This window comes from Amblyomma maculatum, chromosome 10, assembly GCF_055883805.1.
Source record: "Amblyomma maculatum isolate TAMU_Amacu chromosome 10, ASM5588380v1, whole genome shotgun sequence".
Lineage (NCBI taxonomy): Eukaryota > Metazoa > Arthropoda > Arachnida > Ixodida > Ixodidae > Amblyomma > Amblyomma maculatum.
Genome location: NC_139353.1, coordinates 28377053 through 28490681, shown reverse-complemented (window position 1 = coordinate 28490681; position 113629 = coordinate 28377053). Strand labels below are relative to the sequence as shown.

General features: G+C 44.7%; 1 protein-coding gene and 1 long non-coding RNA gene across 4 annotated transcripts; one reads left to right on the top strand and one right to left on the bottom strand.

The window, feature by feature from the left end:
- The first annotated feature begins 30406 nt into the window (after positions 1 to 30406).
- Positions 30407 to 113127, top strand: LOC146175983 (kelch domain-containing protein 3-like). Of its 3 annotated transcripts, XM_084582341.1 has the most exons (11): positions 30407 to 31324; positions 56980 to 57030; positions 83228 to 83417; positions 84442 to 84600; positions 89989 to 90176; positions 90786 to 90999; positions 95220 to 95306; positions 97900 to 98008; positions 99154 to 99251; positions 100260 to 100338; positions 107135 to 113127. In XM_084582341.1, the coding sequence occupies exons 1-11, from the start codon at positions 31238 to 31240 to the stop codon at positions 107196 to 107198; spliced, it is 1326 nt and encodes a 441-aa protein (XP_084438467.1). In that variant the 5' UTR covers positions 30407 to 31237; the 3' UTR covers positions 107199 to 113127. The 3 variants fall into 3 exon arrangements, with proteins under 3 accessions (XP_084438467.1, XP_084438468.1, XP_084438469.1); XM_084582342.1 differs by lacking the exons at positions 30407 to 31324; positions 56980 to 57030 and adding an exon at positions 74112 to 74423; XM_084582343.1 differs by lacking the exons at positions 30407 to 31324; positions 56980 to 57030 and adding an exon at positions 74865 to 74984.
- On the bottom strand, positions 43134 to 43925 carry LOC146175984 (uncharacterized). Its single transcript, XR_014701486.1, has 3 exons — positions 43726 to 43925; positions 43480 to 43658; positions 43134 to 43381 (listed from the first exon to the last, which is right to left on the bottom strand). It is a non-coding gene; the product is annotated as an uncharacterized LOC146175984 (long non-coding RNA).
- Positions 113128 to 113629: the final 502 nt, after the last annotated feature.

Sequence of the window (113629 nt, the reverse complement as noted above, 5' to 3'; positions counted from 1 at the left end):
TTGCCTTCGCATTATATGTCGGCAACACGCGTTTGTTCCTTCGCCCAATCCGCGCGCTTCATTTCTCCTAATGTCACACCTATAATCGTTTTCCCGCATAGCTTTCTGCCTTGTATCAATGTAAGTTACCTTTTTCGCTAGCCATCACGTTTCTGCTCCATAGATGGGTGCCGGGGAGATGTAGCTGTTACGTGCATTTCTCTTGAGGGATACTGGCAGAGTGTCTTTCATCTCTATACCTGCGAATTGCGTTCCACTTCAATCCTGTTTTGACGCGAAAGCTTGGCTACGCCATGTATCAACCAAGGTAATCGTGGCAGGCCGCTTGACCTTCAACGAGCCAGATGTCACAGTGTGGCTATACATTTTAACCATGGTACCCACTCGACCTTTTACCATTGAAGGCAGATGGAGCATCACGTGTTCCTTCTTGTATAGTTAGCGGCCTACTCGACTAGTCTCGGTGATCTAATTGTTGCTAAACCAAGCCTGTCCATGACTAAACTTAAGCCTAACCAAAGCAAAACCGAGCTGAACGAAGCTTTCGCTTCGCTTATAACTAGGTTTAGTAGGAATCTCAGCTAGTTTTTTCTAGTTATTTCAGCCTCGTTGTCCGGATCTCGGGTCGATACCTGTAGAAAGTATAGACTTCGCTATCACTTCCAGCGCCTCGATCGCTATACATATCGTAAACTGATGTTCCCCTTCAAGGCTGTTGAACATAATTTTCGTTTCTTATTAGTCCTCCATTCTGTTTCCTCCATTTCGCGACGTTGTCGTCGGCATAACGTGTGTCAAGGCCAGCAGGAGCTAGAGTGGAGAGATGAGGTGAGAAAAGAGAGGCAACGGGCGGCTTAGTGCAAAGTGTGCAAAGTTTGGACTGTGTGGCAAGAGCGAAGGAATGTGCAGCCGGAATGGGGTTGCCACAGGAAGAACCCGTAGGTTGACTGTACTAAAAGGTGGAGATTACGACCAGGACCAAAGAGTGCGCAACAAATGGTGACTATAAAAAACCAGAAGGTTATGGCGAGGGTGGGGGACCAAATGGCACAAAACGAGGACGATAAAAAAACGCGTAGGGTGGGTGAAGTGGAGAATGAGGGAGGCAGCGGTTCCAAGAGGGAAAGGTAGAGGTGTAAGGTGGAAAATGGAGGAGACGGTCGGAATGCGCGTTGTGAATTAAAACAAAAATGCAGCCAATGCCAATAGGCTTTAAAATGCAAGAGCGTAAGCCGTTACGTTTGATTAATTAAAGCATGTTTTCTAAATATGGCTCCGTGTATGTTTTGTCATATTATTTATTAATTTTTTGCTTCATGTTTAACCACACTAATACAACACCTTCGAAACGTAACATCCTTCACCGACAAACACTCGATCACAAAATCTTTTTTGTTTTTTCTGGTGAAATATCAACACTGATCACTGTTATCGCTTTCTTCTTTGGCGATTTCATCTTCTTGAACAACACACCTTTTCACTATTGCAAACACTGTGTGGTAATCGCTAATATAGATTGCGGTAGAGCAAATTTGGTCTATTTTCAGATTTCCCCCACGATTATTAAAGTCCGAAAACACGAAGTCTAAAGTAGTTCTCCATGTGGATGCAGGCACACTGGGGGGTCAGAACCCACGCCACCCACGGTTGCTCAGTAGTTAAGGACGCTCGGCTACTGAATTGGAGAATCTTGTTTCGATCCCGCCCGCGGCTATCTCGTTTCGATGGAGACGAAACGCAAAAGGCATCCGTGTGTTGTGCGATGTCTTGATGCGGTTGTCTTGTCATTCACCACTTGACACCCACGCGTCAGTCAAAAGCGGTGCCAGCCTCCACGCAAGGCGCAACAAGGATATGTTGCAAGAGATGCCACTTCGCATTTGGACGCCTCCAAAGCCTTCACCTCCAACAGCTGCTAACGCCTATTATGACCTGAGGTGCGCAGTGACATTGCTGGCGCTCCTCTTCCGGCACAGATAGAGTTATCGCACTCTGACACATGCGCAGTGCATGCGGTAAATTCGTAGAAACAATTGAACACCTTATACTCGAATGTGATTGTATCCATCCGAATGTCGATGCAGGCGCAGTCCCTCTTCCTGAGGCCCTGGAGTTTAGAGACACCAGTTGTCGGGTGAATGAATCTACTGTGCAAGTTGGCAAAAATCGATTGAAAGATTGGTGGCTGAGAAGGAGAAAGGTGAAACAAGACAAATACAAGGCCGCTGTCGGAGTATCAGATCATGCCACGATCATGCAGTCAGGTCAAGACATGAAAAGACACACTCCTACAACAAATCGACACTTCGATCAGTGAACGGCGTTGAAGCGCAGAATGATCCAGATACGTACCTTCCTTTGGTAACTCTTTCCAGCTGCCAACTTTCTTTTTTTTTTTTTTTTTTTTTTTTTGCTGTTGTGAACACCCCGCATGAGCATACATTATCGCAGCTCACCATGTAGAATCACAGTTTACATTTTTATAACACAATGACGAGCTACATCACGTAGAACGAGAAAACACTTCGCGAAACAAAAACAATATATTGAAATCAAGTCCAAGCTAAAATCACAAAAGAAGATACAAGGTGAAATAAGCGAACGGGCGCGGCGTCATTACTGTCATCTTGCTAATTAATCGTGTGAAAGCCCATTTGCGGCCGTTTTTCAAACTATGTTATGCCAAGCACCTTTTTTCAAGTAAATCATCCTTGAGAAGCCGTGCCCTAGTTCAGGCGAAAGATGACGTTACGATATATTTGACTTCACCCTTTTGGGGACGTTTTTTCCTACTTCGCAAAAGGTACTTTTTTCTGGGGACGTTTTTACCGTAACCCTTCGACAACATGTGGGTTGAGGGAGCATTGGGGATTTTAACTCCGCTCCTTCTGAATGTGAGGCGGCTCCGGTACCATGCATAAAGGCCAGCGGAAATAAACAAACAGAAGAAGCAGAGTTTTGGGGTAGGATCATAAGCGAATTAGTGGTCTGCAGTCGGGACACGTGGGCAACATATGAAGGCAAAAAGCACGAAATGAAAAGGCGAATTTAAGCAACGAACAAATAGCGCAATGACAGGAATTTAAGCGTTGAGCAAACAATCTAGAAGTGCCATGTGGAAAAGTAAGATTATAATTAGAACGAGTCCTCAGTGAGAAAATGAAACAAGTAAAGACGTCAAATGGTTGGACAGGAAAAAGAAAAGCCACGAAGCTGCAGGTGGAATGAGGAAATCAATTATTTAGCAAAAAAAAAAAAAAAGATCAAAGCTGACCCATCGGAAAGATTGGAACACAGCGCGTATGATACTCCGCGTCTCCGCCACGCGGTATGCACGGGGCCAGCCAGCGGCTTTAACCAATGACCCAGCACCACACGCACACACACGCGCGGAACCGTTTTCCTCTGTCCGTTTAGAAGACAGGAAGTTGATGAAAGGGTGGGAAAGCCCAATCGCCCCCTCGGCGACGACCGTGGGACAGAGTGCAGCGATGCGCGTAAGGTTTTGTAAGGGCTCCGGATCGCATTTGAAAATATGCTTGCGCAAATAAACACCAGAACCAGCGTAGTTGCTTTTGCAAGGGTCTTTATTGAGACAGAAAGAAGAAAAAATAAGCTAAGCAGGTGTCTTTTCGCATGGTGCATCAGTCGGGCGCTGTACTTAGGAAGGCGAGTCAGGGAAACTGCAGAGCGGGTGATGAACCTTCCAACCGCATCGCATCGGACCGACCGTAAGCTACGAAAGAAAATCGAGGACACTTTAGCGACTAAAGTGATGTAAGGCGAAAGCCTGAGTGCTGCATTCTGCTACGCGACTGTTGCGCATGTAGCTATGAATGATGCTACGAGTAAAGCGAGCGACTACTCTTTCACATTCTGCGAGTGCATTTATTCAGTGAATTCTGCTTGGCAGCGACGAGATCGCGCTCCTTAATTGTATCTTCGCAGTTGTTCCCTTGGTTGTTCTACGTTTACTGTTGTATGGTTGACTTTACCGGCTGCGCGGCATTAATAAGTAAGTAATCAATTAATTACGCAACTGTCACTAATTAGCGGGTATTAGTTAATTAGTCATTGATTTGTAATTAGTAATTAACTCGTAGTTAGCAAGTCGTGATTACTCGTTAATTAATTGTGCGACTGACACTGATCAGTAATTATTAGTTAATTCGTCATTAATTAATTAGTACTTGCCCGCTGATTGACATATGACCATATAAGGCACGCATTCGTGCATACTGTGGTGGTGCTCTGTGATTGGTCGATACTTCCATGACGTCATTCAGTCTCGACCAATAAGAGCCACCGTAAAAGCGTGACACTTTTGCTGACGACAACGATGACGACAACAGTGACGTACAGCTTGTATGTCACTGTTGTTGTCGACATAGCCATCAGCTCCATTACAAGACAAATGCCAGCTTGAGGTCTTTTAACTAAAGCTGAGACCACAATGTGCGGGTGACTTCTGAGCCCCATTGTTAAAATTTCAGCCCCTGGCACCCTGACTACTGTTTTTTCGACGTGGTACATCTTCATTAAAGCCGGTGTATCACTTACCTGCCATCGTCCTCTAATACAAACACGCTGTTTTGTTAGCGTGTCCTAAAGGCACCATTCTTCTATCCACCGCCCGCTGCGGTGTCTTAACTTTTCGTTAGTCTGCTTCGTTAGCCTAGAAGTTTTGGATCGTTAAATGAAAACTGGGTGAGCGGAGCACAGACTGTTTTGTTCGAAAAGCTGCTATTTACCAATGGGAATTCCGTGTCAGAAGCACTACATCCGACTTTCATTGTCCTTTATACACGCGTCGGGTTCAAGGAGAGCGCGTGGGTGTGCTTACGTGTATAAGAATTAAGCAAAGTCGGGAGTGTCAGTTTCAAACAACGCGACGACAGAGACGCGACGCTCATTAGACACGAGCGAAAGCAAGACAGGCTGCGCGCAGACCGTGCGCAGATCACCCGCCCGTCCAACGCGAGCGAGAATCTCGGTCATGGCCCCGCAGAGCAGTAGGATACTTCAGTGCTCCTCAGTGCATAAGTGTTGAAGCCCTCAAGCTCATCTGAGAACTTAGTCGATCGTTCTAGATTTTGGATATATGTCGTCACCGTCATCAGTATCCCTACACTCACATTTAATGGTTCATGCCAAGGTAACTTACGAGCGAAGTGCATGCATTCTCTGGAAGCATGCGAGGGCCGGAGGATGTCCCAAATAGCCACGGATCACCAAATTCATGACAGAGGCTAGAGAGAGAGAGAAAAAAAAACTTTATTTGTTAGCGATTGGTATTTGCCTTGGGCTGCATTCAGCTGCTCCAGGTGGCCGGCGGTCCAAGTCTGTCAGCGACCTCTAATTTCCTCCCTAATTTGGGGCACTTCCAGGCATCTAAAGGTGCATGCACTGTGCAGCTCATCCAAGGAAAGTATCTGCACTTTGGTTGGCGAGCAATTTGGTTTTGTTGTAGTTTTCATGTTCCGAATATTTTGTCGACACGTTAGCTAATGGGGGAAAGAGAATTCGAAATGAATACTATATTTCGTCTCCCAACATGTTAGCAGCATACCGAAAGGCAGGGGAGCACTGGCCCATTCAGGATAATGCGCACTATAATAGGTAATTGTGCTCCTAAGTGCATTTGGCCCCTGAGCCCTATATAACAGATAATTGTGCTCCTACTGTCGCTTCCGCTAATTCTGTGGGCGAGAGGCTCGTAGGAGCACAATTCCCTATTGTAGCGCGCACGATCCTGATTGGACCAGCCTTTCGCAGTTTCCAGGAAAATTGGTCATGAAGTAAGGGTGCGGTTGACCGGGTCCTCATCCGCGATTTCGCATGGCTGATGCTGCTGGCCTAATTCTCTCAACCAAGGACCTTTGGGCCGCGAGATCGGAGTTAGGGCCGCCTCTCAATCCGCCCGCATTGGTTACGGATTGGTTGTCTCGGCCACTGTGATTTTTAACCGTCTATAGTTGTTTGTGGAGCTCAAAATCGAACTCGCGTTCGGCAGTGTGATGAGGAGAAATCAGGTGATCGCAAACATGCGGCACTTAATATGCATCAGTGTTGCTTTTCGCGCTTCTTGTAGAGATCTGCTTCTTATAGTGCGTTAGAGCTATTATACCAGAATTTCTGAATAAGCATTTAATATCAGCATCGCGGTCGTTATGATATATCGGGCAGTTCGTATACGTCGAAGCAAATACTCCTCTTGCGTGGTTAAATTTCGACATTTTGGGTATTTCCCATAGTTCAGCAAATTGAATAAGGAACTAATTACTTATTACCGTCCACTTATGGCTGCAAAGCTATAATTGCCGCAACGCTACGACTTGGAGCAAGCTATATTGAGCACAGCGCGAGGCAGACAGTTGAAAGATTTTGCTAGCGGAAAGAAATATGCGCCAGTTGTGCTTTGCGCGTCTAAATCCCGGACACGGATCAACAAGTCGCACCCGCATAGCATAAAGATGTGCGAAGTCACAACAGAATTCCTGCGGAGAAACCGGAACGCCCGAACGATGAAAGTATGATCGTTTCCGACTCTCTATAACGACTGGCGACAAAACCATTGATAAACGAGTTGAGAAACGTAAGCATAGGTGGTGCTCTCAGAACGAAGCACCGGCTTTAGTTGATTTTTTTTTTTTTTTTTTGAGTCAGAGCAAACAGCACCATCGACTTGTCCCACAAAATATTAAAATACTCCACGTGCTTAGTTGTCCTTCATGAGATAAGCAGTGCGTAAATATATTTTTACATCAGATCATGGTGTCTTGCCGTATCAAGTCCTGGAGCATCAAGGGACAAGAAGCGAAGCTGTGACAGATTTTCTCTTCTTGGGCTCCAAGATTACCCCGGAAGGAGACTGCAGCCATGAAATTAGGAGACGCCTGCTTCTGGGAAAGAGAGCCATGGCTAGCCTTGACCGCCTAGTAAAGAGCAGAGACATTAGTCTGCCATCCAAGATCCGTATAACTCGTGCTATGGTCTTTCCAGTTGTGATGTATGGATGCGAGAGTTGGACTGTGAAGAAGGCTGACCGCCGAAGAATTGACGCGTTTGAATTGTGGTGCTGGCGAAGACTCTTGAGAGTTCCTTGGACTGCCAGAAGATCAAATCAGTCGATATTGTCGACCATAAACCCTGACTGCTCATTGGAGGGTCAAATTCTAAAGTTAAAGCTCAGCTACTTTGGTCATCTGATGAGAAGAGAGGGGTCGCTGGAGAAAGATTTGATGTTGGGAAAGGTTGAGGGTCGCCGGAGAAGGAGTAGGCAGCGAACGCGATGGTTAGATGGCATCCTCGGGGCACTGCAGATGAAGTTATGTGATGTTAGGAAGATAGTGAGAGACCGGATAGCGTGGCGTGATATGGTCCATAGGGTCACGAAGAGTCGGACACGACTGAACGACTGAACGACTGAACCGAACTGAACTGTACAGTGCGCTCAGGTACAATTTCTGCCTAATAGGGCTAAGAAAATTGACGTATAGTTCGAGGATTTACTGACCTACAGCTTTTTCGGACTACTTCACTTTCGTCTATGTGGTGAGACAGGCGTCAGAGTAATGCAACGATCGAAATATCAGACGAACGCACTTTTACTGGACGGATGCTTCCAAACTTCAGTTATGAAACAAAAAGACAGTCGACAAGGCACAAAAAGGAAACCGTACGAGCACTGAACAGTTCCGTCTTGTACGTACGTTATCCACGTGCTTTCGAAGTGCAATCCCGAAGATTATAGCTATATCGAATTTATTTAGCATGTATATATTCAGCAAAAGTTCTTGTGAAATAAAAGTTGGACAGAGATACTTAATGCTGCTTGTGCGTGAGAATGCGAAAACGTTGCGTTACTTTGCATTACGGTACTTTGTGGAGTGCTGAGTCATGCTACTTTGCATAATGAGTATGAGTCATGAGTTTTAACTATGCTAATGTTTGTACTAACTCAGCACAGTACATTAGGTTACTTTGTGGAGTGGTGTATAATGATATCCACTGATCAGCGCTTGGCCACGTCACCTGCCATCTGCCAGATTCATGCAGCATGATGATTTCCGTGTCCTATAGACGCCACCGCCATACTCTGTGTTGACTGGACACGTAATATATAGATAAACAAAGTTTTCCTTCGCCTAAAGTAAAATTTTAAATCCACCTCAAATAAGCGTCGAATCACTGGAACGCGTAACCTGCAGACTGACGATGTCGCAAAACAGCTTTAACGATGGCCACTAAAAGAATATCGGCAGAATAGATAACACGGCTTTGCGTATTAGCTTGGTTGCAATAGGAAATCAATACGAAATATTTACGCTGGACGTGATTACTGTATTTAACCTCCTCATGGGCAGCATGCACGTATGGTAGTCTACTTTAGCAAGACCGACCAGGAAGTTAGTACATGGCGAAAATACTCACGGCCAATGTTAATGACGAGATGCCACGCTATATTTTGGCGCGGCATCTCGTTTTTACTCGAAAGAAGGAACTCGACAGCGATCGATAAAACCCTAAAGCCATTCTGTCTTTCCCCATCTTCGTGGTGCGTCACACGTTACCCTAAGCCAATGCAGTTGGGTGAACTGCTTTACCTCTAACGTGGGACACACTGCTGACAATGACGCAAACACGGAAGAAAGATTTACCATTTGCTCGACGATATCGCGCGGCCTTGCGTGCGCTCCGTGACCGGGAAGTTCATGACGCAATCGGCGTGGACACTAACTCGGGCAAGGAAGACGAAATAATTGAGATAAAAGAAGGGTACGGCGCGGGCGGGACATTGCTCGAAGCCATTCTGAATGCGCGAGACTTCACGAAGCCTCGAGGGCAAATTGCACTCAAAGAACTGTGTGACGTCATAGCGTAACTACGTCATATACCGACACGTCTGCGCGTCGACGAGTCGCATCCGCGCCACGTGTTTGGCAGTGCAGACCGAGTTGCGCAAAACGTACGCGGAGTGAGAGCGATGTATAGTACGCGCTACGACATACGAAGCGGCGCTACAAAGGGATGTGACGCCGACCACAGAGTGGAATTTTTGTGAATTTCGTGTCATTAGGACCTCCCTTGCGAACAGAGAGCCCAGTTCCGTTCACTTAGCTCATTGCGCCCCGGTGTCTACGATTATGCACGGGACTTTGCAAAAGTTACGCGTTCGTATGAAGGCATATTCCTACGAAAGTCAGAGCCGAGCAAAGCAATTTTGTGCCCCGCGGGTTGCCATAGCAACTGTCACACCAATGCTAAGCCTTAACTAGCCATGGATGATACGGCGCTAAGTCACAACGTTTAGATAACATGTTGAGCTATAACTAACTGTACATCCACAGTGATGACCCTTGACCTTTCGCACGGCTTAATCGGTTTAAGCGGAGTTAATTAAACCCAGATAAATTTTCCTTTAAGGGTCTAGAAAGGTGTTGCCTGCAATGGAGAGTCTTGCTTTACAGAACAAAAAGTTCATGGTGTGGGTGTAAAAAAAGAAAGAAAAAAGATCGCGGAGTTCTGAGGCGTGGCCAAGAAGTGCTGCCTGTATATAATTCTGTAATTTCTTCCTTCTCTGACCCTTCTCTGACACGGAAATGTTTCACAAAATATTACGGCAGCTAACGTTTCGCTGCAGAAACCACTTAGAATTATAATTAACTAGGGGAGCATAGATGGGGTTGATAGAAGGACCAGGCTGCAATTCTGTGAGCTTTAATTAAAGTGTGCGGCTTGCGTGAAGTCCTTAACTCTTTACGGTCATTCGTGTTGCTTTAGTGCAATAAGGCGACCTAACATATGCATGTAAATTTTTAATGTTGTTTTATAGGCACTATACTATAATTCGTGTGCGAAAGAAGCCATTTGATATGCTCCTGCATGTTACTTGAAAATAATTTTATACCAATACCTCAGCTTATCTATTCCTAGGTTGTTTTTCTTTAAGCAACACTTATTGCCTAGCGACATAAAATAGGATTAGTATTATTAGATTGAAAATAAATATTGGGTACACCTATAGGCTCTACCTTTAAATTTATGACACGATCAGAGTTAATGGCTATCGTCTGTCGGCTCCCGTTGCGGATTCTTGCCCAGAGAGTGCGAACCATCCGTCCATTCTCGGACTATATATTGTAAAAGAAGGCTAGGTCGAGACGGCGAGGTCGTGACGGCAAGGACAGCCAAGCCTTGTCTTGCGTTTTAATCCGATCACGAACCCAGGCGCGCGCCGGAGCCGGCGCCGCGGGACGATGATGATGGTATGTACAAATGAAAGAAGAAGATCATGGCATGTACAAATGAAAGAAGGTCCACAGAAGGTTCACAATATATATATATATATATATATATATATATATATATATATATATATATATATATATATATATATATATATATATATATATATATATATATATATATATATATATGTATATATATATATATATATATATATATATTGTAAGCACTGTGAGTGACCTTCATCTTCATCTCAGCGTAATCATCATCGGTCATCGCGTCGTGCGAAGAAGACGAAGTGTTGCTAAGCTGTGGCTAGTCGGTAGCTGCTGCTTCGGCCTACCTGAAGTAAAAAGGTGAATTTGCTGGTGCGTTCTTAACTCGTAAGGATGTGTATCCCCTCCCTCGAATTGACGACGCCCTCGATTGTTTGCAAGGTGCCCAATTTTTCTCCAGCCTTGACTTAAGATCAGGCTACTGGCAGATCCCCATGAATGAAGATGATAAAGAGAAGACCGCCTTTGCAACACCGGACGGTTTATACGAATTCAATGTAATGCCTTTTGGACTCTGCAACGCTCCTGCTACATTCGAGCGTATGATTGACACAGTTCTCCGCGGCCTCAAATGGAAAACATGTCTCTGTTACTTAGATGACATCGTCATTTTTTCTTCGTCATTTCCTGATCACCTTACTCGTCTCGATGAAGTTTTGACAGCACTTTCCAGCGCTGGCCTACAGCTAAACACGAAGAAATGCCGTTTTGCATCAAAATCCATTAAAGTTCTTGGCCATCTCGTAAGCAGCGAAGGAATTAAGCCTGACCCTGAAAAAATCGCTGCTGCGCTGCACTTTCCCCGTCCAACTCGGGTCAAAGATCTCCGCAGTTTCCTCGGCTTGGCATCATACTTCCGCAGATTCATCCGCAATTTCGCCTCTATTGCCTCACCTTTACATGCGCTTCTTCACAACGACACGCCTTTCATCTGGTCTCCTGCTTGCGAAGAAGCATTTGAAACTCTGAAGCGTGCTCTGACTTCGGGTCCCGTCCTCTGCCATTTTGATGATAAAGCACCGACAATTTTGCACACCGACGCCAGTAGCCATGGCATTGGCGCTGTCCTTCTGCAACGCCAAAACACCTCTACAGAAAATGTTGTTGCCTATGCGAGCCGAACTCTGACTTCAGCGGAACAAAACTACACTATTACCGAACAAGAATGTCTCGCCGTCGTCTGGGCTGTTCAGAAGTTTCGTCCTTACCTGTACGGCCGTCACTTCACAGTCGTCACTGACCACCACGCCCTATGCTGGTTATCCACTTTGAAAAATCTGTCCGGTCGTCTCGGGCGGTGGATCCTCCGCCTTCAAGAGTACGACTTTACTGTCACTTACAAATCGGGCAAGAAGCACAAGGACGCCGACGCTCTCTCTCGTTGCCCTATTGCTTTGCCGTCGCAACCCATGTCCTCGCATTCCTCTCCTGTCCCAACGGAGTCAAGCCATTTAAACCCTACAGTTATGCAGTCTTTGAGCGCCGCCTCTATTGCTCCCATGCCAGATATACACTGCAATCTTGCTCACCACCAGAGTGCTGACCCTTACTGTCAAAAGCTGATTGATAGTCTCAGCGGTGTTATTAGACCTCCAAATGCCCGTCTCCGTCGTCGGCTCAAAAATTTCAAGTTACAGGATGGCACATTATTTTGGCACAACTACAGCCCACTGGGCCACACATGGGTTCCCGTAATTCCTTCTTCCCTGCGTCCTCAAGTTCTACAAGCCTTTCACGACGACCCCACCGCAGGTCACCTTGGGTACCACAAAACCTACGACCGCATCAAACGTCGTTTCTTCTGGCCTGGCCTTTCAACCTCAGTATTAAAATACGTAGCGTCTTGCATCCCTTGTCAACGACGCAAGCGGTCTACGTCGCCTCCTGCCGGTCTCTTGCAACCTCTCCCATGTCCTTCCACACCTTTCGAAGTCGTCGGAATCGACTTGTATGGACCCCTGCCCTTGACTCCAGCTGGCAACCGCTGGGTCGTTACTGCCGTTGACCACCTCACCCGATACGCTGAAACCGCAGCACTTCCTTCCGGCTCCGCTTCCGAAATCGCCAACTTCTTCCTCCACACCATACTTCTTCGCCACGGCGCCCCTCGCCTCCTCCTTAGCGATCGTGGCAAGTCGTTCCTCTCCACCGTCCTCGCCGCAGTGCTTAATGCTTCAGGCACGGTGCATAAAACTACATCTCCTTACCACCCTCAGACCAATGGCCTCACAGAACGCTTTCATCGCACCCTTTCTGATATGCTATCCACCTACATTCACCCTCAGCACAACAACTGGGACTCTTTACTCCCCTTTGTAACCTTCGCCTACAACACTGCCGTTCAACGAACCACCACCTACTCTCCGTTTTTTCTTGTTTATGCCCGCCATCCTACCTTCTCCCTCGAAGCATCTTTCTTCACAGCTTCTACTCCTTCTGCCGCGCCTTCCCACGAACAGTTCGTGTCTCGTATCGCCCACTGCCGTGATCGTGCCCGCCTTCAAACTGAAGCCACTCAAGCTTCCAGGAAAAGCACGTATGATGCGACTCATCGCTCAGTGTCTTTCCGCCCTGGAGACGAAGTGCTACTCTGGACACCTACTCGCATCCCCGGCCTGTGTGAAAAGTTTCTGAGCCGTTTTATTGGCCCGTACACGGTTCTGGAACAAACTTCCCCTGTAAACTATCTCATCACACCTGCATCGCCTGTTCGCGATCGTCGGTGTCGCGGCACCGAGATTGTGCACGTGTCGCGCTTGAAACCCTTTAACCGCCGACCTTAAGATTTAATTTGCGACCAGGATGGTCGCTTTCGTTCGGGAGGGGGAATGTTGTAAGCACTGTGAGTGACCTTCATCTTCATCTCAGCGTAATCATCATCGGTCATCGCGTCGTGCGAAGAAGACGAAGTGTTGCTAAGCTGTGGCTAGTCGGTAGCTGCTGCTTCGGCCTACCTGAAGTAAAAAGGTGAATTTGCTGGTGCGTTCTTCTGCCTCACAATATATATATATATATATATATATATATATATATATATATATATATATATATATATATATATATATATATATGTTGGCAGTGTGCCAGTCCTATAAAGAACTAGGCATTGTCAACACAGTACAGATATTGGACCTATGGTTAGTGGTGGTGTTCGCATACATTTCTTGATCAATAATCACTTAATTTTTCAGTCTATTATCACACACGTTCATATAGCACAACATAATGTGGTACAATATTCCACATTGCAGTTAGAACTCGATTTAACGAAGCTGAGAGAAGCCACTAATTACTTCGTTAAATGGAGTGAGACATTTCTCGGTCACCAACCTCTAGAAACCCATTGCGGCATCATTTTGGCAGAGCGTAGGCCGACAATGAAATTGCGGACTTCGTTAAAAGGCAACTCCACTAGCGCGTATGAAAAAAAAAAAAAAAATTACCGACGATTACGTTACTTGCTAATGCGAAATTTGAGCGCAGCTCATCAGCTGTTTCGCCTTTTTCTATAGATTAAGGCAAAGATTTCGAGCAAGACATGTACGTACTATTCTATTTTTTACGCATATTCATTCAAGAAACACTCCACTAACAGTTCTTGACTGTCATGAAGGAAGCTTTGTGGTCGGTGAAATGAAGAGAGCAATTGAGTTATCGGGAGGTTGCGGGAGGCAGCGCGTGGGTCCACAGGAGCGTTACGCGTCGAAGAGACTAATGCCACAAGCTGAAGAAGAGAAAAAAGAACATTCGCAAATATCTTAAACTGACTTGAAAACGCTGTAGACAAAGTTAGAAAGCGTCTCATCGAATTTCTAGCAGTATGTTTTAAAGGAAAATGAGGATGGACTAGATCCGTGCCAGGCCTTTATCGAAAGACAAGGGACGATCGGCTAGAGATCCGGACTATCAAACCAGCTGTATATACGCAAAATACTTTTCTCTGTGAGTGTGTGAATTCTCCGTTACTGCAAATGCTACCCTGCAGTTCGGTGTTGGCTCTCGCATTATTCATGAATTATTGTCTTTGCAGTGTGTACCATACGTGTGGTCACGTCTTCCACTTGAGCTCTGAGGCGTGCCTTTCATAATTGGTTCACAGGAATGGAAAGGTGCAGTATATGTCACACTTGTTTCTGTGGACATCTGAATCGCGCAGTAAGGGAAGGAAGGAAGGTGGGAGGGAAAGAGGAGTTGGTTACGAGGGTCAACGGCGACGACCACGCGAAACCTAGGAACGGGTGCCAAAGAGCTGCGCTCTAAAAAATTGTTACACAAGAGCAGTCCAAGCGGACTACAAATTGATCTCCTCAGAATGAAGTCGGCAATCCTTGGTTGCGTGCTCTTCATAAGCAACGATCGCACGGATTCTTTTTAAGGTGAAGTGTGTGCAGCACGTACTTCACCCATTATGTGTTGCAGCAAACTGATGCTGCAGACAAAAGGCATCCGCTACTTGATAGGTCATCTGTGGAATTAAATTCAAAATTTGAAATCGCTCGTAATCAATAAAGTTCTAGGCATTCTCCTCAGAACGAACCCACATTGAACCCTTTTTCGCCTTCATTTTTCGAAAAAGTTTCGTTAAATGGGGAGAGATCGCGAAATTGTTTTCGTTATTTCGAGTTAGTAAAATCATTTGTCCCTATGGGCGTTTAAGAGGAAAAAGAGATATCTTCATAAATTGGGAGTTTCGTTAATCGGGTTTCGTTAAATCGAGTTTTGACTATGTGAAAGATATAAGCCGGCACAGATATAAGGCCAAGGTTTTACCAAGCCACACGAACGCACTGGTGTAGCCCAGGGCATATGCCCAGGGGTATGCCTAAAGGTGCGTGGGAGTGTGTGCGGGGAGGGGGGGAGGGGGGTGCAACGTGTCTGTAGAATGTGACCCAGGGTCTCAGAGAGGCCTGAGGTAGCAGCGTCTGCCAGTTTGGCCACGTATGTATATATAGGGTGGTCTGGCCCGGCTATGCCACTTGCAAGCTGCCACCCGCCATGAGCATGCGCATAGTACCGCGTTCTCAACACCGATGTGCCAACGCCGAAAGTGGATTTTCTGGAGAACAAGCTTTTTACCCACGCGTTAAAAGATGATCAAATTAGAGGGGAAAAGACTGACCACGATCTAATGTAGTCGATGAGTGAGTGGTTATGCGGTCCCCATACAGCGCCGAAACAATATATGACGTACAGTTCGGCGAGAGACCCGCTACGGCAAAGTGCCGGAAATTTTCGTCGACCCCAGTGGAGCAAAATCCTGCAACACGAGGTGTTATCGGCCTGAGTGCTCCGGAACTTGAAGGTTGGACAACTGAGGCTAGGATACAGGTCTCAAAATCGAGCCCACCTTCGAGTGACAGGAGGAGCGAGGACAACCCCGATCGTGATTCTCCAAAGCGAAACCTCCTCTGCACTGATTTGGCCGTGGTGGAGTGGCTCCGCGCACGGACGGACAAAAAAGTGTACAGCGCTGGAGGTGTCCTATAAAGGGAGTGGTATGATAATCCAGATTGAGAACCCAAAACAATGCCGAAGTTGTGTCGCCAGGCGGCTTGCAGAATCTGTTCTGCTTCGGGAGCTTTGGAGGAAATGAGGTCAAAAATCTGACCACTTTAATTAAAGCGCGTTGGTGAAGCAGTATACAAAGCGTTGGAGAAGGAGCACGAAAGGAAGATTTAAAAAACGTTGGCACAATGAAAACAAACCGCACTCAGAAAGTGGCCAGCTTGCAAGTTTGTGTAATAATTTGTAATAATTCATTTGTCGAACGGTGTTTAATGCTGGACACTCTATGATCTGAAAATAATAATAATGATAACAGAATAATAACGATAATAAATGAGTGCGTGTCCACTTGAACCTGCCTGCGTTGGAAAGCGTTCGGCGGGTGATTACTTATAAGGCGAACCATTGCAGAAGCTTTTCATAGTTCACTGATCCTTTCGCCTTGTAGTTACAACACGTTCGGCCTGTGCCCGTGGCATCTGTTAAGGAAAGCCTGTAACGACATTTTTCAACGGTGTTCGCAATCGCTCGTACTCAGTCGTTATAGATTGTTTTCTCTCTTTGAAAGCGAGACCAGTTTCGAGAAACACATGTATCACCCTATCTCTCCCCCTTGGTGGGATCCACCAGGGAATATTTCACAGACAGGGTACTGCATTGCACTGCCTTACTCTGGAGCACAGTTTGGGGCTGAAACCGTCAAACATGCAGCTATTATCCTCTATTCAATATAAAAAAAATGACTGAGAACCGACTCGGCTAGTAACTTAATTGACACAACCTTAAGCTGCACTGCACACGAATGTTGTTTTTTTTTGTGTGTGTGTTTTTTTGCGCCTTTGTAAATGTATGTGGTGCATTTTTATGTATACTTTCGGTCTTCATTTCTTAATCCGCACATTCTGCTTTCACCTAATCTAGCGGCGCATTTTGTTTTACATGGACCAAAACTTTAATGAAGCACAAATTCACGTTCGCGAAAATTCACGAATGCACTAATTGATCAAAGCAGAAGCGCTCGTCCTGTCTTCTCGTATGTCTGTGTCTGTGTTATTTGCGCTAGTCTTTTTATTTATGACTAACTGATCAAATGAACAAAAAAGAAAGTCAATCTAGTGTACCCAATTCGTTCCCGTTTCGTTTACTTTGCACGTCACTTAGTCCTGTAGTGCCATCCACACGGGTATTGCAAGTGCTTTGGGCCGGCAAAACGAGCGAAACAATCGCAGAGCTGCGCATGCCTAAGAACAGGCGAACAAAGAAAACAGCCACTTTTTAAGGCGTTTTTTTTTTCTATTGTGCAACTGACGCCTAGTTTAAAAATAGTATTTTCTTAGAATCGGACCCATTACGCTCAATGGAGGCTTTGTGAAGTATAGTACAGCGTGTAGAAGACGGAGTAAAAATGGGAAACAAAATAATGTTGACGCAAAACACAGCACGTTTATAGAACGCTAGCTGCGTTCATGAAGGCCGTAATAAAAATTGGAAGGGTTCAACGCTGCTGAACCGAATATGGAGAGAAAACATTAGCGGCGGGTGACCGAGCGTTGTTATTGTTGTCGTTCTTCTTCTTCTTCTTCTTCTGATGCTGATGCTGATGCTGATGCTGATGCGGCCATTCCCCTTTCTATCGGGGGATGACAAAGTTCTGGATCAGGCCAGGAGAGAAATTTAACAGTCTTCTCTGTTGCGCCACCAGTCCTCGAGGCGGCGCTTTGTCGTCTCCACTGCCCTCATGATTACCCTAGTCTCTTCGGGTAGTGACGTCGACTGTAGACCGAGTGCGGTCTTCTTCTTCTTCTTCTTCTTCTTCTTCTTCTTCTTCTTCTTCTTCTTCTTCTTCTTCTTCTTCTTCTTCTTCTTCTTCTTCTTCTTCTTCTTCTTCTTCTTCTTCTTCTTCTTCTTCTCCTTCTTCTTCTTCTTCTTCTTCTTCTTCTTCTTCTCCTTCTTCTTCTTCTTCTTCTTCTTCTTCTTCTTCTTCTTCTCCCTCGTTATAATGGCACATACCCACAGTTGGGGATTGGCCAGAATTCGTTGTGAATGCAAAAAGGATTGAAACTGTAAAACAATAAAAATAATAATTCTTCTACGTCGTCTTCTTCTGTCACGCAGCGACGAGCGGTTAAACCTGGCGTATGTATTGCTTTCGCAATAAAGCCTTCTTTCCAATCTTGCGATTTTCGCGCAATCTGAGAGTAAAGAACAACAGGTGGTAAAGTGAGGCGGAATGAAGCATGCCGCAATGGTGTCAACGAAGACCAGAAGATCAACATTACGGGATTCCGCGACGACTCCACACCGTCCACGCGTGTTACGAACGAGTCCTCATAGCGTCTCCAGCCAGTGTTGCTCTAGCGATGACCTCGAGACGGGCGGGTTCAATGATAACCGCCTCGGATGGTGACCGCATTCAGATGGACAGGGGCGATATGCAAATTGCCACAGTGCAACGCACGGCGAGGAGACACCGGCTGTTTTAGGCGGATGCATCCCGTGCAGCCGCTTTAACAGCCCGGTATGCGTAAATGGAGCCCAGTAAATGAGGCCGAGTTATGTAAAGGTCAAGTAAAGCGAATATATTACGCGGAGCGTAAACAGCTCGTTTGGTCGAAATGCAATAGAAAAAACTTTATTTTCTACAGATTCGATGTGTTTGCGACCGTTGCTGGTCACTTGAGCGCCGTGATCGATCCTCGGTCCAGGATGCCGTACTTCACTGCTGCCATTGTGGCTCGGAGTACGAGAAATATTTGCTCTTCCTCGTCCTCGCTGGCCAACAAGTGCTCCCACTGCATCACACTCGGGTTTTCTGTTTTGGTGTCCAAGTCTGCCTCAGGACAGGTCCATGTGACGTGCTCGAGTGTCGGTGTACCATGAAACCATTCATCTTCATATTGCCTAGGGTAAATCTTGTGTAATGTGCGTAGGTGTGGATAAGTGCCGGTTTGTAATAAGTGCCGGCTTGTTGTAATTTATTATTATTATTATTATTATTATTATTATTATTATTATTATTATTATTATTATTATTATTATTATTATTATTATTATTATTATTATTATTATTATTATTATTATTATTATTATTATTATTATTATTATTAAATGGTCCAAAAGCCACCCTGCGTATCCCTTGCCAACCTGCCAACTTTTTCCATATTTTATGTAAATTTTACAAATTTGAAGCAGCCTTCAATTTTGTGGATACTGCCTGAAACTGTACGGATAATCATTTTTATTTAAGAAACAATTCGAATTTCTACTACAAACACAACTGGTGGGGGTGCTTTTGAGCTGGCACGAAAGGGCAGCATTTGTCATCCGTGTAATCACGACCCGCTGATTCTATTCTCAGCTTGCTGGATCAAAATATCAACTCAGAACCCGATAATCTCCTCGCAAGCCTTTTGCAGTACTGGTATTACTCTATGCCTTTTATACAGAGAGCGAACGGCCATTGACAACCGAAGAGAGCATCGATAGTTTTATGTTTGTCTTTGTTCACCAGTGTGAGAAAAATAATGTAGTTATGAGGATAAGTTGATGAGAAAATAGAAAGTAGAAAAAAAAAAAAACCACACGTCGCGGATGGGATCTGATCGCACGAAATAAAATTTATAAATTGGTTTGTAGAAAAGAAAATGCGCAGAAATTGTCACACTTCTCGTGGTGGATTGATTGATTGATTTATAGGAAGAAAAAGGCGCGGTAACTGTCTCACTTGTTTTCTGTGAACACCTCAACTGCGCCGTAAGGGATGGGAGGAAGGTGGGAGTGAAAGTGGATAGAAAGAGGGGCCGTAGTGGAGGGCTACGGAGTAATTTCGATGACCTGTCGAAGTTGTATTTTAAGAACTGCGAAAGAGACGTCTGTAAGCTCTGGGCAAATGGGTTTTACATCAAGGCGTCCGGATGTACGCGTTAAATCCTAATAATTAGGCTATTGATTAGCTTAAACAGCAAATCAACATTTCTACTTCTGATTTTAAGGGACAATATTAAATTGTGAAGTTGGAGACCGTAAACATCAAAGGTGAGCCCCGATTTAAATTTTCTTAATCGGCAGCGTGGTTCGATTTAGTGAGCCTAAAAATACTTTAGTTGGAAGCTCGTTGAGTTGGCTTTCCGGTATTGCAAACTGATAAAATTTTGTCCATAGTCTTGTTCTCATAGGCATCAGATACATACACTGTTGGCTCATTTGAAGATGTTAAAAAAAAAAAAAAGGGTGACGTGACTTCGTCGACATTAAAGCACGTAATGATATTATTACATAAATACGCAATGCGGGAAAGCAATCTCAACCAGCCTTCAAATGCATATTTTTAAGATTCGATATTCCAAACTACCATACGATCAAGGAAATTTAAAAAATGGGGCTCCCCTTTCACGCTGACGACTTTGAATTTTGGGTCATAATTTTAACCCTCTAACTGCCAACTAAAATATTCGATTCGTAATTTCTGTGAATTAATCGTCTAATCATTATGCTTCATAATGGGCATAATGTCCACCCCGCTGAAAGACCCACCTGTGCAGACCCGATGTACGTAACTCTAACAATTTTTAAAACACCCGCAACAATATATTTGAAATATTTTACAGGATTATTATATAGATTATTTCTTGGGCTGGACAACGCAGTAAAGCTGGGGCAAGTTCGGCAAGCCCAGCCTCGATGACTGATCCAGGACGCGAATTGGTCATGCAGGGAATGAGCCATTTCAATTGAGCCGTCTCAATTTTTTCTCTTTCGCAGCCAATTACAAAATGTAATTTTTCGATGTGTTTAGACTCCTCTTCTTATAAATAACATGCTCATAGCTTCTTGTGACTCCTTTGGTGAGAATAATCGAATGATTGAATTCAAGCTGTGCAGCTGCTGAAATATGACACCTGTAGCACTGCACCGTAGCGTTTACTGCGCTGACGCTTGAGTGTTTCGCGTGACTATTTGACGTCAACGAGTTTTCGGACTAGTAGCAAGTATTAGTGGAAATATTTGATTGGCATTCGATTCGGTTACCTCAATATTCGATTGGCATTCTGCTCGGCTTTTAGCTGTGGTATATTTGATTTCATAGCAGAGCTACAATATTCATATTCGTTTCAAGTTGAAAAGAACTACTATACGCTCTACGACTAGATTACCATGGTATAGTAGGTATATAGGTATAGCACTATATGCTCTACTTACCATAGTATAGTAGGACTTACTAAGAAGTAGGAAGATAGTAGGACTTACTATAGTAGGACTTACTCTCGCCAACGAATGGGATGCTCTTGGTACTAAGGCGATGTTTATAGCCCTTGTTCATGACTAGCGCGTTCTTTGCTTATTTTTATGTCTTGTGGTATCTTGTATTTATACTGACCTTTGCTCTGTAGCTGTTTTCGTTAACACTCCCCCCTTATGTAATACCCCAACAGGGGCCCTTAAGGGTTAATAAATGATGATGATGATGATGATGAAGGCGTTTGATCTTCTTTTGAGGTGCGAACAGACAACGCGCTTCGTCGGCACAACACCTGTCTTGTGTCGTACCATTCATCCTCGCGTCGGACTTCACTAATCGTTGACCTCACAGCCCCCGCAGGAGAGAGAGAGAGAGAGAGAGAGAGAGAGAGAAGCCCCGGCGAGAAATGTACACATGACGTAGATCTATGACCCCCACCCCCTTCCCCCACAAAAAAAAAAAAAAAAAAGAACATTCCCTTCCTCTTTCCGTAACGCCGATTTTCCAGATATAGCGACAGCAATATAGCGGGCCTTTTTTTTTTTTTTTTTTTTTTTCTATTAGCTGACGCATTTCATTCCTAGTAAGGACCCGTTAGTTCCAATCAAGCATTCTGAAAGATCATGGAGATACTACGTGTCAAAATTATAAATTTCGAGTATAAGGCCAAGTAGACTTCCTTATCCTACAGCGTTAAAGATTTCCTTGTTCTTCTTTTTTTTTTCTTTTTTTAACTTTTCGCGGGTGTGAGAGTCGGCAAGAAAATTCTTATCGGATTGTAGAGTGCTCACTAAGTCTCTACAAATAAAGAAGCGTCGAAACGTTATCAGGGTGGGAAGTTAGAACAACGTCGAGTATACGTTTGAGGAATGATTGCCTCCTGGGCGTTAGATACCAAATGCGCCAGAACAACGTTCAGATATACGTGTTGAGAAAGTTCCCTATCCCACTAATGAATCTCCTAGTGAATAGACTATCGTTGTCAACTTTAGTTGTGGGGAAAGCGAGATCGAATCAGGTCACTTAAGGGCAGTTAAAATCTCTAAGGACAGCAGCGCGCATAAGTGGAGTGGTTATGAAGTACAGCGCCTTGTGGAAGAGCGCTACGTACAGAATCGGTTAAGACGGAAAAGAGTGACCACCAGTCATTGCCAATTACCTTCTCTAAGCGCTGAAGGAGATTACATTCGTTCTTTATATTATTCTGTTGCATAAATTGATAACTCTTCTCGGTTTAATCCGTTATCAGGCTTCTATAACCACCGCTTCTTGAGACTGTGTCATTAGAACTTGGCCTGTTAAGGCGAAGGCCTTTATTCCTCATCTTTGTCGTCAGCAAAAGTGAGACGCTTTTGCAGCGGCTCTGTTTAGTCGAGACGGGATGACGTCATGGAGGTCTCGACCAATCACAGAGTACCACCACAGTATGCTCGATTGCATGCCTTATATGGCCATATGTCAGTCAATGATCGGTGACTAATTAATGACAAAATAATTAATTACTAATCACTAATTAATAAGTACAACTAGCTAATGCCTAGTTGATTAATAATTGTTAATTAGTGGCATGTGCCTAATTGTCAATTAATAATTAATACATAATTGTTAATTACTAACTGTTAATTAATGGCTACTGATTGGCAACACTTGTGTAAATAATTATTACTGATTAATGCCACGCACCCGGTAAAATCAGTCACACAACAGTAAACGTAGAACTGCGAAGATACAAGGAGCGCGATCTCGTCGCTGAAAAGCATAATTCACTGAATAAATGCACTAGCAGAATGTGAGAGTAGTCGCTCGATTTACGCCTAGCAGCATTCATAGCTACAAACGCAACAGTCGTGTAGCAGAATGCAGCACTCAGGCTTTCGTCTTTCATCACTTTAGTCGCCAAAGTGTCCCCGAATTTTTATTTAATGCATCAACGTTGTAACTATATATAAATGACTCTTTACAATGCATATGACTTGGCTCAATGGAATTTGTTCGCTGATCTCATAGCATATCTTAACTTCATAAGGACTCATATCAACTAGGCCTTTTAAGTTTGAAGCATGGAAACTATTCTTTTTCTTAGCAGTAAAACGAGGTTTGTCACCATTTCCGTTGGTGGTTATCGCCTTAACCTTTAGCAGCCAGCTCCTCTGCTTCTTATCATCCGCGTCATCAATTCAACTCCTTCTTTCTGCGTCATGCCGCTTATCACACTTCACTTAGTGCGGGTCAACGGCTGACAGTGTTTTCGAATCCCCGGAGAGTCTCAGATTTCCGTTATTATTCGCTATTCGGGACTAGAAATTCTCATATTTGATTACGATTTCTTCTTCCCTGAGTTGCAAGCAATTACATCCCAAGGTATACCTTTGTTTTACAAGCTTATCTTGATATCTTGTTTTTCTGCGCCGTCCTTTCTACGCAATTGCGAGTGCTTAGATTATATCCCCTCCCTTTATCCTGGTACAGATCTTTTCAACGGCCGTAAAACTTTCTCCGTTCATCACTTAAGCTTACAAACTAGGGCGAAGTTTCACGGAGGTGCCGATATACATCACATAACCGCTGGTATACTGCCACGGATGCTCGGCTAGGCGCTGTACATGTCTTCTGTCATTCCTTGCTGAGACGTCGAAGTTTGTGCGCGTTATTCGTGAATCCTGGAAGAAGCTGCTTTTTGCTGATGCGAATCTCGCCTGGTGAGTAATACATGTCGACTCGCAAGCTATAGAGCTTTTTTTTTTTTTTTTTTTTGGTGCTATCGAACGCCGTCAAAGGGCATTGAAGTAAGAAACTCTTGCCCTTATTCCCTTCTCTAGTTCTTCACATATGCGTTAAGAGCTGTAAACAAAGCCACTGTATACACTTTCTTGGAATTCTGAAGGCAGCTCGCTTCGGCATTGACTGAAATGTTCCATTGAACGGCGCTCGCAGGAAGGTAGAAGGTAGTAGCCGGTCTGCTTTATGACATAAGCGGCCGGTGATGTATCTGAAGAGTGTATGTTAGTATTACTGACGTCTCTGAAATCTCTATCTTTCGAACTCCCTCCGTCACCACGCATGCGTGCCGGGTAAAAAGCATGCTAAGGATCATCGGCCAATGTTTGAATACATGCCTTGCGTCTTTTTATATGCTTCAGGGCATGCTTGCAGCTTCCGAATATTTTTGAGCAAAACACATAGTGGCCGTGAATTTTGGACCTAATTAGGTGACTATTAATAAAAAGACTAGCGCATATAACACAGACACAGACATAGTAGCTAGAAGACACTTCTGCCATGTCTGTGTTATATGCCCTAGTCTTTTTATTAATGGTCACCTATTAGGTCTCGTCCTGTCTTCTCCTACGTGTGTGTCTATGTTATATGTGCTAGTCTTTTTATTAATGATGACACACGAACTAGCCCAGCTTTCTGCTTTAATAGGTGGCACTGCAAGTAAAAAAGCAGGCGCCGTCCCTCTCCTCACAAGTACTGCGCTTTTATTTAATCGATTGATTGATTGATTGATTGATTGATTGATTGATTGATTGATTGATTGATTGATTGATTGATTGATTGATTGATTGATTGAACACTATAATTTAGTGAACTAGAGGATTTGAAGAGTCGGTGATTGTCGTTCTTTTTTGAGAGTGCCAGTGGCTACCGCTGTCGCCTTGATACAGTCGGTGACATTGCGCTGTCTTTCTGGATCATTGTCGGACAGTGCTCCCTTTTGCTTTTCGTCTTCCATACATAGAAACTCGTGAATTCTGTCGAGCATTTGAACGACGGCCGGAATTTCTCCTGAAACTGGAGTCTGATTCAGAATCCATCTGACGTCCATGTATCCATACGCTATATCTGCTGTTGCAGAAATGAAAGGCCTCGCCTCCGTAGTCTGAGTTCACGCCCGTTACGTAGTAGCTCCCGCAGCCTTGAAATAGGACATTACTTTCGAACGCTTATATATAAACCTTAACCATTTATAGCAAAAGTTACACAACATTCATTTCAGCGCAAGAGTTAGTGACGTAATGTCAGGGGAAGTTATACAGGCCGGGCTTGCATAACAGGAAAGACTGGTCAACCATCGTCACGGCCGAGCCGACGCTTGCGGATTGGCGGCGCTATCAAATCGAGGCTAAGGTAGACGCACCTACGTAACGGACGCTGACAAAAGGAGCTCCAGCATGCGAAAGCGCAGGTCGGTTAGCATTGACGCCATACGAGGCCTCGATGTCCTTTCGTATTCCATCCACTGCACGCAAGCCTGTAGTCGGCAGTCATGAAGGTGTTAGAGGACGCCTGACTAGTCACATGAGATCTACGACACCGTATGGAGCAAGACGTCGCTTTCGAAGAATCCGAACATCTTTGGAAATCCCGCTCCCACGGGCGCAATCTAAGCCGCGCAGTTTTCCCAGACGAGGAGCGTGTGACAACGGCCTCTAGTTGGCACAGGGCCATCGGTGTATGCAGAATGTAACCCACGGCGTAACGGAGAAATTTGAATGGCATGATTATAGGACGCGTAAAAAAAAAAAAAAAAAAAAAGAAAAAAAAAAGACCGTCTCGTAATTACAGCTAAGTGTTGAATGGAGTAAAATGCGCGGTAAGAATGTGTAATCGCGGTGATCGTCCTCGGGGAAACTCATCGCAAATATCCAGTTGCTCCCTCACTGCATGGCGCGAGCGTTTTGTTCCTCCTGCCGTTTACACCGTTCTCCTTTCTACCCAATCAAATCAGGCCTACGTAGAAGGGGCACGTGTTTTCGGAATAAACACTGCAGGAAGATCTGCCCGGCTAAAGATCGTTGCTATTACTGCACCTATGGTTCTGAAAGGTACATGCGAGAAAAGGCCTCGGGACGCTTGCAATGCCAGCAGAACCTGTCGCCTTGAGCTCCGGTTTGTAATACCCTTCAAAGCACTGACCCCGCCGGGGTGGCGCAGTGGTTAGGGCGCTCGACTACTGTTCCCAAGGATGCTGGATCGAATCCCTGCCTCGGCGGCGGCTTTTCGATGGAGGCGAAAAGCAAGGTGCCCGTGTGCTGTGCGATGTTAGTGCACGTTAAAGAACCCCAGGTGGTCGAAATTTCCGGAGTCCTCCACTACGGCGTCTCTCATAGCCTGAGTCGCCTTGGGACTTAAACCCTTCAAACCAAACCAACAACATTCAAAGCACTGGCCAGAGCGCCGCCACTCGTGTCCCGTTTGCTCTCTTCCCTTATTCTCCGTGTGTGCACGATGTCCGCGCGCGCTCTTTTGTGCCTATCCGCTGTTTCGTCTTCCTCTTTTCAGCTATTTTTATTTATTCACTTTCTACATTCCTTGCTTACCATTTCTCTCTCGTTTCCAGTTTCGGAATTCTTTAAATTTTGTTTATGAACAACAAGCGGCCAACTAAAGAACATCCAGCTGAGCAACCGATGATTTTGATAGATATATAAATAACAGTTATAGGCATCACATCATTTCCTGGGAGACAGCTGAGAGTTTAGAAGCGACAGCCTCATACCTAACACTCAAATCCTACTTAAACTTATTTACAAACTTCGCCGTCGTGTATGTATTGTGAGTGACAAGGATGAATGGCTTCTAAGGTGTCACGTCTGAAAGCGAGAGGCGCCGTACTGCAGGAATCCAGATTATATTTACCACCTATCCTCAACATGCACTGATATCGCACAACACACGGGAGTCAGGTACTGCCTTCATCGAAACTTGGCTGCCGCGAAAAAGCATCGGACAATCACTAGTATGCCTCTTGATTGGTAGGTGGGTTGTCTGACGTCACGAGAACACGTGGAGCTTCTGTAAGGTGAGATGATGATATATGGAAATCGGACCCGGGGCCCTCTAGAAAATTCAAGACAATTCCCCACTCTGTCGCCTGCCACTTTCTGCAAGCGGTGGTGATAAATCCATCCCTGAGGCTATATGTATACTATACTAGAATAATAAATATTAATAATTGTTTCACAGGAAGGGTAAGGCGCAGTATCTGTCACACTAGTTATGTGGACACCTGGACTGATTGATTCATTTATAGGAAGGGAAAGGCGCGGTAACTGTCTCACTTGTTTTCTGTGGACACCTCCACCGCGTCGTAAGGGAAGGAAGATGGGAGTGAAAGTGGAAAGAGAGAAAGAGGAGCCGTAGTGGAGGGCTACGAAGTAATCATACCCCCTGATGGGGCTGGGGCTGGTAGGTCACCGCCGCTTGCGGCGGGGGCTAGCCTGCCACCGAATTTTTATCTGTTGCAGGCCGTCATTGCACCCGTCACAGCTTCGGTGTTGGACGACGGCTGCTGTTGCGGCGCGCGTCTTTCGTCTTCCTTTTCTTTCTTCTCTATTTTCTCTTCTGTCTGCACGAGGCAGCGGAGATGGCTCAGCTACAGAGCCCGTGCATTTTCTTTTCCTTCTTCCTACAGCCACAACAACAACAACGCTGACATCGCACAGCACACGGACGCCTCTTCGTTTCGCCTCCATCGAAACGCAGCCGCCGAGGTCGGGATCGAACCCGGGTACTCCGGCACAGTAGTCGGGCGTCTTATCTGCATGCGCACATGCAGACGCGAGGTTCGTAAGTTCAGTGCGTCGCTTTAGGATTATGTTTTACAAAGCTAGAAAAAGAGAAAATAAGCAGAGGTATTCCCTTGCACTCACGGCCACCACCACCAATGACTCAAGAGTATCGTGCTTACGACTCCCGTCTTCCAAGACCTGCGTGCCGGGGGTGGGGAGGGAGGCGCCCTTTTCTCTTTCTCTGATGGAAATAAAAGTTGTTCAATCAATCAATCAATCAATCAGTTAAAGTAAGTCCAAATGAGAAGAGAAAGCAAGATTGCGCTTAACGTAGCAGTGCTTGACGTGTATATATATATATATATATATATATATATATATATATATATATATACCGGGTGTCCCAGCTAACTTGAACCAAGGGATACAAAATAATATATTTGAGGTAGGTCAGTGAAACCAATTGCATTCAACTGCCAGCCTCCTTGCGCACTACAGGCAATTTTTCGTTTTGCAATTATTAATTAGCTAATTTTGTTAATTTTTCTAATTTATTTAATATAGGCATAAGACCAAACATGTGAATTGGAAACTTGTAGAGCAGCTTGAGAAACCCCCATTTCATTATTTGCGATAAAGAAAGTCTCACGTGTATCTTTTTTTCTGGGCTCAAAAGAAAGCCCGCGAAATACAAATAATACCACGTGACTAGTGCATTTGTGCGCCACGATTGTGGTGCTCTCAGTCGTGGTTTGAGAGAACGAAATTAGCGGCTGCCGTGTCTCGGCCCCGTTGAAGTGGCAGGCCAATATGCCCGCGATGGCTTCTTCGCCCGCGTCAGACAGCCGGCCCACGTGACGGTGCAACTAGCGGCAAGAGCGGCGAGCCGACACCTTGGAGTTTCTAACAAGGCCTGCTTCTCTCCCATCAGCGAACGTCACGACAAACGGATGAGCGATAAGGTATCAGCCACTGAATCTGCGTATACAGGCTTGGGTAAAGGGGCGAGATGACATCATATGACTCGACTAAAATTAGCGCTGCACCTTCATTTGCCGGTTCTTTATCGTCATCCGCCAGTCGTGATGTAGGCTGCTGCGGTGCGTAGGCCTGGCCAAGATCGCGGTGGCGACGGGCGAGCTCGAGCTCGCTCCAACCATCGCCAACATTTATGCCTGCAGCTGCAACGGGACAATCGGGTCGCGGCCGCAGCTGATTTCGTTCGCTCAAACCACGACTGAGAGCACCACAATCGCGGCTCTCAAATGCGCTAGTCACGTGGTATTATTTGTATTTCGCGGGCTTTCTTTTGAGCCCGGAAAAAAAAGATACACGTGATGCTTTCTTTATCGCAATTAATGGAATGGGGGTTTCTGAAGGTGCTCTACAACTTTCCAATTCACATTTTTGGTCTAAGCTGAATATTTATTAAATTAGAAAAATTAGCATAATTAGCCAATTAAGTAATTGCAAGACAAAAAAATGCCTGTAGTGCGCAAGCAGGCTGGTAGTTGTATGCAACTGATTTCACTGACCTACCTCAAATATATTATTTTGTAACCCTTGGTTCAAGTTAGCTGGGACACCCGGTATATATGGTTGAGGGTGGCGCTGGTGAACACTCTCAAGGTTCGTACACAGACAACATTAATACCCAAGAAAGTAGCAGGTGGGAAAGCGGCCCATGTAGCTCAGCTCGAAGAGCACCAGACGCGACATTCGGAGGTCGTGGGTTCGATTCCTACCATCGGCACGTTGTTTTTCCTTCTGCGCAATGACATCTCGGTGATGCAGTCTGATAGAGTGGAGTTTTTGTCTTTAGAAGCTCAACCACTTGAAAGCAACGGTTCTCGGCTTAAAGCACATAATGATGAGGTAGATAATGTCGATTGCACAAGGCACGAAGTCAGTGTAAATAGTTGCTATCCACAAACGATGTGACGTGAAAACAGACCTCTAAACTAAAAATTAATGATATTACTATCTACTCACAACATCCGGTATGATGCTCTTAAAATATTCCGATTACAAACAGTTTGATAGGGATTATACCCTCCTTCAGCAGAGGCAGAGACAGATAAATCACCAGATGAAAGACACATAATTGAGTTCTGCGCTTACGTAAACGGCATGGCGTGACCGGTCAAGAGAGGCTAATCGCCGTTACGCGATGGTCAGTAACCTCGTCAAAAATAAGGCTCCTAATACCCCGTTGCGACCTCAACGGATCCCGAAAAAGAACCGCTGTGGTCCGGGGAAAGAAAACAAAAAGTTAGGTACGCGGATGAAAGGACAGCTGTAATAATACACCGGTTACAGTTGGGTACCTCAGCACTGCAGTCAGGCGATGGAACGCGCGTTTGCACCACAGGTGAAGTGAGCAGAGTTGCTTACGTAAAGGGAGTCAAGGCAAGCGCGTCTTGCGGCGGAGACAACTGTTTACCTCGAACCGTTTTTCTTTTCTTTATTTGTCCCGCCGGCGCATTCACCCCCTCCTCCTCTCGCCAACTCGCCGTCACTGCAGGCGCCTACGACGCCTTTCGTACATTACTACGCGCAACTGGATTCTGCAACAGGCGGCGGTCAGAAGGACTCTAAAGAAAACAGCATTAAATAGTAGAATAATCAACACAGGCAAAGCGCGCGGGGCGCGAGCGTGCCACGGCGTTATAGATTCGATCTAATCACCTTCATCGCCGTCTTGGCCGTCGTCTCCACTCCGAATAACCGTCGGAAGGCAGCGCCCTCTCTCCCGCCTCCCGGCAAGCTCTTTCTTCTTTCCCGGATCGGCGATTCGTTTCATGGCGCGCTACGTCGATGGGCGACCGACCCGACCCTGACATCCTTGGGTGCTTGCCGTTCGCGGCGTCACGGCGGCGACTCGGAAAGCGAGTTACCGCCTTGTCTGTGAAACGCTGCAGTCGCGAGCGCCAAACCTCTGGCGCGCATTTCCCGCCGGTGTAAAAACGTCCGTGGTGCGAGGGGCCGGATTAAGCGAGCGCGCCTTCTCAGGGAGCTGTCTGTTACCGGCTTTCGAAGCGTCGTCTGCTACTGCTAACAGTGTATGTTGCAGTGTTGTATGCCAAAGACACCTGCCGAAGAGCTGCCAGCATCGTCTGCCGGAACACCGGGAGCGTCGTCTGCTACAACACTCTGCAAACGTCGTCTGCTACACTGACTTCATCGTGTACTGCCGAATACATTGTCGGCGTTACTTGCTACTGATGACAGCAGTTCTGGAGTTGCTTATCGAATGTCGTTGGCAGCTGCCTCCACTTTCATTTACATCTGAAGCCGAAACTGTGTGCTAGTTACGTAACGAGGTTTTGTATCATCTACACTGCATCTGTCTACAACCCATCGGAACCTACGCTTCGATTGCCGTGACGCTGTGGTTTGCAGCGTGATCCTTCAGTAATCATGTTCAATGTGTTGCCCCGCTGCACCAACACTGAAGTTGTCAACTGAATTATAATATAAAGTAGAGTTTCAGTGCTTATCCTAGGCAACTTCAAGGGATTCTGCTGTCATCAGTGAAGTCATCAACATTTTGGCTGTGCATCTAAGCAAAGAAAGAAGTAGCACAAGTTTGATTTCAGAACCTTGGAACAAATAATCATCTCAAGCAGCAGTGTTGTGATCGTATGCCACGCGTGTGGTAACGTCAATTGGTGATGGTTCCTGTGACGGCCAAGTTCACCGGCTGGCTGTACCGCCTGTTCAAGAAAATCATCTGCCACGTGATCCGGGATTCTTCGCTGGTGAGCCAATTACTGATTATTTGATGTTTTCATATTTAGTCATTATCAAAGCTAGTTGCAGCTTAGAAGTGCTGGAAAGTGCACCGTTATGTTTCATTATGTTTTCGATAACCTACTTTGATTCATAATCCGCCGGTGCTAGAGCCGTGGTCACCATAGCGTGAAGCATAGAGCAGGCGGTTTTTGCAAATAGGTCAGTTTCGCGCTCTCGCGTTATTTCTAACCTCTGCAAGTCGATTGTAAAGTCCTCGTACTTGTTTTGTGCAATTATTTCTGTTTTACTCATTTTTGTTAAATAGGACGAAAGCACACCACTGAAGGACGTTTTAATTGGTCATTGTACCAGTCTGAAAACCCAGGAATAAATTAAACATTTCAGCGTCGTGCTTGCAGATGTGTTGCAGCAGCAATGTTCAGTGTTCATGCAAATGATCAGTTTCCAACTAAAGACAAGTCAAGTCTTCAGTCTGAAATTCCCGCATCAGAATGAGTGCGGCGCCTAATGGCAGGGCATATACCTTTAATACGTGCATACACGACGAATACATTGGATAGCGCTTTTGAGGCCTACTTTATGAGTGACAGCGAATAGTTAAGATGAAAGCAAAAATGCTAAACGGGTTAAATTTTTCAGCAGACTTATCTTTCTGTATTTTGAAACAAAACCAATTTTCAAAATATTTCCTACACGTTTGCACAGCCCTTGCTGTGACAAAATCTTCGTTTGATCACGGTATGTAAGCGAACATGTGATCGATGGTTTGGTTTTTGTTTTATGAGGTTTAAGTCTCAAAACGACTCAGGCTATGAGAGACGCCGTAGTGGAGGGCTCCGGACATTTCGACCACCTGGAGTGCTTTAGCGTGCACTGAAACGGCACAGCACAAGGCCGTCTTGCTTTTCGCCTTCATCGAAAAGCGGCCGCCGCGGCCGGCATTCGATTCCGCATTCTTGGATGCAGCAGTCGAGCGTCGTGATGATGATGATGATGATGATGATTTATTGACTACGGTTAATGTGACGCCACCTAATAGCGGTCACAAACTGCTGTTCGTCGATGATGAACCTTAGGGTTCATCTTCTCACTTGATCTGACACGCGCGGTACTACCGATTTTGTATGCGTTTTGCGGCTTCGCGGGCGTGACTCCGGATGTTGTGAGGGAGGCATGACGCCTATCGTCGATCTGCGGTGAGAGAGGCTTGACACTGTGTCTGTCGCTTTCAGCCTGGTTACATCCGGTTGACGCGCCCAGGGGAACGCGACAAAGGTCGTGTCCGTGAAAGGGAGTAGAAGGTTAGGCAAATGTGCTTCCGTCTCAAAACTCGCTTGTCGCTGCAATAATCTAGACCCGCATTTTGTCGAGTTAAAGTACTGAACCAGCTACAATGTACCCCTATATGCCGGGGCCTCTTGCGGAGATGAAGTTTTCAGTAGGGTTTTGAAGTTTCCAAGGCCACCACAATGAGGTCCATTCTCCATGGTCGGGAGCTGCTTGACAGGCATGCAGTTTACAATTTAGGAGCTTGAAAGCTCGTTTCCATTCCCCTTGGGGGGGTCAAGACTCAAAGTGAGGGAACGCGAGTGTGTAACCTTTGTGCTAGTCCTAACATTGGTTCGATTATATCGAGGTTTTTTTACTCGTGGGCACGCAAAGAACCCGGAGCCGTCCGTCAAAAGGGCGTGGGTGTGGCCCACAAACTTCCCGCTGAATGGGTTTCACGAGTCATGGTCTCATCTTTTCGTCGTCGCAACCCTGTCGCCGGGTCAGCGAGCCCCGAAAGACCACCACTTCCTAGCGGCTCTGTGGGTTTGGATTCTGCGGGGTCAAAAAGAAAGGATATGCATGCTGCGTGAGGCATAGGACTGAAGTATTCAGTCGTTCATTCATCGTGCACGGTAATGCAGAAGAAAACATGTGATGGGCTTGACGCTTTGCTTCCAACCTAAACTAGAAAATCACTTCCAGAGGCAATTTCTTGTTACATATAAGAAAATGTCGTGGTCTAATTCCATGCCACGCCTATGGATTATCCGTGGCAAGAATGTATGCGTGCGGTTCAATGTTTTGACACAATGTGTTGACGCAAGAACAACAGGGCCATTTTTTTTACCCTACACCAGCTACACCGGTGTAACAAATTTCCAATACCTCCAATGGTGTTTTGCTACACTAGTGTAGCTGGTGTAGGTTAAAAAAAATGGCCCTATAACGCGAGGAACATTGTCATGGAAGTGGTGCACTACTTTCGCTGCGTCACTAACCTCGTGGCGGCAGCGATGACGTTGCGTGATTGTGAGGAAGGATGACGCATTAGCATCGATGCAGGCTTATAAATGTTCTTGACGAGAAGCCACACAAAAAAGGGAGCAAACGCGCACAGTCATGAGTAAAAAAAAAAGATTAGCAATATAGTGACTTGCTTCGCGAGAGGCAGATTACAAAGTTCCGCGCTGCCGATAATATGGTGCTCTAGAGTATACCGATAACAAAAGTGTCACGCGTGTTCGCAAATAACGGAGCCGTGCCACCGCGTGGCCCGATTTTCGACGCCGCTAATCTGTTTTCACTCGGAATTTTTGTGCCCTACAAGCGCACGTGAACGCAAACAAAACCACAAAAACGCTATCTTTGGCCTATCGAATGCCCTCTGTCTGAACGCGCAGTGATAATAGGGGCCCAGTTGAAGATAGCCCTTTTTCTGACATTGCGGATAGACATAATCTAACAAAGAGATTAACAACCTCAATCATGGCGCTTGCGCGATTATCGACCAATTTTCAATATACAGGAAAGTGTGAAAAATCGCTGAGTAACGGGTATTGTTCCTCCACATCCCCCCCCTTTTTTTAATCTGTTGCCTCCGGAAGACGAAAGCTTCCTCCGTTGTTGACAAAATGCCTTGACCTTCGTCCCCTCCCCCCCCCCCCCCCCCCCTCCCTTGGCTTAATCCAATAACTGCGAGGGGGCAACTGGCGGGGTCGCTATGACTGAGAAAGAGAGGTAGAAGCTCCTGTGTAAGCGTGTTGGCTTACAAGCGTTTAGGGGTAGATCGGCTGGAAACGCTGATTGGCCCAGTCATATATGACGTCACAAACAACGTCATGGGTCACGTGATATTTTATGATGTCATGTTCGGATGTAGGGCGCACGTGTTTTCCCTAGACTGTCCCTGGATTCCCCATGCTTTTCAGATCCGGGCTCGGCAGCATGGCCGACGGTGACACGGTGTCGGCGGCGCGCCGCAAGCAAACGGCAGCTGCCTAGTCGATGGCCGTCGGCGGAGAGGCACGAGGCCTAGCTTGCATGCAGTGCGGACACTGTGGAAACGGCAGCGACGTCAAATAACTTATGCACGCTTCGAGCCGCGAAGAGGTTTCCGAACCAGCTTGTCGCACCACACGAATTGCCGGGGAAATCATAGTTTAACTGCTTTTCCTTTATCTAGATCTGTGTGAGACCTTTCGGCGACAAAAACAATCGAGGTTCGCCAACGCAGTGTGACCTGTTCGTAGGCTGGCCGGGCGAATTTTCCAGTGACAACTGCACACCATGTTTGCGGTGATTCCGCTCTTCTGCACATTTCGTATATTTGCAACACGTTTCCTTGCAAAATAGCTTTCTCGGTGCGATGTCTTTCAGGCGCGCAGGCTGTCGGCAACGGTCGTCCGTCCCGTTGCCACGCGTCCCGATATAATTCGGTCTTTTTCTAAGCGAAATAGTTCATTATGAATTGTTTTAACCAGAAATGCGCTCGGTGACCGCTCTTATTGGCTAAAAAGGGCCTAATTTCCTCACTCCAAACTAATGCGCCGGCGAATGCAAATGATGCGGGCCGGCAACACCGCGGCGCCGGCGCTATTATAAGCACATCCTAGCTGCAATAACTAGCTAGTCGATGACTGTAGGGGGCAAAAAAAAAGAAAAAGCTTTGAGGACAAAGGGAATAGAGATGCGTACTAGGTCATTCGACTCTACAAATTTTTTAGGTCAGAATTGTGGTGCCTAATGAATACCCTATTCTCATTTGGGCTATGATTATTATAAAACTATGTAAGTCATTTCACATTGATCAGGGCTTGTTTTAGATTAAGTTTAATAAAGCAAATCCCCATCTTGCACTTGGAGCATAATGCCTTCATACCTCAAATAAAGTTGATGGAGCATATCATAAAGTCGCAATTATTACAACCGGATTTCAGATCATTCAGCCTCAGGATTTCAGGCCAACAAGAAGAAATGTTGTACTACATTGTTACTAAGGAGGTCATGTTATATATGGGTAACTATAGGAGCATTATAAGATGTGTTTTTTTAAGTAGTACAGAACTGTGCGTAGCCTTTAGAAAACATGAAAATATTGCAGCGTATATATCACATGAAGAGTAATGGCATTGTATGTTTTCTAAGTGTCAGCATATGTTTGCTGTCAAATTGAGATCCATGTGATGCATGCATCTTTTAATGACTTAGTGCTTGTTCTAATGCAACGCATGGACCATTTAAGCTTGTCATGCCTTCGCATGTCTAATATGTAATAAGCAGCATCTTACGTCTTCTGCATTTCTTTCACAGCAACAAGTTTTGCATCCGTCATATGTGTCAATTGTGATTTTTAACTGGACCTGTAGCCTGAAACAGACTGCTGACTGCCATCACAAATTTGTTTGTTATATATTCAAACGCTGCATTTATTTTTGTTCATAAAAACATTGAAATGCTTTAATAACTTTCATTGCCTTGAGTAAATGTTTGTCATTCGTTACATTGATTGCTTGCAGTCCAGAAATTCTTTACATTCTTATTTGGCTATACCTTACACTTATAAACACATTTAAAGTTATATATGTGCTACACTATTTTTCCTTCCATTTAGTATCTCTTTCACACAACCTCAGAGTTTAAAGACAATTATTTATCAAACAGCACTTGTGAATATATCTAAGTGGACACTTTTTTAATTGCACAATGATGACATAATGCAATGAAGAATAAGTTAATGTGGTCCACCACTTCAGTTTGCAAAAAACTTATGAAAGAGAAAGGTAGCATGCACTATAGCCAATTTTTAACAAAATTTTCTGGGCATATGCCACCTTTTATGCCTCTAATATGTCAACAGCAAAAAAAAAAAAAAAAAGAACCCTTTCTTATACATTACTAAGGTGCAAAGATGAGTAAAACGAGTATTTGCTGAATTTCGGGCTGTCCAGACATTGTGGGATTGCTTTTCAGGATATAAAAAGGCATTTTTTTAGCATAAAGGAGGGGTTAGAAACCTTGCGGGCCCTATAGGGGTGTGAGGACTGCACTGGGTGCAGTGCTCAGGAAAGTGTGGCTGGGAATGGGGGGGGGGGGGGGGGGGAGAGGGTGGTAATGCAAAGAGTGCAGTTAGAGAAATATATGCAAGGCAATTCACATGCTGCAATACTGTGGGCCTTAAGTTCTTTTCCTCAAGAGAATGCTTTCTCTCTTTTGTTGCTGTAAGAGAAGGTTATTGTTAAAATGAGAGATACACGTCAGTCCATCATGAAATCAAACCTGACGACCCCCACTATCACTCCGCTGCTGAAGACCACTTTGAGACTAAATGTATTCTGTTAGCAAGGCATCACTGCTCATTGGTACCTTTTTATTTGCAAGGAGGCTACGGTAGTCTGTGCCATTGCTTTTTTATGTTGCTTGCACCTATAGCATGCAGTACCTGAAGTAGTAAATGCTGCACAATTTCATTTGCAGACAAAGCACCTATACCTTGACAAAGTAGTGGCAAAGATGGATGATTTAAAGCTCTTTCTCAAAGATGATGTGTGGCCACAGTGTGCAAGGCTATTGAGCAGAAATTCATAAAATCAAATGAGCTCAGAATATCAGTAGACAGGCACCAGAAGTTCAAAAAGAGTATGGTAGGAGAATGTGTCTGAGGTTCAGGGTTTTCATTGCAGGAAGAAAATAAAAGGGGCGATGCTTGACTGCACTGGTAGATTTTATGCCGAGCTCTGCATTAAATCAAAAGCGATTTTAGAAGCCGCAGAACATATCTGGTCCTGAAGTGAAGAGATTTCTTTATTCTACTGAGGGACCTCTCAAGTCTTAAAGTATGTATTCCGAAGCTTACATCCTTCTACAACAAGCTGTCTGATAGAACACATTTCATCAAAATGCCTTGGCTGAGGAGACACCTCAAATTAAAGTGGCAAGCATTGGACTCGAAGAGGCCAACGGTTGGGCAGCATTGGAGTTCCCCAGATTGAGATTTTCTAGAGCCTCTCCCAGCCTGCAACTATTCCTAATATATGAGTGTCTGTTGTATCCTGTGAGAGGAGGAGGCTGTGTCCTGTGAGGAAGAGGACCTATGATGGGTCAGTGGACGCTTTCAGATCTGGCATTATCATCTCTCGTAGGTGAGCTGGCAAAAAACATTGATTTTGACAAATCGAGTAGCAGCTTTGAAGCCTTAAAGACCGGAAAATGAAAATGTTGGCATGTCGGTTTTTTTTTTGCTTTATGCTCTTTAGATCAATACCAGCTTTCAAAACAAGATTTATAATATCTGAAATTAGTTGCTCAAAGCAAGATGACTTCAGTGTTTCCCACTTTTTGTACACAAGCGATTTCTATAATTGATCGAGGGGTATGCTTATTTCATTTGTGCGGCAGGATTAATTATGCACTTGTCCCTCTGCAAAATTTGTCTTTTACAGCGCAGTTGTTGAAGGCCTCAATTATGACTGCTTGTTTGTTTTTGTAACTTCAGTTCTCTTCTGTGTGTTCGAGTTGTCCTTTCACTATTAGCATGCTTACTTCTCAAATGACATTTCTACGCCCATATTTGCATGTGAACGCTCAGTCTAACATTCTAGCTGGTTGGTATTTACTTTATTCTTTGTCACTGTGGCCGATGTAATTGCAGTTGTCTTGTGCATGTTCAGAGCTTTCAACAGTCCTTATGGAGAGTTTGTGGAAGCATAAAAAATATGAACTACAATACAGCACATTGGCCAGTTCTCAAGGCTTTTGCTGGCACTGCGCTATGCCTGATGTAAACGAAATTGTTCACAATGGCACCGTGTTATAATCCTGGTCGCATCTGCCAGTTTGCCACTTTTTAGTTACTGTACGTGTTACCAAGTATTTCTACATGCTCAAAGTTTGCAATTCTTGTGGTTTTTATATGCCCTTTTATTTGAGTGGTCCCAATCTAGAAATTCATCTGTCAAAAACCTCTACTTAATTCTTCACAAATGCACCTTTCTTAAGAAAAGAAAAAATATGACATATGCCCCTCGTAATATAGCTATTATCAGTTGTGGGGTATGCTTGTTACGTTGAAGTCTTAAGAAATGAAGGAAAAAAAATGCCTCGGCTTGCACTATGTTGTGCGATACAAAAAACGAACTTCCCCAATCGAAGAAAGCCTTGACGACAAAGTAGTTGATGGTATTGCGCTCAGGTGTGTTCATGAAGAAGGGGGGGGGGGGGGGGGGGGGCAGTTGCCCCGCATTATTGCACCGGATGTCGCAGACCTACGCCATTGGGGGTTAGAAATGGAGTGCTTTCATGGGATACAGAGGAACGAATACAACCGGTCATGGAGACTGCAAACATGCGCCTTATCTGCACTTGTGCCCTCGTTTTTGTGTTCTTTCAGAGTTGTAAACCATCAACAGGTAGCAAGGCTCGCATGCAACGGGTACCTTATACGCATGAATGTTGATCCCAATTGAATTCCAGTTAGGGATCCATTGTTATCCAACTGGTATGAACTGGAAGTTTGTTCCTTAAACCATTTACATCAGTTAGGATTTTTGCCTGGGTTGTTTCAAAGTAATGTAGAAATGTTGTCAGTGTTGTCCAAGTTACTGCCTATGAAGCAACACAATTTTACAAAAAAACAATGGTTGTGAGCCACCTCATGCATTTATTTTTCCGTTTTGAAAATGTTTCAAGCTACAATACTTGCCATGTCAGTTTGCGTAAAAGAAGCTCTAGCTTTTTACAGGAATGGTTTTAGAGTGTGCTAAAGAAAGAAAGTGTAAAGAAAGATGGAATAGTGACATGTGGCCTGTTTTATGCATGATGTTTGTGTGCCGCACATGAAGTGAAAAGATATCTCTGTTGGTTAACGGCTTTGCACTCAGTGGATTAGTCATGCAGTGTTGCATGACAGACCACTGAAGGCCCAATACATCCTACAAAAGACTAAAAACGAGGAAACATGACAATGAAGTTGAAGGCCCATGATCTGCCAGGAAACAATGGGGTGGCTCTGAGAAGGACTTTTATATTGGCAGTAGTAAGGATGGCAGTCCTCTGCTTTGTGGCTCTTCACTTCGCAGTGACAACACTGGTGTATACTGCACTAACACCTACTGTAGTTTTGCCCATGCTGTCAGTTATTCTGAGAGCTGCGGCGGTGAGCATCAGCCAGTGCTCTAAGTTTCAAGTGTTCATTTGTAAAAGATGTGTTCTAGATCCTGCTAAAGAGTCTTGTATTATCCAATTGAGTTTCCAGAATTTACACTTTCTCTAGAAGCCCTCATTCCATTTAGGCATCTTTTCATTCTTTCCAATTAGAATTTTTAGTCCTAATTGAATTTCCATAATCAAATGTCTTCCAGTTTCCAGATGACCTCCCAGCTGGAATAAGTACTTAGTCCCAACTGCATAGTTTTAACTCTCTATAAAGAAGCAATTTATTTTTATTATGGGCTGCTAAGTTATGGTCATCTTACGGATTACAATTGATATTCCTAATGAACATCCAAACTGAATGGACAATTGTTATGCATGGTGAAACTGGAATTCAAACTACATTTCAATGATGCATTGTGTGTGCGCTGGCTAAGATGTTAAAGGAAGCTGGTGCATTTTGCTCCCTAGTAAAAATACACCCAAACATATTAGATTTCAATAGGCTTTGCAGTTAAAAATTTTGCAACTAATTTCAATGTCCAATCTGGAGTCAATGATTTCAATTCGAGCATATTAGATAGTCTCGAGAGCTAAATTAAATGTTTCAGAGAGCAACTCATGCACTTAGGTCCTGGACCCATTTACAAAGGAGTAGCTGCAGAGTAGGATAAAAAAATTTACACATTATTTAAAAAAAAGTGCAAGAATTAGAGACCCTATGTCTAGAAGATCTATTAATGCGAAAGTATTACTTCGCTATGTTTATTTATTGTAAGTACCTACAGCGCCCACGAGGCATTATTGTAGGGGGGATACAACTACATACAATAACACATGCAAAGAAGATATAAGGAAACTTGTTAGCAAGGTAACACAACACACTGATAGAACACTAAATGAATTCTCAAGTAGTATAAGTGATAACATAAAATACATTAACACAGCGCTGGCAAACGCACAGATTTCACAGATTTCTGTCCGCAGACCACGTCCGCAGAACGTGTCTGCAAAATCATGTCCGCAGCAGTTGTGAGTAATTGAGAAGTGGTGGAGGTTAATGAGTGATGTCAATCGACGGAGGGTGATGTAATGTTGCAGTAGCATCCGTTCTTTTGCATTGCTCCAATGCAGATTCTGCAGTGCTCTTTAACTTTGCAACATTTCTGATTTTACAACCCTAAAAAGTGTATTCATAGCTGTTTTCACAATTTCAGCAATACCTGTTTAAGTTCATTCAGTGAGACCATTAGATTGTGTTTTATTGATTGCAGGTTGCACCAAGTGTGAAAGTGTGGGAGAAACCAGAGGTTGGAGTTTTGAGTTAAAAACGGAGTGGCTCTAAATTGCAGCAGTGCCATCGAGCAAAGAAAGCTGTTATTGTCCCGCCAAGAAAAATAGGAAACATGCAACAAGTGGCATTCATAGTTAAAGGTAATTATACTGTATTCTGCACGGAGGTGTCATGTCGTAAACCGGCAGTCAATATCTGTTATGTAAGAAACACACATTTAATTTACTGAGAATTATCATTTTATTGATATATGCTCTTGTGGTGCTTGCCCACATAAAACTGCAATACCTTATCTGTGGGGACTTGCATAATTAAAGGCAAGGACAGTACCACATCAAGGTAAAGCTCACTCATTGAAGAAATCTTTTTTTTTTTTTGCAGTGTTGTTTATATGAATTTCCTATCTCAAATGAAAAAAAATCACACAAGACTTATGCGAGTTTCTACAAGGTCAATATTTTTATTATAGATCGGTAGCCATCTCTTACATCATTTTCTTATTTCATACTCAAAATAAAATAGTTTTTCCGTGTTTATTTCTTCATGAAATTGGACCAGGCAAACGATTTTTCAAGTAAATAATTTCAATGTAAAACAGTCTCATTGAGATCAAAGCCAGTAATAAACACACTATTATCAGCATACATGATGAGCTGAGCACTGTTGTCAATATGAATTATGTCATTTATGTACAAATTCAGCAAAAGTGTGCCTAATACTCTTCATTGAGGTACTAAACAAAATATATAAAGGATGATTTGTTACTGTTCATCTGATTCCTTGAATGGGACTTGATTCAATTATTTCCAATACCTTTGTGAGTGCTGGTAATTAAAAAAAAATATCTCTACGAACGTGTGCTCCATGCTCTAGCAGATTTCATAGAGTTCCCCGATAGAATATTGAGCTTTTATATTAGCATTGCATGACATGTTAATTGGATGTGAAGCATGTTTGATGTTCACAAATGCATGCCATTTCCATAATTTCGACTCCCTTAATTGTACGAAATGTTGGCACAGAGCTGAACTGTTGCCATTGAATTGGACTCCAAATTGTTGACTGGGGGCCAATATCCAGTTGGAAATGGTCATTTCCGATTTTGATTTGGCCTCAACTGTTTTGTTAAACTTGGTACAAAACCATACTGCCGCGGTGCAATCCATCGCTACGTACGTGGTTCGGCTAGAGCAGCTCTTTAGACACAGTGACAGACACAGAGACCATTTTTAATTAAGAAACAGCCAACAAAAGTGAACTGAAAACATGGCAACTGCTCACCCCATACATGGTTACTATACAAAGGCACACTGCACTTGAACCTTGTCTAGGACGCCTAGCGCGTAGGATGCTTTCGTGAAAAAAAAAAAAAAAAAACGGCGTTGTACATGGCATCGAATCCAGGTGCGTACACTTCTGCCTTTTCCCGTGCTCTCGAGTTAAGTGATCCTTGGATGGCGACTATAACCTTCGAAATGTGATGCATTTATAAAAAAAAAAAAATACACAGCGGCACAAAGCCGCGGTGTATATTGTAGCCTATCGCGAGGCCTAGTTTGTCGTCTCTGCAGCACTGGAGAGAACGACGCTGGCCAAGTGCTAGCTGCAGCAGCTGTGGAATGCACGAGGTAAGTGAGAATTAAGCAGTACAGTACTTTATGAAGCAATATTCAAGACGATTATGCAGTTGTTATATAAAATGTCGATACTTCCATTAACATCGCTGAACAAAGCCGCAGAATACTCTAGCTGTTAAGCCTGTTGTGTGGGCTTAGTTAGCGTTCGTCGCGGCAGTAGAGTGACGCTTGCCACGTGTTCTGCAGCTGCTGCACGAAGACTCGGAAGAATGCGTGAGGGAAGCAGGTAATAAGCACTGTAGCACTTTATTAAATCAAATTTGACACGATTAAGCATGCGTGTATTTACGTATAGCCTGGTAAAGAGGCCTAGCGCGCAAGTTATTTTGGTGGCCGCGACGATTGATACGAAGCCACGTGCAACGTAGAGAGGGAAGAGGAGTACGGGAGGTGCAGGTGTGCGGTCTGCCAGGAAACATTGGGGCGGCCCTGAAAAGGGCCGTTTGGATGCGCAGCGATGTGACGGCGTGGCGAACACAACGCCCTGCACTCGTCCGTGGCCCTTTGCCGTGCACCGTCAACAGCGGTGCACTACGTCGTACACAGTGCCATGGTTATATGCTGCCCTGGATGCTGTCGCGATGCTTCTACTGTAGACATTTACGAGGGTTGCGGCGATGATCTTGGAGAGCTGATCGATGCCGCGATCCCTGACATGGGCTGCTGCGTACAAAGAAAATCCTCGGTCTCTTCGCAGCATACAGGAAACGGTGCTGTAAAAGAGTAGAAAAAGTTGCATTATGAACATAGCGATTTGATGAATGCGCAACATATTACAAAACCTTCGACAAAGAAATCTGCGTTTTTGTACCTCAATCAGGGTTGAGAATGCGCACGGCAGACGTGCGCCTCAGCATAGCAGTCAGGCAGCGCTTAGTTGCCGACGGCGGATGTTTTCGTGGAGGTCTCCATAGCCGTGGCCGATTTTTTTTTTTTTTTTTTTTTGAACACGAGGAGCGTCCATGCCACGAGCTGCTGCTGCACGAGGTCCTGGAAGCACGTGGGGAGAGACAAGCGACACAGTACTTATAAATAAGCAAAATGAGAGACAAATTACCTTGACGGTGCTTGCGATCTCCCGCAGGTCGTCGCCATTATCAACGTCATTCCGCCCAACGTACAGCACGGATCGGCGTGCCGAAAGCGCATTGACGTAAACGCGCAGGCCCGCCATCGTCGAGCACCTCGGTGACCGAACGCGCCGGTGTCATGCAGCAGCGAGATCCACGAACCGAATGCCGGAATCGCGCGCGTTGCCAGAGCGGGGGCTCCTAGCGATTCCCTAGAGCGTCTAGGGACGAAAAAAAACAAGCAAACCCAGTTTTTGACTACGTCACGTCCGGTTAAGCATTCAGCCGACGCAAAAAACGTCACGCCAGGCCGCGGCGTGTCCACCAATCAGCGTTTCCAGCCGATCTACCCCTAAACGCTTCTGTTGGCTTCGTCACCTTCGTCTTCGGGGCTTTATTTTACCGGGGACTGACTCTGGTTTCGGTACTGCAAGAGTGCTTCGAGCTCGTTGGTTGTTTCGAGTCACGGCTCGCGTAGACATGAAGAAACGAGGACGACACACTAGACCGGGCTGACGCCGACTATCAAGTTTGCTTCTTGGAAAAGCCACTTTCAGCCATGCACGAAAATACGCAAGCAGAGGAATCGAAGGCTAATCTCAAGGCTGATATAAACTTTGCAAGGTAGCATTACCAGAGATTAAAAGCTTGCCAGAGGTACGTTAAAAAAAAATTCTTCATTTAAAGAGAGAGCAATAACCTGCTCATGCAGGTGTAAGGCTCCTTTGTAAACTCGAACCAACGTTGCAGGCAGATCAGGGGGAGAAGGTGGAAACACACAATGAAGGTGGCTAACAGGTACTACCCAGTCAAGGTTGGGCTATATCTAGGCCCTCCTGCTGTGCAGCTATCTGTACCAGTGTCTCCGGGTCTTGAATGCATTGGTTAGGCACTGCAGGCTAGTGCTTGAACGAAATAACGAGATAGCTTCAGGTGTTGGTCAAAAAATGGCTAAGGGATCCACATGGTCACACAGTGCGAGAATTGCAAGTGTTCCTCAATGATAAAAACAAAGAAAATTCGTAGGTAGATCCAAACACAAATTGGCATTGTTAGCATATTTGAGCATATTTTATCGAGCTCAGTCCTACATGTGTAAGCAGGCCATCCTTGTCACTTTCAGACCCCAAAAAATGTTTTCTTGAACGGATCGTTGCCAATATTTTAAGCTGTGCCATAAGGCTTTGCTCAGGTAATTATATTGTAAGTTTATCTTCCCTTTCAGTCAGCTATTGATCCCAATGTTTGTGTTTTTCAATGCGATTGAAAGTGCCTTTTCTGAACAGTTCGCACTCTACGCCAGTCCTGACTTGTGTTTTTCGTCCTCTTTTCTTCGCACCAGCTCGCTTTAATGCCAGTCACGTATTGACTGCGGAGCCGCGGGGAGCTGATACACTTTTCAGCGCACACGTGCAGTGCCCCGTCTGTTTCCTGGAAGTGATTTGAAAGAACGTCCTTGCACAATGCAAAATGACGGTAGTCTGCTGACGTCTTTGTTGGGTCGAAAGAAATAGGCAAAAAAGTCCAGTTAAAGGGACATTGGATTGAGCAAGGTTTGAAAAACCGCGACCAGTTTTCGTCGAAAATGATATGTCCTTTTCTCTATGTCGCAACACTATACTGTACTTTTTGGTAGCAAACTAATATTTCTTCGCAATAGCATTGCATTTAGTTTAGTTTAGTTTATGGAGTTTAACGTCCCAAAATGACTCAGACTATGAGGGAAGCCATAGTGGAGGGGCTCCGGAAATTTCAATCACCTGGGGTTCTTTAGCGTGTATTGACATCGCACAGCACACGGGCGCCTTGCTTCTCAGAAGCCTCCATAGAATAGCGACCGCCGAAGATGGGGTTCGATCCCGCGTCCTTGGGCACTCTTTATGCAGCATGAACGACATTCCATGGCGGGGCAATAACATTGCATTAATAGGATTGAACATCTTATCTGGTGTTGTGAGCTAGCTTCGAAAATCCTTGCAAAAAAAATTTAAAGTGTTTATTTATTAACGATGGACAACATCAGTTTCCAGTGTCCCTTCAAATTACGTCACGCGCCACACCCGCAGTGCAGTAATTAAGTTTGAATGCACATGGTAACTAGCGCTAAAGACAGGGACAGAGGAGCGGACATGGTGTCCGCTTCTCCTTTGTCCATGTCTTTAGCGCTAGTTAACATGTGCATTCAATCTAAAGATCACCAACTAGCCCAACTTTCCGCTTTAAAAGTATATAAGTCGCAGACGTCACCAACGTTATGTCATAACGAGAACAGAAGACTGCAGTGTCGCCATCGCACGGGGACACTACGTCTTGGCTTTCCACGGGGTCTTACACAACACCAGACCGCACTTTTCTTAGACAAAACTTCGACCGCCTATACACAATGACGAGACCAAAATAGACTGAAAGTGACGCAATCCCCGCCATCCTCTGAAATGTTCCTTTATTCTCTTTCTTGATGCAACTTCGCTGAAATGGCAGAGGCCACCGATCACGGACGTTCGCCGAGGATCAGAGTTGGAATATAGTTTTAGAAAGCTAACCACAACGGATGAGACTGACCCGAGGTTTGAGAAGACGCTCCCGTTTCCCTGCTCACTTGGTTTTTGTCACCATACATATCACTGCACCAACCCACTTAGTTACTCGAAAGATGTGTACGGGGTCCATGGAGAAAAAAAAAATTCCTTCTTCGATGCTCACGACTTTTGGAATTCACGTGGTCGGTGCTGCTGGTCTGATGTCTGTTCTTCCTTTGTTCTGGCGTGTCATCAGCATCCGGTGCTGAAAAAAAAAATCGCTCCATAAAAATGATCTAATACAAGAATAATTTGTTTACGGCACATATACGAATTCCCGGCGCAAACGCAACGTTTGAAACAAAGGAGGAACTAATAAAAAATTATGGTTTAAATTTGCCTGCGGGATAAGGTCGAAGGTTGGAAATGTCGCGGCGACAAAGGAATTCAGCTTCAAACGCGAGGAAAGCGAAGGCAATCGGCATCAGGGACGTGCACTCTTCAGTTACGAAACCTCAGTATACATCAATCTAGCGAATACTTTCAGGCCTTTATTAAGGCGAAAGCCTTTATTGCCTCATCGTTGTCGTCAGCAAAAGTGTCACGCTTTTGCGGCGGCTCTGATTGGTCGAGACGGGAGGACGTCATGGAGGTTTCGACCAATCACAGAGCACCACCACAGTATGCGCAAATGCGTGCCTTATATAACCATATAGAAATCAATTATCAATTATCAATTAATAATTAATGACTAATAAGTAACAGTTACCGATTTGAGACAGTAGCATAAATAATTACTAATTATGCAGCCTTATGTGGTCATATGCCAATCAATTATCAATAGCTAACTAATAACGAATTATTTAATGATTCATGAAAGAATTTATAATTATAATAACTGAATAATTAATAATTTTTAGTTAAGGACAGTTGTGTAATTATTTAAATAATTAATAATCAATGCCGCGTACCCGGTAAAATCTCGTAGCAGAATGCAACAGTCAGGCTTTCGCCTTTCATCGCCTTAGTCGCCAGTGTCCTCGAATTTTTTTTTTTTTTGGTTTCTTCTGTATCGTTGGCCGCGAGGGAAAATGAAGTAAACGACAAGCTTCACTCCGTAAAGCCCATATTAGGCGAATGGCAATCATGTCAACATCAGAAACGATTCATCGAGTAAATATGCCGCCTACGCCTGGGACACACGCATATAACCCCTAATTTCCTGCTAACAAAAAACGACAGACCTTTGAGTGAAATGTGTGGTGATGAGTTCACAGCTAATCACATTTTAACGTCATGCTCACAACTCGAGGAAAAATATTTTACTGTATTTTACAAAGAACACATTCCTTTTCATCCTGCATTACTTTTAGGCGAGCAAGCACTCGTCGATTTTTCTCTTGTTCTCACGTTTCTCAAGAAAGCAAACGTTTCAAATCAAATATAGGCATCATATAACAAAACAGACCATCTAACATTCTGTTAGGCACATGATAGGCATAGTTGCTTATGCGCCATAAAAACTCCATATAACAATTATAAAGCTTCGGTTCCCGTTAGGAATGGCGGTTTGGTTTTCAGAACGCCGTATCGGTGCAGGTCAGTTTCGGTTCGTCCTCAGTCTTGCTTTTAGCAGGTTTAAATGTTTTGCAGTATTTTATTGCCGTGAAATGATCTGCGAAATATTATTGCAAACACCAATCACAACGTTCCGTTCAACCACTCCTGTTTAATATTTCACATTTCCCGTAGTTAAGGTTTCGGTGTCCGCACGCGCGATCGTTGACTCTGACGTCACAAGTAGATCTGAAATTACGTGTGGCGTGCAAAATCCGCAGTGTAGACACTCTGTCCCCTCAAGCTCGCCTGCAAAAGGAGCCGGAATAACAGAGACTGAACAAATTGCTTTTGCATATAGCAGCATTGTATATTGCTAACTCTACATATGAAGCAAAAATTGGACGTCACAGCCACCGAGTTGCTGAAAATGTAAACATGTATTGCAAAAGAAATTCAATTCCATATTATTTAGCGTGCACCGGCGAATTCCAGACTGTGATTCATGTTAACTAATTTCTCGTGCATTGAAAAGGGGAAAATACATATGCTTTGCGCTTGTTGCGTAAATCGTGAAATTGTGTCCGGATAGCTGGCAGAGATATAGCTTCAGTTGAGCATGTATTTATCCCGTGAATGCTGCTTGGAAACTTTTAAAAATGCTAAAGTTCATCTTCGCTTCAAGAAAGGTGATAAAAGTAGCTTGGCAAATTATATGGGCGCAGCCGTTTCTATACCTTACCTGTTTCATCGAACTCTTGAAAAGCGCTTCGTTCTATAGGCCTGTTTATTTTACAGATAAATATAACTATATATAGATATTTGTCTTGTATTATATATAAGTGTAATTACGATTAACGAGGGCCTCGAAGGCTAGCAACCTTGATGTCATAGGTAGCGTAAGAGGGTTATCACGCAGCTCCCATTCTCTTCGTTAGATGGTTAGATCGAATTCCACCTGACACTCGGGATTGCAGGGGAATCCGCGTCGGCCGCCATGGACGATGGTGGCGCTGGCATCACTCTCAAGGATAGGGGATATGCAACATAAATGCCTGAAAAAGTTCATGATTGAGTAGTCGTAACTGCTGCACAGTCGAATGAGCACCGGATGCGACATTCAGAAGCATGTGGTTGTTTTATCTGTTATTTTCCAATAAATTATCCCCATGACTGTAATGTTATTTCACATTGATCAACACCTCCTACACCCACCACCCCCCCTTTCATAAAAAAATTCTAAAAGAAATGTATGCTTTCCATGAGCATGCATCCATTTCATGTTCCTCGGCTGTCTGCCATGCCCTGCGGTTTCAGAAAAAGCTTTCCACAGTCAGTGCTAAGGACATGACATAATAAAAGGGGAAAGGAATGACGCTGCTTTGTGCATGTGCCAAGTAGGTTTTTGGTGGCATCGTTTCTCGCAGCCCTGTCTTCCTCGCCCCTTTATGGCTTCGCATTTCCCTGCTCCGCCTCCTCGTCCGAATGAGCAAGGAGCTCGACGTTTCCTCCTTTACCAACGCGACGAACTGAGGGACAATAATGAGCTGCAGTGCTAACATCTCCAAGGGCATCTAAGCCCCTCATGCGAAAAGACGCGGAAGGTACATCCACAAATGACTCACGCCCACAAGCTTTGGCCGCGCAAAACCAGCACTGCTCGCTAAAAGGGCCCACCGCAAAGCTCAAGGGTACTTGGGAGTTTCCTATGGCCCTGCAGCGCAGGTTACGCAGAAAAGGGAAGACGGCAGACCTTTGTGTCCGTGTCTTGGGGAATCGTTATTTCTAGTAAATGTTGGTTATTCGTGGTTCGTGCTGGTCGTCCGGAGAGGTGGTGCGGGGTCATTGTGTGCTGAGTCAACGCCACCTTTGGCTGAGGTAGACCTTCCCCCACGCGACAGAGAAAAAGCCCGTCTTCCTCGCTTTCTTGATTTGACTCTGGGGCAGACCAAGTGAGTAGTGTGCTCCATTGGCAGAAAGCCTGTTAGAATTGATTTCCGACTTCATTTCTTCTTGTTCCATAACGCAACAAGAAGGCGAGGGACAAGTCACAAGCGCTTACGCCCACTAAATGCTTTGGCGCTCACAGATTATACAGGAATGAACGCGCTGAAAGATTAAAACGATGACGTGTGAAGTTTGACTATATACATTGTAAACAAATCAAAACATAAAGAAAAACAAAAATTATAAGTCTAAAAACTTGTGAAACCCTTTCATCGGTTTGCACTCTAAGCTGCATATAAGAATGCGACGTTGTTGTTGTTGTTGTTGTTGTTGTTGTTGTTGTTGTTGTTGTTGTTGTTGTTGTTGTTGTTGTTGTTGTTGTTGTTGTTGTTGTTGTTGTTGTTGTTGTTTAAGTGACACTGGAGCACTACTGACACACGTTTCAAACCAGGCTTTTTCGATTGCTGCGGCCTCTATAATCTATCCTGTTGATTTATCTGCTTTCTTATTACATTGGATCATCCCACCTCTCTCGCTTCCCTGTGGTGTCCGCCTAAACGCTCATTGAGGCAATGTTGCCCTATGTGTGGCTTGCCGCTGGAAAACGCTATCCTGTAAATAGTTTTCTGAGTGCACGACACTAAGATATTTTTATGTTATGCTGTACTGTACAATTATTCGGAACAGTGCAGTCAGGACAGGTGGCATTGCACATGCGGGGCAATTTTTGCGGTACGGACATGCAAATGCAAACCTTCACTCCCACATTTAAAAAAAAATCTTTTTGAGGGAAAGTGATGACCTGTGCATGTGCACCACCACTATCTTGTTATCCTTCACCTTCATTTGCGCTCCTAGTGTCCTTGTCCCGCCTGTTCATGCCCTTGGCAACTGAAATAAGTAGCTGCCTCGAGAATCCTGCCGTTCTAAGGCGGTTAACCTATTTTTAAACCTTATTTTCATAAGGCATGCGCCTGACTTTATGTCAATGCTCTCGGATGATGCCCTCAACAGGAAGCTCACGGGTGCAGCTGTTTCAGACGCTGAGTGAAAGTATAAATGGTATTTTTGGCAAACGCAGAAACGTCATTATGTTTCCTACGAAGGACTGCAAAATGGTCGTCTACAAATGTGAAAGTTCGAACGCCTAAATGCAGCGTCAAGATTACTTTGCAGCCGCCTGTCCAGACTCGCAAAGTACAGGTCACTGAGGGCAGGGGTATTTCACTAGCCAGTAGAAACACCATTCGTCTGCACGAATACCTCTTCATTCCAATTGACTAAGGTTGAGTTCAAATACAGAGAGACCATCAACCGACAGGCCCGATTCGTCTTGAAAAGCTATAGACAGCATCAAAGTGACGAATGCAGTCTTCGAGGCATTGTAGAAGTAAAAGCTGCTCATGCAGTTTCTACTTTTATCCTTCACTTCTATGGAAAAAAAAATCCATACCTTCTCCTTTAAAGTCATTTAGAAACTCGACCACCTGTTCCAAACTTCAAATCACAACAGGGTATCGCATTCATGCGGCAATGTGTATATAGACAGGCAGTTGTCTCAATGAGCAACTTAGGCGGGCACAACAGGGAAATAAGGGAAAGAGAGTCCAGTTATTTGGAGCCGTACTACCGTGTTGACAAATGCAAGTTAGTTTTGAGGAATCCCAGATGATAGGAAGAAGTAGAGATAAATTAGCGGGAGAGATTATCGAGGCCGCAGCAATCGAAACAGCCGGGCTTGAAAATAAAGAAAATGTGGCAATAGTCTTTCAGCGTCACTACGAGGAAAAAAAAAAAGGCATCGCGTTTTTAGATACAGGGCAGTGAGGGAACCGGTGAAACGTGTTCACAAGTTTTTGGGCTTTTACACCTGGTTTTTGGTTTATGCTTTGGTTTGTTTACAATGTACGCTGTCAAACTTCACACCTTACCGTTTCAATTTTTGTCATGTTCGTTGCTGTATCAATTTTGTGAGCGCTAAATAAAGTGTTTAATGGTAGTAAGCGTTTGTGTCTTGCCCTTGTATTCTTGTTGCGCTATGGAACATCAAGTTCTGGGAGCATGCATCTACGTCACATTGGTCGCCATTACGTGTTGCAAGTAGCACAGTGAAAGGCTCCAGGCATATCTAGTCGCCTGTGCTTTGCACCAGAAAATGGAGCTGGTGACGTCATTTTAATTCCTCCTGTGCCCAACAGTCCTCACACTTAGCCTGTTACTTCATTTCTTTCCTTCTCGCTCTTAAATATCCACCAGTCAGCTGCAGCCATCAATAGGCGCCTATTGTCGGTTTTATTTCGCAGCATACACCTTGTAATAACGTTACTAATATACTAGTTCGTGCGTTAGGACAAGGCGTTTAAGTCCATCCATGATTAGGATTAGGACCACTTCTGATTTGCCACTCACTGTTTTGATTTTATTTATACATTCAGTCACATTAACAAAATTCGGCTTTTTCAGAACAAAATAACCTGTGTTCCCTAAAATCATCTTGAGAATCCTTCGTTGCAGGGGTTTAGCTTTATTGGAATAAAATTACAAGGGCTCAATGCTGCTGAACCGAATATTGAGCGAAAACATTAGCTGCGGGTGTCCGAGCGTTCTTCTTCTTCTCTTTTTCTTCTTCCTCAGTCCGCATATAAAGCCCCGCTTTAACCAAGCCGTATGAACGTCCATTAGTGGCCTATAGGGGTAACGTGAATGCCAGGGTCCTAGCAGGCTGATTCTGACATAACCGTCCCGTGTGAAACGAGAAACCCAATTTGGCAGCTCCTGCCAGCCACGTGGGATGTGACATCACAGCGTCACGTGGGTAAGACGTGGCTACCGGCCGCGCTACGCTGAAGGCTCGAAACGTATTGCTTTAGTAATAAAATAAAGTTTTCATTTTTAGATTAACTATAGCTTTAATGGAAGAAGTCAGGGATAACACAACAGGCCTATACATTTCGGATAATCTAACCACACATATGTACGTTTATGAAAGGTGCACTGAATACTGGACTGAATCTAAAATGACCGAACCAAGATTATGTTATATATAGTACCCCCATAAGGTCATGTTGGAATTCATGTACTTAAAGAAGTATTTTATGTTCATGAAGTTTTGTAATTACTGTTTTCTCACATGCGGACTACTTTCAGTTAGCATCGTTTCTTGCACACGCTACGCATGTAATTTCTTCTGATGAACGCTCTGCTAGCAATTGCCATGCTTTAATACGAAAATTTATATATGATTTTTTTTGCTTGCGCGACATTCTTTGTGATCTCTGTGCTGAAAAATCTGTCATATGCTGATGGTATTACATGCCTTAAAATTATTTATAAAATAAATTACTATTTCCTTTGTTTCTTGCTGAAGTTACGTCCGCAAGTAATTTCACTGTCTGCCACTGTTTCTCTTGTTATGCAAATTATGAAGATAAAGCCTTATCAAGCTGCTGAAATGCAGATTTTCATTCATCCCTCATGTTCTCATACCTAGGGAAACAAAGAAAATTTGATTTTGAGGAAATGAGGAAGGTGGAGTAGCTGTCTCACTTTTCGGTCGATACTTCAGCTGCGACCTGAGGGAAGGGTCGAGTGAAGGAGCGAAATAGTGAAATAACACGGTAAAGTAGTGGAGGGCTTCGGATTAAGAGCGTGCATTAGTATCGATCAGCCCACGGTCTCCTTGCGCCGTAAATCTAGCCATTTTTCAAAGTATCCACTCCTTTGCCATATCTTTTCTTTACGGCAAGGCCCAAGTGATCACCCACTGCATGTGTACGACTGTTACCATGACTTTTATTTATAAAACTCAGTACGCACAGGGGCTCATGAAAATACGCCGAATGTATTCTTTACAAATCGGTTTTATTCGATAACTATCAGCATAAGGGACATATGCGCCACATTTAATATGGTAGTATCATTTAAACTTGGTCGGAAGTGAAAGTTAACTAAGAATGAGATCTACGGACTGGAGATTTCTTTTATTTATTTTTTAAGGGGGTAGGGGAGAGGGGGAGGGGGGGAACCGATGGGAATGCGAGGACATTAATCATTTGCTATTTCTCCACTCTTCAGCTCTCTCCCTTTCCCTCCCCGCACCACGAAGTCGACGTGCGCCTTCTGTTGTTCCTCCCTGTCTTGTTTACCCTTCCTAAGTACGCCTTCTCATTGGCTGCTTCCGGAGAGCGCACGTGCCCTATCATTATCCATTTCCAGAGCGCGCTACCTAATGTATTGCATTATTGAATAAGAAAAATAGTACCCTACCCACAACGGTGGGACGTACAGTCGAGCCATTAGGCTGAGCAGTGCATTTGTGCGGTAAAAGAAAAAGAAAAAAAAAGCCTGATGTGTCTTTTGATTGAAAAAGTATGTTGCAAGTGAGAAAAACCTGCAAATAGTTTGCAGAAAAAAAAAATGATTTGCTTTTGTTTTACGAGGCGAACATCCCAAAGCGACTGCGGCTATGACTGACGTTGCAGTGGAGGGCTCCGGAAAGTTTGGCCGCCTGTGGTTATATAACGTGTATAATACCCGGAGAACAAAAACAAAAACGGCTTCCTTAAACAAGCACAAAAAAATTTCGCCGAATTTCCGAACACTGCACACCAGTGTCTTGTCTAGTGCCAGGCATGCATCTGGCCCAGCTCTCGGTCTAAAGGAAGCCAGCGAAAAGCATACAATCAATCAATCAATCAATCAATCAATCAATCAATCAATCAATCAATCAATCAATCAATCAATCAATCAATCAATCAATCAATCAATCAATTGTTGGATAATTCAATAATGAAAATATTTATTGCCTTTAACGCAAGGAAGCAACATTCAGCCTATTCACATATTTACGGATAGGTATTCCGATCATTGCTGTTGGCACGCTAACGCTGGCAAGGCTCTCTGAGATTGTACTTCAATAGAAAAAAAAGCTATAACAAAGGCGGAGCGAGACAATTGTACCCCTTGTACATTGCCCCTTATTAAGGTACAAAACTCTAATTTCGTTGCACGTTTATCTGGTCCCTGCTCTGGCGGAAAAAGAAGAAAGAGCCAGATAACAGTGTATTCAAGACCTCGCACAAGCACCCACTAACCCTTCAGGATATGCCATATACACTTATTCAATGCAGGCTATATGCGTCATTCATACGGGTCGCATTCCTGAAGAACTGCAGGATGATCTATACAGAGCTCTCACCAAACTAGGTCCCAACACTGTCACACTGAGGTGGATTGCGTGAAATCCCAGGCAATGGGATAGTGAATCGCCTCGCCCGCGAACTTCAGCGCCTGGCATCCCTGACCTTATCCACCCACATGGGAAGCTACTCTTCACTGCAAAACAAGAAATCAATATTCACTCCGACAACATTAGGGAAACTCCTCGTACACTTCCTCTTCCTGATAAATCCCTCACCACGCAAATACGCATTCTTAGGCTCATCCAACTATATACATTCCTCACTCCTGCGCGATCATTTCTACACCGAATCAGACATTCTTCCGCATGTCCGAATTGTTCTGAACAATATGCAAACTTAGAACACTGCATATTTTGTTGCATTGTTTCAATTCAGTCACCTAACTTTCCACACCCTCCTCCCCCAATGTGGCGGGTTTGGTTAGCCTCTCACCAACTGAAAGACCAGTTAGCCGTGGTGACCCTGACCCAGAACATTCTTGACGCTTAACAGGGCGTTAAATAAAGATATTTCCTCCTCTTCCTCAACTGCGCCTTGCCTGAAGGGATACGAAACGTGTGAATATTAGGGAGGGATGAATTGTAACGATCGTATGGACCCACTCTTGGTAGACCCCGATGCCTTAACTCTACTCCTGGGTGAAGGCAGATGGCCTTAAGTGAAAATGGTACAAAATAACTAAATTGCACATGTAAGTTGGTTTACAGGAAAGGAATGGTTCTGTATCTGTCACACTTCTCGGCGGACACCCGACCGCTCCTTGTGGGAAGGGAGGAAGGTGGGAGTCAAGAACGTCAGAGAAAGAGACTCTCTAATGGACAGCAGTTTGTGATTACGGACAATCTTGCATGCGAGCTGTGTAGATCACAATGTACTAATTTTTGCTTAACGTTTGGGCGCGAGTGTATGGGCCACTGTAGTTTGCACAGAGGAAAAAAGCCTCCAGCCATTGACCGAAGACGCACGTGTCAACTCAATGGCCGGGCTCGCCCTTCACGGCCGTGCTGAGGCCGTAGTACACCTTAGGGACGTGCTGTCAGAGTGCTGTCACACACAGCATTCGTATTTGATGGAAGACAGATGTGCGAGACGGTGTCGTTCACAGACCCCTGTGCAGTTACATGCTGCTCGCTCCTGAGTACGCGTTGTGCGTCTCTTGCTTTCATCTCCGTCCCACTACTGCCCGCACAGCTGCGCCGTTTATAAGTGCGCCATTGTTCCGTCGAGGAAGGGTTGACAAGGCGAGAACAATGACACCGCCGCACGCGAAGAGCACCTTGGTCATTGTTCTCTTCCTCTACGTACTGGTCGTGTTATGTTGTATTGTCTGGCCGTGACGTCACCCGAGAGCACCATATAGCGTGGCTCGAAGCTCTACATATTTAGTGGCGACGTCAGACCTAGGCCTAGTGGAAAATTGTTTCCGTTACCCCCTTTAAAGGTTGCTGTTATCTTGCTTGCCCCGCGACCCTCACGACGCGCGCCGTATGAGTGTTTGCAATGCGGCCAGAGTTGTGATGTCACTCGAGTCGTAAGTGACGTCATCGGATCCCTCGTGGCGAGGGTTTTCGGTTTTTCTGCCTGGAGCCTTGGGTGTTATGACATCACTGGAGCATGGTCACAAATTTCTTTTCTGTGACGTCATTAAACTATACATTGCGACGTCACTCAGGTGGTCCGTGCGTTTTGGTGCACTTATTGCAAACTAATGTTACATAGCTTCTTTCTTTGAAGGCTTAATTTCTGTAATTATCAGTTGTCACGTTTTTGGTAAGTTCTTAGGACATTGGTACTACGAGCTTCATGGGGCCAGAACGCCGACATCGAAGATAGTCAATAGTATATATACTATACCTCCAACCGAGACTCTGCTACTAAGCCTTCAATGCACCCAATTGAGCGTTGTCTACAAGTAGTAAAGTATGTTGGAATTGTTTGTTCTGCTCACGTATAGCATGTCACGATGCGTTTTCTCATTCCTTTGTTCCCTTTTCTGCGCATGCGCTGTGCACCTCAGGTCCCGTACCCGGACCATCGAGAGGGGAACGCTGGTGATGCGGAGAGACCCGTGAGTGACTCCTGTTCCACTTACATCCATTTACCTCTGGGGACGAGATGATTTACGTTCTGCCTCTGGTAGGAAAGCAACTAACCGCGAACGGTCATCTGTACAGTCGTGAGCAAAAGTGGTATACGACAATTAGCCGATGGCGGAGTTCAGGAAAACTTAGGGAAAACTGCATTGCAACGCCACCTAGCAACAGCTATCTGTGATCAAGACAATCGTGCAGGTGCCCCATTTTGCCGACATGCATGTGCCGTTGTCGCTGTCTTTATCGTTTTCGTTAGATAGCGTTTCATGCAGTTTTGCCGAGGTCCGGAACCGGCTAAGTGTTCACTGTTGCTCACTACTGTGCATCATCAATAGGCCTGCTAAAAAGAAAAAAATCTCTTGCTAACAGGTCTGTTCAGGGGGGTGTATTTAAATGTATACATGCGCAATCATGAAATGGCGTGTATACAAATCCTGATAGAGTATGAAATTTAGCAGACTCAGCCTATAGTAGCCTATAGGATTACGCGCTCGAATGCGCGTCTCTTTACAGCTGCCGAATAAGTTAGGTACCGGAATGGTGCTAGGCCTAAATACTGCTGAACGTAGACTCTGAATACGCCCTGTATGCACAACGAAAACTTTTTTTTTTTTTTCATTTGCTCATTATCATAGCGGATACTAGCGAAGGCGTGCATCGGTTTACCGGACTCCTGCTACGTAAGCGGACTAGCAGGAGTCGAGCAAGGCGTTTCGCTCATCACCATATATATATATATATATATATATATATATATATATATACGAACTAGAACAGTTAAGCCGCAGACATCCGCTCGTGGGCCATCATTACCGCACGCCGTGCAAGTCGGGCCCCTGTTTCATGCCACTGGCAACAAGTGTCGGCAATTTCCGGTCCGCACGCGTGAAGCTGGGTTCCAAGTGCGTTCGTTTCGTTGTGTGTATGCTTTGTTTCCTGCGGTATTTGTTGTGTGGCTATTTTGTTTGTGGCAGCAGCTCAGAAGCGTTGGTACTTAGCGATTGAGAACCGCAAGCAGTTTAACCTAAACGTAAAGATCAAGCCATCGTTGTCGCTATCGCAGCTCTCTGGCATACGTCGACTTCACCCAAGACAAGGTCTCTCCCACGCACTGATTGCCAGCTAATCCGGCCTTGTGCATATGCCAACCGCGACTGCTCTGATCGCTTAATTTTGGAACAGAACTGATCCGCGATCTTGCAAGTCTTTACACGCTAACTAATAAAGCTTCGATTTTTCTGTCTCCTTTTCGCAAAACTGAGTACCGATTTTAGGTGGAGTTGCGTTACGCCACTGCTGCCAAGATCCACACTGCAGTTGCTGGCGGCCGCGCCGGCACGGCACGTGATGCACGCGAAGCCGGTCTGCGTTGCACACGCGGCCGGTCTGCGGTGCCGTACGGTCATTCGCAGCACGTGCTAATAGAGAGATTTAGCTTACCGGGATCCGCGATCCGCCACCGTGACTCTCTACCGCGCGTGGGCGGGGCGCACAAGCTGGTTGGTCCCGACGCGGCAGGTCTATGTGCTGATATCTAGAGTCACTGTGACTCTACCGACATCCAGTATGTGGCGCCATCTATCGGCGTCAAGGGGGGTCTGGGCATGCGCAATGGAACGCGCGGTGGCGGATCACGGTAGCGGACCGCGGATCACGGTAAGCTAAAACTCTCTAATGTTTTGTAAGGCGCTATCTGATCGCCGCCACATGCTGTGTACAGCTGCACTCAGCAGACGGCCCCGGACTAATCCAGGGCCGTGTAGCCTGCGAAAGATGAACGATCCACAAAAGGAGCGCTTAAGAGGCTGGTCGGAGAGCTGAGGCGAGGATGTGGTCAGCGTGTTTAGCTTCATTAGTTGTGCCAGTAGCCTACACCAGTGTAAGTTGGTATAGCGTAATTTTTCAATGTCTCAAGCACGGCGCCACAAAATTAGTTGCCACCAAGCTCGCTGCATGGATCAGTGCTCCAATTAGTCATCCCAGGCACGTACGCGCATAAGAGATAGCCCCGGCTACGTGCCTGACTCCCATATCCGCGAAAATTATCTCGTTTATAAGGACAGCAAAGAGCAGCATGGCGACAACGGTGCGTTAAAGTCGATTAATGCTTATTATTTTCATGCTAATTCTTCACCGCGGATTGAATATAGTGGCCTTTTTGAAGCACGCATTTATGCCTCATTATCGCTTTCACCTTGGTCGATCAGTCTTAATAATAGAGATATTTAGCTTCCCGGAGACGTACTTACGTAGACATATACCGATTCACGTACTGACGTATATGGAATGTCAATGTGCGTGCGACAAATCGGTATATGTCTACTTCAGTACGTCTCCGGCAAGCTTAACCTTTGTAATAAATATAATGGTCTAGCCGGAGATTGCCTCGATTCGGTGCATTTAAGCGCACACCGGCCGGGCCAGTAGTCTGTACTGCCAGAGCTGAAATAAAATTTTCCTAAATCTACAAAAAAAAAAAAAGACATTCTGCAGCGGGTATACCTCTACAATCGACTTAAAAGTCGCACAGAATATCGCCCCATTCAACCCAATAGTATACGTAGTACATCCGCAGCCTTCCGTTCACAGCGGTGCAGCAGTCTCGCATGCGTAATTAGACGAGTTGTGATGAAATTTTAGATGCATATCTCGAGCACAGGCAGGTGCGTTATATCCTTAAATCCTATAATAGTCATCAACTGCCACTATTCAAAGTTTTCTGTATAAACATGCGCGCTAGCTGCAGTGAATAAAAGTTAATTATTGTATTTACGATGATAATTTATCCTCATAGTGTGCGATCCCGTGTACAGGTCAAGTTGTATATACGAAAGCTGGACAACGTGGTAGCTCAGGGCTGTACACTAATCAGAATGTGTGAGATTACAGGCTCAAGTTAAGCGATCGGTGATTACGTGAGCAGACCTCGCCGCTCGTGACGTCGCAATAATGCATTACCTAACAGCTAGGCTTCCTTCCGTCTCCCGGCCTCACAACCATATATCCACGAATTTCATTCAGCGCACCATCGCCGTACATAAATACCAACAGCCTCGATCACGCACGGACAAATTATGCTTATAACGACCTTCGATTAAACTTCCCATTGCGCCATCGCTCTGTTTTTTCCTCTTTCCTTCTAGTGCGATGTGCACTTCTATATCACATAGGGTCAAGTCCTGAATGTAGAGCAGTAAAATGTACCGAGATAAAGCGATGGCATATTTGTCAAGCAAAATTCGAAACAGCTTCTTTCTTCCTTTGTCTCGATCTGCTTTCCCATTAGCGTAGTAGACTATATATAGGAACATTATGTGATATATAACCGAATGCAAGAAATCGCCACTTAATATAGCCCCGAATATAGAAATTTATAAGCGCGTAGTATATATTACCCCACAGTTCACGAGTGTGGGTCGTAACGGGAAGCGGACATTAAATCGCGCGCGATGTGAACTGGTCCTATTGACCGCGCCATTAGTACCTTATAATATCGAATTGGGCCACGAGTTGAGAATGCGACCACTCGGGAAGAACGTGTAATTACCGTGCGGTTGAAAATGTGTTCAATATTTCATTCGCAATTAGGTTTCAGAATTCAGAATTCAGAGGATTCAGAATTAGGTTCCTCAATCCCCTTTCTTCAATTTAGAAGATATTATTCTCTACTTGTTTCGCCTCTCGGTGTTATACTGAGGTATCCGCCAAGCCTTTAAAGGCGCCCCCATATTCACCTGCCGTGACAACTTTATCGCAATGGTTGCGTGGGGTATGCAAATAACGCGACGCAACCTCCGCACCATACCGAAAAAAAAAAGAAAAAAAAATGTCTTGCGTGGGAAACACTGCGATTGCTCTCAGCCCTTGGGCTGCGCTAGGGACGCGTATAAGAGACATTTACGAAAGGGAAATATAGAGAAGATGTGCAAAAGGATGCGTTTCGAAAGAGGCGTACGTCACAGCAGACGTCTACAGCTGTATGATGTGCTGGGTTAGGTTGGCGGGTACGTGATGCTGATATTACGCAACATCGCATGAAATATCGCCCTAATTCGGCGGAGGTGTCTCAGCATGTACAGACAACTCGTTCAATTGTTCATTTGTTTATTAATAACAGGCCGGGAATTGCTCGAGCTTGTAAATGTCGAAATTTAATCCCAACGTGTCCCATATGCGAAGTAAGCAAGCGAATTGAGAGCAGAAAGTTGTTTTTGTACGGATGACTCCGTGCTTCGCGTCAGCTCTGAGTGAATTTTTATTTATTTACACTCTAGTCCGCATCGCCAGCGCTACATAGGGGAGAGCGCGCTTCACAATTGATAACTTTAGGTTACGCTATTCAAACATCCTTTGTCAAGGGAATAAAAACAGAATAAAAATGCAAATAAAAGCACCAAGGAATAACATTTCACGCCGTTGACGAAACGTTGCATGTTGGCACATGACACATGCGTTGAGGGCGCGTTGTATTCAGAGATAACATTTTAAAAAGAAAAAGAAAATCTCATGTGATTAGTTATTTGCTGATTTCGCCAATCTTATTTTCATATTTTTTTCTTGCTCACATATGATAGATGGGTTAGGGAGGGGGTAAGGGGGGGGGGGAGGGGCTGGATCGAATATATTTATGTCTCTCGAATTTCATTAAGTCATAATATATGTAGTGCATGAGATTCAGCACCAGATTTTCTTTCACTTCGCTGCCATTGCTGTACTTCAATACGATTTTTTCATGTTAGTGATACTAGCTTCTCTTGAATATTGCCTGAATATAAACATGGCTGCCCAGTTTTATACAAGCTTTAAATTAAGTACTACATAGTGTTGTTGTTGTGGTTTGCGTACGACACTAGAGTATTTCAAGTGAGCTACTTATTTGGTACTTATTAGACAAGGTACTTGAGTTGCTTGAGTCAAGGTATACCTATAACTAAGAGTGTTAAAACAGTGTTGAGTCATGAGTCATCATATAAGTCTGGACGTAATACCAGACATGAATTTCAGTACTATTCAACTTAAACCATAATAAGACCATTATTTGAATTTACTTTCCTCCAAGTGATAGTTAGCGCGGCCCGTGACTGAATGCGATATGGATTATAGGGACGTAGTATGTACGAGACACGGCGTTGAAATCGTAACTGCGTTTTGTCCATTCTCCTACTGATATTCCCTAGTTTCACATATGGCCTGCTCAGCTTCTGTTATAGTTACCCATAAGACTCGTTGCATGCGCGATACGTTTGACGGTGTACACATCGGAGAGTTTTATCACCATGCATATCTAGCGTGGCATGGCTGGAGGGGGAAGTGGGGGCTGGAAAACTTTAGTAAGTATTGAACTTTATATGTTACATAAGACTATTCTTGGGTTGACTCTTGGTCTCGTGAAGCGGCCGGCAGTCGGTAACCAACTGAGAAACCGGTTGTGCACAAGTACGGCCATGGTTCGCGCAAAAATCTAAACGGGAAATGCTGTCGTTTCGAAATAGATCCTATCTCTTGGTCACGAATGGTTACTGATCTGCGTTGGAGGCCGAAACACTATAACGACGGGTTTGATTATTTATTTATTTTTGAGGCTAACCTGCGCGGGCTCTGAGCAATCTGCCGGAGTTATCAGATGTCCGCGGACACAGTCGTAATAAATGCAGCGCTCGAACATAACCTTGCCGAAACGAAATGTCGCCAGTGCTGTTACGTTAGCGGACACCTGAACCGACCTCGTAAACGGCTGTCTGAAACCTTCGTAGATTAAAAGGCATCACAAATCAAGGGCAGCTAAAACAACCTTCGCCCATGTCGCTTCTGCCCATGGACACCAACATTATATCATCCAATGCCGAATTGGTTAAGCTAAATCTTGCTTAGACGTTCAGTCGAGTCATCTTATCGCCTTTCTGGTGCATGCATTTTGTTATTACTGGTTGCTGACGCGATCGGGTTCAGGGGCCAGAACTTCTGGGTAGCGTGATCAGGCGAACAAGACACCGGACGGTGCAGCACCCGGGAGAGTGGCGAAGAAAAGACGGTTATGTGCAATTTTTACGTGGTGAAGTATGGACATGGGCAGGACATGTAGTGCGAAGAGAGGATAACCGATGGTCGCTGAAGGTAACAAACTGGATTCCAAGGGAAGGAAAGCGTAGCAGGGGGCGGCAGAAAGTTAGGTGGGCGGATGAGGTTAAGAAGTTCGCAGGGGTCAAGTGGATGCAGCTAGCACAGAACCGGGTTAAGTGGAGAAATATGGGAGAGGCCTTCGCCCTGCAGTGGATATAATCAGGCTGATGATGATGATGAAGTATGTACAGGTCAAGAAAAGAAAACACGGCTGAGCTGAGCTGCAACTCAACTTAAATATACTGCTTGATGTCCCCAGCTAGGGAGCTGGGGAAATAGAGTTCATGGAAATTTCAACTTGGGCTTCAGTTTTATTAGTGCAGGGTTCACATTGCAGAAAGAAACTCTCGCAGAGCGTATTGCGAATTTTGAATGTATATTCGGTATTACAGCCTTACCAAATGTTTACCTTTAGCCGGCGATTCTATTCTTTCAGGGAAAAAAGGCTTTACAAAAGAATTCCAGAAATAGAAGTCGTGGTATTCGCGTTTAATACTGCAATAAAAGACTCTTGTCAGCATTTGATCATAATTTAGGTCTTCTCAAAAAGGAACGAGGATTAATTAAGCTATTTTCCACTTGACTATCCACAAGGAGAAAAATTTTCTCTACAGCGCCGGCATATTTATTGCGATAAAAGTAGTAAATTTCAAATGTTACACGTTGCAATTGGATGAGTTGCAAAGTTTATCGAAAAGAAAGACGCAAACTATAACGAGGAGTCGTATCCTGTAAGGGTGGTAAGGACTACCATTGAGATAGCATCCAAAGAATGGAAAGCACTTATTGAACACTTGAAAATCTACGCCAGAGTAGAAAATAGTTAGGAAAGTGGGAAGCTGGGAAAAGCGAGGAAATATTGCCTGTTAGCAACATTCTCCTCAAAACGGCGCTCTCGGAACGTTTAAATGGAGTAATGCACCTGCATTTTGACACCTCTCAGTCCGCCGGCTCCTGGGCTTACGTACTCACAACAGGAAAATTCGAGCTAATAAGACCTATTCGCAATTGCAAAATATAAATATGAGTGAGATTCGACCAATGCCTTTGGGGAAGCATTGCGGACGCGAACCGATGGGGCTGCCGTCGAAACCGCAAGAAGGGAGAGGGGAGGAAGACACCGTCACTACCATCACTGCCATAGACAGTGATGGTGTCTTCCTCCTCTCTCCATTCTTGTGATTTCGGCGGATGCGCCATCGAAGACATCACTGCCGCAGACAGCCCCGCCGGGGTGGCGCATTGGTTACAGCGCTCGACTACGGTGCCCAAGGATGCGGGATCGAATCCCGGCCATGGCGGCTGCTTTTCGATGGAGGCGAAAGGCAAGGCGCCCGTGTGCTGTGCGATGTCAGTGTACATTAAAGAACCCCAGGTGGTCGAAATTTCCGGACTTCTCTACGACTTCTCTCATAGCCTGAGTTGGTTTGGGATGTTAGACATAACAAACCAAATTACCAGGACAGAGAGGGGTTAATGGGAAATATGCCAAATAAATGGCCGAAAAGAATGGGCGCGCGTCGCTATTTGTGGCGACAATCCTTCACACGCTGTACATCTGGCATGCATGTGTTAGACGATTATGAAAAGGGCAGTTCCTCATGCAATCGCTTTCAGTTAGTGTTGTCCAATATACTAACAACAGCGCTACGAAAGCTGGCGCTAATTTTCTTACGCAGCAATCAGTCAGGAAAGCGAGGATTTATACAGGACACCGAGAGAGAGGTACGTAAATTTTATCCGTTTACGAATCACATACCGAGACGCGAAAACTAGACTTCTTAAAAGAAAAAAAAAAAAATAGGGAGACGCTCTAGGTTCGCCCTAGCCTCTAACTACGCCTTTTCATTCCGCGACTTTTTAAAACTATTTTGTTTGTTTTCTTTTGTCGAAAGGAAAAGCGCAGTACCTGTCGAGCTCATGCACGGCTGGTCTCGAGGGAGAGAGCAAACGCGCTCTCCCTCGAGACCGGCCGTGGCTCATGCAACACCTCAATTCCCTCCTTTCTCCTTCTTGTGCGCTGCCATATTTTCTGCTCGGCTGCCGCACCAGCCAGGGAGAAAAGGAAAGGTCACGGCGCTGCTTTCCTCGTTTAATTCTTATCGCTTATTACTACTGGCCAATACTCCGTCCAGTCGCACAATGCTTATTTTTCCAATTTGTAATCGAATTATTTTCATTTCGGAAAATTTCCTGCAGAGACAGACAGTTAGCAAAGGCTGACGCAGCCTGATGACTTTTGGCCTCTCTCTTGTGTAGTTCGTGCACTGGACGGAAATGCAATGTTATTCTATCTGCGCGTGCATTCTATGAATATGGCAGTCATCATTCGGCGGGCAGCTTTTTGTACACGGCAAACATTAACTGGAAAAAAAATCTAAATAGCAATGTAGACTCACATACTTAATTCAAAGACGAATATCGAGATGTGCCAAATTGGCTACAGTTTGGGAGATCGAATCAACTCGAGTCTCCACCGTATTATGACAGTGGCCGTGCAGATTTTGTCTCTATAAGCGTGCGAGGAATATCGGCTCGGGTATACATCACGGTCACTTAGGCGGCAGCTGTTCATATCCGCCGACTGGCACTCGAACAACACGCTGCTTGGCTTTGCCTTGTGCGATAGTCCAAAGGACGCGGAAGCCCTTTGCGAAGGTACTTCCGTGGCAACTCATAAGTGAAGAGTTTTCTTCTTTGCAAGGGCAGACTGTAAACTGACCTTTTTGTTAGCGTCCTTATATAATCGTACCTTGCAGCCTTTGATCTAAATCGCGGACTTACATAGGTGCATGTTTGCCGTCGCTTACTTGGTCAAGGTGATGAGATCACCTCTCCGTCCCAGACGGAGGCCGTCGGTCAGATGCAATCTGGCGGGCACGATCGAGGTTCACAGACTCCGCCAGGACCTTGAAGGCGCCCATAAGGTCGTCCTTGCTGACATGCGTATTGTACGATTTTATTTCGGCATTCTTCCTTTGAGGGAAACCAAGCTGCGAGATTCCTTCTTGCTCCAGCCATATTTTCAACCCTGTTTAGTTAGTGCACTGTTGCTCCAGCCATATTCTCAACCCTGTTTAGTTAGTGCACTGTTGATCCAGCCATATTCTCAACCCTGTATAGTTAGTGCACTGTTGCTCCAGCCATATTCTCAACCCTGTTTAGTTAGTGCACTGTTGCTCCAGCCATATTCTCAACCCTGTTTAGTTAGTGCACTGTTGCCCCAGCCATATTCTCAACCCTGTTTAGTTAGTGCACTGTTGCTCCAGCCATATTCTCAACCCTGTTTAGTTAGTGCACTGTTGCTCCAGCCATATTCTCAACCCTGTTTAGTTAGTGCACTGTTGCTCCAGCCATATTCTCAACCCTGTTTAGTTAGTGCACTGTTGCTCCAGCCATATTCTCAACTCTGTTTAGTTAGCTAGTGCACTGCAACGAGAACTCTCGGTCGACTCACTGGTTCGTGCTGGCTTTTCTGCTTTATGGTGAGCTTGAGTAGAGGTCAGCGAGATGTCTTGGAGAAGTTTTTTGCCAACAGTACGCTTTGAAATGCGCCACATCGAAATGATTTTCGAAACTAACCGGTGTGGCAATCAGTACATATATGCAGGCAGGTACTGCCGGAAGAATCGTAGTTTTAGTGCAGCCTGAGCATAATAGGATTTCCAGAAACACCCGAGGTCATCAAAATTGATTTCGCCGGCATTCAATGGATATGTTACGTATTCAAGGCTTAGCTGTTGTAAGAAAACCTTTAAAAACGTTTGTCTTTTCCCAGTGTCAGAGCGAATGACATAATTATTTCTCGAGGTTACGTTTCTAAAAGGAGAAAACAAAACTGCCACTTTGTGAAAAAAGAAAAAAACTAAAAAAGCCTCTGCATGGTGTGCTTACCACATTGAGATCGGCACTTGCACTGCCTGAATAGGATCATCCATGGATGTTCTGCAGGAGTGGTATAGAGACGTCAGAACTGTGGAATCCTACCCACTTCGATAACACATGTTAAAGTCGTGTAATGAAGTTGAATCTCGACACAAAAATTGAACCTTAGTTGTGCAAGATATGACGTAGTTTTCTCGAAAAAAAATCGTATACCATTACAGGTAGAAAATATTGTTTTTAGCAAAGAGTTGTAAGTTTGCAGACCTGCTGCTTGCGCAAAAAAAAAAAAAAATTGTGATTCATTACGTTTTACTCACTGAATCTATGCAACTTTTACTTTCATAAGAACTATTAAAAACCAATTTTCTTTTTACAATCGATTTAGTAAAAATCGGAAACATTGCTCCAGGAGCGATGCGCCCTGCAAGAAAGTCCATTTTCAACTTTAAATACTAGCATGATTTTTTATGTTTGCATTAAATATTTAATTGCACTAAAATTTTAAATTACAAAAAAATCACGCGTCTAGCGCATTCGGGTGCCACGACTGTGCTGCTCTTAGCCGTGGCTTGGGTGAACGAAATCAGCTGCAGCCTTGGCACATGCTCCGTTCGCAGCGGCAGGCCGATATAGTATGTCTGCCATGGTTCCTTCGCCTCCATGGGCCAGTCGGCACATGTGACGGTGCAAGTTGCAGCGAGCGCGGTGAGCTGGCTGCAAACATCGCCAACTTATTAGCCTATCACTGGAACTAAGTCCTCAAATCACGACCGCAGGTGATTTTGGTTCACTCAATCCACGGCTTAGAGCAGCAAAATAGAGACGCGCGAATGCACTTGTCACGTGAGTGTTTTTGTATTTCGCGGGCTTTTTTTCTTTTTTTTTTTGGAGATGAAAAAAAGATAGGACATCAAGCGTGGCGGAGGCGTCAAATGCATCTCGCGTTGGGAGCTGGATTTCGGTCTATTTTTGAAGGTTCTTATTCTCTCGCGAAGTGATATAGGGCATGTTATGCTGGCGGAGGGTAATGGTACGAAGGGGAGCAAGAAACCCTGACATCACTTTTACCGAACTGGAAAGCTTCAAACTGATGCCATGTAGTTCGAACTTCATAGTTTATACCTTTTACTTTTACTTTATTTTACTATACTTCCTATTTAATCAACACTGCACTGTTATTCAGTCGTCATCTTGTCTGGAGCTAAATGAGCGGACACGCTACAAGAAGCCGCGGATAGGGGCCGCGGAGAGGTCAGAAATTTGTCTGTTGAAAGTCATTGTATGTACCTTGTTCATATTTCTTGCTTATAAATCTGCTTTCCAATGATATCTCTCAATTTTCCGCAAAATATCAAAGCACGAAGAAGAAGCCAACGGGAAAGAAGAACGTATCTTAATTGAATTGATAATCCTTACACAAGTTCGTGAGGATGTTCAACCCAGATACTTTGTTCGTTATATCCGTGCTTGTTATAAACGAACGTCTCCACACCGATGTCAAGCTGCACCGCGACAGAAAGTTTCGAGCTCAGAAATAATCTCGAAACAGTTATACTTATTGGTATGACGTGCGGGACGGGTTTTCGGCGTTCCAACTCTACACATTGGTCATCAGAGACGGCACATATAGTGCATGGCTTCGAATTAATTTAGACTGATGGGTGTCCTTTCGCACGCGCTAACATCGCGAATATTACATACGGGACAGAATCCAAAAACGCGGGTTCAAGTCCCAGCCACGGAGGCTGCTTTTCGATGGAGGCGAAAAGCAAGGCGCCCGTGTGAAGTGCGATGTCAGTGTACATCAAAAGAACCCTGTGTGGCGGAAATTTCTGGGGCCCCCTTATAGCCCAAGTCGCTTAAATATTGGACGTTAAACTATATCAAACAAATCATCTAGCTGTCTTTTTTTTTTTTTTTTCGGGTTTCAGACACTTATCTGCGTCTCGATGGCGCAGTCTAATCCGATCATGGCGCGCGCAAATCATTTTGATTATGATACTTTTTAGGCAACTATGGTGGGAACATAACGCTTGAGTGCGACGGGGCCGTGTCTGTGTGCTTCAAACTCCATAGTTGATAAAGTTTAATGATGATGATGATGTGTTCATGACTGTTTTTGAAGAAGGAAAAGCTGGGCGCAGTTAGTGTCTCACTTCTCGGCGGATGGCCAAGCCGTGCCCCCGTGAGGGCAGGTGGTGGCGTTAATTCATGGCCATTTACAGGACTATAGGAAAGGTCCTATAGTTCGGGACACGTGGCTTCCGCGGAAGGTCGGGTCCTAGCCACGAGAGCTATTTGGCTCTGTAAGTAGAACAGCCAAACAGTTAGGGCAGCCTCCCAGCTCTTTCGGGTAGGTGAGGAGAAAGGGGATAATCGGCGTTAGAGGGGCATGTCCACACCACGTGGCGCACCTCAGAACGCGCACCCACAATGCAGGCACTCCCCGTTAAAAGCCGGATTAAGGTATGGCACCATTGCCGGGCACGTACCGTGTTGGTATATAAGAGAAGAAGCAAACGCTCCTTGCTTTTGGTTTGGTTAGCCATTTCGCAGGAGGATGAAAGCGGTTATGCTGGGTTTGATACGATATAACAAAATCTTTCTAAGTGATAGCCCGATGATCTCAGGCGGCGAGTGTCGAGGCTATGCCCGGTGGTGGAGCGCGCGGGCTGTGGCGTCTGCAGCTCGATCGTTTCCCTCCAGTCCCGCACGTGCTGGTGCCCAGATGACGACACGTATGTCCAGGCGATCCCGGTACTCGCATCTATGTAAAATTTTGGCAGCGCTTCGAGAGATGCGTCCTTGTTCTAAATTCCGGCCGGCTCCCCGGGAATCGGTATATGATAACCCGGGAGTCTGGTTCTGCACTGGCGAGTGCTATATATGGCGACCTCCTCCGCGTGTGTAATGTTTGGGTCACAAAATATGAGCCGCTGAACGTACGTGTTTTTTATAGATTACTGCGGCCCGTCCCCCGTGGTGTGGGCCAACGCAAAATCCGTGTAAAAGAATTCGTAGTGATGCGATCGTGTTCTGGTGGATCAGGCGGACAAGACATCGGACGGGGAGCAGCAGGGGGAGTTGGCAAAGAAGCATTTATACACTTTTTATATGTCGAGTCAGGACTGTGAATACAGTTCCACGCATTAATATAGCGCACGTAATCCCCAGTTCCCTAGCTGGGGAAAGGTAGTTAAACGGGCCCAGTCCAATTAGCGGGGCCCGCGTGGTCAACAGAAGCCCGGCTCACTGCAACCTCCTCGCAGCTCTTGCGATGAGTGGCGAGGCACGAGGGTCAGCACTAGATGGATGGGTGCATAGTGATTTTACCCTTTTCACCGGACGGTAGCTTACGCCTCCTAACCTGTAATCCCCCCTTTTTCCTCCCTTAAAAAGCAGCCCGTGTTTCGTAATTACCCCTCTCCCTTGCCCTACTCCACCAATCTCGCAATCGCCCCTTCGTCACACTAACTTGTTTCTCATCTATTTGTGCATCTTCCCGAGCAAATCCCAGCGCCCTCTCCAGATCTATCTGTTTTCCGTCTGCGATGTCAGGTTGAAGCACGGTGGGTTGAAATTTCCTGCATCTCAGCACTATATGCTCGATCGTCTCTAATTCACCTCCACAAACCGCGCATAATACGTCTACTTCTTCAAATTTTGCCCTGTACATTTTCGTTCGTAGGACCCCTGTTCTAGCTTCGAATAGTAGTGAGCTGCCTCGTAAGTTGTCAAATAGATTTTCCCTCCTTGTGTCCTGCTTTCGATTTCTATCCACACTCAGCTCCGATTTTTCTTGCATTCTTGCCTTCCACAACTGTCTTTCTGTCTCTTTTACTCCCCTTTCCACGTTAGTGTATTGCTGTGTCCCGTAAAGTCGTCTCATCATCATCATCATCATCAGCCTGATTATACCCACTGCAGGGCGAAGGCCTCTCCCATATTTCTCCACTTAACCCGGCTCTGTGCTAGCTGCATCCACTTGACCCCTGCGAACTTCTTAATCTCATCCGCCCACCTAACTTTCTGCCGCCCCCTGCTACGCTTTCCTTCCCTTGGAATCCAGTTTGTTATCCTCAGCGACCATCGGTTATCCTCTCTTCGCCCTACATGTCCTGCCCATGTCCATTTCCTCTTCTTAATTTCTACTAGAATGTCGGTAACTTGAGTTATTTCTCTGACCCACTCTTCACGCTTTCTATCTCTTAATGTTACCCCTACCATTTTTCGTTCCATAGCCCTCTGGGTTGTCCTCAACTTAAGTAGAACTCTCTTGGTTAGCCTCCACGTTTCAGCCCCATAGGTGAGTACAGGTAAGATGCAACTGTTGTATACTTTCCTCTTGAGCGATACCGGTAATCTGCTAGTCATAATCTGCGAGTGCTTGCCAAATGCGCTCCATCCCAATCTTATTCTTCTTGTTATTTCCTTTTCATGGTCCGGATCTGCGGTTACTACCTGTCCTAAGTAGACATATTCGCCTACTACTTCCAGTATTTCGCTACCTAATGCAAACTGCTGTTCCTTCCCGAGGCTGTTGAACATTACCTTAGTATTCTGCATATTGATTTTCAAGCCTACCTTTCTACTTTTCCTGTCTAGGTCATCAATCATTATTTGCAGTTCATCCCCCGAGTTGCTTAGCAAGGCAATGTCATCAGTGAATCGCAGATTACTGAGGTATTCTCCGTCTACCCTTATTCCTAGCTGCTCCCCTTCCAAGTCTCTGAATACTTCCTCTAAACAAGCTGTGAATAGTACTAGGGAGATTGTGTCTCCTTGCCTAACACCTTTCTTTATGGGAATTTTGTTACTTTTTTTTATGCAGAACTATGGTTGCTGTGCAGCCACTATATATATCTTCCAGCACTTTCACGTACGGCTCGTCTACCCCCTGATTTCGCAATGCCTGCATCACCGCCGAGGTTTCAACTGAGTCAAATGCTTTTTCGTAATCAATTAATGCTATGTATAAGGGCTGGTCATATTCCGAGCATTTTTCTATCACCTGATTGATGCTATGGATATGATCGATTGTAGAGTACCGTTTCCGAAACCCTGCTTGATCCTTTGCTTGATTGCAGTCTAAAGTTGTCCTCTGTATGTCGTCTGTATGTACTTAAACTGCTTAAACCTTAGCTTTCGGGTTCTGTTTGCCCACTTTATATTTATGCTTTTCATGTACAAGTATTATGTATACCTTTCTTGCCCAGAGTTTTTTCACCGCACCGTTTGTGGCGATGTCGATGTCGTGCCTGGTTAACGACGTAATCTCGGTACCCGTAGAAAACAGGCCGTCGGCTGAGGTGTCACGTCACGTGCTCTTGGGAAGGTCAAAGCTCTTGACCGGGAATTTCGCGGCTGGGGAAAGGAAGGTGGGGGGAGGGGTAATCAGAGTCCAACTCCCGTTCGGGGAACAGGCTTTTTCCCATGGCGGAATAAAGACATGACGAGGGCCGCTTCACCCGTTCTGGCCGGCAGGGTAACATGACCGCCACAACACGTGGGAATGGAACGCGCCCGCCGTAGTCGCTGTCCTCGATGGCCGCCGCCAGTCTTCTGGAACCTCCTTTCCTCTGCTTGCGCTTTGTGGGCAATGTGCAGACAGTCGCTTTTGCCTGCTGACGATTTGTTCAACCGCAAATATTGGTTGTTTAAGTGCGCCTCGCTGCGCAAAGGGAAAGTTATAAGATAGAACTCATGTGCCGGGTTCGAACCTGGGCACTGCCTTTTGTCGTGAAAAAAAGAAAATGAGAGCTGGGGTGTGATTCCAAAATCTGTTCAATTCCCTCGGCGCGGTAACGTCAAAATTGTATATAAGGTGACGACTACGTCAACTTACATCTGACGTCCTGTGAAGTCCTGCAATGTAACCTTATTATTATGTACAGATTCAAGCTTTAACCGGCCAATGGCAGAGAAGGCGATGGAATGGAATAGTTTTTGGATGGAATAGAATTGTTACATTATTCCACCCCTGATTTTGACCAAAAGAAGACGCATTCCTCGATCGACACACGAGCCGCTCCTTGATCGAAGCGAAGAAACGGTAGAGAATGTAAAGAGAATGATGTTTGTGGAGCGCTACGAAATAATTTCGACTATCCGGGTATCTTTGTTTGGTTAATTTTAGGATTTAACGTCCCAAAGCGACCCAGTTTTTGGAAAACGCCGTAGTCGAGGGCTCCGGATGAGTTCGACAATACGCGTGGTTATTTAACCCACAGCATACAGCCGCCTTGCCTTTGTCCTCCATCGCAAAGCAGCCGAGGCGGCCGCGATTTTACCCTGCGCCTTTGGGTGCAGTAGTTGAGCGCCCTACTGATACCCTCGTCACATGAGCAGTCACCGCGGCGGGGTTTGGTGATCTAGATCTTTAACGTGATCATTCGAAATGCTGTGCATAACATCATACACGCGCTATCTTGCCGCATCATCTAAGTGCGATCTTCCTTTTCGTGGCGGTTTTGTAAGCACGCATCTGTACCTGCAGGCTATGTGATCTTTTGATCCTCTGGCATAGTCGATTCTGAGTACTTCTTCTTTTTTTTTTTTTTTTTTTTTTTTTTTGTACGCAAGCTTGCCATAAGGCATATTATAGGAACTCATGTAAATGTTTTTCCGTGAGCGAATCTCTCGACCTGGCCTGCTCGTGCAGGGTATGTGGCTATTTGGAATAGGCCTTTGTTTTGTCATAATAGCTGCTTCTATATAGTTTTGTTTTCCCCGCTTCTTGCCATTAGCGGGTCCACACAGCGCCTCTTTCCCTCTTACTTTTTTTTTTTTTTTCACTCCCTCCTTCATATTTTTCCTTATTGCGTGCTTGATTTGTTACTGTGCCTTGCCGTTTCCGCCAACTAATTTTCATTTTGCTCTCGACAGTGAAATTGACATTTAAAACAATAAATTTTACCGCAATGAACCATCCATAATCTTGCGTTGAACTTGTAAACGAACCAAGCAAAATCACGGCCACTCAAGGTGGATCAAGTGAACCATAGCTCAAGCAGCCTCAAGCAGTCGAGCAGAAACGACCACTCGAATCGCGCAGAGCCTGCTAACGTCGGCCTCGAAACGCGTCGTTGTACTGGCCACATTGTGCACTTTAAAATGGCCGCCGTCAGTTTCGAGAAATCGAAATTGCTCAAAATGCACACAGTAGCCTGAGAGAAGCGTAGCCGCGTAGCTGCTGCACTCCGTGCATTCTTGCGTACCTTCGCCTCTCTGTGGAATTTGTAAGAAGACTGCAGAGTCTGCGGCAGTGCACTGCTTGGCGTCGCCTTCACGTATACGCTTGGACAAGAAGAGGTGCAACGCATTCGGAATCCTGTGCCCGGAGTGGTCAAGGGAAAGGCAAGAAGTAAGCGATTCATCTCGAGAAAACGATTATCATAGTGTGCTCTACGGTGGTCGTCAGGTGCTGGTGGCAAAAGAAATGGGCTTTTAACTTGTCACAACGGGAACGTTATTGCACCTCGCAGTCAACTGCGTGGCGCGTTTGCAAGTTACTAGAACCATCGATCCACCTCCGGGTCAACTTCGCTTTCCAGCAAAGCATCGAACCTTCAGGAAGGCATTGCGCGCGTGGGTACTGCATTACTGCGTGTTCAGATGCATGCATAAGCGGCAACGGTACAGGAGGTCAGTGCCTGCGTTGCTGTCTGCACTGCTTCCCAGGCTATGCATTGAAGGTCGATTATGAGCACAGCAACTGTGCATGCAACTGACGACTTGACTGTTTTTGAACGTGCCTGCTGCAGGAACATTTTAGATGCATGCAAGAAGAGCGAGCGACGCGTGTCTGCTACCTGGGTAGACGCCAAAGCGCTAATTAAGGATTGCATCTCTGGTCACGTTACTGTTTTGCCTTTTGCGGTGGGTGTGTCCGGCGTTGGAGCAAGACACGCTCCGAATTGCGCAGGTTTCGTTTGTGCCTATTTTGTTTTGGGTATCCTTTTACAGACTCATGTTTCGTGGTTAGTTTATGTAGCCGCCGCGGCATAAAACCGGATTTCTCTCTTTTCTTTTTTTTTTTTTTTTTTTTCACGAAGTTGGGTACGCGGGCTCGCTTAGTTTCGAACGGCCTATTCTTTTTTCTTGCTTTCTTTTTCATGGAGCGTTTGTTTCGTGTCTGATATGTCATTTGATAGTTTGCCGCGTCGCTTTCTCCTTGCTTTATGTGATTGCATGGCGCTCTGCTAGCAGTCGCGAGCTTCGCATTTTTTGAGAGCTTTTAGTGTTATAGCTTCTTGCTCTAGCGACAGCTTGCGTCGCAAACGTCAGCGTTCTTGCCGATAGAAACTGCCAAGAATCTCGCATTGCAGTACCCGCACTTGAAAAGCTAGCGACACGTAGTACTACAGTGCGAGCTGCGTAAAAGAAAAAAAAAAAAAAACTTGAGACAAGAGGCACTTTTCTGCTACGCACCCAACAGCAGCAGCTTTTCTCTCATTAGTGACAGCTGGTTAGTGAGCTTTACAGCTCGCTCTTATCTACATCTACATGTAGATGCATGCACTCTCTCCTACATCGGGCTGCCATTTTGGTGCAGTTTGTTGCATCAAGTGCTGATTTTCCATTTAAAAAATTGTTTAATGTTAGTCATTTAACTAAAGTAACTATAACTAATGACTAATAGTAGGCTTGCTGCAGGATAAGTGTAGAAGCCTGATAAAGTTCGTCGAAATCTTCTTTTTTGCATTTTGGGCGTGGTTGGGCTTGTGGTGTGGCAGAATGTTGAAATATGCGTCTATGTTCATTACATTTGAGCCTCGTTTTCACTTTGCATAATGCAGATATCTTTTCATATGTGTGATATGTCTGACTTGCTCACTGATGTGTTCACAAATTTAGCTACCTAGACAGTGCCAACAAAATCATCTGCTATGTATGTGCACTGCTGGACTGTGCACTTAACCTAACACCCATATTTCTTCAATGATCATTAAATCTCTGCATGCAGAATTTATTCTTGTTGACACTATACATGTCTTCTTATGCAGGCATTGTAAAGCATTATTGATTCTTTAAGTTAAAAACTGCTCACTGTTGCAACATGAGTCACTGTTTGAAGCATTTACATTTGTACAATTTGGGCCATAAAATTGTGGAACATGCTTTGATGATCGAGCTCTAGCCTGGTGCATTTTTGATCAGTTAAGACGGAAAGCTGCTCGTATCAGTTTATGGCGTAAGGAATCGATGGCTGTCAAGTACTAGTTATAGTGTGCTTCTTTGTAGTGACATAAGGGTGGTGTGCCTGCTTTTGGTGCTGTTTTTTTTTCATTCTTTGTGGTTGATGAACTAACTCACGCTACTGGAACTTCAGATTATGACTAGCAGCTTACCGGTATCGCTCAAGAGGAAAGTATACAACAGTTGCATCTTGCCTGTACTCACCTATGGGGCTGAAACGTGGAGGCTAACCAAGAGAGTTCTACTTAAGTTGAGGACAACCCAGAGGGCTATGGAACGAAAAATGGTAGGGGTAACATTAAGAGATAGGAAGCGTGCAGAGTGGGTGAGAGAAATAACTCAAGTTACCGACATTCTAGTAGAAATTAAGAAGAAGAAATGGACATGGGCAGGACATGTAGTGCGAAGAGAGGATAACCGATGGTCGCTGAGGGTAACAAACTGGATTCCAAGGGAAGGAAAGCGTAGCAGGGGGCGGCAGAAAGTTAGGTGGGCGGATGAGATTAAGAAGTTCGCAGGGGTCAAGTGGATGCAGGTAGCACAGAACCGGGTTAAGTGGAGAAATATGGGAGAGGCCTTCGCCCTGCAGTGGGTATAATCAGGCTGATGATGATGATGATGACTGGAACTTGCCTTGAGCTTGCGTATCCACATTGTTTTTTGGAACATGGGTAGCAGCGAACATAGTAGGTTCACTACGTGGCTTTTACTTGAATGCATATTATCTGGCAAGTGTGGCAGCTTCCATCTTTGGTTTCGTGTGGGACTGCAGGTAGGCCTGCCGTTGTTTGGCATTGCATGTTACAAGTAAGCTCCGGGACGCAAGTTCCTCACCTTCTTTTTTTATGAGATTAAGGTTTAATGAGTGGGTGCTGGCTTTGGTTCTTGCTTTGCCACCGAAGTGCACGTCTATGCCACATGCTTAGACCTACTTGCGTTTACTCCCATTTACAGTGAATGGCGAGACAGGCTGTCATATTTTAGTTGTGTTGTGTATTTATTAGCTGAGCCTTGCTGTGAGGTGTTCCTTATCTGAAGGAACTGTCTATTCTATACCAAGAGTATGCTCAACAGGATGAACATATAACCGCGTTCCTTTATTTTTTTTTTCTGCATTTCCTGTGCAAGTTCTGTAAACTCAGGATGGGCAGCTATAATAAGCACTGGCAGCTGGAACAAGCATTTGCAGGTCGAGTCTGATGTGTGTGCAAGAGTAAAAGTTTGAAAAGAAAACTGAATGTTTGACAGGAAATCGGACTTTCTGAAGGGAGAGAACATTGCTAGATTGCATTCCTTTCTTCTTTTTTTCCGAGTAATATTGAATGGTCCTGGAACAAAGCGGCATGTGTCGTAACTAAGCATATATAGTGTTCTTACTCAGCCCCATGCAATTGGATCTTTTAACCTAGTTTGCAAGGTCTGAATAAGGTGAAAGGTCACCAGGTTTTTAAATCCACTTTACATTCTCATCAGACTCAGTGGGCATAGTGATGTACATCTGACATTTATGGTTGTTATTTGCTTGAGTATCCTAATTGCTATTGGAAGTAAGTCTGAGGCTACTCACTGTGCTCCCTTGTAGTCGGCTTCTCTAGAACCTTGTAACAGTAGGGGCGGGTTTGAGCAACCTGTCAATTCTGTTGCATAAGATTTTGGCTCCCAGTGGCCAAACAGCTCCCATATTTCTCAGCCATTGGAATGCAACTGTTCTAAATTTTTATTTAAATAATTGAATATGCACTTTATAGGGCTGTGTTTGACTAGGTACACGTGATAAGATGCATATTTCCCTTTGCAAATAGGGCCGAAGCAGACACTACGGAGAAAACTGAACTGTTGGATCTGCAACCACAAAATTCATGTGCTTTCAAGGAAACGCTCAAGCTTGGGAAATTTGTATTTGGATTAATGCTGACAAGTTTAGCTTTTCTGGGGTCTGAAAAGGGCATGATCAGCCAATTAGGTCTCATAAACTTCTGCAGGTGAAAGGAGTTGAGGTGATCACTCCTTGTCTAACAGAGCAGGCTTAAAGCCAAACAGGTCTTCTTTTCTCAGGAGCTCTGTTTTTTCCCCATGCTACGACTCTTTCTTAAGTAAACCCCTGTCACGTGGATGCCTTTTAGCTGTATTGAATTGAGGGGATGCGAGGCTATCTGGCGAATTTCATTTCGAGAGAAAACGGATTGCATACTGTCACACAACATGCAGAAACGAGGAGGGGGGCTGGTGGTTGTGGCTCCTCGTTTTCATATATGCATTTTACTACTCTCTGTCACAAATCTCTTAATTTGTCTCTATTGTCTCGCGGCTACTCATTAGGACACAGTCGTAACAATGTCATTATGAACAAGACCAGGCGACATAAATACAAAGCCCTGCTATAACCATGCCATACGTATGTGCCTGCGTGGCCAAAGGGTAGCATCTCGACTCGGGATCTAAGGGTCCCGATGGATGTGGTTTTCATCTCATCGTTCTATTTCTGTTTTTAAAAACCTTTCTCTCCTAATGCACTACAGTTACGACTAACAATATAATTTACTAGCGCAGTAAATATTGGCCGTTTTCTACATTTGGTTTCGTTTTGGGTCGGTCTTAATGCTGGGCTAATGAGCTGCATTATTTTGTGAGCGGTGTTGATATTAGGAGACCTTAGAGGTGACTGGGTAGAGGTAGGGCATGCAATGCCACATTCGAGATGCCAACAGTTTATTGATGTTGTTTAACTGCTGAATCCAAGAACATGGGCATCACATTCCTGTGGAGGTGAAATGCTGAAACTCTCTTGTGTTCTGGGCGATTCAAGTGCATGCCAAAAGAGCCTCTGTTAATCAAAATTAGCCCACAAATGTTCACTGTGGCATAGTGCATGTCCAGCTTCGAGCCCCACCCACCATACCATACTACGCCTGGTTTGGAAAGTGGAAAAAAAATGTTGTTTTTAATCACAAAAAGTGAAATTTCAGAATTACGTAAAACATCCACTAGTGACTGAGAGGTCTGCCTCTAGCTGGCCAAGTTGATTGTTGAGCTCCTTTCACTGGTTTAGACTCATTTCCTCTTGAAGGGTTGCTGCATGACACTGTAATTGCCTCTCTCACGATAAGCAGTCCATTAAGATTTGCAAGTGACTGAGTTGCACTTGAGGCTGTTGAAGGAAAAGCTTGCGTGCCACATTTCTCTTCCTTGTGTTACTCTAAGCAAGAGCAACAATGACCAGCTAATTTGAGAGCAGCACATTGTAATCTGTTGCGATATGCACAAATAATGCCTTCAGTATTTCATGAAGCTGTAAAATAAAAGTACAAAGGAAAGAAAAAGCACTAGAAGAAGGTAGCAGTAGCAAATGACCTGCAATTATTGGGATCAAACAGCTGCATGAAATGCGAAGTGGGTGTTCCGTGCACGTTTGCAGCGTCTTTAAACGGCACTCTTTCCTATTCCTTCAGACATAGATGTTGCACACCCAGAGCGCAATGGAACACGTGTTGGCATGCATTTTATGAATGGCAGTTGCTTTGGATGGCTGGAAAGTTGCCACAGAAATTCATCTTCACAACTTATAGGAAGACTCTTTTGTCTGAAGGGTGAGAAAATGATGTTAATCTGAGCTTTTTGGCTTGTTGTTAATGCCACTCGGAAAGTTAGGACCGCACGGTTAAAGGAAGATAGGAGAAGGACATTATGCTGCTGTCCACGTTGCTCAGCCACGCTTTTTGTTGTGGAAAAACGTTTCTACGAGGTTTATCATACAGGCACTTACTTATAGCTGTGTGTTTACAGTACTGTCTACATTAATGGATACAAGTGTCAACGAGGATGTTTTTCAAGGTGCCTGTGTGCTGTGCGATGTCAGTGCACGTTAAAGAACCCCGGGTGGTTGAAATTTCCGGAGCCCTCCACTACGGTGTCTCTCATAGCCTGAGTCGCTTTGGGATGTTAAACCCTTCAAACCAACCAACCAACCAATCCTTGGATGTCCCTTTGAAAACCTCTAAGCTGTGCAAGCTGGTGCAGTGTCTTTATTGTTCTGTACAATCTAACTTAATTCATCGTTGTTATGCCAACTGCTACTGCGTGAAGGTTAGGGTAAGACTAGAACACCGTGAGCCAATAGCGTAATTGGCAATAAGAGAGCTCAAATTGCTTGGAACTTGTGCACTAATTCAGCTTGTGTGGGCTCCGCAGTTTTCATCTCTTGGCTGCCATTCTCACTGCTTTTACCACTTCAGTTTATCGTAATAATTGCGCAATTCATAGCGAGCAGAAGTTATTTTCAATTCAATCAATTCAGGGCTTGCTGTTCTCATAGCATAGGTGCTCACTCGCCGCAGTAGCGGCACTTTCACTTTATACAGGTGACATTTTTGTTTTGCTTTCTGTCATGGGATTCTTGCTGCAGTTGTGTGTGCGACTCGTTTATCATTTTTTTTCTTTTTCTGAGGAAGGTCAGTGGCAGAGAACAATGTCTTAGGGAATGAGGAAGGAAAGAGCGCGGGTAATGTTGTGTGTCATTAAAATAACGGCGTGCTATTAGGATAGAATTAGAAGGTTCGGGGGGAGTGTGGATGTGAAGCAGATAGTGGTGCTTGCTCAGGGTACGAAGGAAAGACAGAAGAGCTTAGAACAAAAGAAGTAGGTCCTGCGTAGTGATGAAGAAAGCACACTGCAGTTTTTTTTACTGTGTTACGCATTGTCTCTGTCGTGGTCTCAAGGCAAGCACATACCGCTTTTGATTGTTGCATTCTGTCTGTTGGACCATCGGCAAGGTCATGTGCTATGCACAGAGGCACAGAAATGCTGGTTGCTACCGCCTCTTCTTTTTTTCTGCTTGTTTCGTTCTGGTACCCTCGTGTCGGGATACAAAGGTTGGTTTTTTCTGCACTTCCTTGTTGCAGCTGCTCTTGATTTCACTGGAAATTCATGGTCGCTAACAAGTTTGTAGCTATATGGGGAATAGGGCACTTGCTAATTCTGGTATTTTTTTGCTTGTCATGCTTTTGTGCACTTTTAATGAGCAGCAAAACCAGTTCAGTAGCGTGGTTTGCTTCCCACGGTTTGGTGCCTGTGCTGTTGGTTGCCTGCTGTACATTTCATGTTGTGGAATTCAAGAGGGAAAGCACATTTAAAAAAAAATGCATTGGGGAGAGGATTGAAATTTATTACATGCAAACCTTTTCTGTGGAAGGCTTTTTTTTTTCTTGGAGTGCACAAAACTAGATGCTCTTGAGGATGCAGGAGCATTGAGTATTTTTCACTACGTAAACTGGCTGGTAGGTTATGGCCAGTTCTTGGCCACAAGCGGCGGACTCATCGCTTTCACTCTTTGCAGTTTTTTTTTCCTCGGAGAGTGCCCATTGCATATGGCTTGTTCAACAACTACGCATTGTTGCTGTCAAGCCTGCCAGAACCAGCCAGCATTTTATCATTGTTTGGCCTTGTAAGAGGAGCGGGAAGGGAGGGAACGGTCAAGTATTTTCACGGTCAGACTCGCACGGTTTGTCAGCTGAAGCAGATGCTTCCTTTTTGCGTAGCAGACTGCTATCTTCTGTGGTGCATTATGTGCTGCCAGAGATAAGGGGCACGTGTACTGGCTGCCAACGCACATTGTGTTAACCGTCTTGGCGCATCTCCGATCTATCTCTCGGCTGCTGTAGCAGACGGTTGTTGCGTCGTCTGCTTGCAGTGCTCACGTGCAGCTTCTGTTGTTGTTGCACATTTCATTTCATTGGCTGGCACTTTTGAGCCTGGCAGTTTTGCTTTATTACACGTCTCGTTGGTGGGGGTTACAGCTATTATAAACCCCCAGCTTCATATTTTCCCCGTATTGGTACCACAGAGACAGGACATAGTGTCACTGCTGGCCTGACGTGTGATGTTGCTTTTGGTAGCGTGGTGCTGTTACTGGAGAAGCAGAGTTGGTGAAGAGGTTCCAGCGACTCAGGGCAAACCAGATGTAAACTGCCATTTCCTTTCTGTATTGTTTTACTTGCTGATCAGGTCGCACAAGGACGTTGTAGTGTTCAGGTTTCGTGTTTTGCATGCTCTGTGACGACTGTTTTCAGGTTGTGTTTTTGCCAAGATCAATGTTGCAGAGCCTGTTGTGTGAAACGCTTCCCGTGTTCTGAGTACCTGAGAGTGTGTGTCCACTTTGAGACGTTCTGCGCAAGTGTGCAGGTAGATTTTCAATTTTTGGCGCTTCACAGTCTGTGTTGCTTTTGTACATCTGCTATGGTAACTCAAGCTTAGGAAGAAGCAGTAGTGCTTGTCATGTGGGACTTGTGTCAGACTGGTTGTTCTGATGAACGAGTGCAATCAGTTTTCTTGGTGCGTTTCTCCTATTCCTGAATGATTGTCTGGTCCTACATTGTGTGATATTAATAATTAGGTACCTTGATGCATAAGGGTGATGTTAGCAAACTTTGCCGTAGTCTAAACTTGTAGCAGGTTACTGTCTCGAGATATGATGTTGCTGCATTGTCACTAAAATGCCCAGAATTGAATCCTAGGAGTTTTGGAAGAAAATTTGAAAATGTAACGAAACTGGACAGATAAGTGCATTCTTGCATTTCGTTGCCTTTTTAAACATAGCTACCACGGTTACTTTGCAGCGGAGAGCCTTGACCGCTTTTTGTCTGTAGTAGGATTTGCTGCTCGAGTATGCTCTGAACATTTCTTGATTTGCGTGTTTGCTTGACATTGGTCCTTTTAGCACACTTTGTGTCACCACTCGGAGAGGGCTTGTGCCTTTACTCTGTGACAGGTTCCTTTTGTTTTATATTTTCATTTTTGCACGCTTCATACTTTTCCTACCACTTTTCTTCCCTCAGCGTCTACTTTCCGGGCCGAGTAACATGTTGCCGGCTTTTACGCTCTGTTCAAATTTTCTGCCTTTTATTGAGGAGCTTCATCTCTTTATGTGTGCTTTCGCCGGCAGTACGTAAACCTCTGTGTGTTCTCTCCTCCCAGGGCCCGACATCCGTCCGTAGAACAGGAGGTTGCCACGGCAGGATGTGGACAGTGCGGCTGGAGGGTGGGCCACGCCGCGTGAACCATGCGGCCGTGGCCATCAACGGCAAGGTGTACTCGTTCGGCGGCTACTGCACGGGCGAGGACTACAACACCCGCAAGCCAATCGATGTGCACATCCTCAACACAGGCAGGCAGCCCCCCCCCTGTTTTCTTTCGTTTGTGCATGCAAGATGGTGATGAGTAGTCCCAAAGTGACTCGGGCTATGAGAGGCTTCATAGGGGATAATTTCGACCACCTGGCCTTTGTCATTTCCAAGAGCAGGAATTCTTGCCAGAAATCGAAAGCTATCACATGTCATTGAAAAGTTGAAAAGCCAGAATGCACGTGTCTTTGCTCTCGACTGTCAATTGGTAACTAGCATTACTTTGGGTTAGAAAGCCATATTATGCTCTGTTTAGGTCAGTCTGCACCCGTGCATTTTTGTGATGGAAGTGTGTCGAAGGAACACTGGTCAGCATAGGCACTCAGTCTGTGTTTCTGAATTGTGTTTGAACGGCATTTATTGCTGAAAAAGTCGGATGGGGCATTTTCTTTCCTGTTCAGTAGCTTCAGACTTGTAAGAGGGGCAGTGGGTTGCCCGCTAGTTCAAATGTGAGCTTTCTTATTGCTGCATGCTGCATGTAGTTAATTTGAAGGCCTGGCAACATGCTATGGATGAGCCATTTAATTTGTTGCGCTATTATTAGTGTGTCTGCTTTTTACTTTTTTGCCTGTGCTTAGCAGAGTTAACTGTTTTGAATTCATTAAGGGCCCACCCGAGCATATATGCATACACATATATATATATATATATATATATATATATATATATATATATATATATATATATATATATATATATATTTTCTGCACAGCATGGTACAACAGAAAATGACAGGAAAGTCATTGTTGTGATATTTGAGTATGGCAGGTGGGTGGAACAAATAAAAGCTTCGAAAATTGCCACTTGCTGAAAAATGCAATACAAGCCACCATTTTTGTTACTGTAACAGCACTTGACCAAGCATAGCTAGATGCAAACAAGACTTGCAGCGCTGGTACTCTGAGTAAAAACGGGACATGGAAAGGCTTAGCCTTACGCCAATGCGAGAGTAGTGGCGGAGCCTTGGCTTGATTTGCCTTGGCTTGACTTCTCTTGGCTGCTGTGCAGTGTCCCTCCGGTGGGCGCTGGTGCAGACGCAGTCCCACCCTGACGACGTGCCCTTCCAGAGGTACGGTCACACGGTCGTGTCGTATGGTGACTACGCCTACCTCTGGGGTGGCCGCAATGATGATGGGGCCTGCAATGTTCTCTATCGATTTGACACCAGTGAGTGACCTTACTTATTTTTTACTCTCAGTGTCAGGCAGCCTTGTGTGATTGTGTAGGCTGGCATATTTGTTTTGACAGACGAGGACTCGATTCCTAAGCTTTTTTTTTTTTTTTTAAAGGCATGCGGGGAAGTATGGTATGAATGCCTAAAATGTAATCCGGTTTTCAAGCATGAATCCATGCAATAAACAGACAGAACCTTTGTGATTGCATTCCATGTGAGAACGTCTGGCCCTGTTGAATTAAGTTCCGCATCGTTTAGCTGGCAGTTGTTAATTCTGATCTCGCTTAGGTTTAATATCCAGTTTATTGAAATTGACAGTATGAACCTGTCGGTGGCGAGTCTTTCTCGAGCCAGGCATGACTACACTAGGTCTTAATTTTGATGACGCGAAGACGTTTACATAGAAAATGTTTTGCGGGTTAGTATTTTTCGATAACAGGTAGTATTTTGTGCTCTGTTTTGGCGGTAAGGTTTGCCATTCAACGTTTTGAGTTGACGCTGTTGGTATTCCAGCTCCTCATAAGCATAGTTTTAGTCAAGTGTGAATGACCAAGAGCTGACCATGGTGTTATTTCTTTAAGAACGCCGAGAATGGGGGAGGATTGATTTTACCGAACATTGAGGTCTTGCCTGGAAGCATAAATGCAAGACCAACATCGACCCCTGTTGATATGAATAAACACAAAAGCAAAAGAGAACTGTTCACGGTTTTGTGAAAGTAAATAGGCTCGTTTCAGAGGTGTACAGCTACTAGCTGGAACCTTTTGTAGTATGAACCCTAGTCAGACCCATTTGGCCCTTTTTTAGTTGCAATTGCCAAAGAGCAGGCCGAGGATTATCATTTGAAAATTTTTTTTCCCAAGCACCCAGTTAGTCGGTGTCCCTTCTTAACTCTTGTATGCCAGAATGTCGGGGAAAGAATAGAGCTCTGGAGCCCATCATTTGGAAGAGGAATTTGGTGAATGGCATTGGACATGGAGGGGGAAAGAAAGCACACAACTGGGAGTAGAAGTTCATCAGCTTAGACTAGAACGAGTTTTCCTTATGTGTAACATGGTCAATTCCTGATAACTCAAGCTCTTATGTCACCGAAATGTTTTGGATGTCAAATTTAGGGGAACATACTCTCACAGTCATCACTTAATCTTAACAGGATCAAAGTGTCAGCTCCAACAAAGCAGCTATTTGAATTGAGCCAATTCAGGTTAAGGAATGAACTCTGTGAAGTAGCAGTGGTGGTGGTTATAATAATAATAATAATTGGTTGGTTCACAGGAAGGGAAGGGCGCAGTATCAGTCACACTTGTCTCCGTGGACACCTTAACTATGCTGTATGGAAAGGGAGGAAGGTCAAGTGGAAAGAGAGAAAGAGGAGTCGGTAGTGGAGGGCTACGGAGTAATTTCGACCACCTGGGGATCTTTAACATGTGCTGACATCGCACAGCACACGGATGCCTCTTCGTTTCGCCACCATCCAAACGCAGCCGCCGACGGTCGGGACCGAACCCGGGTACTCCGGCACAGTAGTCGGGCGTCTTACCACTGCATCACCACGACGGGGTGGTAATATAATGTTGGCAAGTGTGATATTGTGTGGCCGTCGATCAGCCTCACTCTAATTTTTTGCCCTGTTGAAGTTTCAGTTTAGTATGCATTGGTGTTAGTTTAGTGTACTTTATATGAGAGTCTGCTGGCATCTTAAGCGTGTACTGTGTTGTTGCAGTGCTTTAAAGCGAGGAAAGCAGAAGGACCATTAATGGCTTGACTTTAACAGCCTGGTGATTGAGCGTATAGTGGTTTGGGATACCCGTGCTTATTGCTTGGCTTCGTGCTGGTTTCCCCACCTGTGTCGTAATGTCATCATCATTTACTAGTCTGCGTAGCGTCGAAGCTGCAGTTGTCTACGGTAATGTTTAGAGTTTGCCATTTTGGTGACATATTTGGTAAAAAAAAAAAAAATGTGTTATGTTGCTCAACTTAGCCAGTCCGCTTATTAGTGTCTGCATTCTGGAGTTGAAAGGGGACTTTGCTTGTTTATTCATTCATGCATGCTTCAGGATTTGTGCAGGCATTACTTAATGGAAACCAAGGATGAAATAGAGCATACAAGAAGGAAAAATAATAGCATACATTGAAACATGCCTAATAGGGAAAGATCTGAAATGCTACTGAAATGAACAAAACAAAAAGGGCTTGTATACTAGCAGCACTTGAGTAACGAGATAGGCATATTGTTACATTCGAGGCCTTCACGAAAGACTGGATATTAAAGGTGCTGGCTTTGTGCGCACACATACCATTCACTTCGTCTTCTTCCATAGTACATAATGCATAGTCTTTGTCTTTTCGGCGCGTTGCATTTCCCTCTGTGTAGCTGAAGCCCACCGCGTGGGGCTTCAAGTGTGCAACTTGGGATAGTTTTACCTTTGTCAAACAGTGCCCTGCAATAATGATACATACAACCTCGTTGGTCACATCGCTAATAAAGGTGATGGTGGTGTAAGAGCCCGCTACAGTCAGAGGGCTCGGGAAAACAAATGGAAATGGCATGTAAAGTTTTCGTTTTTATTTCCTTGCCCCACTCAGCTGTCTCGGTGCCTTCTCTCTCCTCTTTCTCAATGGACCGTACCACTTTCATTCCACACCTGTAGCCACCCTCTCTTTGCGCCACTTGGCTCCAGTGCTGTCTTAGAGCTGGCTCCTCCTAGCAGCTTACGAGCCTGATGTTGAAACTTGTTCTTTTTTGCTATCTTGAGCACCCAAAAAAAAGGAATGTCATTGTATTTCAACCTTTGTTCCTGAATGTAACAAGAGATGCTTTCTGAAATGGATAATCCAAGGAAAAAAGTTTGTTATATCTGTGCAGATATGGTACTGCTATTCCCTTCAGTCGTGGTGTTGCCATATATGGGCAGTTGGGTGCAGATTTAGGAATATGCATCAATCTTTCAAGGGCTTTGCGACTCTAGGATCTCTAAGGCGTGTAACGTTATGAGACCGTGTGACGTGACAAAATGTACAGGTGCCGAGAGCAGTGGAAGTAGGTAAAACCCACAGCTTCCTATAAGTGCTTAAAAAAATAGCGACAATAAGAAAGTGACTACGAGCATGTTAGGCTGCAGAGAAAGAAACCTATAGCAACAACATAACATTGGTTTGCATTCCACTATTTTTAGGGTGGCTTAAGCGTTGCTACAGGTTTTTTTTTTCCTTCATTTTCTGTAGTGTTTGGTAAGCAGCTTCACTTTTGCAGCCGATTCTGTTTTTGGACACATGCTGCCTGAGCCAAATATAAATGTTTCATGTTCCAGCATTACTATGGCTGCGTGAATCACCTTTTAAGAAACTTGGTTGAATCTCTGATAGGAAGCGCAATACCAGAGTTCTTCAGTGCTCCTAGTAGTCATGAAGAAGTGTGGTTTGCGGACAAAAGAGGCCGTGAGAGGCACCACTGCTGATCGAGAAGTCGCGAGCGGTCGGCAGCAGCGGCAGCGTATGCAACTTCTGCACCCCGTGCTGTTATTTTTGGTGTATTTCTTTGCATGAAACTGAAGCCGAGGTCCTGCATTTTCTCCAGATCCGTAATGATAGTCCAGTTGACATTCAGGAAGGCAGCTAGCCAGTACAGCTGCTGCCTGTCGCGATCGTCTGATTGCTATGTGGCAGTTTCTCAGGCTTTTATTTGGGCGGTACATTTGGCGGCACCGATAGCAAGAACTTCTTGGCGACAGTTTTAAGAACTGAATGTCCGCCACTCTCGGCCTGGTCAATTTAAAATTGTCAAGCCCACCGGGCAAGGCTTCAAGAATGCAAATTGGGATAGTTTTATCTTTGTCAAACAGCGCCCTGCCATAATGATACATGCAATCTTGTTGGTCACATCACTAATGCGGGTGATAGCGGTGTAAGAGCGATCATAGTGAGCCATCAGTTCCTAGTGAAGGCCATGCCATTGTAATGGTCGCCAAAGCCAGGCAACATTGCCCGGAGCGTAGCTAATGTCTCAACGGCACTCATCGCAGTGTGCCTTTAACTGCTGTTACGAAGTAATGGTTTACAGGCAGGTCATTTGCTGAGCTTCTTAAACAAGGCACAGGGTCTTCTTCATGCATTGATAGTCACTTAATGAAAAAGGGCAAGACTGTGTCCAGGGTGTATAGCGTGGTGGATGGGCATACAGAAGAAAGGGCTGTTGTAGCCTGTCATCTCATGGGTCGCAGTATTAAAAACGTGTAACAAAAGACGGGATGGTGTCTCAGTTCTTTTGTGATCCATGGCCGCGCACATTGAAAGCATATTCATCAGCGTCCTGTTTATGCGCTCTGTCAAGCCGTTTGCTTGTGGGTGACAGGGTGTGGAGTGGCGAAAATTCGTTGCGTATGGACCCAGGAGCTCCTCGACAACATCCGCCGTGAACTGACTGCTCCTGTCGCTTATTATGACCCCCGGTGGTTCATGGTATAAGGCTGCTGAGTGGACCAAAAATAAGGACACTTGGTAAGCTGTAGCCGATGGGATAGCGGTGGTTTCACTGAACTGAGCAAGATAAAGCAAACGAACTAATCGGAGGTAGTGGAAGAGGACTTGATCCAGTGGCAAGCATAAAAAAGCTGGCAACAGGCCCCTCAGGTGATCGCCCGTTAAAAAAGGTACGGCCATATCGCCATCGCCATCGTGGGTTGCAGCTAATCTTGCCTGTGGTATAGACAAATTAGCCTAGATATCGGAATTGGTTTTGCTATACGTTGCGTGATAGGTGCCTGATATCAGTGTAAATGTACATGCTTCGTCAGAAGTTTAGAGCAGGATTTTCTTGCAAGCTGCCTTCTGGAACTCCTATGGTATCTGTGGAAGTCCAAAGTTTTCGACCTCCCGTATTAAGAGATTAATGCCAGCGATGTTTCACTTTCGAGGAAGGGCGTATGTTATGCGAGAAATGCATGGAATTGCTCATAGCTAGGGACACGGTGCCATATACCAAAAAATAATGTTTTAACATGTCTGAAAAGGCCTTTGTGTCATTAATTGCGGGGACATTTTCAGTCTTCATTGTTGTCACAAGCTTGACTGCCTGCTGCATTTACCGCCACTGCTGTGTAATCAGACTTTCGTGTGTGCTTCATTGTGTGAAACCTTTTGGATGCATGTGCGGAACTGAGAGTTTCAGTTGGTTGGTGTTGGTTTAAATTGCCTTGCTATTTTCATTTTCTGATCTCCTGTAGCACATTTTATTAAGTTAGTTTTATTTCATGCAGTTATGCTTTATAAATCGTTTTTTGTCACTTTTGTACTTTTGTTTATTTGTTTTTGTAGACACTGTAATGCTGCTTTGACACTGATGGTGCATTGGTAAGCAGAACGAACAAATGTGGCATGTGCAGACACAATGACGTGGAGCCGTCCGAAGGTGTGTGGCCACGTGCCCGGCGCCCGTGATGGTCACTCGGCCTGTGTCATGGGCCACCGTATGTACGTCTTTGGCGGCTTTGAGGAGCAGGCGGACCGGTTCTCGCAGGACGTGCACTACCTCGACTTGGAGACCATGCAGTGGCAGTATGTGCCTACAAGGGTGAGGAAAAAGGAAAGGGGCATTGGGTCACAGTTTGAAATGCAGAACTGGTCTTCCATTCTTTGAAAGTGGCGCGAGGCTGAAAATTGGCAGCCCAGGGAAATGCGACGGAATCCAAGGCGACCATGAAGGAGGAGGCATTTAGATTCTTCCATTGTGTGCTTCAGCCCAAAGAAAGAGATAGTCTGGGCCTTTGATTGTCGATTCAACATCAGTGGAAATCTAGCAACACTCCTCCACCTTTTGGGTGCAGTGTAATTTGCATTGCAGACTCAAAGCACACCATTTTGAGAATGTAGGTAGCAGCAAGCATACTGTTAACGATGCATATTATTAATACTATTAATTGAGTTTGGTATCGCTTTCGGCATTTAAAAAAATTGGGGCGGACGCTTCATCTTAAGAATGTCAGTTGCCCTCGTTCTGCTAGAATAAATCATCATCATAATGCTGTCGCATCAAAACGTTGACCATCCTGCACCCTCAAGCACACTGGTGCAAGAGCTGGTCTGAAGGGAAAGGGTTAGCAGTCGACGGGAGCCTCCGATGTTTGACCTGCATTGGATGTAACGGGGCTGACAGTGGGTCGGCTGTGTCCATTGTGTGCAGGGCCAACCCCCGCAGTGGCGAGACTTCCACTCAGCGTCTGCCATCGGTGGCCGCATGTACGTGTGGGGCGGTCGGGGGGACAGCCAGGGTCCGTACCACTCACAGAGCGAGGTCTACTGCAACCGCATGGCCTTCCTGGACACGGCCACTGCCTGCTGGGTGCACCCGCGCGTCGACGGCATCGCGCCCGAGGGACGCCGCAGCCACTCTGCTTGTGAGTGTGTGTATGGGTGACCCTGCACTTGACACCGTGCGCGGGAGACAGTACTAAAACACTACACTGCTACTACTACTACTAGTACTACTACTACCTCATACGTCACATCGCATTAACCATGCCCATAAAGTTAACCCCGTTTTTGCTTAGACGGAAAAGTAGAAAAATGACTGTTAATCTTACTAATAAAAGAGAGGACTGAATTACAACCCGGAATCGGCATGATAACACAATTATCTTTATTTCAGTCACCAATACTAATTACTTACCTGGGATCATTACACTTTCAGTAAATATACTGGATCACTCTGGCGACTCATTTCCTACCACTGTATTCTTTCTTTTGCACGTGTGTCACCATGAGTGCATTGTGTTTGTTTATAAGGATGCGCTGTGATATCTCTGTGCGTGTTGGTAATGAGCGCGACTTCATCATCAGCATTGTTTTTGTTGTTTGTTTAACAAAGAATTGCATACTTACTATGTTTCCCCCCTTATGTAATGCCCCTAGAGGGCCTTTAGTGTATCTAAATAAATGAAATAGTAACTGCAATAGTTCACAAATAATAAATATTGATAATAACATAAATTATTTTTAATTATTATTAACAATTAACATTAATTAATAAAAATGATAAATGTCAGTAATTATAGTAATATCAGTGATAATTTTTAGTAGTATTACTACCATTGAGACACTGCCTTGTGTACCTCCTCCCTTGTACAGGGACCTTGAAGCTCCTGGCAGACTTGCATGAGCCATGTTCATTTCAAGCTGGCTGTTTTTTTTTTTTTTTTTTTTTTTTTTTTTTTTTTTTTTTTTTTTTTGGCTCCTGGCGAGGCCAGCGCATCATGTATTTTAGAAAACTCTGTGCCCGGTTTGCAACCGGTAGGGCCCGTCCAGCACAAACTTTAGTAGAGCCGACATGTGCTGGAGTGGGCATTGAAAGACCATTTCGGTTGAAGTTTCGTTAAAAAAAAATTGTTCGTTAGGGGTTAAACAGAATTTGAAGCTGTTTACTTTGGACTGTGGTCACTTGTAGATGGGATATAATGTGTATGAAGATCTTCAGAGGGTATTTATGTATTTGTGCCGATCACGCTGCTAATACGCATGCTCAAAATCACACACCAGGGCTGCTTCAGCCAGGGATATTTTTTCCTTAAGTTCAAGCAAATCCTGTTGGAAGTATGAGTGGTACACTGATTGGCTAGCTATATATTAAGAAGCCTGCATTATTTCTTCAGTTAAAGCTGCATTAATAAAAAAAAAAGAGGCATTGTGAGAGACCGTGTGACCAGGGTCTTTTCTTCTAGATTCAGTAAGACGCTGCAGCGTTTCTTACTGGATGAAGTAAAACCAGCTGCGACGGTGTCTGTTGCATGTGTGGGACTGAGTTTTAAATGTTCCGCCAAAGGTCTTGCACTCGCTCAATGTGTGGATGAGCTCAGCGGCAAATTCTGTGGTCTCCCTGACACAGGTGACGGAGGCAGTGTTGCGTAGGAAAGAAATAGTGACGTGCTGTAATCCAGACAGACGGAGGGTCGTGCGCTGCACTGCACCAGGTACGGTAAAGATGCCGTGTGCTCTGTCCTCGCGAGGCAGTTCCGTGCAGTGCTGTGGAAGCTGAAACTGTGGTCCCCCTGCTAAAAAAAGAAAATGGGACGTGCCTGAAATGTGCGTCTCCTTTTCACCCTTTCTCGCCAAACGATAGTGGAATCTGTTCGAGAGCCATCCTCAGACATGGGTTCCAAAACCTTTGCTACACCCCTTTTAGTGAGGGTTCCCTGAAATTGCAATGTAACCTGCACCAAAGGGTGCTGCAAAGTCTAATTTAGAGCATAAACTCTTGACGGAGTTAGGCGTCATCATCATTTCATTCAGTTTCTGCTGCCTCAGTTTCAACAAATGCTTTGGACTGTGTTCTGAAACGCACTCTTTGAAACCCATATTAAAGCACATTCCAACATCTACTGCAGTGCCCACCCTGACATTTACTCTGAAAAAAGATTTCTTCGCATATTTTGAAATCTTTATAGAAGCAGCATGATAATTGACCAGCACACATTGAACTCTATTTGAAACGTAGTCTGGAAAGTTTCTTAAAAACTACTCAGATATCCACTTCAAGCCCAATGTGATTGTTGCAAGTTACTTGAAGCTGCAAAAGTTACTTGAAGTCATGCTTCAAAGCTGGTTTTGGAAGTCAGTCTCGGCTCAGGCCAAAATCTGAAACCTTGTAGAACTGAAGCCTGGTATCTGTTGTTTAAAAATATAGCCTAAAACTTTGATGTTCAAATTTTTTTTAGAAAAGACTGCAGTCAACTTTCTTGTTGCTGATTTTTAAATACGAAATGCTAAAATTGACAGAAAAGAGAAGAAGAAGAATATATGCATTAGGGACTTTATTTTAGCCACAGCATCATCAAAACTGCCAAAATGTTCAGTATTTCTTCACTTTGCGATTAGTCCTAACGCTTTGGTTGTCCAGTATGATGCTGATACTGCGGGCTTGGTAATTGGTAAGCGATCAGAGTCGCACGAGCCATTGTTGTCACATCCAGAATAGAAGACTGCATGTACGGCAGTAACATGGCTTTTGCAGGCATTTGAGCAACTCTAAGGAAGTGGAATAAACTAAGTGGAGAGCGATAACAGCACATAAGCATTGGTAGCAATGAACCAGTCGCAGTACGGGACAAGATGAACATCAGATTTTGCCAGCATTCACAAGACTAGATGACGCACGCAGAGTGCATCATCTTAAACCTCACACAGTGCCAAATGTCGAGATCAGGTTTATTTCTTTTTTTTTTTTTTTTTTTTTTTTCAATCTATTGTAGAGAGGTTGTACAGTAATTGTTTTTACACTCCTTGGTAGACTTCTTTCTTTTTTCTTTCTTTTTTTTCGAATAAATACAGCTTGAAATTTTATATACAAGAAGGCCACTGTATATGTGTGAAAGCCCTGTGGGACAGATGTAAGCTTCTGTGCATGTACAGCAAAAACCATCATAGGTTTATTAGTACTAACTCACTTTGGAAGTTTTCTTTGAGACCCCTGCTGAAATATGTTCTTGAGGCAAAAACCTTTTTTGCCTCATGTGTGATCAGAAGACGTCCATTGCACTGCCTTAGAAAAAAATAATGTATAGTCTCCATCGGGAATTTAACCGCTATCCCTTCGATCCCCAGCCATGCACGCAAACCTCTGCTATACACAGGGTTCGTGACAAGAAGATTGCAATTCCCCTTTTCTAGCATAAAGGTGATAGTAGCGAGGAAAATGACACTGCAGTTAGTGATAATGATGATACTAGCGATGACAATGGCGGTGCATTTAGTTTATGATCATGATGGTGATAGTGGTGATGACAGTGATGATGCATTTTGTTAATGGTACCAATAATGATGATGAAGACTGTACTGAGGATAGTGACAGTGCAGTTAATGAAAACAGTTTTGTTAAGTAGCCGTTTCCACTCTTAACAGACTTAAGGTGCAGTCTGCAACAACCTTTTTATGTGCATTGTGAAGCCTTTTCCAAAATGACTCTAGTACTGAAGTATGCTGCAAAAACCAAACGCAGAGGCTCAGCAACTGTGTTCCCCTCCTCTTAACTTATGCTGGTGTGCCCCGCATACACACCTTCACTTGGAGAAAGTTTGCAAATTCGTTTCTTTTTGCAGTTTTACTTCTCAATTCTTGCTTTCTGCAGGGGAGGGTTTGCCGAACTTAGTGTTTTATGTTTGTTTTCCCATGTAGAAAGTGGAGGAATGTGATAAGGGCTCTGGAGAGGTGCAGGGATAGGGCTAGTCAGGTGCCTTTGCTAATATTTTGTTTGGCTGTGACAGTTCTATAGAAGGACCAGTCACCCTGCAAAAGACACGTTTCTTTGAGGCAACCGACTGAATACCGAATCTTGAACTTGCGTAAAACGCTAACAAAAGCGGACACGCCGTTGCGCACACACAGAGCTTCCATAGTGTTGCACGGAAGTAGTGAGGCAGAATGTAGACACGGGGATGATGCTTTGTGTGTTGCTGGAATGGCGTTGTTTCTCTCTCTCTCTTGCTCTTCGTGGCTACCTTAAGTGAAAAATGACGATTTTGTTTTCTTTTTTCGTTCTGTAGCCCTGATATCCAGAGTCTTGGAACTTCTGGCTCTCAAATTTCGTATGCACATGTTTTTAGCACCGTTGTTCCCTTGCGTGCAGTCGTGTACAACGGAGAGCTGTATATCTTCGGCGGCTACAATGGGCTGCTGCTGACACACTTCGGAGATATGCACAAGTATGATCCTGGTGAGTCAATTCCTTGCTTTATAATCATGCCTTTTACTCTGATGTCCTGTGTGCCTTGAAACAGTGGGTGGCGCAAGGCGATTCCCTGCACACCGCTGACTTGCACTGAAGAAAAAAAGGAAGAGAGGCATTCCTTCAAACTCAAACTTGAGGGCTTTACTAATCATGTCTCCTCCTGTGGGCGGATGGAGAAACTACTGGGCACTGCTATCAACCGGATGAAATTTTGGCTCCTTGTACTATACCCAACATTTTCTGGCACTGAAGTGGGAAGCATGTGTCCGAAACCTGCAACCTATTTCCTACATGCTGCAATAACCACCCACTTCTAGTTTTTTTTAAGCTGTTCTGAAGTGCAGCATACTGTCGCCGACCAATATTTCAGACTCAGCGGGACCCTGGAAATGGTTTGAATAATCGAACAGTTCGAGAAATCTGTAAAAAAAAGATCACTTTTCGGCGAAAAGCCAGCTTTAGAAATCACGAACTTCGCCACTCCCCATGTGTCGTTTATGTGTCTGTAATAAGAGAGTTACAGCATAGTACCATCCGCTACTGTGGTCTGCTTTCACATGCCGCCTGTGAGCATGCGTTAGCGTGATCAGATATGGTGGGCGCGGCCACCAATGCGACATGCCATGCATGCAACAGCCATGCTTTCGACTGTGACGCAGCTGCAGGTCATACTCGTGCCGTGGATGACTGTGAGATGGAGCTCACGGGAAAAAAGGGAGTAGTACGAGAACCTGCTTGAATGCACCCCTCCCCCCTTCCGCTTTTTTTTACAGGCGGCGGCGTTGAAGCTGCAGCGGACGATGCTCGCTTTCCATTTTCAGTAATATTATGTGCTCTTCGCAGACCACTGCAATGACAATGAAGAGCGTGCAATTATTGCCAGTGCCTCAAATGGCAACGATGAACAAAGAGCCACGCTAGTTCGTGCTATTTAAATTCAAGGTGGCGCCTTTCATGGTTGCACAAATTCGTGATGTGGCTGAAAAAACAAAAGCGTTTGGCCGAGAAACAATCTCCACAGTATTGCTGGCGCCAATTTTGGTCCGAAAAGTAACTTTTGAGTTCAAAATATTGATTGTGAAAACGTACATGTTCCTATGGGGCGTGTGACTGCTCCCGAGTCAAGTCTGAAATATCGTGCAAGTGCTACTCATAAGCTCACTAAATCACTATACTGTAAAATTCCGAGCAAGCACCCCCACCTATGCAATAGCCCTCCCGCCCCGTCTTCCCTCTCACCAAATTTTGCTGGCGATTTCGACTTGCGTGGGGTGCTGAGAGTCTGTCTGGCTCGAAAGTTTACAGTAGATGGCATTATCAGGGACATTTGAGTCATCTGAAAGAAGTAATTCACCTTTAAATGCTGCAGAGAACCCACAATTCTGCTTGATTGTTCGCAAGCCTTTTCCGCCAGTTTTAGTGAACTCGTTCCCTCCTCGATGTTGCGCATCTACGTATAGCGGTTGAGAAAATGCTGTTGGTCAGATTCTTTGAAGCATCGCACAGCTGCCACGTCCAGTCAGTTATGCCGCGCCGGTGCGTTCTCTACCTCTTCTGTTAGAAGCCCAATGATGATGGGGGCAGGGAAGAGCAGCGGCCTTGGAGCACACGAAAAGTGACGAGATTAGAGAGAGAGAGAGAAATGTGTGAAGATGGCCGAGACTGAAATTTGTGACTGCAGATAACTTGGCTTCTGCAAAACAGGCGAAAAAAAAAAAATCTTGCTGGAGAGTATTTCTGAACCGGATCCCAGGCGTGCTGCAACTTTTGTTGAATGGTGTAGCAGGGCTGATTATTTAATGTATATTAACTAACACAGGTGCCAAATAAGTAAAGTAAGAAACTGCCTTCCTGATTAGAAGAAATTTGTTAGGCACATCTCTTGTTTGTAGATGCTTTCATAGATGGTGCTAGCTGTATCATCAGTAGAACGAAGCCTCCATGGCGAGAGCAGTGCCAGGCGGCAAGGCGAGCCATCATGCCGTTGAGCTATCGGTGGAATGGTGCAGTTACAGGTGCCTGAGTCCTGCGGCTTCCCCTTCATTGCCAAGAAAGCTTGTCACAGAGTATAGTACTTTTTTTCCCACGACGATTGAGGGTTGAGTGCATTTCTTAGGGGAGGCCAGATTTCAGTGCCAACCATCTTGCTTAATCATTAATACTCAGACTCAGTGTAAAGTTGTGATGTTGCGTGGCCGTTTTGTCATTGCCAGCAAAGTCCTTATTGGCCACGATAATTACTGCCACGACCGTCACCTTCTGCAGAGGTGCTGGCTCACTGAGGCCAATGGATGATATTAAGTGACCTACACCAATGCTGATTTGATTAGGACTTCATTTTTATATTAGCCCATTGTTCCTATGCGCCTGTCTACCTCGCTGCAAGAATTTGGTAGGAAGGCAATCGTGTTGTGCGAGTCAAGTTACTTGATCCGTGACACCCTTGCCTCTCGCAGTGCTGTAAGCAGCTTGTGAAGTGGAGTGTATAGGCGTGCTTGAGGCTGTGGTTGAATCGCTACCAGAGTTGGCACGTTGTGTATTCATGCCATCTTGCTGATCCATTGAATTCTCTGTGCAGAAAACTCTTGCTGGAGCCAGGTGAAGATTCAGCGAGAGGGACCATGCGCCAGAAGGCGCCAGTGCTGCTGCATGGTCGGCGACCGGCTGTTCCTCTTTGGTGGCACAAGGTATGGTGCATCTCGCTCAGTTTTTGGTCGATGACTCTGCTGAAAGTTCTTGAAATACTGGGAATTCTTTTTTCTTTTGCATGCCACTGCCCTTATGAGGAATGCGGCTATTGCCACCTAATGTTACTAGTGGGGTGAACACCGGCTCTTTTGCTAAGCTTCCAGGACTGCATGACAGCTTATCTTGTCAGTCAAGGAAAACCTACAGGGGTGGAGAGTATGTAACCATGTCGCTCTGCCTAATTTGGCATCATGACTCTGCGTCTGGCCACCTGGTACGTTGTGAGGGGAGGAAAGTGTTTCTTGCCCTGGTACTTTAAGCCGCTGTTAAGGTTTCCACTGGGCAGGGCTCATTGCGCCGCTGTGAGCCGCACCGTTGACTGTTGCTTTAGCTGTACAGTTGAGCATTGCGTGGTTGGAACTGCTAAGAGGGGCACAGCTGCTTTGCTCACGAAGGCTGTGTGCAAATGAGAGGATGTGAACAAGATAAACAGAAACAATGGATTTCATTGTGTCGTTGCCTCATCCGCTTATTGAGGCATCCCATAGCAGAGTAGTGTGGATTAACTTCAAGGGGTGGAGAGGGGGACAGGTGGCTTAATGACATTTATTAGGATTTTGGCGTACGAGTGCAGATATGGTATGGCAGTTGTCCAGCTTCGTGCTGATTAAACCTGTAAACCGAGGCAGTAGGCTGGATTAGCCACTGAGTTGCTTTACTGATAAATTTCTATCAAAACCCACCGCAATGGCGCAGTGGTTGGGGTACTCGACTGCTGTGCCCAAGGATGCGGGAGCGGATCCCAGCCGCGGCGGCCGCTTTTCGATGGTGGTGAAAAGCCAGGTGTCCGTGGGCTGTGCAATGTCAGTGCATGTTGGAGAACCTCAGCTGGCCGAAATTTCCGGAGCCCTCCACTATGGCGTCTTTCGTAGCCTAAGTCGCTTTGGGACATAAACCTCATAAACCAAACTTTGAGTGAATCCTTCTTTGGTGACTTCGTGCCCTCTTTTTTGTTTCCGCTGCAGTCCTGTAATTTTTTTCAAACCTCTCCATTCCTTTCAAGTTTTTCCAAATCATTTGTAATACCAAGTTGAGCTTGCGCGAAGCCCTTTAAATTTTGCCCTTATCTGCTTGCTTTTGCCAGTCCCACACCCAACCAAGTGGTCCGTCAGCGGATGGACGAGTTCGATCCCAACGATGTGACGCTCATGGATCACTCCGATCTACACGTGCTCGATTTTGGTAAGGTTGAGCAGCCTGCTGGGTGCACCAGTTTCATGTAATGTCCGTAGGGGTCACAAAATGCAGTGTATACAGACAGCTGCTGAGAGTGCGCGTATGGCATTCAGGGCTGGGCTGTTATAGACTGAACAAACGAAATCTAATGTTGTCCCATTGCTTGCTGGGGAGAGAAATGGAAATTGGCACATTCTTCGAGCACAAAAATGTTTGTTTTACCAAAAAAGGAAAAAAAATAGTTAATAGCTTGACAGGCACTTTGTTTGGATGGTTTCCTTTTTTTTTGGTTATGTATGCAATGCAAAAATACTCTAATTGTTTGAACACGTAGCCAGAGGGCTAGTATTAGGTCTAATACAGATTATAACACAATATACGCGAAGGAAACAACGATTCATAAACTACTATAGGTAACGGGAAGAAAGCAATTTGCATAGTTTTTCCACTGGTGTAAGAGAAGTGCAGGCACAAAATTACTTTTAATCTTCAAATCATTAGGAATGCCATTCCAAACTAGGGCACCATTCAATTCGATTTCGCCCATAAGTATTGTGGCATAGTAGGAGGTTAGAATTGAAAAGGGTTGCAGCTCTTGTGGTTCTGCTGGGAAATCGGAAGAGGTCTAGTGGTCGTTAGATATTCAAATATTATACACTAGCATTGCTGCATTTTTTAGTAGATAGAGTCCAAAGACAGCAATCTCAGCGATTTGAATAAAGGCAGAGTGCAAATGCTCATCTGTTGCTGTTTACCGCGGGGGGGCAGTCTGTTCTAGTTCTTCGACCTCTTGTGAACCTTGACCTAGCTCTGGGCTCTGGTGTGGGGAAAAAGTTGGCAGTCTGCCCTCTCAAAATGGAGTAGGATTGTGGGGTCTTTTGTTGGAGTCTCCAAAATGTGACTTTGTTTTATTTCCTGTGATTGAATTTGAGCTGTGCTGTCCTTTCCTGCCCACTTTTTATCTTAACTTGGGCGATATTCCTCACCTTTGCCCTCGTCTCTGCTCTCCCTCAGCGCCCACGTTGAAGACCCTCTGCCTCCTGGCCGTCATAGATGCACGCATGGACATCAGTCATTTGCCTCAGGACATCAGGTGAGTGGACACATTTTGTGACTAGGGTGAACCACCACAGGTTAATGGTGGTAGTATGCCACACGTGTGGCTTTGATAAGGTACATGCTGTATTCGTGTTTACATGAATATCAATATGGTGCGTACCATATCTGCGTGTTTATATTGCAACTGGGATTATTATGCAAGGGGAAAGTTTTTGAGACCTGACAAAAAATGAACACCCCACCCCTGAGACCGGGGAAAAAAATTGAGATGGCATGTAAAGTATTTTTGTCTTTTTTGCTTGCCCCACTCAGCTGTCTTAGTGCTTTCTCTCTCCTCTTTCTCAATGGACCGCACCACCTTCTTTCCACACTCGTAGCCACCCTCTCTTTTACTCCTCTTGGCTCCAGTGCTGTCTTAGAGCTGGCTTCTCCTAGCAGCTTACGAGCCTGGTATTGAAACTTGCTCTTTTTTTTGCTATCTTGAGCACCAAAAAAAAAGAATGCCATTGTATTTCAAACTTTTTTCTGAATGTAACACGAGATACTTTCTGAAATGGACGATCCAAGGAAAAAAAAGCTTGTTATATCTGTGCAAATATGGTACTGCTATTCCCTTCAGTCATGGTGCTGCCACATATGTGCAGTTGAGTACAGATTTTAGAATATGCATGAATGTTTCAAAGGCTTTGTGACTCTAGGATCTCTGAGGTGTGTAAAGTTATGAGACCATGTAACGTGACTAAGTTTACAGGTGCCGAGAGCAGTGGAAGTAGGTAAAATCCACGACCTCCTCTAAGCAGGGGTGGAAGTGCTGCTCCAATTGCTCCATTCCGCTCCAAACTGCTTTCCTTGCTCCATCCTGCTCCAAAATGCAATATTGCTCCAAAACTGCTCTTAACTGGCCGTTCTGATGTTCTGCCATCAAACTAAGCACAGCACGGGAACAGTGTCATTACACCAGTGGCAAAGATATAATGCATCTTGTACTGGGCTTAATACAAATGAAATTTTCGTAAGGGAAGGAAACATGGAGAATAATAAATATTTGTTCGCAAGTAAATTTAGTATGAGTCACTGCCGATTGGAGATAATGGCGGAAAAAAAATGCGCTGTGCATGTGACGCACCTCCTCTCAGCCTTTTGAATCGCCGGAGGAGAGAAGCGATGTCAGCAAGCGAAGCAGGTAGTGGAAACTACTGTGAGCCACTAGGAAGGAAACTTGCCCGACTACAAAAACTGCATGAGTTATTCTAATGGTTCTGCTGTGAAAACCAGCCGGTACTTCATCATCAAGCCTCTTTGTCAGTGACAAGCTTGCCGGGCCTACGGCAGACAAAACCATACTTGAAGCGTTACGGGTTGGTCACTAGGAAGCTTCTCAAGAGTGTTGGAAAGGCATACGCGACCTAGCGCCGAAATATTAAAAATGAGCCCCAGCATTGCTCAAGCAAGGAATGGGGAACAATTGGCAGGAAGCAGTGAAGTAAAAAAGTGTAGGATGGAAAAGCTACCCTTCAATGCCATCTATCTATATCCCAAAGCTTCTCCAAAATGCTCAAGCCTGCTTCCACCCCTGTAGACATCCGCCATATATACAAATGGACAAGACAATCGAGGTCATGCTGCAGTCGTCTGCGGTCTCACGGTAGGCAAAAAGCACTGGAGCGGCACTGGCGCCAAGCATGTCAAGGCACGTTATTGTGGCCTGAAGGTGCCTTTTTGGCTGACAAAATATCCGTGTGCTCAGGAATTTATCAGCCCAGGCTTAGGATCAAAAAGGATCATGTAATACACAATGTCTGGGTGCTTTGAGGTGTAATGTAAATAAATAAAATAGATATGCACAGTATATGGAGCGGAAATTTCATGCCCATTAATCTTAACTCCAAATTAGTATCGCTGCTAGAGCGCATCGAAGGGGTAGACTTGACATTTGAATCTATCAACTCAAAATAGTTGAACACATTAGGTCAGACTAGATGTTCAGTTATGATGCGAACCAGCAAGTGTTACGTTTGCTGCTAGTCTGTTTCAAAATTTGCTAAGGTCGGCCTGTGTTATATTACAGTAAAACCTCATTACAAGAGACACCCAAGGGACTCAAAAAAGATGTTTCTTGTAACCAAGGTCCCATGTAACAAAAAATTCTAACCAACTCGTATGTGTGGCAGTTTTTCTTATCTAAATTATTTTCTATATCAGTGCCCTGTTTTGTTGCAATACTATGTCAGGAACCAAGGAGTGCCTCTTGCTGACTGGGAAGTGAAAATGTCTCCATTGTTTCAGCCACTGTCATCACATTCCTGTGTGACTGAAGCAACAGGGACATTTTGACTTTCCAGTCAAGAGGAGGCACTCCTTCTTGGTTTCTCACATTAGGCAACAAAACAGGACACTGATATGAAGCAGATTTTAGATAAGGAAATCTAAACTGCCACACATATGAGTGCGTGCGAGTCAGCTGCATTGCATGAGCACACCTGGTTTAATTGTGTCTCTTCTAAATAGTGAAAAAATTACTTTAGGGACCTGCAGAAGTTGTCCTTAGTAACAGAGTGTCTCTTGTATGCAATGCTGTTGACATGGCAAACATAGGAAAACCAACCAGACCATTTTCATGTGTCTCTTATAACAGAGTGTCTCTTGTAACCATGTCTCTTGTAGCAAGATCATACTGTATATATCTTTACAAGCATTTTTCGTTTGTCTTACCAGAGATGAGGACGAAGTTGGAAGTGCATTGAACTGCATAAAAAGGAATCAGATTGGAGATTTTACATTTCAAAAAAAGAAAGCTGCAATTACCAAAGGCACTTGACCTTAGAAATGTGCTCCAAAACTTTCATTTCATTGCTCCAAAGCTGCTCCAAAATGCTCAAGCCTGCTTCCACCCCTGTATAAATGCTTTAAAAAAATAGCGACAATAAGAAAGTGGCAACGAGCATGTTAGGAATACAATGGCCTAAAAAGCAGCTGCATTTTTGCAGCAGATTCCGTTTTGGGCCATATGCTGCCTGTGCCAAATATAAAATTTTCGCATTCCAGCATTACTATGGCTGCGTGAATCACCGTCAAAGAAACTTGGTTAAATCGCTGATGTGGAGCGAAGGATCAGAGTCCTTCGGTACTCTTAATGGTCATGAAACAGTCACGGTGAAGTGTGGTTTGCGGACAAAAGAGGCCGCGAGAGGCGCCACCACTGATCGAGGGATTGCGAGTGGTCGGCAGCAGCGGCAGTGTATGCAGCTTCTGCACCCGAAATTGCTGCTTCTGCGCCCCGTGCTGTTACTTTTGGCGTCTATTACTTTGCACGAAGCCGAAGCCGAGGTCCTGCATTTTCTACAGACCCGTAATCGTAGTCCATTTGACGTTCGAGAAGGCAGCTGGCCGGTACAGCTGTTGCCTGTCGCTATTGCCTGATTGCTGTGTGGTGGTTTCTCAGGCTTATATTTGGTTGGTACATTTGACGGCACTGATCGCAACAAGTTCTTGGCGACCGTTTTAAGAACTGAATGTCTGCCACTCTCGGCCTGGTCAATTTAAAATTGTCAAGGTCGCATAAGCAGCTACAATAATGTCTAACAATATGGGCAAAAGTGAGGTATGGTTTCGATCGGTCAGAATAAGTCTGGAATCTGTCTCATCTTGCGTCGCAAAGTGATGAAGCAGTGTGCTGGCAGATTTTGACCGTGAACCAAAGGTGAAGAAACGTTCGGCGGAAATATATTATAAAATATGCAAAGGCAAGTCAAAGCATGTAAGCTGTCAATGTTTTGCCTCCGTTGGCTGGGCATTTAGCATTCATGGCCGCTGTCAAGACCTTTATTTTCGCCCGCGTGGGAAATTCAGGACGACATTTCAGGAATAATGAAACATGGTGTCACTTTGGAGGTGGTTGAGGACGTGGCTTTGTCATCGTTAAATACCATGGCAGCACTTTGAATTGAAATTTTTTGCATTTTTGGTACAGCTGCAGTCTTCAAATTTGGCAGCTTTTAATAGTCTCAACTTTTCCATTCATTAGGAACACCTTGTACCAGATGTTGTAACGGTGGCAAAATGTTTTTTTTACAAACACGAACGTTTGGAGAGTCAAATCAGGGGTCACGAACTTTTCTTTTCTTAGGATGGAGCATCTTTTCTTCAGTTGAAGTCTGGCATCAAAGGGGAGACAGGAAAGCGGCGCCTCTTTATTGGCGCTCCCATAGCCGTATAGCAGCGTGCCCTTCAAACAAGTTGGCGGCATTGTTCACAGTGCAATGGTTTTACGAAAACAAGCGCATTCACATACATTTACGCTGCATCAGTTAAAACGCCACAAAACAAAAAGGCTACAACCCCATCCCACAATATGCCACGGCCGCCCACTCGACCGCCTGCAGAAGCATGCCCCTCAATTGACGCCAGCGCCGCTGAGTGGCTGCTCCGGGCAGCATACCAAACTCTCTCATAGAGTGACGGAAGAAGTTTCATGATCGTAAAGTGGTATTGGTGAACTCTTGTAATACACAACATAGTAAAGGTCACGTCACAAAAACATATAAAACTTTGCTGGGTCTTCTTTCATGTTGCAGTTAGCGGTTATGAGAGAGCAGACACATGCTCTGCACAAGCTAGAGTCATGAAAATAAAACTTATGAGCGTACCACACAGATTGCACAAAGTTAGTGCATTGCGAACTATGAGCTAGATGGCAGGCTGGTTAGGAAGACAAAGCAAACAAGCTGAATTCTGTGAAGCCCCTTGTAGGAGTATGGAAATCGTGCTGACGTCAAGAACGCTTTATCGAAGTTATTTTATGTCATATGGCACATAGGACACATACACAATCACCTGTAATTTCCTCCTAACAAAAAAAGGCAAACCGGCGTGTGAAATGTGCAGTGATGAGCTCACGGTCAATCACATTTTAATCTCATGCTTGCAATTTTAGTAATTTAGGAAAAAATATTTTACCTTATTTTATAACGAACACATTCCATTTCATCCTGCATTGCTTTTAGGCGAACAAGCATTCGTCGATTTTTTTCTCTTGTGTGTATGTTTCTTAAGAAAGCCAATGTTTTAAACCAAATATGAATACCATTGCTCTGGGCTTTTTAAATAACAAACCATCTAACCTTGTGTTTGGCGCATGATAGCCGCAGTTACTTATGCGCCATAAAACCCCATATAACTAACTAAAAAACAAATAGTGGTGCCTCTTTCTTTTTTTACTTTTTTTTATTCACATTATGTGGCTCTATGGCTCAGATGGGACTTTTTCAGAGTGTCTACCAGTCGGGAAAACCGGGAAAACTTAGAATTCTCGGGGAATTTGGTTACTCTGGAAAAACTTGGGGAATTTGGGCTTATATCAGGGGATAATCAGTTGTGGTTCTATTTAAATGTAAGTGAACTCGCAATAAAAACGGACTTGTATTTCATCTGTTATACAATGCGGCGTTACGCGTCCTCTTTTCAGCGACTGCCGGCCTCCTGCGTTGTGCTCTCAAGTGCACTGTCCCAACAAGGCGGGGCTTCGAGTTTTGAACATTGTTGAAAACTGACTCTTCCCCGGCGCTCTGGCCGGCGGCAGAGCTCGTGCTTCCTACGGATCACACATAGGCTGTTCGACAGCCACCGTCTCCCCTTGTTTTTTTGTTTTTCCCAGTAGACAGCTCCAATAAGGCGGCAGGAAATGTTGCGAGAATTATTTACGCTTCCGATTTTGAATGGGAGCAATGCAAGTCCCAAATTAACTCTTCCTCCCTGCGCACCGCCTTGATGGAAGCGTCCATTTCTTCCGCCACTGGTGCACACACGCGATGCAGGCGGCGTAGCTTTGGGAGAGGGGGATATAGTTTCCCGCATTATTGTGAACTTGAAAAAAATCACTTCCGCAAAAAGAAAAAAAAGACTGTTTTACAAATGGTCAACTTCGCCGCTCTTCATGTTTCGTCTACATGTCAGTAAAAAGGAGTTGTAGCGCGATCTGCTACTATGATCATCTTCCGAGGGCCGCCCATGCGCCCTCGCTAGCATGATCCAATACGAGGGCGCGGCCACCAGTGAGTGCACGCTCTGATTGGTGCCAACGTGGCAGGCGTGCGCGCCACCGGGAAGCGTGCAACTCACGCTCAAGGCAGTCACTGCATCCGCAGCGGTGTCCTGCAATAGCGGATCATGCCAGAGTGCTAAGCTCTAACCATTATAACACTCCAGTTAGAATATCTCGAAGAATCATGGTTTTGTCATATCCATGCCATTTCCTGTCATACTGTGACGCAGCTGCAGGTCATGCTCATGCTGCGAATGAATGCATGCGCTGTGCGAATAACGTTCAGTTTTCATGGCTAAGGGCATTGAATACCACAAGATGAAACGGAAAATCACACTTTTGGACACCTTAGTGTCTGAAAGATCGTTCACGGAATGTACACGCTCCTATGGGGCGTGTTACAGTTCCTGAATAAAGACTGAAATATCTCGCAACTCCGAATTATTGGAGTCCGAATAATAGGTTGGCTACTGTATTTGAAAATGTTCGATAGCATTTTTCCTAAATAATAGTCCCTTTGTTTTGCAATTTACTAATGTCTGCATTTTGTTTTGTTTCTTAAATGAAATAAACACTACCCTTACCGTTAAAAACAAATGATATTGTTTGTATTTTTTAACATGCTTACTGAAGCATGATAGCATCAGGCGGCATTGTGTTAGTTCGTTTCAGCATAAAACCTAGTACTGTGTCACTCAGGGAAGTTTACAAATACACTGAGGAAAAACCTGGGAAACTCGTGGAATTTGGAAACAGCTTGATAGACCCTGTTTTTTGTTTGTTTCTGCAGGTGGGAGATCAGTGCCATGACGACAAACAACAGCATCTCGCGCCCGTCGCAGATGACGGGCTGAAAGCCGTTGCAACCTGGGCTAAAGGCTTTTGACCAGCGGGTAGCCACCGGTGAGAAAGGTGGCTCAGTGTACATACAGTAGTGACGGTGACATTCGCCAAGCCCTCCTCATCTGGCGATCGTCAGGCCTAAGAGGAGAGAGAGAACTGTGGTTTCCGCCTTCCCGGAAAGATGCGAGTCAAGAGGCAAGGCTGCGGTCGGAGCACATAGTTTCTTGCAGGGATGAAACACACATAGTAGGCGCAGTCCCCTTCGTACCAGAGAAAAAGAAAAAAGGAAAAGGGGGCAGCCTGTTGTAATCAGCGTTTCGCCGAGTTTGGTTGTGAAAGCAGCGATTGCTGGCAATTGTTGCCTCTCTGCCCGTTGTGCAGCTCGGTTGCTTTCCGCAGAAGAATTTCGTGGAAATTGTGTTCCGCTTGTTTACTTGTTGTAGTAGCACCGGAGAAGCATGTTAGTACTTTTATTTTATTTTGTTTTGTTGTTTTGAAGACAAGGTTGAAAAAAAAGCACTATAAAAATGAAATGATAACCTTGGTCTTCTGTACATAAGCTATTATTATTATTTTTTTTGTTTTGTTTTGTTTCCCTCTTGGAGGCAGAGAAGCTCAAGGGTAGAGTTTGCCTTGATTGTTCAGAGTTCCGTTCACTGTCCACCTTTGTCTGCATGAAAGGTTTTGCATGTCTTGTAAATAATTTGACTGTCCTTGAAAAGGGCGAAGATCCTAGGGAGAGAGAAAGAAGAGTTGCCTGTGGCCCATGCCCGCATTGTGCCACTTGTGCAGCTCTATAGTTTGACTACATTGCTTGTGGGTCAGCTTACTCTCGGTTCAAACAGTGTTTCAAGATGGAATGCAAGTGTGCATAAGGGTCAGGACGAATTATGCCCGCACAACACATACAAGGACCGCTGTCTATAGGCCCGTTTTTGAGTGCCTCTGGTCATATAGTCTGGCTACCGGCTTTCAGAGCTGACTGCACACCGATTGATGAGAAGAGCAACTATGGCTAGCGGTCGAGGGCATGAAAAAATGAGTTTCCGATTACATTGCTCCTTGGTCACCTGTGGCACTACTCGTTCCAGCCGTTATCGTGGCTTGCTCTATCCTGTGCTGGATACTGGATGGTATTACACGCTTATTGCGTTGCATCCAGGCGCGCTCTGCGAAGAGTACTTTTAAGGTGACAGGTCGACCTGCCATGTACATATCTTTGTGAGCTGATTGTGTATAATGGCTGTACAGGTTGCAAAATTTGCTGCAGATAGATTGGAATGCAGCTTGCATGTGGAGTTGCCTCTCTTAGGACTGGTCACGGTTACTCATGAGTAGAGTGCAGTGGAAAGATACTATCAAGAAGTTTCTGAAGCTTCAATAAAAGTGTATCGCTAACATGGAATTGTCGCTCTTCCATGTTCAAGCCTGCTTCATGTTTGTGTGTAGTTGAGAGACTCCGCTGCCATACTGACCAAGGTTGAGCTGAGGAGTGCTTCCGTCGTTGCTTCCCCAGTGGTAGACGACTATGCCTGCATGTGTGGCGCCATCTTTTGCGCCAAGAAGTCCAGAACAAGGTTAACTTGCTCAGGCAGTCCTAATATGTTCTGTTTCAAGCTCACAGAACAATTAACAGTGCATAGCCGCGTGTTGTGAAATCAAATTCTTTTTTATAAACTTGTTTTTGCTGATTTTCTTAATTTCAAGCTAGCAGTGACTGCCTTGTGATGCTGGCACAGTGTCATGGTGCAAAGTTTACTGGGCTAGCCACTACTACTAGTCCACCAGATAACCTGCATTCTGACAGTTTAAAAAGCGAAGAAAGAGCTAAGAAAAGCTAATGCTCTTAAATTAATGCTTAACAGTGATGTGACAGTGGTGTGACGGAGGTGTGACAGACAAGCTTGCTCTGTAAAATCACGATTGGCAGCATCAGCTCGGGGGGCCTGGCGTCAGCTGGCTTGACCTCGTATCGGCTTGATCTGTGACTTAATCATTGGACAACAAAGGTACAGATAGGGATTACTGGGTCAAACTAGCTAATGTTGCCAACCGTAATACCCATGATGCAAATGCATCATGGGTATTACGGTTGGCAACATTAGCTAGTTTGACCCAAAAAGTGACCCAACTTTACCCATGATGCAAATGCATCATGGGTAAAGTTGGGTCACTTTTCATCTTCTCTTCTGTAAGTGCTGTTAATATTATGAAGGCTGCTAAAATTTCATGTAGTGCTCCGAGTAATGCGTGCGGGAAAGGTTGCCATGTGGAATTTGTGGGCTGTAACGAATGTGGTGCTAAACGCTATGCAAATTGGGAATGTTAAGTGAGCACTTGTGCACCCCTGGTGGCAAAAGATAGCTTGACGTTCGGCTTCGTGCTCCAAAAAGCAGGCACAAGTGACGCAAGGCTTTGATTTGTGCGTGACGTATGGTGTCGACGTTTTCACTTCGCAGTTTTCTCTGAGAACCTCGGTAAGGGGCTAACGCATCTGTTCAGTCGGCGTTGGCCATGAGTTTTGGAGGATACTGCGATCAGTCTCTCAACCAATCAAAAAGTGTGTGGCTTTGAGACACTTTCATGGATATATATTATTGCCCAGGGACTGAGTAGGATTTGCGTAAATGGAAGTGCTTGGGAGTTATGTTTTGTTAGCATTCACTAACAGTCTGCGAACTTTCTTCATAGATTAACATGCATGGGATTTTCAGTAAATTTGTGCGTGTCTGTGGGCGCTGCTGTGAGGACATTATTAGGCCATGCATTGCAATGAAAAGGAGAGCTGGCCGGTACAGCGTGCTCTGCACGTGACTGCATCTCTTAGATGCTTAATCAGTGCCCAAATATTGTTTCTTGATTAGTGCCAAGTAGTTTGCGGTGTGGTTTGTTTTGGCGATTAGCTCACTGAATAGGAAACTGTTCTTTTGCTGTCAGCCAGACATTTTCCAAGCAGTCGGTTGTGCTTAATCGTCGCTGCGGCATCTAACGAGCATAGATTTGAATGTGGGGCATCGTTTTTCTAAGTGCGCTCTGACCTCGAAAAGTTACAGATGTGCCAAAAGCTGGTTCATTTTACAAACCTTATCAGCAGCTGTTATCAGCACCAAAAGACTGCAAGTTGATAGCAACTGATTTGCTTACTGGTCATCTTGTTCGTCACGCTCCGAATCTGCGTGATGCTATTCGATGAACTCCGCTCCATCAAGCAAACATGCTTCCTATCATCTTGCGCATCTAAAGCTTATGTTTCAGCCGTTTGGAATGATATAGCCTATTGCAGAAACATTAAGGATGAATTTTTTTTCTTTACTTGCACTTCTATAATGTTGTTGTTAGGGAATGTGGCTTATATTGATACTTGCGGTCAGAAATGTATGTTTGTGAAGCAGCTGAAATTTCTGTGCTAGGCAAGGTTACAGCACAGCCTTTGTGGTGAAGATAGTTATCTTCGCCAGCTGTTTTCTGGCAACCTTTTTGGCCGTAGTTACTTCACTTATCAGCTGAATTCATTCTTCATGTATTTTTGGTTCCTTGCTGAGCTCTGATCGATTCCGCTACGCCGAATCCCAAGTTCTCGGCAAAGGGCTTTCAGTTGTTTTGCTATCTGGGCTTCATCTTAAACAAGTGGAGGTAAAAAGAATGCTACTATCTGTCCCAGTAATTTTGGAATCAACTGAACTGATTCCCACTTCTTGGTAGAAACAAAGTCCAGTTAGGGAGCTGTGATCACTCGTTAGCCATTGACAGCAACAATGTCTCCACTGTGTCATTTAGGCAGATTTTGTTAAGAGTGAGAGACATTGCTCGACATCTCTTCACTAGACTACACTTCTGACCGTTGCATTGAAGCAATGACGCCATTACACAAAGTTGAGGGCCGTGTTGCTGCTTTAGCTTTCCAGTTTGTTTGGCAATTCCTAGGCTTTGACTTCATGACATGTTGTTTATTTTGTTTCGATGCATTGAAGCAAGTGTGTTGAAAGATACTTTCCAGAAAAAAAAAAAATGATTGGTGTTGAATGAGTGGCATCATTTATCAGCATTTGTTTTTTGGTCAGCGTGGTTCTTCCGCATGTTTGGATGTGTTTCGACACACCTTGTACTTGGTTGGCCTGACCTTTTTTTTCTCCTTTTTTTCCCTTTTTACCAGTCTATCATGGGTGGGCACTTTGTGCGATTTACTTGACTTTTATATTTTGTCAAGGCTGCAAATAGCGCTATCAGTGTCTGGTTTCTGTGTTAGGTTGTAAACGCAGCGCAGTACCTGGACAGCGGCCCGTAAAAGATGTGGCGTGATAAAAAAATAAAAGGAAATGCAGCTGGCATACAGCATTGAAGTGTTTCTTAGGGAAAAGGGAGGCAGATTGCTTGTTGAATGATGCACGCAGAGTTGTACCCTGATCTTGTGTAGGGGGTGTAGAATTTGACGTATGCACAAGTGTAATATTGGGTTGGATCTGTGACGCGACTCTTCATATCTCATTGGCGAGCAAGTTTTTATTGCTCACGGGGTTTGAAGGTCGCACTATGGAAGTCTCATATAGTACCAACTGTGGGGAAACATTGATCCTGCTCCGTTAACCTCGAGTTCACACACAACCGCTAAACCTAATGATCCCAACCTTCTTTTCAGCTTGAAACTAGGGCCCTACCTAGCCCAAGGTTGCGTTTTTTTTTCGTGCTTGAGGATACTTACTCAAGAAGGACACTTTTTTTTTTTTTATCATATAGAGCACAAAGCACACTCGAGATGCCTTCTTGTGTCTGTGCAGCTTACGTTTATTGTTTATGAGTTAGGGTTGGTTTATTGCTGTTTGCAAGCTTGCATTGACGTAAACTGGGCACACGAAATAGTGCATTAGTAAATGACAATTCGTGACATGGTACTGTTGCGACACTGATGGTACCCTCGATTCGTGGTACTTGATGCCTCGCTGCTTGCAACAGTAGAGGTTTAGATGATTTTGGCTCTGCTGCGGCTACTTGTTTAGCATGTATGCAGCTGGTCAGTGCAATGCATTTATTATCCTCGTCCTAAGCTTTGTTCACTCAAGGAGGAATTTTCAGGGAAAGTAAGGATAGAGTCGTATAATTTGGACATGGCGGTTATCATGCACAGTTATGGACAGGGTTTGGTGTACTAGTCTTTGGCATATTCCCGAGGTCTTCGCCGTATCACTATCACTGCAACTTCAGTTCGGGCTGTTTTGATGTATTCCGATGGCAAGAGCCGTTAGCGGCTTCCTTTGTCTGTGGTGTTTGTGCTAAGCCCGTTTTGAAATTGATGCCGTGTGAGCGGGGTGGGAAGCGTACAGCGTTTTGTTTTATGTGGATGTTTTCGGCGTGTTGTCATTCCTCGTGTCTTGTAGAATGATTGAAGAGTTGTGTTATCATTGAACCACTTTAGTGAATATCTCATCTCTCGTGTTGATAGTTTCTGTGCAGCCTCGGTGTTTGTATATGGAAGCATCCATCATTTTTTCGGGAAATTGTTTAGTGAGACTGCTACCTACAGTTGGGTTGCACAATTGCTTTCTGCATTTTCTTCAGTGTCTTTCAGTGCAATACTTGATGTTTTGAAAATCGTAGATGCACAGTGAGGTGTTTGAAGGCATGCAGTGAGGGAAGTGTCGAACACCTCGTTACAACATGAGTTGCGAAGCGCAATTTTTAAAAGTACCGACCAAGTCGGAGACATTGCTTTCTGTTTTTGATGGGCTTGAAGTGTGAGGATTTTATTTTTTTCTGCATGTGTTCGCACTTTGTTTCATATTGTGGCTGCTCGTATCTGCATTCAAGGTTGAAGCCTTGTACTATCCAATGAACTCCAATGGCGAGCGGAATTATTCTGGCCACTTTAGTCAGAAATTAGCCCTCTGAGAGTACTTTCGGTGCACATCAGTATATTGTTGTGCTTCTCTCTTTTTTTTTTTTTTTTGCTTCCGCTCTAAATGGAACTGTCACTCGAATGTACTCCATTTCTGTGGCCTTGATGACTACTGCATGTGTGTAACATATTTATGATGGCTTGGGCTACTGAATCACTTCTGATGTAATATATATTATCAAGATGAGTAGCGTTTGAGCCTGTTTTGGTTTCTCTTGCTTGCGAAAGCTATTTACACTCGAAAGGTCTAACTAGTGATTCATGGCCTTATATGGGGGACACTGTAACAACTGTTCTCATCTACCCTGGCATTCATTGATGTGCGTGTGTTAATGTTGTTGGAACTGAAGAGTGGCACACTTATGGGAAGATGTGGATGGCTGGGTCGGTATTTGCGTTTTGTTTTGTGTATATCAAACATTTGCTTGATTGTCGAGGATTTTTGCTAGATGTTTTGGAGGGTAAAGCCTGTAAGCCCGATATGTATTCATATTCACTAGAGTGTTGAAAGGCCTCCAAAGGTCTTGGCTGCTACCAATGAGGGAGCTTACT

Excerpts from the sequence above, each read along its gene's own strand:
- LOC146175983 (XM_084582341.1), top strand. The coding sequence starts at position 31,238 with ATGGTTCCTGTGACGGCCAAGTTCACCGGCTGGCTGTACCGCCTGTTC. Across the intron at positions 95,307-97,899 it reads TATGCACAAGTATGATCCTG|AAAACTCTTGCTGGAGCCAG; the intron begins GTGAGTCAATTC and ends TTCTCTGTGCAG. Across the intron at positions 100,339-107,134 it reads CATTTGCCTCAGGACATCAG|GTGGGAGATCAGTGCCATGA; the intron begins GTGAGTGGACAC and ends TTGTTTCTGCAG.